Source organism: Myotis daubentonii, chromosome 5, assembly GCF_963259705.1.
Source record: "Myotis daubentonii chromosome 5, mMyoDau2.1, whole genome shotgun sequence".
NCBI lineage: Eukaryota > Metazoa > Chordata > Mammalia > Chiroptera > Vespertilionidae > Myotis > Myotis daubentonii.
In genome coordinates, this window is record NC_081844.1 from 31980253 (window position 1) to 32082390 (window position 102138).

Consider the following 102138-nt stretch of genomic DNA (forward strand, 5'->3'; position numbering starts at 1 on the left):
TGCCAATCTCCCAAGAGAGCGGCCGCCGTGGTGCCCTCCCCGCCATGGAAACTCGGACGCAAAAGTCTCGGCCACGCTTTCAAGTGCGAGACTCAGGCATGGCTTTCTCTTCATTGTCTGGTCTCGGTTTCCCCACTTCTGCCCACCTTCCCCGTTGTCAAAGGCTCCGGGCAGGGTCACTGCTGCTGCCACCACACCGGACACCCCAGCACCGGTGCCCACACATCTGAGAGCCCCCTGGCTGCCCGCTGTCCCCTCCTGCCCCCGTCACGGCCGCCTGAGACCCCCCTTAGTGCCGGGGGCACCTCCCCACTCACCATCCACCACATTTTGGCCGTCATGTCGTAGCAGAGCTGCCATTTGACCGAGGTCTCTCCAGGTTTGCTGGACACCGGGGACCCGGGCACCTCCATGCTTGCACGGAGGGGGAGGCCAGCCCCACGGCGCCTTACTCAGACAGAAGCAGGGGCTGGGCCGGCTGCCTGGGGTGCAGGGCGCCAGCTTCCATGGCCCTGGGCAAGGGGGCTTTCTTCGGAGAGACGGAAGAGGGTTCAGAGCCGGAGATCATAGGGGAGAGAGAGAGAGAGAGAGAGAGAGAGAGAGAGAGAGAGAGAGAGAGGAGAGAGAGGCGGAGGAATGGAGATACGTTAATCTGAGACACACCAGGCCACCAGTCTCATGCAAGTGGCCACCCACAGCCCCAGGAGGCTGTTGAAGGCCGTGTGTGTGTGTGTGTGTGTGTGTGTGTGTGTGTGTGTGTGTGTCGGCAGTCAGCGTGATCATACCAAAGCATGGATTTGTGAATGAGACTCTGATTGGGAAGACATCCACCCCTCCAGCCCCAGAGGAGTGTGGCTTGCCCCATCCACCTTACCGCCCCCCCGCCCCGCCGCCTATGTGCCTCCCCATCAACTCCATCAGGAAAGAAAGCCTGGGGCCGGGACCCACCCAGGACCCTGTCCTGGATGCCAGATGGGGAGGGCACCCCTAACACTCCCGAGGCCGTGCTAGCTCCGGGCGGGGCCCCGGAGTCACGGGCAGCAACAGGTGTGTGTTGAGAGATGAGAAAGGTGCTCTCAGTGTTCGAAGAGGGTCAGGGGCAAGGACCTGGACGGGGAAGGAGATGGGTGTTGGGTTCTGGCCGTGTGAGCGTGGACAAGTCACTGTGCCTCTCCGGGTTTCACTCCTCCGACCTTAAACATGGCAGATAATCACCAAGAACCGTGGAGAGGTGAGGGGTGGACATGAGACAAACCACAAAGCCCACCGAAGGGGCTAGAACTGTCATGGATTTTCTTTTCTTTCTTTCCTTCTCCCAGTCTTTGAGCAGAGGCAAGCCAGAGGGATTCTTTGGTTTTCCTGTTCTAATCCTCACTGTGCTTGAGGGTGTGCGGAGTGTGTGTCCAAGCGAGATGGAAGGGGCCGGTCACTGCTCTCTGTGGGTGGGGTGTCCTGGCCCCACACTGACAGTAGGAGGCACTGAAGATGGACAGCAGGAGAACTTGCCAGCAAGGGGCTGCCCATGAACTTGAAAGGCCATGACGGGGTCCGGCTGGAAAGCTTTTGGCCGCTGCTTTTGCCTGTGGCCTTGCAGGCGATGAATTAGGAGTGGACGGAGGGAGCGGGAGAGGTTGAGCAGCAGGTGCTGGACGTAAACGTGGACCGAGGCTGATCCCCATGGAATTGGGAATGAGGAGAGTGGCCGGTGGCAGTGCGGCCACCACAGGCTTGTCCCCTTTCCTCTGTCCCACAACCACCAGGAGGAACCTTCTTAAAACACACTTCTCACCAGTTCCCTCCCCGGCTTGATCCCCACTGTCGCCAGGTGAAGGGCCCCACTGGGACTGTGCTGGCTTACCCCACATCCTCTCTGCCTGGCACACCCTTCCTCTTCCAGCACCTGGAGACTCCTATGCATCCTTTAAAACCCAGCCCAGTATGCCCCACCCACCCCCAGAGTGAGAAAGAGAGTTAGATAGAGATAAAGGCAAACAGATACAGAGACAAAGAGACAGAGAGAGCGGGAGAGAGAGTGAGAGGGTTAGAGAGAGACACCCAGCCACACCCCACCCATTGGCCGGGTCACACACTCTTAACCCCCACCCAAGACGCCTGGATTATCAGCCATATTTTCCTTGAGAAAAAGATACCTGTGTGACACCCCCCTCCTGGCCCCAGGCCCCAGCCCTGAGCACACGAGGGCTCCTAGAGGACTGGCCCCAGGTCGGAGCCCTCCCTGGAACTCCCAGTCACCCCAGACAGGACCGTGCACACACAGGCTCCAATGATCACTGACAAAGCGTGTGCATTAAACCCCGTTATCTGAATCATCCTTATTAACACAAACCATTGATTGATCAGCTACTATGCACCAGGTGCACAATCACATCGAACCCTCCCAAAAGCCATGTGAGGTCAATACTTCGATTGTTCCTCTTTCACAGATAGGGAAACGGAGGCTCAGAGACATTTAGTCAGGAGCCCAGGGACACACGGTAAGTAGAATTCACCCTGTGACGCAGGGGTGCCAAATAGTCACCAGCTCCCTCTCCCCTCCTACAGGTCCCAGCTTGGATGAAGCCCTCCTATGGAAGCTGCTGTGACCCCCTGTTCAAAATTTCTCCTCCTCCCCCCGCACTCTCATACCCTCCAGCTTTAGTTTGTTACTATTATTTATTTCTTGCCTGTGTTCCCCAGTGGAGTGTCAGCTTTTGTCTGTCCTATTCACTGCTTTGGCCTCAGTACCCAGAACAGTCCCTGGCACAGAGTAGGCACTCAGTAATATGTCTTGAATGAATGAACGAATGAATGAAATAACGGGTCCAGGGTTTTGCAAACATTGGCATTTCCTGCTGACTTTCACAAAAGGCATTCACATCTTGGCATACAAGATGCAGGTCTGGCAAGGGGGTGGGGAGGGGCAAGAAGCCAGGCATTGCTCTCATGGCCGGAGCTGGGCCACGCCTCGGCCATCTCTCGCAGTTGAGGCCTGGGGAGCCCAGCCCAGCGGACGCGGTTCGCCCACATGGAGGCCCCCGCCCCATAACTATAATTTGCCTCAGTACCTTGTGGTCTAGGAGACAATTACCCCACAGATGTGCGGTTGGAGTGAGGCATTCAGATGGCGGGTCAGAGCCTGGGCCTTGGCGGAAGGCAGATGTGGGAGGCAGCCTTCAAACGGGAAAGAGGGGAGGGAGAGGGAGGGAGGGAGGGGGAGAGAGAGAGAGAGAGAGAGAGAGAGAGAGAGAAGAGAGAAGAGAGAGGAGAGAGAGAGGGCTACCCTGAGAGATAGAGACAGGGGAGAATGAAATTGACAGAGACAGAGAGAGAGTGGCAGGAGAGTGGGAAACAGAGAGACGAAGAAGAGAGACAGACACACAGAGAGAAACTGCACACAGAAAAGAAGACAAGTAAAAACAAAGAGAAAGAGAGGGAGAATGGGAAAGAGAGGGAAGGAGGAAGAGAAAGAGAGAGACATACATTAGAAGAGATAAACAGAGATAGACAGAGACATACACACAGAGATAAAGACAGACACAAAGAGGGACAGAGAGACGTTAAGAGGATGAGAGGGAGACAGAGGAGAGAGAGACCTACACAGAGGGAGACAGAGGCAGGGAGGGACAGAGAGACAAACTGAGACAGAGAAGACAGAGACACACAGAAAGACAGAACAAGAAAGACCAAGAGACCCAGCCATACTCCAGCCAATGGTGCAGGTTGTGGAGCTTCTGGGCCACGTCCCCTATACTCCCACCAGAGAGGCCTGGTTTATCAGCTGCATTCAAGGAAACAGACCCCTGAGGGACAGCCCAATGCTCAAACTTCCAACAGCAGCTGTGCTGGGGCAGGGCCTGGATTGTGTGAGGGCTCCCCAGCTCCTCCACCAGGTCTCGTCTCCCAATAACAAGGGCCGAGGACCCAGGTCCACTCTGTGTCTCAGTTTCTCCAGCTTTGAAATGACGAGGCTAGATAGGGAAGTCTCTCTCAATCTTCTATAACACTCAGACCACCATCCCCATTTTGTCTGTGTCCAGGTATTACTTTTATTTTGATTGAACCATTTATATGAAGAGTCTTGGATGTATTTAAAGCGAAAAGTACAACTATAGGCTAATATGAGTCAAGGTCAGCTTTAAAGATAAATGCAACAAGAACCTCCTCAATCTTATCCAACTCTTCCCAGAGATCAAGCCTGAAGCCTGCTCTTTTTGTTAAAAAGATACTCAAGAATTATAGAGGTGTCACAGACAGGTGAGGAGAACCCAAGGGCTGTGGGACAAGATTAAATAATCTACACTAATAAAAGAGAAACATGCAAATTGGTGTCACTCCGTTACGCCCACCAGCCAATCAGAGCAGCTATGCAAATTAACCCAACAAAGATGGTGGTTAATTTGCATAGGCAGGCACAGAGCGAAGACTGAAGGTTCCGACTGGACTGAAGACTGAAGACTGAAGACTGAAGACTGAAGACTGCAGCTAGGCCAAAGGCCTGGGTCCCGGGTGCCGGAGGAAAACCGGTGCCAGCAGCCAGGGGAAGGAAGGCCTATTGCGCGAATCTTCGTGCAATGGGCTTCTAGTCTAATATATGTGTAGTCAGAATCCCAGAAGGAGAAGAAAGAGAGCAGAATATTTTAAGAGAGAATGGCCAATTCCAAAATTAAAGACATTAAGTAATAGATCCAGGAAGTTCAGAAAATACCAAACAGAACAAATATCACCCCAAACACATACCCAGATTATAATATTCAAAATGCAGAAAATTAAAGAGAAAAAGACAATTCTTGAAAGCAGCCAGAAAAAAAACAAAAAACGATGTTACACAGAGGAACAAAGACAAGAATAATAGCAGACTTCTCATCAGAAATGGTGCAAGCAAGGAGACAATGGAGTAACACCTTCAAAGTGCTGGTAGGAAAAGACTCTCAACCCAGAATTTTATACCCAGTGAAAATGTCATTAGAAAATGGAGAAATGAAGTTTTTTTCAGCAAACAAAAGCTGAGAAAATTTATGATTAGCAAGACACCAATTTTAAATAAAAGGTATAGATAAGTTACAAGTAAAAGGATGGGGGACATATATCAAGGTAACACTAATTTTAAAAATGCTGGAATGGATACATTAAAATCAGACAAAGCAATTGAATGTTGGCTGTAATTGAAAATTAAAAAAAAAAGACAAAGCAGACATTACAGCAAGGGACATATAATGATAAAGGAATGTGTATGCATCTAACCATGTACAATTCAGCAACATACAATCAAAATACATAAAGCTGACACTGATAGAACTTAAAGTAGAAACTGGCAAATCTGCAATTATACGTGAAGTCTCCAACAACTATTCTTTCAGCAACTGATGGAAAAAGTAGACAGAAAATCTACAAGGATATAGAAGACCTGAACAACACTACAGAGCAACTTGAAATGACATTTATAGATTACTCCATCCAACAACAGTAGAGTATATATTTCTAAAAAGTTACCATGGAACATTCACCAAGATAGACCATACTCTTTAATCATATTCACCGAGATAGGCCATAAAACAAACCTTAATAAATGTAAGAAAATTCAAATCAACCAAATTATGTTCTCGGACCATAACAAAATTAATTGAGGTATTAAATACAAAAAGATACATGAAAAACTCCAAATATTTGAAAATTAAACAACAAAGTTCTTAATAACCTATTTCAAAGAAAAAAAAATCTTTGCAATCTGAGAAAATGCTTTTAACTCAATGAAAATGGCAACATATCAAACTTTGTGAGATGTAACTAAAACAGTGCTTAGAAAAAAACTATAGCTTTTAGTATTATTTACATTATATTTCATATATGTAATTCATATAAATGATTATGTTATAGAATTTTATATTCTTTATATTGTATATAATGTACATGTTTATGTTATAAATTGTGTGAATGTACTTTAGTGACACTGAGCTGTACACCTAAAAATGATTAAAATGGTAAATTTTATGCTTCATGTATTTTACCACAATTGAAAAAAACACAAGGGAAATAAACAGACCATGGGAGGGACATTATCACCTTTACCAAATTCGATTGGTTAGAGCAAGTCCTGACCACACTCAAGGGGAGGGGCTAATGTAAGGGCAGTGCCGGACAGGTGTCATGGTAGTTTGCAGTCCACAGCACTCCTCTGCATCCCACCAACCTCCCCAGCTCAGGACCATCTCTCTGACCTTCAAGCCCCTCATATTGTGCCCATCGGGCTGCCAGCTGGATCTTATCTTCCTGCAATTGAATGACTTGATTCGCGCTCATGCCCTTCCTGAAGCCTGGAGTGGCCTCCTCTGACCGTCAACCTTCCTCACCACCCTTCCAGCCTCCACCCAAATGCCACCTTCCCCTGGAACCTTCCCATGACCACCAGAGGACGCTCTCAAGTGGTCTGGATTTGCTCAGGCAAATCCCTTCCTCTTTTTGAGCCTCAAATTTCCCATCTGCACAGTGGATCCAATGACGATCTCTTTGCTGCTTTGATGTGATATTTAATGTGATGTCAGATGTCCTCAAACCAGGCCTCTGGGCATGAGATATTTATCCATTCATTCATCAGACTTTTACTGAGCACCTGCTGTATGCCAGGTCCTGTACTGAGCTCTGGGAAACATAATAAGACCAAGGCAGACCCCAATCCTGCCCTCAGGGAGCCCACAGTATGCTGGAGGAGGTGGACATGATGTATATAATGATATACATTCATGTTTAAATGACAAAGGTGACAGATTCTGGGGAGCCCTGGCCTCATCTAAGCCACACCCTTGCTTGCCTAGAAGCCAGCACAAGCATCTTTTTACCTCGCCTCCCCTGCAGCATGCTCTCCACAGCCAGGGGAAGACTTAAAAATGCAGCTGTGCTCTGGCCAGTTTTCCCAGTGGTTTGAGCATTGGCCCACGGACTGAAGGGTCATGGGTTTGATGCTCAGTTAACCTTGGTTGCATGTTCGATCCCCAGCCCTGGTCAGGGCATGAGGGAGGTAACCAATTGATGTGTCTCTCTCCTATCAATGTCTCTGTCGCCGTCTCTCTCTTCCTGCCCCCTTCCTTCCACTCTTTCTAAAAATCAATATAAAACACACCCTCACTTCTCGGGTGAGGATTTTTAAAAATGCAGATGTGATTGTCTGACCTCTACCCCATATAAAACCCTCCCGTGGCTCTCTATCGCCTTTCGGATTGAGATCAATGTCCTCACTGGGTCTCTGGGGCCTGTGACGCCTCATAGTTAGTCCTCTGCTAACTCCTCCCACTCCCACTCTCCGACCAGGATACCCATGTGAGTGAGAAGGAGGTTTTGCAGGTGAGTATCTGCGGGAGGAGGGTTCCAGGCAAAGGGCACAGCCATGCAAAGGCCCTAGGGCAGCGCCATGCCTTGCATGTTAGGAGAACAGTAAGGAGGCCTGTGTGGCTGGAGCAGAGGGAGCGAGTGGGAGAAAGGGAGGAGATGAGGGCTGGGAGGAGACAGGGCAGGCTGTGCAGCGCCTGAGGGCAGAGGGGAGGACTTGGGCTTTTACCCCCAGGGAGCGGGCAGCTCTGGAGGACTGTGGGCAGAGGGGCAGAGGGGTTGCTCACACGCGCTCTCTGGTGGCTGCTTCAGGGAGAATGGACCAAAGGGTGCGAGGAGGGGACCCTGGGGACCAGAATGGAGGACCGTACAGGTGTAGGTGGGAAGTGATGGTGCTGGACCAGGTGGAGGCAGAGGAGTGCCGAGAAGTGGTCGGATCCAGGACAGAATTTTGAAGGCAAAGGCAACAGGACTTGCCAATAGATTGGATATGGAGTGAGCAAGAAAGAAAGGTGCTGTCTGGCCCCAGCACCTGGAAGGATGGGACTGCCATCTGCTGCGATGAAGACGATGTGGAGGAGCAGGACTGGGGACCAGAACAGTTTCGACCTGAGTGACATCTGCTTGGCGGTGTCAGGTGGGTTCATAGATTTAGGGTCGGGCTCGTTGGAGGCTTCGATAGGGGGCAGACAGGCAGGGGAAGGTTAGGCCCTTGTCCCCGTGGCGGGCCGAGGGCTCGGGGTCTCTTCTGGACCCTGTCCCCAGAACCGCCTATATAACCACCCACCCACCCACCCGCACAGCAACCCTCAGTCCAGACCCTGGAGCTGTCCGCGACCCCCCAGTGCTGAAATTCCAGCTCTCCGCTGCAACCTGGCAGGCGCATCCCTGCACTTCACCCAGGATGGCAACGCGATTCGGTGCCATTAGTCTGAGCTGGCTTCTATGCCTGGCACACCCCAACCTGCATTACACAGACCTCCCCAAAAAGAAGCAGGTATGTGTCCCTATCAGTTGGTTCCAAACTTCCTTTTCTATGGGGAAGTTTGGAACCGACTTACCGTTCACTGCTCCTTTAAGGACCACTGAATGCGTCACTCCTGACGTCACAATCACCCAAGCTCTGAAGTCAAGTCCGACTTCAGATTGTAGATTGGCTGACGGTCTGATGTAGATCACCCTCACTCCAACTTGTTTTGATAGGCGTGGAAAAAGGGGACAGAGAGGAGGTGGGCCTTGGGGCAGGATTCTGGGTCGGTGGGGGGAAGGCTGGTCAGGGAATAGTGTGCATTTTGTTCCTGGCTGTGTCTCTAATACCTACCACAGCACCTGGCACAGGGCATGCACTCAATAAATGCTTGTTGACAAGGCCGTTAATCTGTGTGCATTAATTAATTTCCCTGGTCGTTGCAACAAACCCGGATGGTGCATACCATCACAAGCCCCATTTTACATACGAGGAAACGGAGGCTCAGAGAAAGAATGAGATTGCTCAAGGGCAGGCAGACGTCGAATCACTCAGCAAATATTGAGAACCCAGAGGTGAGCACGTCGCCTAGGCCTCATGTCCGATTTCAATCTCAGTTTGACCACCACATGCCCTGCTTCCATCCTCTGTGCAGCCTTGAGGCTAACCAGGCTGAAGGCCCTCTATTCTGTGACTAGGCCCCGAATAATTCCTACCTCTGTACCTTGGCCAGTGCTGTTCCCAGTGCCTGAAAGATCACACGTGCCTCCATCGCACAACTCCAGGAGTAGGGGCGTGGGGAGGAGGGCGTTCCGTCTACATTCAATCTGGAGAGAGAAGGGGAGAGAAGCGAGGTGGGGCCGCCTTTAGGGGACGAGCTAAGAAATTCGCACAGGGTAGCTTTTGTGTCCCAGGAGAGAGCCTAGAATCGCCCTCACTACCTCACCCAGCTGCGCAGCAGGTGGCACACGCCGAGAGCTCAATAATGCTTGTGGCATTTCCAATGAAGGGCCCAACAGGAAACGAAGGTGTGGGTCTCTGCTGGCCCCTGCTGGTGGCTAGGGGTGAAGCCTCTGGACAGGACACCTTTTACTTTTCAAAGGGATTATTCTGACGCTTCTGAAGTCTCCTCTGGGCTTTGGAACTATTACCTGTCACAACAACCCTCAGAAGTGTGTGCCCTATTAGCCTCATTTCCCAGAAGGCGGGGGCTGGGGGGAAGGAGGACTGAGCTGCAGAGAGATTGGCCACTGGTCTGATGAACGTCATAACCGGATTCAAATCCTGGGCAGTCGGCCTCCAGACTTAACCACTATGCTTTTAGGACATTTAGCAAGCAGCTGCTCTGTGCGGGACTCTAGGGAATAGAAAAGTAAATAAGACACAGCAGACACGGATGACATGCTATTTTAGTTGCTATAGCTTCATAATGCGCCTTCGTGTTTTATAGAGTAGCATGGCATAGAGGTTAAGTGGGCAGGCTCCCCATCTGTGAACTAGACCCTAACTCCTAGGACTGCTGTGGTGATTAAATGAGATAAGACACACAGGGAACTATGTCTGGCACTTAGGAGGTGCTCAATAAACAGCCATTCATTTGGGCACACTCTAGTTTTGTTTCCCTTGCTCTCCCAATTATCCACATGAGTTTGAGAACCAGTTTGTCCAGTTTTGTACAAACTACTGTGGGAATCTGAACTGGGCAGAAATTCAAGGCTCATTCAGGAGAGCTGACCCTTTAAAATCGTGAGTTGCCCTGGGTACCATCATTGTCCAGTTCACTACTTTTTCCTTTATGCCTTTCAAGAAAATGTTACCATGTTCTCCAGGCTTTCCTGAGATTTATTTCAGGCACTTGGTAGGTTTTGTGGTTATAGTTTATGAGGTTTTGCTGATATGCAGGTTATCATCTATACTAATAAAAGGGTAATATGCTAATTAGACCAGACATCTTCTGGACGTCCTTCCAGACAAAGCCATGGTGGCAGGGGCTGAGGCAGAGGTGGTTAGGGGCGATCAGGCAGGCAGGGGAGGGCAGTTAGGGGCGATCAGGCAGGCAGGGGAGGGCAGTTAGGGGTAATCAGGCCAGCAGGGGAGGGCAGTTAGGGGCAATCAGGCCAGCAGGGGAGGGCAGTTAGGGGCAATCAGGCCAGCAGGAGAGGGCAGTTAGGAGTGATCAGGCTGGCAGGGGAGGGCAGTTAGGAGTGATCAGGCTGGCAGGGGAGGGCAGTTAGGAGTGATCAGGCTGGCAGGGGAGGGCAGTTAGGAGTGATCAGGCCAGCAGAGGAGCAGTTGGGGGCATCAGGCCAGCAGGCAGAGGCGGTTAGGGGCGATCAGGCAGGCAGGCAGGCAGGCATGCAGGCAGGAGAGTGGTAAGGAGCCAGAGGTCCCAGATTATGAGAGGGATGTCCGACTGCTGGGTTAGGCCCAATCCCAGGATCAGGCCCTCTCTTTCTTATAAGCATACACATGGCCCCAGAGAGAATGTATACTAAATTGGCAGTCGGACATTCCCTGAGGGGTCCCAGATTGGACAGGGTGCAGGCTGGGCTGAGGGACCCGCCCCCCATGCACGAATTTTGTGCACCAGGCCTCTAGTCTATAATAATAAAAGTATAATATGCTAATTGGACTGAACAGCCGAACAACAACCTTCTGAACGTCCTTCTGGACGATCTTCCAGACGAAGCCGTGGTTGTGAGGGCCGAGCCCCTTGCATGAATTTTGTGCATCGGGCCTCTAGTTGCTGCATAATGAATTACCTTAAAACTTAGTGAGTTAAAACATTTATCTCATAGTGTCTGTGGGCAGGAATCCAGGAATACTTAGCTTGGTTCTCTTCTTCAGGGTCTCTCACAGACTGCAATCAAGGTGTTAGCTGGGCTGGGGTCTCTTCTGAAGGCCGAACTGGGAAAGGCTCCACTTCCAAGCTCGTGTGGTTGTTGGTCGGACTCAGTTCCTGACTGGCTGTTGGCCCTTGTTACACAGGCCTCTCCACAGGGCAGTGGGGGCGGTTGTGTTAAATGTAGGCACTTTCCCCCAAATACCTCTCATACCTGCCTTTTCCATTCATCTTTTGAAAATGTATTTAAAATAAATTCTTAATTTCTTAAATAATACCTGAATATATTTAGGTAGACCTTGTAAAGATTGCAGCACTGCTTCATCCTGGCCCCCAGCTCCTCACTCTGCAAAACCAGCACCTTCCTTCTGGTGAAGAGACTTCTAGCCCTTCCCTCTCTTTCTTTTTTTAATATATACATATTTTGTTAATCCTCACCCGAGGATATTTTCCCATTGACTCGATGTGAGAGAGACACAGCAATGGGTCGCCTCCTGCATGTGCCCTGACCAGGGCTGGGTGGGCCAGGGAGGAGCCTAAAACCGAGGTATGTGCCCTTGACTGGAATCGAACCCAGGACCCTGCATTCCGCAGGCCGACGCTCTATCCACTGAGCCAAAGTGGCCAGGGCCTTCCCTCTCTTTCTTACAAGCATACACATGGCCCCAGAGAGAATGTATACTTATGCATTTTTTAGAAGCTACACACACACATCCCTCATGGATTATTTCCTGCTGTGTGCATTTTTCTGCATCTCTCTTGTTTTCATCTAAAAGTATGACCTGGAGATGATTCCATTCTTTAACAGCCACACGGTATTCCACCATGAGAGCGCTCCCTGTGTGGGCCTCTGTCCCCACCTCCTGGTGTGTATGCCTGCCATGACTGTAGGCTAAACTTAGTGACGCGCTTCTAACAAATAGAATAAGGCAGAGGTGAGGGGGTGTGACCTGGACATAATCACAAAAGGCAGGGTTCAAGAGGTCCACATGGAGAGGAATTGAGGTCTCTTGCCAACAGCCACATGAGGAAATCAGCTAGTAGGGGCTCTTCCAGCCCCAGTCAAGCCTTCAGATAAGGCAGCCCTAGCTGATGTCTTCACTGTGACCTCATGAGAAACCCTAAGCCATAACCACCCAGCGATGTCATTCCTAGATTCCTGACCTACAGAAACTCTGTGAGTTAATGGATGTGTATTGTTTTAATCTGCTAAAATTTTCATGCAGCAATAGCTAACTGATACACCCTGGGTGCCACATAGCCTATCCCCCTGGATGAAAACTTACACCACAGCCATGGCTCAGCCATTCCAAGCACAAAGCAGTTCACTCTATGGAGACATTCGTATTGTAAGGATGCACATTCTAAACGTTTACCAACTTTGAGTCTTTGAGTTAAATTTAAAAGCTTAAACTATTATAAATAGTAACTTGAATTACAATCTAACATTTGAATTTCAGTCACTACACAGCACAGGGAGGCAGAGCAGTGCAGCAGTTAAGAGACAAACCTGAGAGCCTGGATTCAACTGCTGCTGTGCACCTCAGGCAGGTCACTTAACCTCTCTGGGCTCCAGTTTACTAACTCATAAATTTGGGCTATTAATAGAACATACTCCCAGGATGGTGGTAGGCTGAGTTAAGTCACATAAAACACCTAGGCCAGCCGTGGGCAAACTACGGCCCGCGGGCCGGATCCGGCCCGTTTGAAATGAATAAAACTAAAAAAAAAAAAAGACCGTACCCTTTTATGTAATGAATGTTTACTTTGAATTTATATTAGTTCACACAAACACTCCGTCCATGCTTTTGTTCCGGCCCTCCGGTCCAGTTTAAGAACCCATTGTGGCCCTCGAGTCAAAAAGTTTGCCCACCCCTGACCTAGGCCAATGCTGCCTTGTAGAGCTTTCTGCAGTGATGAACATGTGGCTATTGAGCCTTAAAATGTGGTTTAGTATGACTGAGGAAGAGAATCCTATAAAATAAAAGTCTAATATGCAAATCGACCAAACGGCAAAACAACTGGTCGCTATGATGTGCACTGACCACCAGAGGGCAGACGCTCAATGCAGGAGCTGTCCTCTGGTGGTCAGTGTGCTTGCCCTGTGGGAGCTCTGCTCAGCCAAAAGCCAGGCTCACTGCTCTTTAGTGCTGCCTCAGAGGCAGGAGAAGCTCCCGGCACCACCACCCCTGTGCTAAGAAGCCGGGCTTACAGCTGGTGAACACAGCGGCGGTGGCGGGAGCCTCTCCTGCTTCCACTCCAGGTGGGCGGTAAGGAGTGAGGGGTCCCAGACTACAAGAGAGGGATGTCTGACTGCCAGGTTAGACACGATCCACCCAAGGGGTCCTGGACTGCGTGCGAGAGGGTGCAGGCCGGGCTGTGGGACCCCCCCCGCTCCAGTGCACGAATTTTGTGCACAGGGCCTCTAGTTTATAATAATTTAAATTTAAATAGCCACATGTAGCTAATGCCTACTGTATTAGATGACACAGGCTTAAAACAATACTTGGTAAATAGTAAGCGCTTAATAAATGCTTGAAAGGAATATTATCCTGCCAAATTATCCTCCAGAGTGTCAATTTACACCTCATCAGCTTGGAGGTACCCCAGGTAACTTCCTAACATCCCAATCTGATCATGCCCTTCCCCTGCTCAAAGCCCTTCTGTGGTTCCCCCTCACCCTAAGGTAATGTCCCAGATTTGCTAATCTCCTTGTGGTCACAACTTTTAGCATGCTCTGGAATGACTCTTTCTTGCAGAGGTGAGTACTTTTATGTTCTTGTCCACCTCTCTCCTTGACAGAGGCCTCGGGAGGGACAAGGTCTGGCACACAGTTATGTACATGATCAGGAAAGGACTCTGTAATCTGGCCCCATCACCTCTGCATCTGTTTCTTTGCCCAGTGCTGCCGTCTTAGCCAACTTGTCCAACCACCACACCACCTCAAGCCTGGGAGCCTTGGCCCAGGCTGTTCCTTCCACCCAGAAAACCCTGCCAGGCAGACTCGGACTCCTCCTCCCAGCCTGTATCCCAGCTCGGTCTTGTTCTCTCTGTGGGCGCTAGAGCAAGGCACTCCATGTCTCTGAGCCTCAGTTTCCTCAACCATCAAATGGGATGAATTACCAATAAGACACATGGTTTTGCAAAGTATTTGGCAGGATATGAAGTAGCTCATTAAATCGAGTGGTTAGTATGACTCCCACTAACTTCAAGAGGCTCAGCTTTGCCGAAACCGGTTTGGCTCAGTGGATGGAGCGTCGGCCAGCGGACTGAAGGGTCCCAGGTTCGATTCCGGTCAAGGGCATGTACCTGGGTTGCGGGCATATCCCCAGTAGGAGATGTGCAGGAGGCAGCTGATCGATGTTTCTCTCTCATCGATGTTTCTAACTATCTCTCTCCCTTCCTCTTTGTAAAAAATCAATAAAATATATTAAAAAAAAAAAAAGAGGCTCAGCTTGGGTGTGGCTATCCCCACTATTCACACCCCCATCCAAGGCCCTCCTCTGGAGCCGCATGTCCTCACCCCACGTGTCAGGATTTTTTTATTTTTTTTTTTGAGGCCTCCACTGGGCAGGAGCCAAAGCCACATCATCTCTCTGGTCTTATCTCCTTCAGTCATCACTTCCTCAGGGCACTTCTGGGTCCTTGGCTACAGGTTCAACTGGGGACTTTCTCCCTCAACATTCCAATTTAAAATCATTGTATAACAGTGCTGACAAGGGTGCAGAGAAACTGGAACCCGTACACACTGCTGGTGGGTATATAAAATGGGGCAGTTGTCATGGAAAATGGTTGGGTGGTTCCTCAAAGAGCGAAACACAGAATTACCACATGACCCAGCAATTCTGCTCATAAATATGTATCCAAGAGAACTGAAACAGGTGTTCAAACAAAAACGTACACATGTATCGTGGAACTATTTACAATAGCCCGAAGCTGGCAACAACCCAAATGTCCATTGATGGATGAATGGATGCACAAGATGTGGTCCATCCACACTGAAGTATTGCTCAGCCATGAAAAGGAAAAAGGCGCTGACACTCACTACAACAGAGATGGACCTTGAACACATGGTGCTCAGTGAGAGAAGCCAGGCACAAAAGGCCACACAGTGGGATTCCATTTTTGTGAAATGTTCAGAATAGCAAATCCAGAGATAATGAATTAGTGGTTGCCAGGGGCTGGGGAATGACTGCTAAGGGAGATGAAATTGCTTTTGAGGTGCTGGAATGATCTGGAATTAGACAGAGGTGATGGCTGCAAAATCTTGTGAATGTACTGAATGCCACTGAATCGTACACTTCAAAATGATAAAAATTGTGAATTTTAGGTTATGTGAATTTTACCCCAATTTTAAAAAATGTGTTGTACTGTATAGTCCTGGCTGGTGTTGCTAAGTGATTAGAGCATTAGTCTGAGCACTGAAGGGTCCTGGGTTTGATTCCTAGTCAAGGGAACATACGTGGGTTGCAGGTTCGATTCCTAGCCGGCCCCAGTTGGGGTATGCGCAGGAGGCAACCAATGGATATGTCTGTCACATCAATGTTTCTCTCTCCCTCCCTCCCTTCCTCCCTTCCACTCCCTCTAAAAATAAGCAATGGAAAAAAATACCCTTGAATGAGAATCAACAAAACAAAAAAAGTGTGTTGTATAGAGCCTCCTCTCCTGGGCTGCCTCCGTGAGGGCAGAGACTAAAGCCCTCTGGTCACCGCTGTGTCTGAAGTGGCCAGCAAAGAGACAGATGTGCAGTGAGTGTTCAAGAAACATTTGTGGGCTGACTGAATGAATGTGGGAATCAAGAGGCACAGGCACCTGCTCTTCCCGAGAAAGAACACTTCATTTCCTCAAATTCTGGATGGAGTAGATGAAATCTTGGCTATGGGAACTTCAGACCTGCCTTCTTGGATGATCTCCTCCTGCATCTCCCAACTCTAAATCTGAATTTTTCTCTAGCCCAGGAACTCAATGGGGCCAGGTGCACTTGGTCTTTACTGACACGAAAGGGCAAATAAGGAGGACTCAGTCCTTTAGCAAGTAAAACTTTTATTAAATAAACTTTCAGTTTTTCCAGACCAAAGAGAGGTGTTTTGGACATAAAGATGATGCTCGTAGCTTCTCACCTGAAACACACCACAGTGACAAGGACCTCTCTAGCCACAAAATTGGTCAGCCCAGAGTTTCTTCTAAGTCCTTTTCTTGCCTTGTTTGTGTGTGTGTGTGTGTGTGTGTGTGTGTGTATGTGTGTGTGTGTGTGTCTGTTTGTTTCCAAAAGTTGGTTTGCAAGTTGAAACTTCATGAAATTACTAGTAGCAGAAATAAAGTACATTGTACAAATCATGTAGATCTTCGGTGTGGAGTATAAAAATGGTATTTACAGCCAGTAAACATGGATCAGGACACACACCACTGCACGCCAGGCCTGGCGGGAGCTTGGTGGGCACCGGAGACGCAGATGAGGCCCCCTCTTGGCCCCTGAGCACACGCTTGCACACGCAGACGCACGGGATACAGGCACACTAGAGAATGTCTTGGAACAATTATCAAACTCTGGAATATCGAAACAAGTTGGTCCGAAGGTTTTTTTTTTCTTTTCCCTTTTTTTATTTAATTTTTTTTTTATTTTGTGTTTTTCTTTTCTTTTTTTTCTGGGTTGGTCAACACATTTTGGTAGAAACAAAAGGGAATGCTGTGGGTTTTTCTTTTTTCCAAAAATTCTTTTTCTTGAGCTTATTAAGTTCTCTGGTAACTCGTTTGGCAATAGGCTCCACTGGATGACCAGACGAACTTGACTCTGTGCTTCAAGGTGGGTTTTCATGGTTTGGGTAGGTATAGAGAGGCACCCCACAGGATCTCCCTCCCAGCCCCAGCTAGGAAACAAAAATCCATTGTTTGACCCCCCCACCCCCATTTTTCTTCTCTTTTCTTCTTTGTACCTGCTCAGAAAGATCAACGTTAAAAAAAAATTCTTTGAAGAGGTATCTTCGGCAAAGGGGTGCTTGGCCAGTGCAGGTTGGGCTTGTCCAACGAGCGTGGCAATCTTGGTTATGAGACCGTGAATTCCAGGCTGGTGATCCGAAGGCAGGGAGGGCTGGCTGCCTGCCCTTGGGAGGGGTAGGAGGAGAGGGGCTCCCACCGACCCCATCTACCCCTGACGGAAAGCTAAGGGCTATTGGTCACATGAGTAAGGCTATGACTGGGGGGAAAGGGCTGAGGGAGGCCAGGGGCTCTCTTTTGTGCTGGGGAAGGCAGGGCCCTGGGACAAGGGAGGGAAGTTCGGGGTCCCGGAAGCTGCAGCTAGGACCAGGGACACTCAAGCCGGCTGAGCCCATAGGCCCGAGAGAATCGTCGGTGGCAGCGGCCAAAAGTCCTGGAGGTATATCGGTTGGCTGATGACTCCCAGTGCTTCTCTGGCACCCTGGTCTGACAATACAGCCGGGAGGTGAGGAGACACGGGGCTGTCCGGCCAGCCTCAGCCCTTCTTATGTCCCTGCTGAGTGACCAGCCTAGGGTCACCTTCTCTTGGGTGGAAGGAAGTCAGAAAAGTTTGGTCCCATGATCTACACTCAAAAAATATATATACTGTCTATAGCTCTCTCTATATATATGCATATATATATATAGAAAAAGTGGTGATTTAGTTTGGGGAAGCCACCAAGGTTGTGGGGGGTGAGGAGCCAGGAAATCTCCCAGGAGGAAGTGGTGAGCTCCTCAGCCCCCTGCCCTCTCCGGCAGCGCTTCACATTTTGGGAAGGGGGCTCAGGGGAGACAGGAGAGGAGAGGGAGGGCTGGTGTCCAAACTCGGTTGTAATTTACGGAAAAGTCCTGGATCAGTTGGAAGCGGGGAAGCCCTCCTGGGGTGGAAGGCCCCTCACCTGGTGGAGAAGGGAGGGCGTTAGGGAGCTCTGAGCCGGGCACAAAGGCCAAGGACCTCCCCTCCCATCCACTCCCTTGCCCTCCAGGCTGGGGTCTAGAACCCCAAGATTCCTAATCTTCTCAGAAAGAGTCCATTTTGGAGTTTGGAGGCTGACAAACCTGGCTTGGAACAGAGTTAGGGTAACCAAGTGCGTGTCATTATCTGGCAACATGGGACAAATATTCCCGTTCATTTGTGTCTCCTCTCCCCTGCTGCCTGCCACTGGAGCACAGGAAGGCAGTTTCTCCCCTCCCCCGCCCACCCCTAAGTTTCTGTTCATGCGAAGCTGTGTCCCCAAACACTGGAAACAGTGCCGAGCACATAGTAGGTGCTCAGGAAAGATGTGCTATCCCAGCATGTTAAAAGTGTGTGGGTTGCCTGTGAGTTGGTTTCCAAACATGGCAGGTTTCCAAATGTGAGCTCCAAGACGCAGGATTCTGACTGCACACCCTCAAATCTGTGGGTGCAGACCTGACAGGGTCTGAAAGTTACCTCCATCCCCTAACTGAGCACCTACTTTATGCCAGACCCCAGGCAAGGCTTTCTGATGACGCCAATGGTGATTAAAAAAGAAAAAAATAGGAATTATCACGAATTTACAGGTGGTGGATCCCAGGCTCAACTGGGAAAAAACTGCATCCCCTGTGTGAGTCCTCCCTACTGCCTCTAGGGGAGGTGTTTTTATGAGCCCATTTCACAGATGAGGCTCATGGAAGCTTGAGGTCAGTAGTTAGTTTCCTCATTGATCCCTTAGGCTCACTATTCATTCCCTAAAAAAGGTAATGAGTTGATGAAATTGTTTGCTCTGATGTCAAATCAAAATATACTCTTGGGGATTTGTTTGGGGGGACATTTTTTCTGGCATGGGGGGCGGGGCAAAATCCCACCTTCCCATCAACCCATTGGGTATGAACTATACCAAATAGAGGAGCTGAGAGAGGGACCCAGCTGGGAGTCATAGGACAGGAGAGAAGCCCATCCCCACAACATTCCCCACCCCATTCCCAACATGGCCCCTCGGGCAAATTTCTATTTATCCTTCAAAGCGTTCTCCAGGAAGGATTCCGAACCACCCTCGGTGAGCCCTGGCTTCCCCCACTTCCCCAACCCAATCCTACCCTCCCACGACAGGGATTGGGAGTGTCTTCCTCCAGCTCCGTCCCTTACAATCCAACCTGGGGGCCCCTTAGCAACCTCACCCCCCTGGCCCTATTCCCACCCCCAGGCCGGGAGAGGGTTTGGGGAATAGGGAGGGTGCAGAAAACGCGGGGCAGGGTTGGGGCGGGTGGGGCCGCCTGGCGGCTCACCTGGGCCAAGCCCACAGCCTCCGGGCGGCTGTGGGCGTGGTCAGTAGGGGTGTCCCGGATCTTTGGGCCGCTTCAGCTGCACTTTCAGCCTCTTCATGCCAATCTGAAAGCCATTCATGGCCTGGATGGCAGTCTGCGCGCTGGCTGGGTTGTCAAAGCTCACGAAGCCTGCAGAGACCGGGGTGGACCCGCGATGGTGGGCAACGTGGGCGTCTTCCACTCGGCTTCCTGGCTCGTGGGGTCCTAGGGGCGGGGTGTGCGCTCGCAGGGGCAGGCAGCCGGCGGAGGTGGCAGGGCTTGCCAGAGGACACACAGCACCCCTGGCCTGGACTGCGTGCCTCTGGGGATGGGGCACTCATTCCTTACCTGGGGTTTGCTCTGCGGAGACTTCCTATGTGGAGTTGGGCACAGGTGGGACCTACCTCTGGGGCTCCAGGTCCTCCCTCCCACCAGGATGCCGGCCTCCTCTGGACCCTGATGCTAGTTAGCCCTTTGCCTCCTCTGAGACCTCTATTCATCTGCGATCTTGTCTGTCCGTATGACTGTGTGTGTGCTTCTTTGTCTTGTCTCTTTTTCCATCTCTCCCTCCTTCTCTCTTTGTCTCTGTCAGTCTCTCTACTCCTAGTTTCCCCCAAGACCATCAGAAATACTTAAGCCTCCCCCTCCTTAAACTGCCGCCAGCCAGAACTCCCTCCATCTGCCAGCTCAAGGCTGCCTGGCCCTACTCCGGCCCCTTACTTCTTGGTCATCACAGGGACCATGTGCAGCCCGGAGGCCAGGGACCCTCCGGGGGAGGGAACCACACAGGCATTTGGAGATGAGGTCACCTGAGCTCTGTGTGAAAGGCCAAGTGGGAGGTCAGGCAGAGAGACTGGGCTCAGGGTTGAAGGGTCTCGCTGAGGCCCATGGGGAGCCACGGGGAATTTAGAGTCGAGGGATTAACATCATTGTATTTATCTCCATTAAGTCCCCTCATTATATAGATGAGAAAACTGAGGCTCAGAGAGTGCATATGATCCCCCTGATGGTTGAAAGTGATTGGGTGGGTTTTCCTCCCGAAATTTCCTCTTCCTTCTGGACGCAGGTTACAGAAAAGGGGGCTTGGGCACTAGTGGGAGTTCCGTACTTGCTGTGTCACTTCAAGTGTGTCACCTGACCATTTCGTTCCTCTCTTTTCTCCCTCAGTAAATTGGGACAATTCTTCCCTTTTATGGTTGGATACTGAGTATATACAGAAGGCACTTAACAAACAGTCAAGAATTAGCTCTTCAAAGAGGACGGGGTGGGGTTACCAGTCCAGATTTTGTAGTCAAACAGACTAGTTCTAATCTAGGTTCTGCCTCTTTGCAGCTGTGTGATTTGAACAAGTGTCAGTGCCTCTCTGAGCCCTAATTTCCTCTGTTTCTGGGGACAAAGATGATCTGTCCCTGTCCCCCACCTGCCCTTACCTCCTCCCTCTCTCCCCATCATTCACTCTGTTCCATCCACACAGGCCTCCTCGCTGTTCCTCCAACACACATGGCCCAGCCCCGGGGCCTTTGCACATGCTGTTGCCTCTTCCTAGAACACTCTTCCTACAGATTTCCCATGCTGGCTCATCATCAGTCAGCTCTATCTTTCTTCATACTATTTATAATTCCCTGGCCTATATCCTATGATTCCTTATTTCCATCTCCTCCCCCTAAATCTGTGCTTTCTAATTTGGTAGCCACTGGCTCTTGTGGTTATTTTAATTTAAATTAATTTAAATTAAATACAATTAAGCATTTAGTCCTTTGGTCACACTGGGCACATTTCAAGTGCTTGGTAGTCACATGGGCTGATGGCTCAGACAGACCGGATGTAGAACATTCCGTCATCACAGGAAGCTCTGTCGGACGGTGCGGGAAGGCTGTGAGCTTTCTCAGGGTAGGGCTTCACTGCTATGTGCCCGGTGCCAAGCACAGAACCTGGCACACAGCAGGGACACAATGTATGTATTTATTGAATGAATGAATGAACGAGTGAGTTTTAGAAAGAATGCATGGCAAGTGTCCAGCAAACAGTAGGTGCTTAGTAAGTGTTCACTCTGATTATGAATGCGATTCTTTTTTTTTTTAAATGCGATTCTTTTGGACCAGGCTTGTCTCAGGGATGACCAACCTCTCCCACCCCACCCCCATCCCCTGTTCCAGGGCCAGGGGAGTGGGACAGGCTGGCCAGTGGGAAGGGGCAGCCTCCACAGGTACTCACCAAAACATTTGCTCTGGTTGGTGGCCCGATCCATAAACACCTTGGAGGAGATGATATTGCCGAAGGGCAGGAACATCTGCGTCAGCTCCGTGTCTCCAAACTCCTGGGGGAGGTGGTAGATAAACAGGTTACAGCCTTCGGGACCTGCAGGTAGGGGAGAGAAAGACATAAAGCCCCCAAGGAGAGGAGGCGGAGCCCCCCCCAGGGGAGGGGCGGGTCTGGACCCACATCTGGGCACCTCCAGCTGTCAGGAGAGAGGTGCCCCATGATACCCAGAAAGAAGGGATGTGAAACGGGGGGTAAGGAGATAGGGCATCCTGGTCCCTGCTCTATAATCCTACACACAGATACTCCAAACCTCTGATAGTCCTCAGGCCCCAGATAATTTACAAAATTCAGATGATTCTTACCCCTTTGCCCAAACCAAGATAAATAACAGGAATTCCAAAACCCAGGAAAATCCCTAAACCTCAAACTCCAGATTATTTACAAAAGTCAGGTTAATTAGGTGTAGATATATGGAAACTATAATCTATCTTTTCAATTATTCTGTAAGTCTAAAACTGGTGCTAAAATAAAATGATGGTGTGGTTTTTTTAAAGTACGATGATTGTCCTGGCCAGTGTGGCTCAGTTGGTTGGAACGTCATGCTGTGCACCGGAAGGTCTCAGGTTCAATTCCTGGTCAGGGACCTTGATTGGGGTGAGTACAGGAGGCAACTGATTGATGTATCTCTCACATCCATGTTTCTCTCTCTCCCTCCCTCCCTCTAAAATCAATTTAAAAAAATAGTAATAGCCCCAGCGGGTTTAGCTCAGTGGATAGAACATCGGCCCTTGGAATGAAGGGTCCTGGGTTTGATTCTCGTCAAGGGCATGTACCTTGGTTGCAGGCTCGATCCCTGGCCCCAGTCAGGTCGCATCATTGGATGTGTCTCTCTCACATCAATGTTTCTCTCTCTCTGTCTCTCCTCCTCCCTTCTACTCTCTCTAAAAATCAATGGAAAAAATATCCTCGGGTGAGGATTAACAAAAGAAAACAAAAAAAGCAATAAAAGTCCGATGATCACAGAATAAAACAAGAAAAGTATTCTCTGACCCAAAACCCAAATATCCAGATATATTTTCCAAACGCCTTGGATAATTCTCCTAACTTTGGATAATTTCCAAAACTCAGATGATGCAAAAATAAAATCAAGTAAACTAAAGAGAACTCTTCAGTCCTGAAGCCCAGATATTCTGAAACCACAAATAATTTTTAAATATATTTTTATAGATTTTAGAGAGGAAGGGAGAGGTAGAGAGAGATTGAAACATCATTAATTAGAGAGAATCACTCATCAGCTGCCTCCTGCATGCCCCACACTGGGGATTGAGCCTGCAACCCAGGCATATGCCTGACTGGGAATCTAACCTCGACCTTCTGGTTCATAGGCTGACGCTCAACACTGGCTGGGCTCCCACAAATAATTTTAAAATGGTAGACTATACCAACCAGAAATATTTTAATTAATTAATGTATTTATTTATTTATTTATTTTTGTTAATCCTTGCCTCAGGATTTTTCCATTGATTTTTAGAGAGAGTGGAAGGTAGGGAAGAGGGGAAAGAGAGAAAGAGGAACATTGATATGAGAGACGCATCGATTGGTTGCCTCCCACACAAGGCCAGACCAGGGCCTGGGATTGACTTGCAAACACAGGTATGTGCCCTTGACCAGCAATCTAACCGAGACCCTCTGGTGCGTGGGCTGATACTCTACCACTGAGCCACACTGGCCAGGGCAGAAATATTTTTTTAAAAAACATGGCTAACCCTCAAAATCATCCTTTCCCCATATAATCCCCAATGCATGGTTTACACACAAACTATAAATAATACCATTTAAAAACCCAATTAACTTGGGGTGGTGAACACACAATACAATACACAGATGATGTTTCATAGAATTGTTCACCTGAAATCTATATAATTTTATTAACCAATGTCACCCCAATAAATTCAATAAAAAAGAAAATAAATAAAAATCTGATTATCTGAAGCCAAACCTGCTCCCATGCTCCCTGAAACAAAGGTAGTGATCAAACTACCAAGAATTGCTTTTCCCCTCGCAATGAATATTCCCCACCCCAGAAAATACAAAATCCAAGACCACACAATCACATCCACCCACTACCTTTCTGATTAGAACCACGGTTCTGCTACAATGCTTGCTTTTATTTATTTATTGTTTGCATTTTTATTTATTATCTAAATCTTTATTGTTGAAAGTGTTACATATGTCCCCCACCACTCCCCCAACCCCTCCAGCCCACTCCCACCCCCCACCCCAGGCCCTCACCACCCCATTGTCTGCGCCCATGGGTTATGCATATATGCATACAAGGTCTTCGGTTGTATAAAATGCAAGTGTGTTCCAATGTGACTGATATGTTACGGGACAATTATGAGCATAGCACAGATTCTGTGTTTGCTTATAGGCTCTCTCGTCGCCAGGAAACACTAGGTGAATGCAGAAGCCCGGGCCCAGATGAACCAAGCCTCATGAGAAAACAAAACTCGCGCTTGCACACAGGCTCTACCACCCACCAACTTCCTCCGCCCCCCAAGTGTGTGAGGAGCCATACCTGTCCCCCCCTGAGGCTACGACCATCTCATTTCCACAACCCTGTTTCCGCTGGTTCACTGCCCCTCACATGCAGCTGCCCTTCCCAGGCCACTTCCACGTGCACATTTCGGCTCTTTTCCAAGATAAAGTGCCACCACATTGCAGTATCATGTATTTCTTGGCCATCTGACATTGATACAACTGTGTTATCGGTTTATTGGGGTCCTGTCTTTGTTTTACTGACAAGTCTGCGGGCCAGGCCCCCCTTGCCTTGGGGAGTGCCCTGGCTTTCCTGGGCGGCCACTTCCCCAGCCTCCCCGCGCCCCCAGCACCCGCTGGATGAACAGAGGGTCTCCCCGCGCGGAGCGGCCCCTGCAGGCTCGCACCTCTTGGCACCAACAGTCGCCTGTGTTAGAGAGGAGGAAACTGAGGCCCAGGGTGGTGAGGTACCTTCCTTTTGTCACCGGTCAGAACCGGGTGGGTCTGAATTCCGGTCGTCCGAGTCCAGAACCTAACTCTGGCACCGTCGACTTTACTGGGAGGCTCCAGTTTAGCCGAAATGCCGCACCCCCTCTTCCCAACCTCACAATGAGCTTCCTCTCCAAAAATTCAGAGAATCATTCAGGTTTGGAGAGGGCACCTCTATGCCTACGGGGTCGAGCTAGCAGGGTTCGGAGAGGGGGAGTCAGTGTCCCCCCAAACTCCCAGGGACGGCACAGGACTTGAACCCCAGCGTCTCCGTCCCCTGGGCCGAGCTCTAAGCCGCGCGGTTCCCCGAGGACTGGCCAGGGGTGGGGCCTGCAGGCGATGGGGGCGGTCAGAGGGCGGGGCTGGCGCCCGCAGGAGGTCACGGCCCCCTCACCTTCTCGCTGCTGCTGCTGCTGCAGGAGCGGCGGCGGCTGCGGGATGCTGTGCGCGATGGGCGCGATGGCCGCGGTGGGGTACATGGCTGTGGAGACCCGGAGCGGAAGCCGCGTGAGGCCGGCGGGCGCCCGGCGCGAGCGGGGCGCGGCTAGTTCTAGGGGCGGGGCCTAGGCTGAGGGCGGGGCCAATAGTGGGTCTTGGGAAGGAGGAGGGGCGGGGCCACAACGAAGAGCCGGCCTAGGGGAGGGGTCCAGGCAACCGAGCAGCCCGGACTTGAGAGGCGGGGACACGGGTTAGGGGCGGGGCCAAGGCCGACCTTACGCAGGATCTGAGGGGCGGGACCAGCAGGGCAAAGAGCTGGGATTGGGCCAGGGCCAGAAGTAGGAAGAAAGATTAGAAAAGAAAGAGGAAGGGCCGAGCCCTGGGGGCGGGGCTTCTATGGGGCGGGCTTCCTGCGGGGCAGGCCGGCGTGCCTCCCTACCTGTGTACTGCTGGACTCCGGAGAAGGCAGGATGGAGGGTCTCAGCCATGGTCGGGCTCTGAGCTGCGGGCAGACGGAGGGGCTGAGTGGGGCGGGAGCAACATAAGACTTCTACCCACCCCCAATTCTTAAGCGCGGAAAAGAGAACAGACATCCGCCCCAGCTTCACCTCTGCGTAAACAGTGCACAGGTATGCTTCCCATTTTACAGGTGGAGAAACTGAGGCTCAAAGAGGTGAAGTAACTGGCACAGGGCCACTTAGATCGGAAATGGCAGAAGCCGAACTGGAATCCAGGTTTCTGGGACTCCAGAGAGGTTGGCACATGACCTCCATCTCTCTCTCTCCCTCTCCTGGCCCCCTCCCTCCTTCCTTTTATTCTCTATATTCTCCAGGACTCTGCTCCAGACCACCACTCACCCCTATCACTTCCTCTCTCTCACTCCCTACTCCTCATTGGCAGTCATCCCATGGGCCCCTATGTGGCTATGACCTTCCCAATGGCCCTAGTGGAGGAGTTAAGAGAGGTGAGAGTTTGTCCAGGCCACCAGAGCTGGTGAATCGAGAAAATTCAGCCAAAAGATTCCGTTTGAATGGAGAGAGGTTGCTAAAGGATGGAACAGTGTGTGTGTGTGGGGGGGTGTGTGTGTGACTAAAGGGGTTGCATAAATGAATTACTTTGTAAAGCTGGAGCAGTTCTGTATCTTGATTGTGGTGGTGGTTACATGAATCTATATCTGTGATGAAATGGTATAGAAACACACACACACACAAGTGCATGTACAAAGCAGTGAAATCTGAATAAGTTCTCCTACTCCAGTTGAGTTCACTGTACACACCAATGTCAGTTTCCTGGTTTTGACAATGTCCCTGTGATTATCTATGATGTTAGCATTGGAGGAAGCTGGGTGAGGGGTACACGGGACTTCTGTGTATTATTTTGGTAACTCCCTGTTAGCCTCAATCATTTCAAGATCAAAATAAATCCTCTTTAATGGTGTAAACACAGATGACTTACTTCACTTCAGCAAGGCGTTGGAACATGTTTGCCTTGAAATCATGGTATAGTGGGAAAGGTGGGACCTCTGCTTCATGAGCTCAAATCAGTGCATGGTCAATATTCAGTGAGTGAATGAGTGAATGAATCCTGGTACTGATATCTTTCCAAATAGTAACAATTAATAATTAAGATTGATGGTGCCATTCTTAGTACTAGGTGATGTGTTAATCATTTTTTTATACTGATTTCATTGTCCATGCAACCTCATGAGGTGACTGATGTTATCTGCCCCATTTCACAGATGAGCAAATTGAAACTCAGAGACTTAAAGGAATCACCCAAGGGCCACCAAATCTGAATATGAACCCAGAAATGTCTGGGTGCAAATTTCCTATGTTTAACCTTTTTCTCTGTGCCCCCAGCACATATCTGCTCAGCTGAGATTCCCATTGTTCTGCCTCTCTGTTCCATGGGGCATCAAGACACAGGAAATGATGCTTGTCCGAGAGACACCATCCTGCCCCCTCGTGCTCTCCTAGGCCCTGGGGAACCACCCAAGTTACCTGGGTAGGGCATGAGGCCATTGGCATATACAGTCTCTAGGGCAGGGTGCCCGCCAGGGAAGGGCACGACACCCGCAAAGCTGTTGGTGATGGGAGCCATGAGGCCGGGCACGGCGGCAGTGCTGAGCAGTGGGGGCGAGTGCAGTCCTGCAGAGCAGAAAAACATCATGAGGAGCCTGGGCCTGGTTCTGGCCCTGCCCACCCGTCCTTGGGCCCCTGGCAGACTCTCACCAGAGGCAGGGGCGATGGGTGTGGCAGGCAGCCCATTAAGGCTGACGGCGCCGATCTGCTGGATGTGGCAGGGTGAGAAGGCCACGCCAGGGCTCAGGTAGCTGCCTGAGGTGGACAGGACCGTTGTCTGCTGCTGCATGAGCTGGGGGTGGAGAGGGAGTCAAGATGCACAGTCAGGGTGGCACCTGCCCTGAGGTCATAGGTCCCAGGGGAAGGCCTGGTCCTCCAGTAGCTAGGGGGGTCAGGCTGGATATCTTGGCTTAGGCCAGGGTCAGGGATCAGTCAGGAAATGGGGCTCAGCCTTGGATCAGGGCTCATAGGAATCATGGTTAATCCAGGGATCTGGGTCCAGTCAAGAATGTGGTCTTGATCTAGGATCAGGGATCAGCCAACACTTAACTCAGCCAACACTTAACACTTAACTGAGACTTAGAGGCTCAGTCTGGGTTTGGTCTCTGTTCAGGGTTGAAGCTTGACCTGAATTATTTGGGGGCTGAACATGGGGTCATGTCAGTCCAAGTAGAAGTTCAGCTTGGGCTCAGGGCTCAGTTTATGCCGGAGGCTCAGCTAGGTGTGGGACTTGGGAATCAGCCTGGATTTGTGGGCTCAGCCATGGCCAGAATAGGACCCTGAGTCAGAGAGACTAGGCAAGAGGCAGAAAGATGGGCAGAGAGCCTGGCCGGTGTGGCTCAGTGGTTGAGCATTGACCTATGAATCAGGAGGTTGCAGGCTCGATCCCCAGTAGGGGGCATGCAGGAGGCAGCCAATTAATCATTCTCATCATTGATGTTTCTATCTCTCTCTCCCGCTCCCTTTCTCTCTGAAATCAATAAAAATATATTTAAAATAAAAAAATAAAATAAAGATGGGCAGAGAGGCCAAACCCCTCAACAGAGACTTAGATGGAGAGAGAGACTGAGCTGGATCCGCAGAGAATTGGAAGTCCCACTGGAGACAAAGGCCTGTTTGCTGGGGTCACTCACGGCCTGCGCATAGGCACTGTAGGGGCTGAAGGGCAGCGTGAGGGACGGTGTCAGGATGCCCAGCTGGCCCACCATCTGCTGCATGCGCCGTAGTGTTCGCTCCTTGTCTGTGTCGGCAAACTTGACCACCAGGCTGGAGGAGGCACCCTGCGGGAGCAGCCACAAGCAGGAAGGGAAAAAAGGAGGGAGGTAACCAGGAATCTGGGGTCCCCAGACCCACAGCAGCTCTGGTGAGGGCTACAGATAGCAACAGCTGTTGGCCCTGTCCACGAGCCCCTGCTGCAGACTTTGGGCACCACAGGGAGACAACCCGAAGATCACCTGGGTCTTGCAATTGATGATGCAACCACCCCTGCACACAGGTGAGGCATCTGGGCCCAGGGGGCTGTCTCTGGGATACAGTGGAGGACCCTGACTCTCAGGCACACTCCCCCAAACAGGAGGAGCCCTGGCCAGTGTGACTCAGTTGGTTGGATGTTGTCCTATGCACCAACAGGTTTCTGGTTCGATTCCTATTGGGGCACATGCATGGGTTACAGGCTCCCTGGTAGGTGGCGTGCAGGAGACAGCCAATCAGTGTTTCTCTCTTTCTCTAAAAATCAATAACAAATCTTAACACACACACACACACACACACACACACAGGATAATCCACCTGCTGGAGAGGAACATGGCGGCCTGGGTGGAGGACCCTATAATTGTCACCTACACCTGAGAACGGGTCAGAATCCGGTCACTAGAGAGGAATGGGGCACAGATGGATAACTCTACAAATGGCACCTTGCACCTGAGAACAGGTTAGATTCCCACCATCAGAGAGGGTGGCATGACCCCTTTGATGGAGAGCTCACTCCCTGTTATGCCCGCCAGCCCATCGCTGGACAGCTCTGAGGCGGAGGAAGCCTGACCTGGTGATGAGCTACATCCTGCCTGTCCAGGAAGTAAACTGGTACCTGCTCTTCTGAGTCTGCCCTGCACTCCACACCCATTTTCAAGAACTGAGAGGCAAGTTGGTTCTCCAAGGCTGTCTTCCCCATGCAGATTTAGACACTTACATACAGTGAAGATGGTTCTCAGAGCCTCCTTCCTGGGGGCCAGGGCCACCCCAGTGACAGGGTGGTCCTTCCCAGCCTCACACCACTGCTGACCCACAAGTTCCTGGCTCCAGTCTTGCCTCTGCTCACCCTCACTCTGGCCCCAAAGAGACATTTCCAACTAAACCGGACATCTTCCCTTCCCTGTCGAACCCCTCTGTGGCTCCCCATGGCCATAGGAGGAATCTGTGTGCCTCAGCCTTGAACTGCAGGCCCCTTTAGCCCATCCTCCCCAGCTCCTCTGGGGCCCCCCATTCCGATCCTGCCTTTGATTTTGTCACTCCCCACACCCTAATGTCCCCCTGCTGGCCTCGGCAAATCCCATCCACCTTCAGGTCTCACCCCTCCTGTATACTCACACACATATACATGTGCTCACACACATTTACTCACGTGTACGCTCACAGTCATGCACAGCACTCACATATACATGCTCACCATGCATACTCACACATACTTGCACAATGCATTCACATACACATGCACAAAATCCCACATGTACACACCTAAGAATATACAGTCACTATGCACACAATCATATGCCATCACCCACACATACACACATGTACTCATCCACACACATATTCACAAACCCTCACACACACACCTACAGAGGCACATGCATGTACTTGTTCCCCCCACATCACCTGGGCATACTCATGCACTCAACATGCTTGCACACATGTACTTACACAGACATGCATGCACTCTCACATGCTCTCTTAGACACACACACACATGCAGCCACACACTGGCAGTACATTCTTTCACACACATACATTCACACATATGTACAATCACACAGACACATACACCCATTCACACCATCACCAGAACTGCCTCCTTTTCCACCTATGCCCACTATGAAGAAGAACCAAGGACGACCAGGTGGCTGGGATGGTAGGAACAGGGCCCCCTTACCCCTTTCCCATGCCCACCACCTTGGCCTAGGGCAGCTCCTACTCACCGGCATGGTCTGGCTGCCATGGAGAGCGTGGATTGCCGCCTGAGCCTCCGTGTGGGAGGAGAACTTCACGAAGGCACAGCCTGCTCCAAGAGAAGAACAGGGAAGAGGCAATGGGGTATTTCTGGGTAGGTAAGACCACCGAAGCGGGGGCTGGGGACCCTGGATGGCCAGTCAGCATCAGACACATGCAGCCAGAACGTCAGAGAGCCAGCCGGCCATTTGCTCAGACAGCTGGACAATGAAGGGTGAGACAGTAAGAGAAGCACACAGCCAGCCATGGAGTTTGACAGTCAGCCAGTCGGCCATCCATTTAGTCAGAAAGCCAGCCAGCCAGATAGCTGTTTGTCAAACCCACAATCAAGGGATGGGGACAGGCTTAGAGAACACCCACCAGCTACCAACACTAGGAGATCCAGAGTTGTAATCAGATGTGCAGAATTAAAGTGACAAACCATGAGGCACGGATGCAGAGAGATATGGTCCTGTGCACACCCAGGCAGAGATGCACTCAGACCCAGATGGATCGATGCATGTGACCAGAGTTGGAGAAATGGGGATAAGTCACCATACAAAGGCAGACCCAGCCGACCAATCACATGAGCAGAATCGGGTGGACAGATAGCCAGAAACCACCTGACACACGAAGACCCATACAGAAGTGGTCATTTGGATACCCGGCAGGAAGAGTCAGAGACAGAGGTGCAGGAGGAGTGATACTCAGCCCTAGTCACATACAGTCACATAGGCAGACAAGAAAACATGTCTGTGGAGGTCATTAAACAATCATTCCTAGAAGGTGCAGCCATATAGGAACGGGGGAGCGCCTACACAGAACACAGGCAAATCCAGGTGCAAACAGTCCCATGGACAGAGTCAGGTGGAGACAGGCATCCCCAGATGGACAGCTAGTAGGACCAGACTCCACCCACCCGCCCAAGCATCTGGCCCCGCCCACCCTCGGGCGCCACCCACCAGTGCCCCTCCGCGCGGGCCCCGCCCCGGGATCCAACCCCGCCCGCCTCGTGCGCCGCCCTGCCCCCCTGTGTCCCCAGCCCTGCCCCAGGGGCAGCTCCAGCTCGGGCCTGTCACCTTTGCTGCTGCCATCAGGCCCCCGGAGCACCGTGCACTCGTCTATGACCCCGAAGGGCTGGAACAGCCGCAGCACGTCTTCCTCTGATTGCTGCTTGTTCAGCATCCCCACAAACAGCTTCCGGTCCCCTGTGGGCGGAGGCACCCCTCAGACAAGTCCTGGCTTGAAAGCCTCCGGGAATTTCTCCCCTGGGCCCTCCAGATCTGCGCGCGCCAAGGAGGTAACAGCCGGGCGCTGCCCTGCGTCTCCCACGTTCCTGCACGATCCCATCTTCATGCCTTTGCTCACGCAGTGCCCCTCCCCCCCCCCCCCCCCCCCCCGTCTGGAATGTCCTTCCTTCAGTCCTTCGGGGCGTCTGCACCACTGCTCCCACCTCCCAGTAAAGATGGTCTCTCCCTCCTGTGGTCTCAGAGAACCCACACAGTCCCAGGGTTAGGAACTACCTTGCCTGGCCTAGGTCCCTGTCGGTCTCTCTGCCATGGAGATTCTACAGGGAGGGGTGAGCGCTGATGGCCTCTGCATCCTCCCCGTGCCCAGCAGAGCTCCCTGCCCAACCTTGCGGGGCTCAGGAGGGACTAGGCAATCAATGTTTGTTGAATGAGTGAGGCATGTGTGTGCACAGGACCAAGGGCCTGGGCAGCCTGCAGTCCCTAACAGGTGGAGCTGGAGTGGGGGCCTGGCTGGGACCTGCCCAAGTCTAAGGCCAGCGGTCAGTCTGGGCCAGCCTCTCCTGTGTGAGGCACCAGAGCCCTGGCCCCTGGGGTAGTTGTGCTGCTCCCCTGTAATCAGAGACAGCGGCAGCTTCCTCTCCCCTAGACAGTAAGATGGGTTACTATGGAGACCAGTTTTCTGGCAGCTGTCACTCATGGGGTGGGAGGGAGGAAGACACAGAAGCAGAGAGATTGCAAATCAGGAAGAGAAAGACGTATGAGAGTGAAACAGAGATAAGCAGAGAGGCACAGAGAGCAGCAGAGAGAACCAGAGACAGGAAAGAAAAAGGTAAGGAGAGAGACAGGGATATGGGGGGAGAGGGAGCAAGAGAGAGGATACAGAGATGGAGACATGCAAACCCCAGCTCTCCAATCCCTGGCCCACACTGGCGGCCTGAAAACAGGCTCCCAGCCCATATTGGCTTCACCAGGCTCTTACACACTTCAAGCTCCAGGGGTCCTAACAGCCCCATCCCACACACCATCCCCCGGCTGGCTGTTCTCCCTCAGCCCCCAATCCACCTGAGATGGGGAGGAGGGACAAAAATCTCCAAGAATTTTTGAATCCCTCTGGGGGCAGCCAAGCACCCCCCTCCCTGGGCCCACCTCTGCTACACAGTCCGGCCCCTGCAGACACCAGGCCCCAACCTGCACGCCCACAGGCCCGCCTGTTACAGCCAAGCACACACACTTGGACATACATGCCCACGCACAGGCTGGGTGTGCAGTGGTGCACGCACCCCCCACTACACCAGCCTCAGAAACACACATGCATATGTGCACATACTTGCACCTGTCTGCACACAGGTGTGCCCAAGTATGCATGCTTATATACACAGACATACCCACTTGTCCAAACATGCAAACGTACACACACACACATACACACAACCCCCAAAATCAATCCAGAGCCCTTCAGGGACCCCATCCCCTCTGCGAGTGAAGATCCCCATTACTGATCTCTGAGAGGAATCAGGTATTTCAGCTCCGGGGCAAGTAGCTGCACCAGGCCTGTGGCCCCGTGGTCGGGAAGTGGGGACAGAGGCCCTGCTTCCTGTCTCCACGCCGTTAGTGTGTGAGCAGGCAGGGCACTACTGCAGCCTTTTGTGCAGGAACCCTCCCTTCTTCCCCCATCCCTCCACCAACCCCCAGCCTGGAGGTCACGGAGAGATGACAACTACCTCCACGACTTTCGCTGTCCGCAGGCTTCACCTGGATTGGCCGTGCCATCTGTGGGAAAAGGGGGTGGGGAGAGGTCAAGGTCGGCAGCTGGAGCAGCGTGGGTAGAAACTTTGCCTGAGCTCTGCCAGGCAACCCTGCCTACCTCCCCAGCCTCAGCATCCCACCAGCCACCTGGCAGCAACTAACACTCCACTCAGACCAAATAATACATGGTCCCGCCCACAGGACTTTGCTCACACTGTCTGGAAAACTCTTACTTAGCCTTTAAAACCCAGTAACAATATCCCTTCCGCCAGGAAGCCTTCCTGCCTCCCCAAGTGCCATGAGCTGTTTGCAAAGATATCCCAACTCCGCCAGTCCCTGTATGTGATGTGACTTTGTGGTTCCTCTCCTTGAGAACTGGAATCTATTTTCCTTTTGTATCTGCACTTGGCCATGTGACTTGCTCTGACCAATGGAAGTGAAGTTGTGGGAGTTCCAACCTTGGCCTCAAGAGACCCTGCAGCTTCCACACTTGAGACGCTGAGATTACCAAGTCATTCCAGGTCATGCTGGGGCACTATGGGAGCATGGGAGCCCTCATGCACAGAGAGGCCCCACTGACACACAGCACATAGCAGTGAGGCCGACCTGACCCAGCTTGCCCCAGTTAAGACCCAACTGATTGCAGCTGCATGAATGACCCCAGGAGAGACCAGCAGAAGAACTCCCCAGCTACAGGTTGGGATTACCAACCCACAGAATCATGAACAAATAAAATGACTGGGGTGGGCCATAGCTGGTTTGGCTCAGTGGATAGAGTGTCGGCCTCTAGACTGAAGGGTCCCGGGTTCAATTCTGTCAGGGACACATGCCTGGGTTGTGGACTCAATCCCCAATAGGGGGCGTGCTGGAGGCAGCTGATCGATGGTTCTCTCTCATCATTGATGTGTCTCTCTCCCTCTCCCTTCCTCTCTGAAATCAACAAAAATACAGTTTAAAAAACGATTGGGATGGTGTGTTCTCAGAAGTAGCTGACCAGTATACCAAGACTGCTACCTTTGTCAGCTCCCCAAGCCTTGGTGGGAGCACTGTCACACCTGAGTGGACCAGCCTGGATTCGTTATTCTGGACTCTCCTATCCCCTGCCCCTGGCCCTGAAAATGATGTTCAACAGAAGAAATCCACCCCCAGTTCCCACCCCCACACTTACCCAGGCACGGGTATGAGATCAGCTAATGTGGATATTTGACAACAGACTTGAGGGATGTAGGATGGGGTGGCATTTACTTCTCCGCTGGCCCTAGGACAGAATCCTCTTCCCAACCTGGTATCTCTGGTGAACTCCTACTCATTCTTCAAATCCCAACTCAAAAGCCCCAAGCGGGCAATCCTTCCCCTCTCTGGGTTCCCTCCTCCTCTGCCTCAGGGTAGGGCATGTCTAGTGTTGCTCTTCTTCCTCTGGACTGGGGACCACAGCAGCACCCCACACAGGGCAGGGCACATGGGAGATTCAGAGGAGCCTGCTGAACTAAGCTGACCGGAAGGAAGGGGTCAACATCCACCAGCACAGAAAGACACCTGGTCCCTCCCCAGCAGGTGTGGGGGCAGCGAGTGCTGGTCCTAGGTCAGACCATCTTGGAGTAGGTCCCCACCCGTCCAGAGAAGGTGCTCGATAAATGTCATGTTCTAATCATAGTGCAGCTGCCCAGCAAGCTCGAGAGAGGGGCACGGTTTCACCCCGTTATATAGATGTCAAAGTCAAGGCCCAGAAAAGTTATTTACTATATCCACCAAGGTCACGGTAGGTGAGGTGAGGCACTAGGAGTCCTAGAAGTCAAATTTAGAGATCTTGCCACCCACTCCCACGAGTAGAGACCTCTCTCCAACGTTAAAACCCCTACGTCTTCTTCCCTCTGAACTCAAGACCCTGTCCCAGCTCTGAACCCCCTCCCTCACTGATCACCCCTTTCCCTGGGTCCCCTCCCCGTTGATTCCCCTCCCCACTCTAGCTTACCTCCCTTTTTCTGAGTCCTTTCCTTCTCTCTGCTCCCCCATCTGAGCCCCTCCCACTTCGGACGCCTCCCCCTTCTCTGAAAGTGTGTCCCAGGCACATGTGGGCCTGGCTGCCTCCATGTGAACTCAGCCTTGGGAGCGCCAGAACCAGAGAGGCCGCAGCCTCCCCAATCCGGTGTCCCCATTCCGGTAGCCCAACGATCTGCCACCCAGCCACACCCTCAGAGGAAGGGGGAACAATTCTCCCGTCCCTCACCCCCGCCCCCCCCCACACACACACTGAGCCTTCTCCACCTGGGTACCACACCCTGCTAGCTGGAGGCAGGAGGGGAGATGATTTCAACCAGATGGGACCAGATTCTGGGCTGGGGGCAGACTGAGGTGGTGAAAAGAAACGGGGGGGAAAGGGGGCACCTGAGCATCAGCCTCCTGCTTCCCCACCCCTCCCACCTCACCTCCACTGGCCCTCACCTCTTCCCCCCTCCCAGCACCTTGGGCAGATGAGGATGGGGTTGCCAAGGCAACACTGATTCACCACATGGAAGCTGGCAATTGTTGTTACCATGGAAACTGCCTCTTAGGGGCGAGCCTAGCTCCTGCCTTGCACAAAAGAGATATTTAAATATAATCTTCTAGAGATGGATGAGCCAAGAGAGGGAACAAGGGAGGGGGCCACGAGGAGGGAACCTGCCCCCAACACAGCACCCTCAACCCTCACCCCATTCTCATGGCCTGGGTACCTGCTCACCAACTGCGCCGTCAGCTGTGGCCGCAGAGCCTGGGTCTTCCGCCTCCTACCGCAAGCTCCTTCCCCCTCCAGGGTCAGCGTGGCAGGAGGAGGAGGTCCTGGTCTGCTCCCAGAAGCCAGGGGGGCAGCCCCCTCCTCTCCAGTCCCCCACTCAAAAGCCGAGGCTTGAAGGCCCAGCTATCCACACCCCACAGCCCCGTACCCGCCTTACCCACCCGCCTTACCCACTGGCCTAGAGACTCACACCAGGCTGGCTGGCATCCATGTGCTGTGGCCCGCACTGCCGGCCCTGGACGCATAGGGGCGCATACGCAGCAAGAAAGCTGAGGCCCAGCGCCTCACTCCCTGAGCCCCACTCCCAGGCAATCCGCCAGCCACTGGCCAGGCCCTGCCCGCCCACCGGAACCCTGAGAAGGTGTGTGTGTGTGGGAGTGTCGCGGGGGGGGGGGGGGCGAGGCAGGTCTCCCCATACCCCCACCTCTCCAGTCACCCCTGCCCACCCTTCCGGTTCTGCCCACCTCCTTCCAGCTTCCTCTTTCCATCTGCCCCACCAAGGTCTCTGTGGAATGCCCTCTCTCCCTCCTCCACCTCTGGCTCCCAGTGTTGCATCTCTTCCCTCCCTGCCCCCTCCCTTCCTCTTTTCCCTTATTCAACGACGTTCCCAGTGTGCCTCGTACTGAGTAATGTTGCGTCCCAGGGAGGACCCCACTTGTCTGGTGGAGGGGAAGACAGAGGCAGGTACAGACGCTCCCAGACGCATAGGGTCAGGGTAGGGGCAGAGGGCGGAATCAAGGGCTGGAGAGCCGAGAGCAAAGAACAGTGAAGAGCCGCAGACTGAGCTGGGCTGCACTGAAGACGGAAAATCTGTGTTGGGTTTTGAAGTGAATAGGAGTTGGAGGGAGAGACTTTCTCATGCTGGAGCAATATGTATATCCACTGCCCCATTCATCTCCAAACAACTTTATGAGGTGGGAACATTCCCGTTTTGTGGATGGGCAGGTCAGAAAGAGAAAGAAGCAAGTCAGAATCAGAGGCTCAATCTCCTGCGGATTTCCTCGGGGTCCTCTGGGGGCCCAGCCACACCTCCAGCCAAGCTCCTGTGGGCTGGGGCTCTGGGGGTGTCTGTGTTTGGGGTGGGCACACATGTTAAGTGACTGGGGTCCAGTCCTTGTTCTGCCCCCCAGCTTTGGCTGAGTGACTTCAACCAAACCATACAGCATTGGGAACACAGAACCCCTTAAGTCTGACCTGTGTCTATTACAGGGGAAACGGCGGCCGCTGGGGGGAGGGCCTGCAGGAGGAGTCTCCAGTGGTCAGGTGGGGGCCCAGAAGAGCCTCCTGGGTTTGCAAACTTGTGCCTTTAGAAAATGTGGGGACTCCAGGGGAAGCCCCACCTGGGTTGTTTCTGGGGGGGTGAAAGGAAGGAAGCAAGGTGGACCCCCACTCTGGGCTGCCCATGCCACCATTCCAGCCTCCTCCTCTCCCACTTGGGCCCAGACCAAGCCCCCCTCCACGTCTAGATGCTGCCATGGCTCCCTACTGGCCTTGGGGTAGCATTCAGTTCTTCAACCTGGCATTCGAGCCTCCTTTGCCACTCAGGCCCAGGCATTCCTCCCATGGGGCCCCGGGGGCACTGCTGTTGCACTAACTTGGCTGGAATGTACCCCTCTGAACCCCATTCTCACCTTGAAGAGAACCCCTCAAATTCCACCTCCCCCTGAAGCCTTCCTCTCACTATCTATCTGCTTTGGTTGCTTTGCCCAGACCTTGCTTTGATCAAGGCATAACCCCCAACTTTCTCTCTCTCTCTCTCTCTCTCTCTCTCTCTCTCTCTCTCTCTCTCTCTCACACACACACACACACACACTGTTCCTCCTTGGGGTGAGCTTCTCAGGGCAGGGCTGAGGGTCTCAGTGCCTCCTTACCCAAAAAGGCCCAGCACAGAATCCACAAAGAACAGCTGACATGGGACGAGGCAAGACCTATGACTCACAGAAAGCAAAGCCTAGGTCCTGTCCCCATGGGCACAGAGCAAGCTGGAGATGTGCTGGGCACCATGCTCAGCAGGGGAGGTAGCCCACGAGTTTGTGCCAGGCCATGTCTACACTATCCCCCCTTCTTGGGAAGCAAACAGGCTTGGAAAGGCAACACGACTGGCCAGGAGTCCTACAGCTTGTCTTGCCTTGGATGGTCCAGTCATTCATTCAGCATAGATTTACCAAGTTCCCATCGTGTGCTTAGCACCTGGCAATGTGTCACCTCACAGGATCCTCAAAACACTCCTATAGTCCCATTTCACAGGTAAGTAAACGGAGGCCTGGGAAGGTCAAAGCATTAGATGTTCAGCCCCTTGGGGCCCTTTGCTCATTTGCAGGTTTGAATTGATGCTGAGCCAAGTCGTGGGGTGTGGGTGTGGCTCCTGCAAGGGGGGCGCCTCAGAGGCTCCTCTGTGCACAGAAAGGGTTTTCAGGAAGGGTTTGGGGGGGACCCACAGCTGAACAGACAAACACATCCCTTTCAGAGGTGCTCAGATAAGCAGTAGGGTGGCGACCAGATCTGGGGTGTCCCTTGCCCCCAAGACCTTCATGACGAAAAAGATGGTGTTGCCTTAAACAGTCTGAGAGACAGCAGCTGGCCACACTGGTCTCTGCTGTGGGGCCCATTCCACTTCCAGGAACCCCAGCCTGGGGTTTGTCAGCCCAGCTGAGAACCTCTGCTGGGCCCTGAGGCACTTGCTCTGCCTGGATTCAGGGTCCTGGGTCCATTCGGGCTCTATTCTGGGATTCTGTTGTATTCAATTTAGGATCCTATTCCAGGACGCTGAGATTTGATTAAGCTGTGTCCCCCACGGACCCTACTGGCACACGAGGAAGGAACTGGAAAGGCGGGTCATTCTTACTTCAGAAAGAAGCATTAGGGGAGGGGAGCTCGGCTGTTTCTTGGTGTGGGCGCACAGGGCAAGCAGGTGATGGCTCACTCCCTTCCTGGTTTGACCGAGGGGAGCCGGTGGGTAAGAGAAGGGGCTCACGCAGGTCACCCAGCGGGTGAGAGGCCTGCCGCTGTATCTCACTTTTTATCAAGAGATAAAAAGACAAGTGTCCGCTGTACAATGCCTTCCCCAACTCACACACGCACACGGGGACGGGGACTGGGGTGGGGGAGGACTGCAGGGGACAGGAGAGGTGGTGGCTGTCGTGATTTCTAGATGATTCAGCTCGGGCCCCTGGCTCCCCGCTGTGTGTGCGCGAGCATGTGCGGGCACAAGGGCCGCAGGGTGGGTGTTCCAGCACGAGGCGACCTCATGAGGCTCCGGCTTTTGGTGGAGATCCCTTGGGGTGAGGGGGCTCAGACTTCGGTGTTCAGAGGCAGCGGACAGGTGCGGGGGCCTTCTGCCCCCAGCAGCCCCCTCCACCGCGCCGTCTGCCAGGAGCCTCCAGATCTGGTTCTGCCAGGCTGGTCCCACATCTGTGGGTGTCCTCGGGGGAGGGTGGCTCGCCCGGAAAGTCAACCCCTTAGCTAATCAGAAGCCAAAGATACACACACTTAGGGAGGGGTCAGAGCTTCTGGGTATGTGCCGGGTGGGCATGTGCCCACCAGAACCAAGCACGGAAAAGGACCTCTATTTCGAACAGCAAAAACTAGAAACACCCCACATGTCCACCAGCAGGAGGAGGAACAATACACTGTGTATTCATGTCGTGGAACGCTACACGGCAACGGAAAAGCACCCATTACAGCTGCGTGCGATGCTGAAGTAGCATCATACTAAGTAGAAAAATGCAGATGGCCTTCCATATCATATGATTCCATTCACTTTGGGTTAAGAGGAAAACAGGCAAAAGCCATCTAATATTTTAGCAACGTATTGGCAAGTGCTGGGACCCTGGAGAAAAGCAGGGGCTGGGGACAGAAAGGTCAGAATAGTGGCTCCTCCAACAGAAAGAGAGAGGCTGGGCTGGGGGTGGGCTGGGGGTTCCTGGGATGCCGCTCGTGTAGTGACAAGGCGGGTGCTTGCTTTATCGTCATTTGTGTTGCGTGCACTTTGCTCTAAGTGTGTAGTATTTTGCAAACTTTAAGAAATAATCCTCAGAAATCATGCTGTACTCCTGGAGGATGCTTCCCAGGCCTGCTGGTCCCCAGGGGTCCCTGCATCCTCAGGGTCCAACTCTGAGCCGCCGCCCCCTATTCATCAAACATCAGCCCTCACCTCCCGGAGGCTAGGGACCAGCTTTCTCTTGCCCACCGTCTCCCCTCTGCCACACCAGCCCCCCTGGTGGATATGGTCTTAGATGAGAGGCCCCAAGAGTGCTGGGCAACAGTGATCATTCACACCCAGGCTCCATGTGGAGGCTGAGGAACTGAGACCCAGAGAGGAGAGGGTACTGCCCGAAACTCCTCACCTCCCAACAGTGAGCTGGCATCCAACAGAGACTCGATCCCTGCAATCTAGATATGTAATAACACTGCATTGTGTTCCCGGCTCTAGAACATTCTGGGTCTGTGCTATCCAATATGGTAGCTGACTCCTGGCCTAGGATACTCCAGGACTGCACTGTTCAGTAGGCTAGTGGGCTCCTAGTCTAGAACATTCTGGGTCTGTGATAACACAGTAGCCAACCTCTAATATAGAACGTTCTAGATTTTATCTGTCCAATGTGGTAATCACCAGCCACATGTAGTCACTTAAGTTAAAGTTTACATTTATTAAAATTAAATAACATTAAAAATTCAGTTCCTGAGTCATATTTGCCACATGTTCAAGGCTCAATAGCCACGTGGGCCTAGTGGCCACCACACTGGACAGCACAGACAGGACATATCCATCATGGGAGAAAGTTCTATTGGACAGTACGCGTCTAGAATGGCGAATTACAGCCTTATCCTGAGCCCTCTGCCTGCTTTTGTAAATAAAGTTTTATTAGCACATAACCACGCCCATTCATTTACATCGTGTCTGAGGTGACCCTGGCTTAGAACATTTTAGAACCATACTGTCCAATAAGATAGCCACCGGCCACATGTGGCTACGAAGCCCTTGAAATGGGGCTTGTGTGACTGGGGAATGGGATTTTTAAAATTTGTTTAATAATAAGTAATAAACGATACTGACTGCCTGTTGAAATAATAAGATTTTAGAGACATTGGGTTAAAATGAAATATAGCATGAAAATTCATTTTACCTGTTTCTTTTTCCTTTTTAAACGTTGCTACTGGAAAGTTTAAATGCTGCGTGTGGCTTGCATTATATTCCAGTTAGCACTGCCCACCAGCTCTTTTCCTAACCAGGACTTATCCACCGGGCGCCACTGACTTGGGCACTTCATTCTTTGTTGTGGGCCGTCTGGTGCCCTGCAGGGTGTTGTGCGGCATCCTGGCCTCTACCCACAGCATCTTCCAGTCTTGACAGTGACAAATGTCCCCAGACATTGCCTAGTGTCCCATGGGAGCCGAATCGCCCTGGGCGAAAACTCCTCCTAAACTAATGTAAACTCTTCCGTTAGACAACAGAGGCTCTCGTGTGCTCTCAACAGCACACCAGGCACGTTCCTGCCTCCGAGTCTTGGTACACTCTGTACTCACACCACCCCCATCTTCATCTCCATCTGCCACAATCCTCCCATCTCTCAAAACTCAGCCCCGATGCTCCCTCCTCCAAGAAGCCACCCTGTTTGCTGTCTACTGAGTCTGCCATGCAGGCCAGCCGTTTCTCCCTGGTGATGCTGCCCCAGGGCGCCCTTCCATCTGGCCGTTTGTTTTGTGCTAACCTTCCGTAGCGGGCTGAATGATGGTCCCCCTAAAATATACCCGAGTCCTAACCTCCGGAACCTGGGAATAAAATGAGACCTTAGTTTGCCCTCGCCAGATAGAGCGTTGGCTTATGGACTGAAGGGTCCCGGGTTCTACTCCGGTCAAGGGCACATGCCCGGTTGCGGGCTTGATCCCCCGTAATGGGCCTGCAGGAGGCAGCCGATCAATGATTCTCTATCATCGTTGATGTTTCTATCTCTCTCTCCCTCTCCCTTCCTCTCTGAAATCAATAAAAATATGTTTTAACAAAAAAAAAATAATCATAATAAAATGAGACCTTATTTGGAAAAGGGGTCTTTATGAATGGAATTAAAGGACAGATCTAGAGATGAGCTCATCCTGGGTGTATGGTCAGCCCTAAGTCTAATGGCAGGTCCTTATATGAGAAAGGCAGGGGACATTGGAGAGATGCAGACGCAGAGGGGAAGGCCCCGTGACAACGGAGGCGGGAATGATTGGAGTAATGAGTCTACAAGCCAAGGAACTCCTGGCAGCCACCAGAAGCTGGGAGAGTCACAGAAAGGATTCTCCCAGAGGGAGTGCAGCCCTGCTGGCACCTTGGTTTCTGATTTCTGGCCCACAGAACTGTGACACAATATATTTTTGATGCTTTAAGTGCTATGGTTTGTGGCGCTTTGTTAAGCAGCCCCAGGACTCCAGTAGTTGGAAGGAGGGTTTTGAAAATTGAAATCAAACCAGGTCATTCCTCTGCTTGCCACTCTCCCATGGCCCCACTACCCTTGGAATAAAATCCGAACTCCTCACGGAGTCCTGTCCCTTCCTCTTCCCCATCCTCCTCCCACCCTCCTCCTCACTCCATGGCTTCACTCTGCTCATCCCCTCGGTGCTCCTCAAAGGCACTGAGTTTGGTCCAGCCTCGAGGCCGCTGTACTGGCTGCGTCCTCCACCATGGATGCCCTTTGGGCAGACAGGCTCCCTCCCTCCCTCAGGCCATCAGGTTGCCTCCTCAGAGAGGCCTTCCCTAACCACCTGGTGCATCTATAACCCACGGGGCCGGCACACCCCAGACTTCCTGCTCCCAGCATTGATGGATACAGGTGCCCCAAGCAGCTCCTGAGTGCTTTTGCTGCTGAAGGGTCTCTGAGAATCCAGAGAGAATGGCAAGCCCCACCCCCGGAGCCACGAATCTCACTGTGGTTTCTTCACTTTGCAGCAGGAGGTGCTGCCTGGAGACCTCTGCCCACCCAAAGAGGACAGGGCTGAAAGAGAGACCTGGCAGGTACAGAGCCTGGGCCGGCCTCCCCTTGGGATGGAACTCCTGCCCAAGCAACCCCCAAATCATGGGGCTGAAGCTCTATTTGCTGCAATGTTCCTTTAACACACTAGGACAGTCCTGCTTCAGGGCCTTTGCACGTGCTGCTCCCGCTGCCTGCTAATGCTTCCTCATCCTCAGGTCTCACAGCCTCAACCAGTGCCACCTGCATAACCACACACAACCTCTCCGGTGTGATGCTTGTGCCCAGTGTGCAGTAGGCACTCAATAAATGCTCACTCTGGTGATCATTTCTGTCCCTCTGAACCTTATACCTCTTTCTGAGTCAAGACACTGCTGATCCCAAGAAGGGCCTTGGCCTTCCCCAGGCTGAGAGCCACCCCTCCATTCTCCCCGCCCCCCAGGCAGCATCCAGACTCACCCCGGGCAAGGTCTTCTGTTCGTGCAGAGCAGTCTGAGCTTTGATGGCGGAGTCCCTGGCACAGTAAGTGAGGAAGGCACAGCCTGGAGGGGAGAGAGTGGGGGTGTTAAGAGAAAGGGATGCTGTGCACCCATGTTCGTTCATAGCAGCATCATTCACAACAGTCAACAGGGAGAAACAACCCAAGTGTCCATGGGTGGGTGAATGGACAAACAGTGTGGTCCATCCACACAGTGGAATATCACTCCCTCTTTTAAAAGGGAAATGATGACACCTGCTATGACATGAATGGACCTTAAGGACATTTTGCTCAGTGAAGTCAGCCAGACACGAATGGGCAAATGTATAATTCTACCTGTAAGAAGTCCCCAGGGAGTCCAATCCACAGAGACAGACAGTAGACCTTGTCAGGGGCTGGGGAGGAGGATGAGGAGTTCATGTTTAGTGGGGACAGAGTTTCAGTTTGGAAAGATGAGAAGGTCCAAGAGGAGGATGGTGGTGATGGTTGTACAGCAGTGTGAATGCACTTAATGCCACTGCACTATACACTTAAAAATGGTTAAGATGGTGAATTTAACATTATGTGTATTTTACTACAGTAAAACACCTGGGGGGCGCGGGGAGAAAAACATGAGAAAATGGTAGATTTTATATTATGTGTATTTTACTACAATTGAAAATTTAAAAAGAGGACCCCAAACCGAAGCCACCTTTTGCAGGGGGAGGGAGGGTGCAGGAGCAGTGAGTGGTTCAGCCCCCGCCACTTCCCAAAGAGTGAAACAGGGAGGGGAAGAGAGGAGACCCTGCTGTTGATGGAGTCTGGGGCTGACACTAGATGAAGAGACTCTCCAAGCTGTGGGCTGGCAAAGTGCGGTCAGGGTGTGGTGGGGAGAGGACGACGGGGAGAGGACCCAGCACTGGGATGAGGAGCAGTGGGCTCTGCCACTGACTCGCTTTGTGGTCTTGGATGGGGCGCTGCCCAGTCTTTGCCTCAGTTTTCCCCAAAGAGCATGGTCCGAGAGCGCCTTGAGATGGACCCACCTAGGGGCATCCGAGGCTCCAGAGGGTGTGTGGTCCGGCGGCAAAGAGCAGACCAATCAGGAGAGGCCCTGGAGGTGCCCAAAGCCAGGGTGTGATTGGACTACGTCCGGGTTGGGGCGGGGGTGCCAGGTGTTGAGAGTCACAGAACAAGAAACATTGAGACAGAGACAGACGAAGAGCAGGAAAGAGAAAGAAACGCCCAGAGAAAGACCAAGAGATCAAAGATACTTTGAAAGATGTTTGCAGAAGACGGGGCGGGGGTGGCAGGCAGGTGTCCGGACCCCTGGGATGGACCCCCGAGGTCTGGGCCCAGGGCTGGGCTTTGCCTAGCTTCTGCGGGCCTTGTTTTCACTGCCTGTGAAATGAGACCATCCTTGGCTGCTCTGATGCTGTTGGACCCTGTGTCCCCCGGCCCCAGCGTCTCCCACTCATGGTCCCTGTCTCTCTGCCTCCCTTCACTCCCGACTTCCCCGTGCAGAGCTCTTGGGAACAGCTCTGGGGAGCACACTTCCGCCCCAGGCAGGAGCTAATTAAAGCTGCGTCCTGCCAGGCGATGCTTACCACAGTGGCTGCTCCCACCAGCTGGGCTGGGTGGTGGGGAGGAGTGCCGCCCCATGCCTGAGAGGTCTCTTGGAACTCTGGGGAGGGGGGCCCCAGGCAGAGCTGGAGACGGGCGCCAGCATTTAAAGAACATTTGTAAATGTAAAATGGTACAGCCGCTGTGGAGAACAGTCTGGCAGGTCTTCAAAAAAGTTAAACGTAGAATTACCATATGATCCAGCAATTCCACTCCTGGGTAGATACCCAAAAGAATTGAAAGCAGGGACTCAAAAGAGATATTTGTACACCCATGCTCACAGCAGCATTGTTCACAATAGCCAAAAGGTAGAGAAACGCCTAAATACCCATCAACAGATGAGTGGATAGACGAAATGTGGGATATACAGGTGTCCCCCCAAAATGTATACACTCCTTGACAGCTGATAGCTCAGTGTTGAAAATGAAATGTATTTTAATAAGCACTGCCTTTATAATTATTCAAAGTATGTGCACACACTTTTGGGACACCCTATATGTACAACGAAGTATTATTCAGCCTTACAAAAGAGAGAAATTCTGAGCCGTGCTACGTGACGAACCCAGGGACCTTATGCTCAGTGACGTAAGCCAGACACAAAAGGACAAATAGCGTATGATTTCATTTTATGAGGAGTCACATCCATAGAGACAGGAAGTAGATGGTGTGTGCTAGGGGCTGTGGGTGAGGATGAAGAGTTAGTGTTTAATGGGGATGAAGAGTTGGTATTAAATGCAGTTTTGCTGGGGATGGGGGACACAGGGTCCAAGAGTTGCAGTTTTGCAACATGAAAAGGGTTCTGGAGATGGGTGGTGGTGATGGTTGCACAACAACGTGAATGTGGGTAATGCCACTGAGATGTACACTGTAAAATGGTAAATTTTACCACAATAAAAAACTGTAATCGGTATATGTTACAAACCTCCTCCCCCACAAAGGGCAGCATCTGTAAGTGTACAATTAAATAATTATAAAGCCATGTGATCATCTCACAGATCCAGAAATAGAACATGGAAGCCACTGGAAGCCCCATGTTCCGTCCACCCTACGACAATCTCTCATCCTCAAGAAGTGGCCACGACCCTGGCCCTTGTGGTAACCAGATCGTGCTTTCATTATGGTTTCCCACGCCTCGTGCGCCGCTCATCACTGTAGCTGCCTGTTCCCCATGTTGAACTTACGTAAATGAAATCACAGTGTATGTCCGCTTTTGTGTCTGGTTTTTTCCACTCAACTGTGGATGCTGTGTGTCTCGGGGATTAATTCCTTTCTATTTCTGTGCAATATTTTATCCTATGAATATACTACAAATGGTTACCCATTGTCCTGTGGATGGGTGGCATTTAGGCTGTTCCCTGTTAGGGACTATCATGAATAAAGCTGCCATGGAACATTCTCACATATATATTTTGATGCACAAAGGCATATCCAGGAATGGGATTGCTGGTTGTAAGGTTGGTATATGTTTAGCTTCAATCGATTATTTCAAACAGTTTTCCGATGTGGTTGCACCCACGTATACTCTCACCAATGGGGTCTGAGAATCTTATTGGTGCTTCTTTCTCACCAACTCGGTTTTCCCAGCCTTTTAAATGTTAGTGGTGGGTGTGCCATTACATTTCATTGAGATTTTAACATACATTCCTGAATTATTGAAGCTAGGCAACTTGTTTCTTTTCATAAGTTCTTTATATATATTGTGTTTATCTGTTTTTGTTTCTGTGTGATGCAAACGTCTCCCAATCCATTATCTAACTTTCTGTTATTTGTGTGTGTGTGTGTGTGTGTGTGTGTGTGTGTTTCTATTTTCTGAATTTAATCCCCAAAGGTCTTCAGGGAGATGAGAGGTGATAAAATACCTAGCCCTGCCCTGGCTGGTGTTGCTAAGTTGTCAGAGCGTTGGCCTGCACACTGAGGGGTCATGGGTTCAATTCCTGGTTAAGAGCACATACCCTGGTTGCAGGTTCGATCCCCAGCCATCATCAGGGCGTGTGTGGGAGGCAACCAACCGATATGTCTCTCTCACATCAATGTTTCTCTTTCTCTTCTCTTCTCTTCTCTCTCTCTCTCTCTCTCTCTCTCTTTCTCTCTCTCTCTTTCTCTCCCTCCCTCCCTCCCTCCCTCCCTCCCTCCCTCCCTCCCCCCTTTCCTTCCTTCTCTTCCATCCTCTCTAAAAAGCAATGGGGGAAAATATCCTCAGTTGGGGATTAACAACAAAAAAGAATAACTAGCCCTAAAACCTGAGAGAAATTAGGCATGGCTGGCAAGAAATCAGGCTGCAGGCGATCCAAAATAGGGGCAGAACCCTTCCTCCTTGGGTCTTTTCTCGCCTGTGGAGCCCCACCTGCAGAACATGGAAGGGTAGGTAGGGACCCAGAGCAACCCTCCACACCATTGGCCTCTGTGTCTGTGAATTTTGCCGCACAAGGAAGAAATAACCCAATGGCGGGTCGCTGTCCCTGGTGCTGAAATGATTCCCAGTTCTCTTTGCCCAATCTCTTCTGGGACTCTCAGTTTTTCTTCTCTAGTTGGTGAAAATGTGTGATGTTTACCCGTTTCTAGATATATAGAGCCTTGGCATTCAGTTCCTCATAGGGTTGAATCGTCTCCCTAACCCTCAATTCATATGCTGCTGCCCTAACTTTTAGGACCTCAGAATGTGACCTTATTCGGAAGTAGAGTCATTGCAGATGGAATTAAGATGAAGTCATACTGGATTAGAGTGAGTCCTAATACAACACAGCGTGTATCTTCATAAGAGGGAGGAAATCCTGACACGGAGACGTGCACACAGGGAGAAGGCCATGTGGACACAAAGGCAGGAATCAGGTGATGTATCATCAAGCCAAGGGAAGCAAGGACTGACAGCAACACCGGAGGCTGGGCGAGGGGCCTGGGTCAGATTCTCCCTCTTAGTCTCAGAAGGAACCAACCCAACTGACACCTTGATCTCAGACTTCCAACCGCCCTTGGAGGGAAAACTCAGCCCACCCAATGCCCACACTGGGTGAGCTGCTCACTCTGATTCCAGGCCTGGCCACCCCCACACCATACATCAGCCCCGTTGATGACATGGGAGCCTGGCTGGGTGTCAAGCAGCCCCTCCCCAAACTGACTGAACCCTGAGGGGTTAACTGGTGAGTGGGGCAGGTAGAGAGGGCAAGTCCACCTGCAAGAACTGACAGCCAGAATGCTTAGCACGTGACAATTCTATGGTTCCTTTTACACACACCTCCATTTTCAACGCTAGGACCAGGACTGATCTTGGGAGGGTCAGTGCCCACAGATCTCTTGAGAACCAAGGGCAGAGTTGCACCAATGAGGGGATCTATGGGGGGCAAGAGATTTCCTCCATGTATGAAAGTTTCCTGCCCAGCCGGTGTGGGTCAGTGCATCGACCTATGGACCAGGAGGTCACGGTTTAATTCTAAGTCGGGCATATGACCAGGCTGTGGGCTCAATCCCCAGTAGGGGGTGTGCAGGAGGCAGCCAATCAATGATTCTTTCTCATCATTGATGTTTCTATCTCTCTCTCCCTCTCCCTTCCTCTCTGAAATCAATAAAAATATGTTTGAAAAATAAAATTTCCTAATACAGTAAGTAACTAGACGTGCCTCATCATGGATCTCTTTATAAGGAGAGGGCTCCCCGGCCCTGAAGGTAAGCAAGCAATGGCTCCACAAGGAGAAAATGTCTTTGCCAGGGAACCCTTAGGGTCCCTCCTCATGCCAAGATCCTCTGCTCTCTGCTCTGAGATCTGATCTTTGGTGATTTCGTGTTGAAATTGTAACAACAATAGTTGACGTCCACTGAGCACCAGGCATCTTATGGGGACATGCCACCCATATCAATCCTTTGAATCCTCAGACTAGACAAAGATAATGGCACTACTGTTTCTATTATTATCTCCATCTTGCAGATGGGGAAACTGAGACGCCAGCCACTGAGTCATCTGCCCAATGTCACAGAGCAACAGGGGCCAGAGGTTTCTGAGTTTCAGAAAACCACCGCACACTGGGGACTACTTAAGTTGCTGAAGCTTGTTACACTGACGGAATGGCCTAAAAATGTTTTAAAATGAAAAGCATGGCTTTTCCTTCTTACTATTTATAATGCTTATTCTCATGCATAAGTCTGGGATTTCTGTCACTTCCTGGGGAGCTTGGTAACTCTGGGGACTGACCCTGGCTGGCCGTGTCCAGGCACACCCGTGCTCAGCCTCTCCCTGACGGGCTTTGAACACCACCTTTCCTTGGTCCACACACCCTAATCATCTTCGGCTCATTTCTCCTCACCTGAGTCACCCTCTGCTCTGGTAAGCCTCACCACCCCAACCGATGTAGGGTGAGGCACCTCATGGGCTTCTCCTGTGCCTGTGTGTCCCCCATTTCTGCTCACTCATGCTGTAACTGCCTCGTTGTGTGTTACTGGCCCCCAAAGGGCTGTGGGCACCCTGAGGGTGAGGACAGGGTGTGTCCCAGTCACTGACATGTCCCCAGCGCCCAGCACACAGAGTGTGCTCAGTAGAATTTGGCTACTGATAACGGCCTCCATCGTGGTCCAGCCCCATCATCTCCCACCTGGACAGGGCAGTTGCTTCTGCCCTGGTCCCCCAGCTTCTATCCTGGCCCCCAATCTGTACTCCCCACAGCAGCCACCAGAGGGTGACTGTGAGCACCCGAGTCAGGTTCTGTCCCCCTCTGCCCATAGCCCTCCAGGGCTCCCACCTCCTTCAGGGTGAAAGCCCAAGTCCTCCCTGAAGCCCACACGACCCTGCACAACCTGCCCCCATCCACTCCCTACCCTTGCCTCCTCCCTTGATTACTCTGCTCCAGCCACATAGGTCCTGCCCCATGACCTTTGCACATGCTGTTCCGAAATGTACTTCCCTAAAACCTTTTCATGGTTCACTCTCACTTCCTTCAGGTATTGGCTCAAATGTTGCCCCCTTAGTGAAACCTTCTTTGAGCATCCTGTTTTAAATTACAGCCTTCAACCATCTCCCATCCTGTTCTTTTTTCCCCAGTGCCCTTATCACCATCTCACATGCCATATATTCTATTTGTTTAGCTCTGTCTGCCCCACTGAACTGTAGCTTCCATTAGGAGTGGAGTTTTTATGTGTTTTGTTCAATGGAGGTCCTCAGGACCTAAATAGTGCCAGGCATGCAGTAGGTGCTCAATAAATGCTTGTTGACTGACTGACTGAATTTATTTTGTTTCCAAACTGATCTGCTAATATCAAGACCACTTCCTTGAGGGCAGTGACCACATTTGATGCATTTTTATTCCTCCTTCCCCCCACCAGTCAATATTTGCTGAACACCTACTGTGTGCCAGCTTTGCTGGGGAAACAGATGCAGGAAAGACAACCTTGTTCACCTTCTCTTTGATCCCCAACATCTCCTTCTCTCCCCAGCCAGGACTCTAACGATAACTGATTGCGTGAACCCCTATTCCAAATCCCTTTGATCCCAAGCCCCTGCACACTGGTACCTCACATTCTTGGTCCTTAATTTCAGCTCTGTGACCTAGTGGCTAATCTAGGCCCGATGATTTTGGGCCAGCCACTTAACATCTCTGAGCCCCACTTTCTCATTCATAAAATAGCAGTCATAATACTATCTGTTAAGGATTATAGGAGATCCTCCCTTCTGCTTTGGGACCACTCTCCATCACCCGCCTGTCCCGGCCACCCTCTCCACCTCTTCCTTCCTCCTCGCAATCTGCGACCGTCACCCACGTCACTGAGAGCAACGGGCTGATGGGCCCTCTCCCCTATTCACTGTCCCTCCCCACACGTATAAACGTACCCGTTCCCGTCCAAGAGGGCAAGGCCTCAGGCTCAGGGATCACATTCCTGAACCCCTCCATTGGGTGCACCAGTTCTTGGCTGACCTTTTACCTCCCTGGCTGCTTTGCTGCCTCTCCTCTGCCCCCGCCTTCCATGTTGGGACTTTTCAGGGCTCTTGTGGATCCCCTTCCAGATCTCCTGCCCACAGCCATCTTAACTCCTCCCAGGGCTTTAGTCACCAGTGATTCACCAATCCTTGCACCCACCCATCCACCTGTCCATCTACTTATCCATCCATCCATCCATCCATCCATCCATCCATCCATCCATCCATCCATTGATTTATCTACCTATCCATCCACCCATCCATCCATCCATTGATTTATCCACCTATCCATCCACCTGTCCATCTGTCCATCCATCTATCCACTATCCATCCACCCAAGAGCAGTGACTTATCCGTCTCTCCCCTTAGCACTGCTGACACTAGGGATGGGTCACCCTCTGTGGGGGCTGCCCTGGGCGCTGTGGGGTGCTGAGCAGCATGCCTCGTCCCACCCACTCAATGCCAGGAGCACTGCCAGTCGTGATAATCACAGATGTCTCCAGACATTACCCAGTGACCCCTGGCAGCAGGGTCACCCTGGGTAACACCCACTTCACAAGAATCCTCTCTCTTCCTCATCTCCTACCCTCCCCAACCAAGAGCTGATAATGTGACATCTTAAATATGTCTCCAGCCATCCCCTCCTCTCCAAGCCCACAGCCCAGGCCCAGCTTGGCCTCATCCTCTCCCACCTGGACCACGGCTTGGCCACCTCTCTGACCTTTGGCCTCCCATCCTGCTCCCATCCTTCCTCCACCAAACCCACCAAAGGGATAGCCCTGCACTCAGCTGTGAACTATGTCCCTCCCTGGCTCTAAGCCGCCAGAGCTCCCCAGAGCTCTCAGGTCAGAGCCAAGTGCCAGCCTTTCCCAACCTAATCACTGCTGTCTTCTGACCTCTTCTCTCAGTATTTCCCTGCACTGCCCTTAAATTCAACCCTCTTGTAATTTCCTAGACACACGTGCAGCCCCTTCATGCCTCCAGGTACCTGACTCTGGAGTTCTAAACCCTCCCACATACACAGTCATGTTCTAGGACTCTCTGTGCCTTACTTTCCCCATCTAGTAAGTGGAAGGCCCAGAGCCCACATTCTCCAGATTCTGGAAAATGATCTCCCTAAGGGACCCCTGCCCACAGCCCTCCAGGGCTCCCCCCTCACCTCCTCCCGAGGTCCACATGGCTCTGCCGGACCTGCCCCCATCACTTCTCTGCCCTCTCCTCCTCCCTCTCTCTCCCTTGCTCCTTCTGCCCCAGCTACACCGCCTCCTCACCGTTCTTGCAACAAGTCAAACTCATTCTGAGCTCAAGGCCTGTGCACATGCTGTGTCCTCCCCTGGAAGACCTTTCCCTCGGCTTTAGAATAACAGTTTTCTCACCTATCATTCAGATCTTATCCCAAATGTCACCTCCTCAGAGAGGCCATCTTTGGCCACCCAAGGTAAGCTGTCACCCCCTAACACACATCTGGTTTTCTTCCTTCAGAGCAACTCATTCCTATCTCAATCTTACTTATGTGTTTACTGGTTTACTGTCAGTCCCTCCTACCTGCTGGACTTCTTGGTGTCCCCAGAGCCTTGCTCAGTGCCTGGCACGTCATAGAGACTTGATAAACAGTTGTTGACTATCTGACTGCCTAACTATGTATTGACAGAAACAATATGCAAGGCATTACTCAGTAATTATGTCAATCACATTATATAAGTGAATTCTAATTTTTATAATGACTCTCTAAGATAGCTATCAATAGTCTTTCTCTTTTACAGATGAAGAAGCTAAGAAAAGATTAGGTGACCTGTCAGAAATACAAGCAGAGCCAGGAATGGAAATCAAGTCTGTCGGCCTGCAAAGCTGATGGCCATCCCACCCACCAGGTGAGAAGGAAGGTGGCAAATGTTGGGGAGGTGTCCATCTTCCATCCTTCAATGCACCCACCCATCTACTCATTCAGCCACCCACTCTCCTGTCCATTCATCCACCCATCATCCACCCATCTTCCCATCTATCTATCCATCTTCCATCCATCCATCCATCCACCCATCATCCACCCATCTTCCCATCTATCCATCTTCCTTCCTTCCTTCCATCCATCCATCCATCCATCCATCCATCCATCCATCATCTACCCATCTTTCCATCCACACTCCATTCATCTATCCACCATCATCCATCTTTCCATCCATCTATCCATTCCTCCATCCACCCATCTATTCTTTTATCCATCCATCTATATATTCATCCAACCAGTCACCCACCCACCCATCCATCCATCCATCCATCAATCTATTAATTATTCTACCCATCTACCCACTCTTTCATCCACCAATCCACTCATACATACATGGAGTCATTGTCATCCAGCCATCCATTCATGCCTACATTCACCTACTCACTTTTCCATCTATCTGTTAGCCAGTCCACCTTCCACATCCCGTATTTCCCCACACTCTCATCTCCTCATGCTCTCATTCAGCCACATGCTCCACTTCAAAATGGCAAACAAGACGCAGCCCCTGTCCTCAGAGAGCTTATGCCTCAGTAATGATCACTCCAGACCAACAAGACTATTGCTATGTCAGTGTCTCCCAGATCCAGCAGCCCCCCCCCCCCCCCGGCCTTGGTTACCTTCATTCCCACCACAGCCAGCCTCCCGGAAGGCGTTCTTCTGAAATGGGCCAGGCTCAGGCTGGCAGGTGTGGTGCTTGGCTATTTTGCTGTGTGACTTGGGGCTGGGTGTTGGCCCTCTCTGAGCCCAAATCCCTCACCTGACCCATGTGGTAACCTGGTTCTCTAAGAACCCCTGCAACCTGAACACATTCTGTTCCTTTACATCCCTCTCTTCCCACACTGTGGGCCTCACCACCCGGGAAGCTTCCACCTTATCCACGCAGGTGTGTAGGAAGTGGGCATATTCTGAATAAGGCTGGGAGGCTGGAAAGAGGCTGGTGGTGGCAATGGAGGGTAATAAGACATAAAGCTCCCTTTCCATGCAGGTCTAACTGAGGTCCTCCTCTGCTCTCAATTCTTTCATGGCGCCCAAGTGCTCTCAGGAGAGAATCCAAGCTCAGTTTAGCATCAAAGGCTCTTCAGGGTCCAGCCCATGCTGATTCTCTGCTCATCTCCTGTGTCTCACTTAACTCCTCCTCAACTTCAGCTGTGCCCCTTCATACCTCCAGGACTTTGCAAACCCAGTTCCTTCTGCCCATATCCATAAGGATGAAGACATCCATCTAGCTGACCTGTTTCACACCCATCATAGGGCCCAGAACACAGTAAGTACTTCCGTTAGTAAATAAATGAAATGCTTTCACCACCTGACAAGCTCCTATTCATCCTTCAAAGCCTCAGTTCTGATGCCTACCTGCCACGCAGCAGGACTTCCTGCATCCCTCCCTCAGGCCCAGCCCTGACCACTGTGGCTGAAGGTGCCAACGTCTGCTTCTATCTTCCCATCAGAGGACCCTCTCTTGCCCAGTATAAAGCAAGTCCCCAAAAGGCTTTCAAGACGTGTTGGCTGAAGGAATAAATAAATGTGTGTGATCCCACTACGTGTTCATTATGGCCAGGTTCTCATCTGCCAATATTAGGGGTGAAAGAGAGAGACAGGAGCCTATTTCAGAGATAGCTCCCGGGTCCAACTCCCATGCCAGAACTTCTCAGAAGAGACCTGCTAACTGAGCCCCACATCAGAAGGGGCTCTGGGGCTCCGAAGACCCTTTGCTCCTTTCCCACCAGGGCAACAGCTCTATCCTCCCCGCACCCGAAGCTACCAGAGTTAGCGCTCCTCTGGGCCTTCGCACATGCTGTTCTCTCCACCAGGAACACCTTTCCCCTCACCAGGTCCTTCTCACGCTTCCGGTCTCAGCTTAGTCACATGATACGCCCAATGCCACTGACCAAGCACAAACTCTGTGCTAAAAACTTTATCTGCCATCCCCATCCTCACCTTCCCCACCCCCCGCTGGGATGGGAGGCTCCTCCAGCCTCTCGATTCTATAGATGACAAAACCAGGGCTTGGAGAGACAAAGATGCCTACCCAAGCCCACCTAGCCGGGAAGATGCAGAGAAGCCAGCTCATCTTCATGTTAACCTCTTACCTGCTCCCCCACAATGACCGCCTCCTCCAGGAAGCCCTCCTGCCCTCCACACATGCGAGGGCAGAGCCTCCTCTAGGTTGTCCCTGCCAGTGTGTGTTTCTGCCATCACAGCCTTGACATCAACGCTGCGTTCTCCCAGTTCTCCCACCTGTTGGTTCTGAACCTAGGAGGGTCTGTGGGGTGTCTGTTTTGTCCAACATTGTGTACCAGGCCTGGCGCACAGCAAAGCTCAACAGATAGTCCTATGGGTAGTAATGGGCTCACGGACTGCTTACTCTCATAGAGATCCTGTGTGTGTGCGTGCAATTCCAGCTGTGCTCAAATACGGGCACACAGTAGGTGCTCAATCAATGTCCGCTGCCTGAAGGAGGGCAGGAAAGATGTCACAGTCACTTGTAAGGCCCCAGGGGCCGCATAAAAGCCTGTTAAATCAATGAAGAGTGGGCAGCTGGGGAAACAGAGGCACGGAGCCCCCCGCCTGCCCCAAAGCCACACGGCCAGTCCCAGTGGCTTCTGCTCAGCCCCCACCCCCAGCCACTGCGCCCTCCGATGCCACAGGGAAAGGGCTCCTCCCTCAGTCCCCCACCCCGGGCAGTGCCTGCCAGCAGCCCAGCCCGTTGTCTCCCTGGGGCTGGCACGTCACACTCGGAATCTCACGCCTCTGAGCTCAGCGTGCTCCAGCCTCCCCTCCTGCCACCAAGCAGAGCAGCTGGTGCTCCCATGGAAACCACAGGCCCCCCTATACCCCCACACCACACCGGCCCCCCTCACAACCTCCATTTTAAGATAAATATTGTCATTAACATGCAAATGCACATGTGATTACCATAAATGGGGGGCCACAAGGCAGCGGCCAGCGAACCCTATCGCCAGGACAGGCATTAATATTCAGCCCTGATTAGGGAAGAGGGACACCTCAGGGCTCCCACAGGCACCCAGCCCCCTGGAGCGAGGGTCCTGGCAGGGGGCGGGGGGAGAGGGGCTGTCCCCCACCAGGGGGCTGGAAGGGGCTGATGACTGTATACTGGCCACTGGGAGCCCCAGTCCGGGCCTCAGTTCCAGGCCTGAGCTCCTGGCTGGGCTGGGGACACCAGGGAGGTCCCGTTCCTCTGGATGAGGCACCGATCTGGGGGATGGGGTAGGAAGCAGCCTTGTGACCTCCTGATCCCCCTTCTCCATCTCTCTTTCTGATTCCCACCCTCTCTCTGCCTCTCCCTGTGTGTGGGTGGGGGGTGGCATGCTCTCTCTCTCCCTCTCTCTCTCTCCACTTCTCTTTAAAAAAAACAAACAAAACCCAGTCTGCCCTCTTTCTAAGGACCCCTCACTTCTTGTCCTCTCCCCCAAGCCCTGTCCAATCCCCAAAGCCCAGAGGATCTGCTGAACCCCCTGCCTTTCTCTTGGTTCCAGCAAGACCCCCCACTGTACAGGCCCTTAGGAATGGAAGGCCCCCACATGCAGGCCCCACCACTGGCTGTGGCTGTCAGATGTCACAGCCACCTCCCCCATGCCATCCGGGAGCCTCATCCTCATCTTGGAGGAACCTGTCACCCCTTCATCACACGCATGTACTTCTGCTTCTCTGGCCCGGGAGGGGGAAGGTGCGTGACAGTGGGGAGGGCAGCTCTGGTTGGTCCTTGGGACCCAGAAGTTGGCCCAGTGAGCCTCAGTTTCCTTTTTATATGAAATCTGGTGGTGCTCACAAGCCCCCCTCAGTGGCGAGCCCTTTGGTGAGAGATCAAACAGGCCCCTGAATGTGAAAACTAAGGATGAGATGGATGGTCATGAGGATAAGACAATGCTGGGGGGTGGGGGGGACGGTGACCACAATGGATGCTCTGGCCCCTGCCGCTGGCCTGGGCCCGGCCTCATGGGAGTCTCCCAGCACCCAGCGGCCTGGACTGCTGGGCAGGAGGGAGGTTTCTCTCCACCCCTGGGCCCAGACCCCTCACCCCGGCCACACGGAGGAGTCAGTGGTTAGTTGGTTCCCCAGAAACGACACCAGAGAAGTGTTCTCTGGGAGGTACCCGAACTTCCCCTCCCCTACATCCCGTTCATCATTCCACTTCCCTTTGCTTGAGGCCCAGAGAGGGGAAGCCACTGGCCAGAGGTCACACAGGCCTCCATCCCAGCTGCTGGCACTCGAGACACCCCCACCTCCAGGTAAGGTCCCTCCAGGCCCAGGACCAGGTGGGACCAGGAGGGGGATCTATCCTTGACCTGAGGGTACAGGGTGAGGGCAGACAGGAGGGAAAGCCCCCCACCCCCTTGTTACCCTCAGGCCCTACGTCCAGGGCTCAGACTGGCCCAGGGCCCCTGTGAAGAGGAGGATGAGGACTGAGCATCATGGACACCCTGCTTCCTAATTTAAGCCTCCAAGGAAAGATGGGAAATGGGAAAGACCCTGAACACCCCCCCCAATCCCAACATTCTCCAGCCAGAAAAAACACCCCCGCATTCATGGGCCCTGCTTTGGTAACAGTGGGGAAACTGAGGCTCTGGCCCAGGTGAACCTGGGCTGCAGCTCCACCCCTCACCTCTTCTCGCTTGGGGGGAGGATTTCCAGGGGAGATTTAAAAATGAGGAGGGGGCACCTCTGCAACCCATTTGCTTCCCTGTCCCAGAGCTCGCCAGCAGCCTTCCAGCCCAACATTTGGGGGGCCACATGGATACCCCCTGATTCCCATCAGAACCTTCCTAGAAATGGGCTCTTCAGACAAACCAGAAAATGACCAAAGCCATGGAGTCCAGAGGGGGTGGAGTGTGGACAGAGCCCTCTATAGAGCCGTGGATTCCTGAGCTGGATTCATGGGCAAAAGTGAGCCCTCTGTCCTCCTAGGCCACCTGGAGGAGTTAGATTTCCCAGCCCCCCCCCCCCTTTTTGTGATGATAGGATTCGATAAAAGGCTGAGGGGGGGGGGGAGTCTTTCCTTCCTAGGGTATCAGCTGAAGTCTAGCTGAAGTGACAGGCCTGGGCTCCATCCTACCAGGCTCACATTCATTCATTCATTCATTCATTCATTCATTCAACAAACATTATTCATGATTACCATGCTGACACACGGAGGGGAGGATGGAGATAAATGACTCTGAAATAGGTCATGGGCTCTGGTCCACCCTAAGGTCCCTCCAGGGTCTTGCCATGAGTGTTCAGTGCAAAGCCTTTGCCATCCCCAACCCCAGCCCCCAACAGCCAACAGAAGAGCTGTCAACGCCACCCCAATTCAGACTGTGCTTATGATCCGAGTCAAGGCTGGGGCACGGTCCCTGGGCACCTGCGCCCAGCATGCCATCGGAGAGAGAATCAGGTAGGAGGGAGGCAGGCAGTCCTCCCCCCAACCTGCCTCCCGCTGGTTTGCAGGCCGCCCACACCTCCCCTGTCCACCCCAGGATCTGGGCTCTGCCAGATGGACAGCCCAGACGCATCATCGTTGGCCTCAGACCTCAACACATTGCTAACGGGATCGGCTAGTTTTAACTTGAGCCAAAGGTGGAGGCATGGAGGGGAGGGCAGAGAAATGGAGGGGGGATGCTGATCCAAACAGAGAGGGTGGGCAGGGGGGAGGGTGAACGGCAGCATTTGAGCCACCGGAGGCTGGTGCTCCCCCCTCAGCCTGGCTCAGCTCCCTGCGCCCCCCAACCCCCCTCTGGCTTTCTTTGTAGTTACCGATTAGCCCGGGGTCCTGGGCATCCGTATGTCCCGGAGGCCAGCTGGACCTGCCCCACCGGCCTGGCTTTGTGAAAATGACCAAAGCAATGGAGTCCAGAGGCGCAAAGTTCCCCGACGGGGCCTGGGGAGGCCGAGGGAACGGGGGGAGCAGGGAGGGTGGTGGTATTCAGGCAGGTCCCCCAGCAAAGGGGCAGGAAAGAGTGGGTGAGGGAGGGAGGAAGGGTGGGGGTTAGGGGGAATGGGAGGGGAGAGAGAGAGAGAGAGAGAGAGATGCTTGGGGGGTGGAGAATGGGAGGTAAAGGGAGATGGGAGAGTAGAGAAAGGGAGAGAGAGAGAGAGAGAGAGAGAGAGAGAGAGAGAGAGGATGCCGGAAGGTGGAGAGGGAGGGAGAGGGGGTGGAGGAGGGGAGGGGGCCAGATCGGATCTGTCAGCTGCACCCCCAGAGGGAGGAGGAGAGGGTGGGTGGAAGGGGGGAGAAATGATGCCGTGGCAGAGGCAAGTAGAGGGAGGTGGTTAGGAGAGGAGGGCTGGGGGAGAGAAGATGCCGGAAGGTGGGGTGGAGAGAAGGGAGAGGAGGGAGGGGGCCAGGGCGCCCACCTTTGTGCATGCCCGTGTAAGGGTCTTTGAGCACCGTGAGCTCATAAATGCGGCCGAACTGCTCGAATAGCGGCTTGAGGTCCTTCTCGTCCAGGTTGCGTGGGATCTGGCCCACGAAGAGCTTGATGGCGTCCAGGTCCTTCATGCCGTCGGGCTGCCCGCCGGGGGGCTCGGGCCCGCTGCTGCCCACCGGCGAGGGCCGCGGCTGCAGGAGCTGCTGCTGCTGCCGGCGCGCCTCGCTCTCCGTGAGGCGGGCCATGGCGGGCGAAGGCGGGCGGCGGGCGCGGGACCGAGCCGGCGGCGGCGGGCGGCGGGCGGACTCACAGCTACAACGACGGACGCCGCCTCCCGCCTCCCTCCCGCCCGGTCCCCGCGCCCTCCTCCCTCCCCCGCTCCCGCTCGCTCCAGCATCAGGACCACAAAAGGGCGCCTCCGCAGCGGCCCCTGGAGGCCAGCGCGCGCATAGCCATCCCGCGCCTTCTGCACTCATCCCTCATTCCACATCCCGCGAACCGGACCCAGTCCGGGTTGGGTAATTGAGGCCAACGGGCCGCAAACCCCGCCTTCTGGGTGGGTGACGGTGGGGCTCCCGGCAGGGCAGACCTGACTTCCAGGTGTCACTGGCTCCTTCAACTAATAACAACAGGAAACATCACTAAAAGTAGAGCCCGGCTTTTACTTAGCTGGGCTGCTCCTGCCACTTTTAAAACCACAACTCACCAATAACAACAAGAAAGAACACGTCTGATAATACAGGCACTGCGCTCAGCACTTTTACGTCGATAACTTACTGAATAGAAATAGGAATCGTGTTTGTTACATCAACAACCAGAAGTAACATTTTTGTCACACTTGCTGTGTTCAAAATATTTCAAAAGATATTGATGCATTTGGGCCAAGAACTCTATGGACATCATGTTTAAAACTCTCCAAAAATGTCCTAAGATTAAGACTAAGTCCTCTGTGCAGCCCCCAATGTCCTACACACCGGCCCCATTCCCCTCCCTCCCCTCCCCTCCTCCCTCTCTCCCCCTTGCTCACTTCCTCCAGCCACAGGGGCCTCCAGGCCTTTCTTCCAACACACCAGGCACCAACCTGCCCCAGGGACTCTGCACGAGCTGTGCCCTCTGCCTAGAATACCCTTCCCCCAAGGGTGCACGGCTTACTCCTTCAATCCCTCAAACTTTCTCTATCCATTCTATCTAAAATTGTTCAGCCACCATCACCTCATTTCTCAGGCTCCCCCCCCCATAATATTTATAACCCTTTAATGTAATCTAATTGTAATACGTTGTATATTTACATGTTACTGATAAAGTGCATAGTTCTTTCCAGGCACCTGGCTCTGTGCTAAGTTCTTGACATGCACAAACTCATTTAATCCACACAACAAACCCTGGGGGTGGTTACAAGTAAATAAAGAAGATACTCTTACACTACGAAAAAATACAATGAAAGAAACAGCTAAATGAGTGGAGGGAAGCCTTTAGGAGGCAAATTCAGGGAAGGCTGATGACAGAGCTTGGCTTTGAGCTGAGATAAGACTGGGGCAGCAAGTGCAAAGGCCCTGGGGCAGGAAGCATCCTGACAGGCTTGAGGAACTTCGAGGAGACTGTAACAGGGAAAGTGCCAGACTGAGCAAGGGTGTATGTGTTGGGGGTAGGGGCAGTCTACCAATTCTGAATTTAATTTTTAATTGCATTTCTTTATTTTAAAACAAAGACGGGATCACTAACAATGCAGTGCTGAGCCAAAGGAAAATTCAGTAATACTGATTCTATTTAAAATGTTGACATTTTATTCATCATGAATTTGGGGAACATTAATTTTAGTTTTTTAAAAAAACTGCATTAGCCCGGCCAGCATGGCTCCGTAGTTGAGCGTCGACCTATGAACCAGGAGGTCATAGTTCAATTCCCTATCAGGGCACATGCTTGAATTGTGGGCTCAATCCCCAATGGGGGAGCATGCAGGAGGCAGCCAATCAATGATTCTCTCTCATCATTGATGTTTCTATCTCTCCCTCTCCTTTCCTCTCTGAAATCAATAAAAATATCTTTTTAAAAAACTGCATTGAAATATTCTTTATCTTGCCCTGGACTGTTTGCTCAGTGGTTAGAGTGTCAGCCTGGGGTCAGAAGGGGCTCAGGTTTGATCCCTGGCCCTGGGCACATGTGGAAGACAACCAATTGATGTGTCTCTTTCACGTCAATGTCTCTCTCTCTCTCTCTCTCTCTCTCTCTCTCTCTCTCTCTTCTTCCTCCTCTCTCCCTTCTACTCTCTCTAAAAATCAATGAAAAAAATACACTTGGGTGAAGATTTAAAAAATAATAATATATATAAATAAAATAAAATAGCCTTTACTGTGACGACTATGTTTTTTGGTGCCCCCTTAAACTTTGCTCCCAGGTGAGCCCACCCTGGTCCCTGCCCATTCCTCATAGCAACCATTAAGAGGTAAATATTGTTCTTATACCCTGTGCAAGGTTACACAGTGAGAGTGCTAGGATTTGAACCTAGCCAGCCTGACCCCAGAGCCCACACACTTCCCACCATCCCACACTGTCTTTCCCACACTCTAGGCAGCCAAGCCTTGGTTTCCTCATTTGCCAAGTGAGACTAAAGAGTGAATACGATGAAGCCCTTGGCGTGGATTTGGTGAACTCATAGGTGAGGCTGAGCATAGCACCTAGGACATCCTTAGTGCTCAATAAATGGCTGTTGTCATGACTGTTACAGGCAGCCACCTGCCCATCCCCAGGCGGGAGCAGGGTGTCAGGGTTAGGTGAGGAGCAGGGCCACTCCTGGTCCCTGGTTCTCAGCTTGCAGCCCCAGGCTGGGCTGGTGGAGCTGGGCCAAGACAGGTTCAGTCTCCATGGAGACCCAATCAGGATGCTCGAAGCCCTGTGAGCCTCTGATGTGCTGGAGAGTCATTTAAAATATAAAAATAGCCCGGCCAGTGTGGCTCAGTGGTTGAACATCAACCGATGAACCAGGAGGACATGATTTGATTCCCGGTTGGACGTGCCCAGGTTCTGGGCTCAATCCCCAGTGTGGGGTGTGCAGGAGGCAGCCAATCAATGATTCTCTCTCATCATTGATGTTTCTCTCTCTCCCTTCCTCTAGAATTTAAAAACACACACACATATCTTTTAAAAAAAAGAATGAAAATTAAAACCCACCAGCCCTCCTGTGAGGAAAGATGAATTTCCCACACTCTCTCTGAACACGCAAAATAAACAAGGGTAAGGGGCAGGGAGGGTCCCAGTCTAGCTTGTGTGTGACCTCCAGGAATGTAAATTCAGCATTCCGCCTCCTGAGTGATGCTCATCTCTGGAGTTTACTCCCTGACCGGCTGACACGACTCAGCTGTATCAGGGAATAGGTCAAGGCAGAGAAAACTCCCAGGGCTGTCTGCTTGACCCAGGAGGCCGATGTGCTGACTTATTAGCCTGAGGAAACCTGGTCGGCTGGGCATCATCGCAGGAGGCCCGTGGTGTGGGCGGCTGTTACTGGAGCAGCAGCAGCGAGGCTGGGGCAGAGCCTGGGGTGGGAGCCAGGGGCTGGGAGGCTTCCCGGGAGTCGCTTGGCTCCCTGAGCCTGTTTCCTCACTCACCTGCCCCAGAGCCTTTGCACGTCCTCAGGGTTCCTCTTCCAAAGAGCTCCTCAAAATGCTCACACGAACCTAAGTCCATCTTAAAGGGAAACTGTGGACACTCAGGTCATGTTCTCTGTGGGGGAGCCACCTGCTGGGGGGTAAGCCGCATCCCGGGCTCCAGCCACTTGTGCCAGGGGCTCCCCCAGACATCGCCCAGGTCCCCCGTGGGGCAGGACCTCCGGGAAGAACTGCTGGGGAGCACAGCTGAGGCGCTGGCCTCGGAGGAGCTGGGGTAGGGTCAGCAGGGTCCACACTGCACTTCTCACACGTGCGTGTCCTCCTGGGCATCCTGCTAAGAACGCAGAGCCCGATCCAGCAGGTCTGAGGGGGGCCTGGGCCTGCATTTCCTGACAAGCCTTCAGGCGACAGGCGGCAAAGGTCTGGGAAGATGTCCGCCATGTTCCCGTTCCGGCTTTTCACAGCGAGATTCTTATTTCAGAGGTCGTGGGTGTGAAAGGGGTGAGCCCCTCGGGGAGGGACAAGAAATGGCTTCTGGTCTTTTCCAGGTCCCTCCAACCCCCACCCCAGGGGCTGAGGTGTAGGGTCAGCAATGGGGTCAGGGTATTGGGCAGGGGCAGGGGCAGGGGGCCCAGCCTGGAGCTGCCCTGTGCCAGGACCTCTGCTCTTTGGTGGTCTCCGCACAGCTGGCCTGAGTGTCTTCCTGACCCCGCAACCCTGATGCCCTCTGACCCTGCCCCTCTGTGCCCCAAGTCCCTCAATGCCCAGACTACCTACAGCTCTTCTAGAACATTCCCAGAAGTGAGGCACCCCCACCTACCAAGGCTCATGATGTGCCCCCTGGGAACCACCCCGCAGTCCCCACCCACCCCCATGCCTCCTGCCTTCACACACCTACAGCCACAGAGCAGACAGATCTCTGGCTGCCACACCCCACCCACACCGCCGGCCTCCCCTGGGAGGGAGCTGCTCTTTCATCCTGCAGGATTGAACCCCAATCTGCCCGGATTCTCCCAGGTCCCTGGCCCCACCATTTGGTTTCACGGATGGGAAAGGGTTCCTCAGTGGGTCAACCCCTTGTTGCTCCCTCTCTCAGCAACGGGGTGGGGTTGTGTGAGGTCTAAGGCACAGCCTGGGGGCGAGGGGGAGCGAGGGGGGGGGGGAGAGGTGTCAGGATCTGGTTGTGCCCCACCCTCAGGGGTTGTGGCCCCGTCTCCCCATCCGTCCTTCGATGTGGCTCCACTCCTCTGGCCACAGCCCGTGGGACCTGGAGTGGACACCTGTCCTGAGGGCTGATGAGTTATTTCCCTGGAGACATGAGGAGTGGATGCCTCACCATCCTGGGAGGTGAGTGTGCACCACATGGAACTTGGGTGTGTTTTTTCCAACGTCGGGATGAGAAAGAGGAACAAATCCTCATTTCTGAATGAACCATCCCCAGTGTGTTCCTATAACTTGCAATCAAAACTGCATGGGTTCGTATATGGTAGGATTCTATTTATGTGAAATGTCCAGGACAGGCAAATCCACAGAGACAGGAAGTAGGTCAGTGGTTGCTGGGGGCTGAGAGGGGGTGGGGGTAATTGCTGATGGGAATGAGACTTCTTTTTGAAGTAATGGAATGTTCTGGAACTAGATAGAAGTCACGAAACCACTGAATGACATATCTAAAAGGGTTAATTTTATGGTATGTGAATATATCCCAATTAAGCTTTTTTTTTTTTTAAACTGTGTTTGAATGCCAACTCTGCCTCCTTTTTGCCACAAGACTTCTAGCAAGATAGGTCACCTATCTGTCTCTTTCATCCTCTGTAAATTGGAAGTAAAAGCAGGTATGCAATTCAGACAAGGGATAGAATGAGAGAAATCCCCACGTGGCAACCATCAGTATGATCACAGCTTCACAGGAATCACCAGTGGCTTTGAAAACTAGAGGGCGACATTTGAGGAGTGACAGGCTATTTGCACCGCCTAAAAGTACCTCCCCACACCCAGCCGGTGTGGCTCCGTGGTTGAGCATCGACCTGGGAACCAGGAGATCGTGGTTCAATTCCTGGTCAGGGCACATGCAGGAGGCAGCCAACGGATTATTCTCTTATCACTGATACCAGTAAAATATATACTTTTAAAAAGAAAGTATCTCCCCATAACGTGCTTATTGGAGAAAGATAGTGACTTCAATGGAGAGAGCCAACGGATACCCCATTATCCACGAAACTAGGGCTCACACCCTAGGAATTCCCTGCCGAGTACACACCGCCCGCTTTTACTTCCTTCTATATGCCCACCCTCCTCTCCTGTAAAATGCATAGGTTGAACCCGATCGTATGGAAACACCAGGAAACCCAAAGTGAGGGGCATCCTACAACAGCCTGGCCGGGACTCCTAACAAGGTCATGAGACAGGAAGACGGGGAACCATTCCAGGGTAAAGGTGGCTAGAAAGACAAGACCCCCGGGTGCAGTGCGTGATCTGGAATGTTCTTTATTGTGAAGGATGCTGTTGGGGACAGAGGCCAACATGTGAATAAAGTGTGTAATTTGTTAAACACTATTGTATGGTGTCAGTTATTTGATCTGGGTGATTGTTCTGTGAGGAGGGAGGTGACTGCCTTGGATTGTAGGAAAACACACTTTGGCATACTGAGGAGTGAAGGGGTGGAGAGAGACAGAGGGAGAGGAGACAGAGACCCAGAAAGAGACAGAAAAAAAGAACAAAATAAAACTGATAAAAAGTTAACATTTGCAGGATATATATGAAGGGTTTAGGAAGTTCTTTTTACTATTTCTATAAATCTGAAATTATAATAATAAAAGCGTAATATTCTAATTAGACTGGACAGCCAAATGACCTTCCGGATGTCATTCCGGACGTCCTTCTGGACGAAGTCGTTGCGGCGGGGGCCAAGGGAGAGGTGGTTAGGGGCGATTAGGCAGGCAGGTGAATGGTTAGGGGCGATCAGGCAGGCAAGTGGTTAGGAGCCAGTGGTCCCAGATTGCAAGAGTGATCCCAGGGGTCCCGGATTGGGAGAGGGCGCAGGCCGGGCTGAGGGCCCCCTCTCACCTCCCCTGACAAATTTCGTGCATCGGGCCTCTAGTGTCAAAATAAAAAGGCAGAAAATGAAATGTTGGGAAACATACCCAATTTATCCCTTTAAAGCCATCAAGTAAGTTGGCCCTTGGCCCAGCAGCCCCACTGCCAGGCTGCAGGCTGGCAGCTGTCTTGGACCCCAGCTGCAAGCATCACTGTTGCTTTCCTCTTCCCTGGGTCTGAGGTCTCCAGGTGCCGGACATGGATCAAGGATACCCTTGCAATTTTGGCCAATGGTGAAGCTTGTGCAGCCCCTCGGAACCATATTTCTCCCGGTGCCCCACCCATGCTCCTGTTCAATCTGCTCTGGTTCTTTTGTAGGCCAAAAGGGGGGTGAAAATCACAGTAACTCTCGGAACTGAGGTTGAAATGTCAAAGAAGCCAAGAGTGTGTGTCCATTGCAAAACAGATCAGTTTTGCTATCTAGCCGTGGCCAAAGGCCACTAGGAAAGAGAAGGAAACCAGGGTGTGGAATTTTCCTGTGAAGAGTTGGGTGGTACGCGTTTGGGATTTGGCCATCTTCACAGTCTCTGCTGCAACTGATCAGTTCTTCCCTTGCAGTGTGAAAGCAACAACAGACATACACACCCGAGGGGCTGTGTGCCAATAAAACTTTACTTCCAACAGGCAGAGCCAGACTAGGCCACCGGTGACAGTCTGCTAACCGTTGGTTAAGCACACTCCCTCTTTGTGTGCCAAGAGACACCGATAAAGGTTTAAGGTGGTGGAAAGTTAGGTACAAGCAGCGTGCCCATCAGCAGAGGGTTGGATGGATAGTGCAAGGTCCCTTCTGAAGATGGACTACTGTGCAGCAGTGAAAGGGTTGGTGTATGTGCAAGCGAAACATATAAAAGCAAGAGCTGGGCCCACTCAGAGCCCGTGCTGCTAGGCGGAAGTCCTGCGCGCCACACACCTGACTTATGATGGTCGAGGCCTTGGAATAAAAGGTGCTATTTCCTCCCCTCAGGTTGGCCTCTCTCCCTGGCTATGATCATGGATTGGGAGACTCGATATTGGTGTGTTAGTCACCCAGGAAACAGAACCCATAGGATGTGTATTTATAGAAAGAGGTTGTGGGGACTGCAAAGTCTGAAATCCACAGGGCAAGCCCGCAGGCTAAAAATTCCAGCAAGAGTCCATGTTGCAGTCAGAAGGCAATCTGAGGCAGAATTCCTTCCTCCTCCTGGGACCTCAAGTCTTTTCAACTGACGGGATGAGGCCCACCCACGTCATGGAGGGGGATGTTATTCAAAGTCAACTGTTTTACATGTTAATCACATCTAAAAATGCCTTCAAAGCAACATCTAGACTGACATTTGACCAAACAGCTGGGCACCATAGCCTAGTCAAGTTGACACAGAAAATTAACCATCGCAGTTGGTACCTTGTCAGTTCATTTCAAACTGATCTGTAGATTCCTTGTAATCCCAATGAAAATCCAAGACTTAAAAAAAAAATCCAAGGCTTTTTTAAAAAAACAACACACAATTGACAGGCTGATTCCAAAATTCATATGGAAGTGCAAAGACCTAGAATAGTCAAAACAACTTTGAAAAAGATCAGAGTTGAAGGATTCACACTACCTAATTTCAAGACTTACTCAGAAAGCCACGGCGATCAAAACACCGGGTACTGCCCTGGCCAATGTGGCTCAGTTGTTCGGGCATCATCCTGCGCACCAGGAGGTTGCCGGTTTGACTCCCAGTCAAGGGCACATGCCCGGGTTTCTGGCTCAGTCCCCAGTAGGTGCATGCAGGAGGGCCTCTCACATCAATGTCTCTTCCTCTCTCTAAAAATCAAGAAACTATTTTTAAAAAATGTGTGGTATTAGTGAAAGGATAGATACATAGATCAATGGAATAGAATGTAGTCCAGAAATTGATTCAGACACATTGGTTAATTGATTTTCAAAAAAGGTGCAGCCCTGACCAGTTTGGCTCAGTGGATGGAGCGTTGGCTTGAGGACTCAAGGGTCCCAGATTCGATTCCGGTCAAGGGCATGTGCCTTGGTTGCAGGCACATCCCCAGTGGGGAGTGTGCAGGAGGCAGCTGATCGATGTTTCTGACTCTCTATCCCTCTCCCTTCCTCTGTGGAAAATCAATAAAATATATATATTTTTTTAAAAGGTGCAAAGGCAATTCAGAGGAGAAAGGCTAGTATTTTTCAACAAATGGTGCTGGAACAACTGGATCTCATATGTAAAAATCTAAACTTGTTCCATATTTTGCAACGTATTTTTTTAAATAGCACAAAATGGATCATAGATTGAAATGTAAAACTTAAAACTATTACACTTTTAGAAGGAAACAGAAAGAAATCTTTGTGACCTTGGGTTAGAGAAAAATTTCTTAAGCATGACACCAGAAGCATAATTCATAACAGAACAAATTGATATATTGGACTTGATAAAAATTAAGAACTTTTGCTCTTTGAAAGAAACTTAAGTCAATGCAAAGACAAGCCAGAGACTGGGAGAAAATATTTACAAAGATATAGCTCAAAAAGGACTTGTACCCAGTATACTAGTATATAAAAAATTCTCAAAACTCAATAAAACCCATAAAAAATGGGCAAAAGCTTTCAACAGGCATGTCACCAAAGACACACCAAAGATGTGGCTGACTAATACAAACATGGAAACATCAGTCGATAGGAAGATGCAAATTAAAACAACAAGATATCACTACACACTTATAAGGATGACTAAAATGTAAAAGACTGGCCATACCGAGTGTTGGCAAGGATGTGGAGGTACCGGTGGTGGGAACATAAAATGACACAATTATCTTAAAAAAAAAAGTTAGAAGCCCAGAATGTGACCCAACCATTCCACTCCTAGGTATTTACCCAAGAGAAATACAAGCAGATGTCCATACATTTAATTTATATGAATGTTTATAGCAGCTTATTGGTAGTAGCTGAAATCTGGAAACATGTTCCTCATGTCCCTCAACTTCTGAATTGATAACAAATTGTGGTAAAGTCCTCACTTAGTGTCGTCAATAAGTTCTGCGACTTTAGCGAAATGGCATATAATGAAACCAGTTTATCACAGGCTAACTGGTATAAACAAGAGTTAAGTTCCTGTGCCATCTCAGCGTTATAAGAAAACGACGTTGAATGAAATGACGTTACTTGAGTACCTGCTGCTGTGTATCCACATAACGGAACACTCCTCGGAGTAAAAAGGCATGAACGATTAATACATGCTACAACGTGAATAAACCCCAAAATAATTGTGCTGAGTGAAAGAAGCCAGATAAAAAGGACACATGTGGGAATGATTCCATTACGTAAAAATCTAGGAAATGCCAACTAATGTGTAGTGACCACAGATCAGTGGTTGCCTGGGAGGGGTAAGGGGAAGTACTATGAGGGACAAAGGAAAATTTGGGACTGAGGAATCTGTTATTTTGATTATATTCAATTAGCGGCCAATAAAGCTGTTTTAGAGGTTTAAAAAAAGAGGTTAAAAATGCAAGGTAATGACAGTATGATATCTAAATAAAATGTTTAAGGCGTACAGAAAAAAATGCTGAATGCTGTCCGTGTATCCATAAGTATGTACGGAATCATTGTTTTTAAAGGATGACAAGGAGCCCTGGCCGGTGTGGCTCAGGTGGCTGAGTGTTGTCCATGCACCAAAGGGTTGCCGGTTGTGGCTGAGTGTTGTCCATGCACCAAAGGGTTGCCGGTTCTATTCCCAGTCAGGGCATGTACCCAGGTTGCAGGTTTGATCCCTGGTCAGGGTGTGCATGGGAATCAACTTATCGGTTTCTCTCTCATATCGATGTTTCTTTCTCTCCCCCTACCTCTTCCTTCCTCTCTCTAAAATCAGTAACACATTTTAAAAAGAATTTAAAAAAATAAGAATGACAAGGATATGGACAGTGGATTATACCTTTGGGCAGAAGGGGGAGAGAGATGATTACAAGAGATGCTAGATTGTGTTTTATTGCCTTTTAAACAAAGACCCCTGGGAAGAGATCCAAACACTGGTTGGACCCCTTTGGGGTCCCGGTGGAAGATACAGTACCCTACTCAGATGCTTTTGCCCAAACTATTTGCTGCCACCCAGGGCTGATGGGGACTTAAGGTGATGTTCACGGGCACCAAGGGAGCCCAAGGAACCATCTCTCACGCGTCTGACAGGAGTGGCCCGATCTCATTTCATCTTCATATCTGGGGAGCCAGTGACCTTTCCAAATACAAGTCAGGCCTATGTTCCTCTCCTTGGGCCCCCCCTCCCCACAGTTCCTCATCACGGAGTATAAAACGCAAACACCTCACCAAGGCCCCTACAAGTAGCCTGCCTCTCCGCCAGCCACGTGGGCCTCCCCAGTCCCTCTAACATACCGGGCACCATCCTGCCCCAGGGCCTTTGCATGGACGGTGCCCTCTGCCGGGATCACTAACCCGGATTTCCACACAGCTTAATCCTTCCTGCCATTCTGATTTCTCTCAAAATCGCCTCCTCGGGGAGCCCTCACCGTCCACCCCCCACTGTTTTTACCTGATTCCCCAGTGGGCCACAGGCCCCAGGGTGGCGGGGACAGGGACTCTTGCTCTCGCCATGCAGCAGGGGGTTAATATTGGCTGACTTCACAGCTGAATGAGACAATCTGTAGTGACATGATCAGTGGCCACCTGGGAACAAGGGCACAGGGAGAGACTGCAGAAGGGAGCAGGGAAATGTTCCCCTGTGTGGTGACGGCTCCGGGGGAGCCATGGGCAGTGGCAGCTGGTCCCGGGCTACCCCCCGAACCTGTCTCCAAGGCCTCCGTTTCTCTAACTCTTCAGTGAGCTGACAGCAGCCCCGCCTTGGCTCACTTCTTTCCTATAACATTTCTAGAGACAAAGCAGCCCGTGTGCCCTTCTCACTGCATTCCTGTTATGTCTGCAAAGAGCTACTTAAAGAGAAATACTTAAAAATTGAGTCCTATTTTCAAAACGAGATGGCATGTACTTATATTCACATACACCCACATACACTGGGAAACAGGATGAAAACACACGAGCCTGAGGGCAGCCATCTTTGCAGCTGGGGCTATTGGTGGTTTTCGTGTGGAACTTTTTGTGTAAAAACCGGAAACATCAGCTTATGTTAATATGAGGAGTAACGGGCCGGCCTTTCCTCTGAAATGTGGGGACTTTTACCGGAGTTCATGATGAGGCCAAAGCTACCTTCCAGCCTTTGCAGGGGGACGGCAGGGGAGAGGAGAGATGGCCCACCCCTCCTTGCCCATGCCTGGAGCAACCGCACCCCATAAACCCAGAGTGAGCTGCACCAGTATCCCAGAGGCTGTGCCCAGGCCAGGACGCTCCTCGGAGCTGGGGCTGGGCCTGACTGGTGGGAGGGGCCTCCACACAGCCTGGTGCCCCCACCCCCATATTAGGTTGAATGCTGTCCCCTCAAATTCATAACCCCTGGGAACCTCAAAATGAAAACTTATTTGGAAAGAGGGCCTTTGCAGACGTAGTTAGTGGAGATGAGGTTGTCCTAGAATTGAGTGGGCCCTGAATCCTAACCAGTACCCATATTAGAGACACATACAGAGAATACTCAATATGAAGGTGGAGGCAGACTGGAGCCATAGTCCACAATCCAAGGAACGCCAGAAGCTGGGAGAGCCCGGACAGAACCCCTCACAGCCTCAGAATCAGCCTGCCCACACCCCCAGACAGGACATTCGAGGCTGAATGTTCGATATGGCTTTATTTTCTGATCCAACTGCGTCCCACATCCAGCCTGAGCTCTGAACAGTCAGTGGCCTGAGCCACCCTGGGGAGGGAGGGCACCAGCTGGGCAATCCCAGATGGTGCACCCATCAGTCACATGTGAGGAAAGATGAGTTTCCCTCCTCCCACCCCGTCCAACTTCCCATCCTGTGGCATGAGCCCCCAGAGGTGGTCAAGCATTTGGTGAAGTCTTTGGGGCAGTGGGTCCTCCGGGCAGGGTGGAGGAGGAACGAGGCAGAACCTGTGGCCCCCATGCTGACCTCTCCCGAGACCTGGCTTAGCCAACAGCCGGGGCCCGGAAGGCTGAGGACAGGACAGCCGCAAGTGCCCAGGGACTGCTTTGGCAAAGGTGGGAGACTGAGGTGGAGGCAGACAAGAGCCCCAAGAAGAGCCCAGTCAGTCCCTCCTGCTGGCGGGCTTTGGGGAAGGGGCAACAGCAGGCTGGGTGGGGGGTGGGAGAGCCGTCCTGTTGCCCCTTTACACCACTTCAGACCTCCATGGTGAGCCTGGAGCCCCTCCTTCCCGGTCCTGAGCCTCCCCCTTAGCACTTAACACTTGCTTGATTATATTGCTCATGAATTGGTACACCTGCATCTCCCTGAGGTCCATCCAGTGCTGGAAGCCTTCTCTCCACCGAGAGAAGCTCACGCCCATGAGGCACCTGGTTTGTGGAGTGCGGGCTTGGTTGAGGCTCGCAGAGCCCACACCTTCCCCCTCTGGATCCCACCGACACATCTTCTCCAGCCGACACTCTGCCTTGACGCCCCCACCAGGCCCCAACATGGATTTCACTCCCCCAGGACACACCACACCCTCCTTTCCAGATGAGGAAACGGCTCAGTTGGGCTAAGAAGTGAGTTCGCAGAGGGGCCAGAGCCTCCAGCCCAGGGCCCCTCCTCCAGGGCCTCCTTGGGCACTGCCTCTGGAGCCTGGGGCCTCCAAAGGCACCGGTTTCCCTTTGGGAGCCAGGGGTTGGGAGCCCAGGAGCCAACAGAGAAGACGCCTGGGGAGATGCTGGCATCCCTGGGGCGCAGTGAAAGGGAGCAGAGGCCAGAGAAGCCCCAGTGCTGGGAACAACGCAGGGCCCTGCAGGAAGGCAAGGGGGGGGGGGGGCTCCAGGTCTTCAGGGCACCAACTGCCCAGTGGGGGTCCTGGGAGACCTGTGCCTCAGCCCTGGCTCAGGGAGGAGACATACCCTTCCAAGGCCGGAGCTACAAGCTGGGGCCCGGAGGCTGGAGCTGCCCTCTCAGACCAACATGAAGAGAGCATCCGGGACACTGAGGGGGATGGAGACAGCGTGGACAAATGCAGAGCCAGTGCCAGCCGTGGTCGGCATCACGAGCAGGAGTGACCCCAAGGCTGTGCCGGACAAATTTCCTCTCACAGCGCGGCTTAGCGCCTGAGGGCCGAAGGGCCATCTCCGGGGCCAGGGGCTCAGCCCCCGCTTGTCCCCAGTCCATGGTCTGGCCCCGAACTCTACCCAATGCTCCTCCGAGGGAGTTCGAAGGACAAACAAGAGAAAGAACCCCCTAAATCCTCAAGAGCAGCACAGAAAAGCTCTGTAATTCGGGGTTTCGGTGAGCCCCTGCAGCCAAGGGTGGTGGTGAGGGTGGCAGGCGGGGCCATGGTGCTGGCAGGGCCTCCTCACTGTGTCTTGGCCTTCAGCAGTAGTCTCTGAACTGTTTTGTACAGGAGGTCGAAGTGCTGGAGGCAGGGGGAGGGCGCAAGTGAGGTCAGGAGTGAGGGCGGGGACAAACCCCACCAAGGAAGGCCCAGAGGCCGTGGATCACATGCTTCTAGGCAGGAGGGGGCGAGAACGCACCTGGGCAGGTCACCCTCCCACCTGAGCCCTGTGAGCTCACCTGGACCGCTGTGTAGGCCATGCCGAGGTAGGCGCCGATGCAGACGGCCAGGAGCAGGTCGAAAATGGCTGGTTTGACCCTGGAGGGAGAGGAGTCAGAGGTCAAGAGAGGGGGTGAAACTGGCCACTCCCTGGCTGTCCTGTGGACCACAGTCCCCTGGATGGTCACCCAGGGGGACAAGGGCTCCTGGTCCAGAGCAGCTCACCTGTAGGCATTCATCACCTGCTTCAGCTGGTCGTAGAAGACAAACTCGGGGTCCCTGGGAGAGAGTGGGTTCTCAGTGGCCTCGCCCCGACAGCCGGGACCCCAGATAGCAGACCACCCGGATGTCTCACAAGCCCAGGGACATGGAGGGAGCACCCTATGTGTGTGTCTCCTCGAGGCTGCCACGATTCCTCCTGGGAAAGGACAGTCCTTTATTCTGAAATACGATCTTTCCTATTGCTTTTTTGGTGCTGAAACAATCTTTAAAAATGGAACACGGGGACTGTAGAAACTTGACTGGTCTCGGAAGTATTTCTATAGAGGGTGGGTGACCGTGGCCCGAGAATCAGGACCCTGGCTTCGGCGGTGGAGCCACTTTGAGCCTCAGTTTCTTCTAAGCGCTTTCCGGGAGTGCCATGACTCGGACGGAAGGTGGAGGCCAGCAAGGGCAATGAGCAGTCTGGGGACATCTTCTGCCCATGGACACCCACAGGTGCCTCTCCTCTCACACCCCCTGAGGTGCCTGCTCAGTTCAGCTTGGGAGCCTTGAGCAGAAAAAAGATAAAACTCAGGGGGCCCACGGTGAGGAGAAGCACCCCAAGGGCAGACAGGGACCGGGGTACAAGCCACCTGAGGCCTAGAGCACGGAAGGACCAGAGGGTGAGTGGAGGTTAGGGCTGCCAGATAAAACACAGGAGATCAGTTCTCTGCAGATTCAGATAAATAGGGAACAGGCTTTTAGGATAAGTATATCCAAGCATTTCATGGGATATACTTACACTAAAAAACAATTTGCTGTTTTATCTGGAACTCAAAGTTAACTAGTACTCAGTACTTTTTACTTATCATTTAACTTTTCATCCGGTATTTTATTTATTTGCTCACTCTGGCACTGGGAGCGGTATAGAAGACTCTAGAAGAGCATGCTCACTGGCCAGCCACACTTCATGAGCCTGTGACAGGGTGGGGGCCGTCTGCGCCTCACCGTTTGTCAGCCTTGATATGGTGCTGCTTCACCTCCTTCAGGTAGCGGCTCAGGTAGTGCTCCAGGGTGTTGAGGAACGTGCCATCTTTGTCCACTAACTGGGCAGCCCGGGGCTGGTTGGTGAGCCAGTCCATCACCGAGTCCAGCTGTTCCTGCTGGATCTGCTGCGAGGAACATGGCCATGGTCAAGAGACCCCTTCCTACCACTGACCCAGGACCCCTGCCCACCCAGCCCAGCGGTTACCATCTGCTCTGTGAAGACAGGCATGTCCGGGGGCGTCCCCTGCAAAGAGAGGAAGGACAGGCTCTCAGTCCCGACCCGCCTGGTGCACTGGGTGGAGGGAGGGAGGGCTTGTGGCCACCGGTGGGGTCTCACCTTCTCAGTCAGGTTGTAGATGACTCGAGTCAGGGCCTCTGCGATGAGCCTTGTGTTGCGGGTCAGGGTTTTAGAGTCAACCCGGGACCTTCAGGGCGGATTTGGAAAAAAAATCTCTATATATTTGGAATCAGCATCATTTATAATCACCAAAAATCAAGAGCAACCATATATTTAATGATAATATAAATAAGAAAAGACACAGACTCCTTGGGCAGGGCGGGCACCTCTCCACACCTCAGATTCTGCTTTAAAATTTAGGGGGACCCTGCCCTCCTCAAAAGGCTGCCCAGCACCCATGGGGGTTATTTGCAGGTACAGAGAAGCTAGCCTGGCTCCTTGTGTCTGCCTGAAATGAGTGGACTCTTCTGAGCCTGTTTCCTCATCTGGAACGTGAGTGGTCAGAGAACCTGCCAAGCAGTTAGGGTCAAATATCCTCCCCAAAGTCACACCCACCCGAACCTGGGAAGGTGACCTGATTTGGGGGTAGGATCTTTGCAGATGTGATTAGTTAGGATGAGGTCACACTGAAGTAGGGTGGCCCCACATCCAATGGCGGGTGTCCTTCTAGGAGGAAAATTTGTGACAAAGGAGACACAGATTGGGGTGATGCAGTCACAAGCCAAGGGACACCAGGGATCATGGGCAACACAGACCCGAAAAGAGGAACGCTGGAGGCAAAATGTCACTGATCCAAGTGGGTGTGAGATGCTGGGCCCACCCTGGGAGGGGAGAGCAGCAGGGGGAGGTGGCTCACTCACTCTCCGGGCTCTGTTCCTCTTTTCCTGCAACTCTCCTTTGCTCTCAGCTTCCTCTGCCCTGGAACACCCTTCTCCTGACTCATGTCCCTTGGTTTCAGTGCCACCTCCTCCAAGAAGCCCTCCAGCTGCGGGACCAGCTGATGCTCCCGCTGTGCCTGTTCTAACTCTCTGGGTCTTGCCTGTCACCAGGCTGGGCTGAACCCCATCCAGGACCACCTTTTCATTCCCCCAGCTGATGCGTGTCCAGTAGCTAGGACGTTGCTCAGGGTTGGCCAATGAGAGGGCACAGGCAGACTGTCCCAGGCTCGGGGTCTGGCAGCCAATACCCCCAGCCCCACTGGGGGCTGCCATGCTAGCAGGGGGAACTAATGGGATGTGAGGTCCTAAAACAACAGAAGCCAGAGGTAGCAGCGCCACAGAGAAAAGAGTGAGAAAGTAGTTGGTGGGAGGGCTCCCAAGGAAGCATGAGGGGCCTGGAAGACAGAGCACAGCTCGCCAGGTGGCAACACAGCCATGCAAAGGCCTGGGGGCAGAAGCCACAGGTGCTCAGGGTCTAAAAGTCATGCACAAGGGCTGGAGGTGGGGGAAAGCCACTTGCTGTGTCCTCCCCGTCCCCAGCACCCTCTTGCTGAGTAAGCACAGGTGAGCCACACTCCTGTTTCTTGAGCTGCCAGGCTAGTGCCAGCCCCTCCCTCCAACCCACAGGGCAGGATTGCTCCCTCCAGGCACCATGTCTACTGCCAGGCCCCTACTCTGGAAGAATAGTTTTGTTCGTAGGACCCAGATGACAGAAAGACAGCTATGAGATAAAGTGGGAGGCCTGGGGGCCGCACTCACCGCACGTCCATAATGCTGCTGCGCTGGCCATCACGGTGGCTCTCCAGGTGGGACAGGGTGAAGGCCGGCAGCCGGCGGATGGCGAAGCGCTCGTGCTCCCAGGCCAGGATGTCCTCTGCCAGGTTGATCTTCTTGTGCACCATCGAGAAGCGCACCTCCGGGAACTGGTGAGCAGCCACCTGTGCGGGAGGGCGTCGTCAGGGAGTCCGCCCACTGCCCTGGGTCCCGGCCACACCCAGCAAGTCTGCAGAGGGACATCTCGCACTGAGTTCATTCTACAAACGTTCACAGGATCCTGAGGGCCAAGCGGGTCCCATGTCCCTCCCCAAACCTCCCCCGTTTAGAAACGGGGAAAACCCACTTGCCTCCCAGGAAGCCAACTGAGGCTCACTCAAGGTCCCAGGGTTTGCAGAGTGCCTGGTCTGATGCCTGGCTGGTGGTGGACACCAGCTAACAGGGGACAGTAGGGCAGATACCCCAGCCTGGCCCCGAGTCCCTTGTGATATACTGCTGCCCTTGTCAGGGCCTCCGGGGGTCTGTGAAATGGGCACGTGCCCAGCATGGGGCCAAGCTGCTGCCTGGAGGGCTCCTTCGTCACCAGGGGCACCTACCATCTCCAGCTCCCGCAGGAAGGCGTGCTGCAGCGTCCCCTCCCTGGGCGGCTTGGACACGTGCAGGTGCAGGCTATTCCCCCGGCCCACGGTGTCCAGGCAGAGGACGAAAGCCACATTGTCCTGGAGCAGGCTGGAATCTGTGGAGACAGTAGGAGCTGACCGGGGTCGGGGGGGAGCCAAGGGCCTCTGACCACATAACCTGGGAAAGCTGGGGGCCACTAACCTGTGTGGTCCAGGTTGTCTTCTAACCAGCGCTTGGTCCCCTGATAGTTAAATTTGCCCCCTCCAGACGCAAAGAACAGGAGATTATACCTGATGGGGAGAGCAGAGGTGTCAGCTTTGGCAGATGCGTGTCCAAGTCCTCAACAAGGAGGAGATGGTCTCCCCCAAGTGCAAAATCCTGACCAGCCCTTAGGGCAGGGCTTCCCCATTGCCCACTTCTGGCACCAGCACCGGGTCATCCCCGTGTGGGGCCATCCTTGGCACCCTGGTGTACTGAGCCGCTTCCATCCACTCGATGCCAGGAGCATGCCCAGTTGTGACAACCACAGATGTCCTCAGACACAGTCCAGTATCCCCTAGGGCAGAGTCACCCTGGGTGGGAACCACTGTTCCAGAGGCTTCTCTGAGCCCTCAAAACCAGGCGACAACCTGGTTTCAATCGATGACGAGGAAGTAGACCAGAAAGAAAAGGAGAAAGGAATCCAGCACTGCTTTTCCCGAAGCAGGACTGAAGCCAGGCTGTCACCAAAGACCATATCCTGGGCCTCCCTCATCCTCTACCGCACCCATCCCACCAGGGCCACGGCAGTTCTTACAGGAGAGAAAAGACAGAAAGAGAGAAGACGTGTGAGGAAGGAGACAGAGACTGGAGTTACGCAGCCACAGCCAAGAAATTCTGAGGACTGGAGGCAGCTCCCAGGAGTTGGGAAAGGCAGGAAGGACCCTGCCCCGGAGCCTTAGCGGGAGCATGGCCTGTGACAAGTTGATCTAGGCCTCTGGCATCCAGAACTGGGAGCATAAACGTTTGCTATTTCAGCTTCTGTGTGTGGTGCTTGGTGACAACAGTTCTAGGAGACTGATGCTCTCGCTGGGCCCCTTTCTGCCCCAGGGCAGCGCGGTGTGTGGGTGAATAAACCAAGAACAACCCAGCCCAGTGTCCACAGGGCCAAGAGCAGGAAACTAGTTTAAGTGACTATTTTTAGAGTGTTTCGATTGTTATTTGCAGCTGAAAGCATCCCCAACACTTGCCGGGACTAACAGCAGCCGAGCCTCCTGGGCAGGATTCCAGGGGATGAATGTGGGAGGGACCTGGCCTATGGTAGCCTCAACAGAGACACTGTTATTGCTGGGGTTGGAACTGCACCTGGGCCACAAGGCGTAACCAGTGTGGCCCAATCAGCATGTGGCCCCACCTGGCCCTCATCCCCTCCCTCCCGGCCATCACTTACGCAGCGTGGGTGCGCTTGTAGGTGTATAGCCTGGAGAAGAGGCGGGCGAGCTCCAGCAGCACGGAGATGCCGCTCCCGTTGGAGTCTGCGCCATGTGACAGCCACTGTGGACGAGCAAGACAAGACCAGCCGTCACCCCCCACCGGCCACACATGGCACCTCATTACCCTCCTCCCACAGCACTCTGCCCATGCAGTCTTGTCCCCAGTCCACATTAGAGCAGGCCTGGGATGGCTACCCTCCTCTGCTTAGAGCCCCAGGCTGACAGCACCTCCATGTCCTTGCGGATGAGCGCCTGGACACTTGACGCAATTCTGCGTCTCCTTGCCCACTGCAACTCTGACCTGTGCAGAGCAGGGAACTGTGCCACCAGGGCTGCCTCCACCCAGCAGCCTCAGCATGTGCACTCGGACCCTCACTCCCTTCACTATGGGGGGAGTTGGTGCAGGTTCTCCCCCCTGCCAGCCCACCAGCCTTCTGCGCCTTCCCTCAACTCATCTGGGTTCTGTGACTGAAAGCAGTACTCCAATGGGGCAATGACTATTTCCTGGGGAAAGAAAGAAATCTTGGATTCCATAATGGCTCAGGACTCTCCCCAGGTCACAGTCTATTAACCAACACATAGTGTATCAACAGAAGTAAAATTCATGGGGATGAGGACCATGATGCTCAGCAAGAGGAGCCAGACACCAAAGGCCACAGAGTGTGTGATTCCATTTATGCGAAATGTCCAGACTGCTAATAGGGATGGGGATGAAGGAATGTTCTGGAATTAGATAGTGGAGATGGTTATACAACCTCGTGACTATATTAAAAACCACTGAATTGTGTGCTTTAAAAGAGTGAATTTTACATTATGGGAATTATTTTATTTTTTAAATTCCACAGACAGAAATTAGGACGAAAGTGTCTAAAAAGGAATAATGAACAAGTTGAGAAGCATTGTTCTCAGCTAACTGTTCAGAGCCTGTCTCTGGGCCCGGCTGGTCCAGGTGTTCTCAAGGATGGCCTTGGCCTCCCAGGTGGTGTGGCCCCTGCACAGCTGTCCCTGGTCTTGGGCACAAACGCTCACACAAGGCTGCAGGTCCACCCACCATCAGCTCCCTGTTTGGTTCAGCTGGCTGTTCTTCCAAAGCGAGACTTTCTTGACAAAGGAAGCAGATTTACACTCTGGCCCCAATCTCGCCATGCTGGGAGCGCTGAGAGGTGGCCCAGGGATGCCTGCAGCCTGCGGGAAGGGCTAAGTGCACCTCAGGCTTCTCTCCTCAGAGACGCCGGCCTGGAAGGCCAGCCCTGGGCGATGTCTGGAACTGGACTCACTGATGGGGGCTCCCGGGCATAACCTGTCTGTGCCAACACATGACTCATGCTGTGCACGTGCTCTCCTCCGGATTCTGGATCTCGGACTTGCCAGGCAGAGGGGCCTGCATGATCGGCCCCCAGTGAGAACCCTGGGCACTGGGTCTCTATGAGCCCTGGAGACTACACCTCACATGCATGGTCACATCCTGTTTTGGGGGAGTGAGTGCTGTGGACTCTGGAAGCTGTGCCTGGTCCCCATGCCGACCTGTCCCACACGCTTTGCCCCTGGCTCAGTACTGTCTCTGCATAAACATGGCCATGAGGACACCCATCTGCTGAGCCCTGGGGTACTCTCGGTGAGTTATTGACGGAGTCTCTTGGAGACCTGACAGACACGCCGGGCTCTAGTCCAGGCCCAGCCACCTATCTGCAATGGAACCCTGTCCACAAGACTCACCCTGGTTTCACCTGTCTCAACTGGAAGACGGCACCCACCCTGCAGGGTCCTCAAGAGGAGCTGAGGTAATGCCTAAAGGGCTCTCAGAGTGGGCGCTGCTCCTCTGACCACAGCTGCTGTGCACAGACAGCCGCTTCTGCGTCTGAGCTGGGCTGAGCAGTGTGGGAGGAAAGGCACCCACCTCCCTCCTGAGGCGAGCGCATACGTACAGGAGCCACTCCAAAGGCGTCGTAGTGAGCCACAATGACGATGGTGGGAAGGTCCTCTCCCCCCAGGCCCGTCAGCCGCCCCTGTGGAGAGACGATCTGTGAAGCGGCCAGCCAGCTGGGGCTCTGACCACCACAGTCCAGGCGGCCCCCACCCAGCAGGCCAGGGGTAGGAGAGTATTTTTAGCTTTGCTAGCTCTATGGTCTGTCATAACCTGTCCGTTGTGGGTGACCTGTGAATGAATGGGCGTGGCCAGGTGCCAATGAAACTTAATAGAAATCGGCTGAAGGCTAGACTTGCAGTTCGCTGACCACAGCTCTAGCTACAGGAATCTGTGCCATCTTCTTAGGGTGCTTCTACCCCTGGACGCAAAGCCCACCCTTCAAAGGCTGAGCTCCAAGCCACTGTTTTGAAGGGCAGAGCACTGTTGATAAGGAGAAATGGTGCAGTCAGGAATGGAGGAGCCCCAAGAGCCCCAGTGCAGGTCCCAGCACTGGCTGGGGACAGTGGGAGGGAGGCCAAGCACCCCCACTTCCTCCCTGCCCCCTGCTTCCCATGTGAGTAATAGGAATGGCGGAGGACTCATGGCAGCACAGACATTTTCAGAACCAAAGGCCGTGGCAACCAGGTTGGAACAGAGCCTCAAATGTGAGAGGGGCCCCACTGGCGTGGCTCAGTGGTTGAGCGTCAACCTGTGAACCAGGAGGTCACCTGTTCAATTCCCAGTCAGGACACATGCTCGGGTTTCAGGCTTGATCCCCAGTGTGGGGGGTGCAGGAGGCAGCCAATCAATGATTCTCTCTCATCATTGATGTTTCTATCTCTCCCTCTCCCTTCCTCTCTGAAATCAATAAAAATATTTTTTAAAAAATGTGAAAGGGACCCGCCAGACCCCCAGTGGCTCCATCTGCTGTGACCCCCTGGGAGTCTGATAACAAGGACTCTGGCCAGTACAGGTTTTCTCTGCCCAAATCACCACCATCTCTTATGCAACTTTAAAACACGTATTCATCTGAGTGTTGTATCCATTGCACAGAGGCTGCTGCAGCCTCCCTTATGCCGAATCGGCCTGCCAGCCCTGCTAGCTGCCGTGCCTCTTCCCCCGTCTCTGCAGGAATCCAGTCCTCTCCTCACTGCCACTTCACTTGGCTCCAGGCCTCAGCCTGGATATCCGAGTGACCCTCTGAAATGCGAGAGGAATTCAAGGGAAATTACAGAAAGGCATGGGATTCTTGAATGACTTTGTTTTTCTGTTGATCCTCACCAGAGGGTATTTCCCCACCATGATTTTTAGAGAAAGTGGAAGGGAGGGAGGGAGAGACCATCCATGTGAGACACACTGATTGGTTTACTCCCACACACACCTCGACCAGGGCTGGGAACGAACCTGCAACCCAGGTGCATGCCCTTGACTGGGAATCAAACCTGCAACCCTTCAGTGCGCAGGCCAATACCTACTACTGAGGACACCGGCCAGGGCTCAACTGATTTTGTGTGTTAAACAGCTCTAAGGCAGACTCACTTAGTCCGGGAGGCAGAGGAGTGGCTGCACCCCAACTTTTACCAGAGTCTGCATACTGACATGGGGGCAGTGCCAAGCAGCCTGGCACCATCTGGTGTAAGTCCCTGGGAATTTGGGCCTACAGAAGCCCCATTAATACAGAAGGCAGTGCCTGGCCCAAGCAGAGGGTGGGGAGACCAGTATGCTCAGCTGCAATGGGCCTAACTGGGCAGTAGGCACCAGGGCGGGCTCTGAGGATGAGACAGTGGTCTCAGCACCCCCCATCCCAGGGGCTCGGCACAGGAACAGGGCTGGCACTCACCTCCACACTGGTGATGAGCCAGTCACTCAAGGCCTTGCTCTGGACCCCGCTGGTGACCATCTGGAAGCCATTGGCAGTGGCAGTGTGGAGCAGCACTGGGGACAGGAGCAGTGAGGGGTCAATCCAAGGGTCCCCCGACCACAGCCAGCACCCTCATCACTCCCACATCCTGGGCCCTAGATGGTCAGTCTAGGCAAAGCTACATACAGAACTGACCACACGAACTAGAATGCAAGGCGATGGCTGGACATGGAAAAGAGCCTGGGTGTCCAGGATGAGCTGGTGAAAGTCACCCCAACCCCAAGCAGGCAGAGTGCCCTCACTCTGCAATACCCTGGGCCTCTATTCCAAATTCACAGAGGCATTTCACGTCCCCTGACCCAGCCTTCCAAGGACTGACTCAGCACCCATGAAGATGGTCACCCTAGAGGTGACCCAGAAACAGGAGTCTCCCATCAGATGGCCCATGATCCACCAGCCCATCCCCAAAGGCCCTAACAGCCTAAGCTCCCGAAGATTTGGAATTCACTTGCTCATGACCAGACACAAGGCAGCGCCACCTTGCTCACTGTGGATGTTTGCCACTTGCCAATTTAAATAAGCATTTTTCCATGCTGCTAAAATTCTACCCTGATGTCATTGTTAATGGCTGCATAATATTCCACTGAGCAGAAGATTCCTTCCCTCTTTGGATCTAACTGGAAATTTAGGTCTTTCCAAAAACTCACTCTGCTGTCAATGCAGACAGGTGCTATCAAGACTTTGATATAAACCAGGGGTTGACAACCTTTTTCTATAAAAGCCAGAGAGCAATATTTTCTGCCATAGCCATTCAACTGTGCTGCCGTGAAAGCCACCATAGACAATACATAAACAAATGGACACAGCAGAGTGGCAATAAAACTTTCTTTACACAGACAGCTAAAAGCTGTGGTTTGTCAATCCCCAATCTAGCATCCCATGCAGCTAATCATCTGGCCAGGAGGATCAAACCTTTGTCTACAGCTTAAACACATACTGCCAGACTGTTTCCCCAGGGAGCTGAGCCAAGTCTCCCAGTGTGGACAAGCCCTCCTGCCTTGCCCACTCCTGTCAGTTCTGAGTATTTTTCTCCTGTTACACCTGCCGTTTCGATAGGTGAGAACAGAGGGTCAGGTGGTTCCTTTCAGCTGCATTTCTTTGACTAATTTTGCTGTCTCACTCCCAACAGTGAACCACTCCCGCTCCCAGCTCACCACAGCATCCCCAGTCCATGGCATAGGAGGAAGGTTTTCTCCTCCTCCCAAGAACGTTGCTGACCCACCCTGATGTATTCAGCAGGAAGGACAGAGAAAACGAAATAGATGCCATGTTTTCCATAAACATCTGGAGGCTGAAGACAGAAAACACCTCCCTCCAAATTAGTAGCTCTCAAAGCTTTTGTTTGCCTGAAAATCAGTGGTGGGATAAGGTGGGGGCTATTAAATGCAGAGTCCTGGGCCCCAGCCCTGAGACTGTGACACAGCAGGTCTGGGGCAGGGCCTGGTAACTTGCACTGTTAAGCATGGGTAATGTGCTAAGGGTTTCAGAAGTGGCAGTGTGACCCTGGACCTCAACAGGGAAGGCTCCCCATGAACCCGCCCGGCTCCTGCAGCCCCCCACACCTTCGGCAGCAGAGGCAGAGCCCTGGGAGGCAGAGGCAGCCTGAGTCTGCTCATAGATGGAGAGCAGGGCCTCGTCTTCCACAGCGAAGTACACGGGAACAATGGTCTCCATGGCCAGCATCTCAGGCTCAATCTCCATGAATTGCTGTGGAAGAGACACACAGTTAGGTGACTAATGGCCTGGGGGTGCCCAGTGGCTGTCCCTGGAGGGCAGATAGGCCAGGCCTGAAAGAATGCCTCCACGGAGGCAGCTAAGAGGCTAGGATTGCACCAGAGAAGAGGAAGGGGCAAGAAGGAGACAGGAAAGTACGACGAAGACGGAGGGACAGGTGAGGTGTGGTGGTGCCCAGGGGCCCCCTGGGTGGTACCCAGGAGGGAGGAAGTGGGCTGAGAGAACAGGCACTGGAGCCAGCCAGGCTGGGGTCAGGTCTGGTGTTACTGTGGACTGTCCTGCCCTCACTGGCCATCACATCCTTAGCAATAAGTGGGCAATGGGTGCTGGCTTCCTAAGCTGACGGCAGGGACCTAGATGGACAGTGGGCATAAACTGTATGCCTGGCACTGAGCTGGCTCTTGGAAAATGTGGGCTGCTGACCCTACCCAACCTCCACCCCCACACCCCCTTCTCATGTGCAAAGCATCTTTACCGCAGAATCTTGGGGGATCCTATCAGACCCTGTTCATTCAAAGCAGACCTCTGCCCCCCAGCACTGCTGACATCAGGTCCGGGTCACTCTCTGTGGGGGCCTGTCCTGGGCACTGTGGGGTGTTGAACGGTACCCCTGGTGGCATCCACCTGATGCCAAAAGCACCCCCAGTTGTGACAACCACAGATGTCCCCAGACATTACCCAGTATCCCCTGCAGAGTCACTCCAGGGGGACAGGACCAATGATGAAGGGGAACAGGAGGCTTTTGCTTCCTGAAGGACAAGGGCCCAGGGCTCAGGGAAATGGCTTGCCACACAGCTGACTTCAAACCCGGTGTCCCCTTTTCCACAGAAGCTTCTGGACCCTGGCCTGTACAGAAGGTGGGGAATGGGGGCTCACCCGAATGACATCCTGGGGCACGGCCGCCATGGCCCGTGGCAGGATGATGACCACGGCGCCAGCCAACTGCCGTAGAGCCTTCTGGTACTGCTCGTAGGAGAAGTCCAGCAACCGCATGAGCACGCAGCGGCGGCTCAACACATCTGCATCGATGGTTCGCGCCTCCGTGTTGAGCACTGCGTTCCGTGTGCCTAGGGGGGAGCCAAAGGGCGGGGCGCTCCCTCAGCAGGGTCCAAGACCCTCGCCCAGAGAACACCGACTCAGTAACCCCGAGTCCCACCAGCCCTCTGCCCACATGCCCCAGTACATGTCTGCCATGGCCAGCATCCCACTTGCATTGAATGCAGTGCCCACTTGAACCCTGGAGCGTTGCAGGAGGGCCTTTTGAGAACCAAAGGAAAGCTGAGACTTCCCCCAGGACAAATCCACAGGCCGGCCCTCCCCCGACTCCCAGAATCCTAGGGCAAACCCAAACTCTGGGCCTGGCTATCCTGAGCCCGGTGGCCCATGGTGCCCTCTCTGGCCCCCTCCTGCTAGGCACCTCCTTCCCTTCAGGGCTCTAACACTGCCTTGATCGTTAAGCCTCTAGGCGGGGCCTCAGCACCATCTAGCATGTGTATGGCTATCTATTCCTCTAATTAAACTGGGATTCAGGGGACAGAGACCTCATTCACTGCAAAGTAAAACCAACACAGCCACTTACGTCCTGACAGGTTCATGTGTTGTTGTTTTTTCTATTCTTATTTATTTCAGAGAGGAAGGGAGAGGGAGAGAGAGAGAAATATCAATGATGAGAATCATTGATCGGCTGCCTCCTGCACACCCCCTACTGGAGATGGAGCCCACAACCCGGGCACGTGCCCTTGACAGAATCGAACCTGGGACCTTCAGTCCGCAGGCCGACACTCTATCCACTGAGCCAAACCAGCCAGGGCTGTCCCGACAGATTCTTGATGAACACCAGCCAGGAGAACAACTGAACAAACGCTAAGTCCCCCAGTGACCCTCAGAAGTTCCAGAAATGCCAGGGTCTCTCCCACTCAGCACAGTAGATATTAGGGTCGGGTTGTTCTCTGTGGGGGGCTGTCCTGGGCACTGTGGGGAGTTGAGTAGCATCCTTGGCCCCCCACCTATTCGATGCCAGGAGCACCCCCAGTTGTGACAACAAATGGATGTCCCTAGACATCTCCAAGTGTCATCCCAGGTAGAAACTTCTCGCTGCTCTACACTCAATCACCATATTCTGCCTCTCTTCTAAGAGCTCAAGAAAGATCCAGGGACTCAGGGAAGAAGGGAGAGGCTGAGTCTTGGCCTGGACCCTGGCCACTCACAAGCTTCCCATAGGCAGCTGAATCCTCACCCCCACCTGATCAAAAGTGGCAGGTCAGAACCAGGAAGTCGCAGAGAGCTTTCCTAAGGCCAGCCCTTTGGGCACACAGCATGTGAATGCTGTGTCCTGGAAGTTCTGCTGGAGAAAGGCGTCCCAAAGAAGCCCTTTTGAGGTTAAAATGCTGGACTGTGGAGGGGGCAATACGTCTACATAGCTCCCCACAGGTACACAGAACGGAAAGTAGTGGCAGGCCCTTGGGGGCCATCTTTTCTCTTTTTAAATCCTCACTGCAGGGCATGCTTAGAGAGAGGAAGGGAGAGAGAGAGAAACATCAATTGGCTGCCCTCCGTACGTGCCCGACCAGGGATCAAACTGGCAACCCTTTGGTGCACAGAGCAATGCTCAACCAACTGAGCCACACCAGCCGGGCAAGGGAGCCATCTTTTCCAATGAAATGGTGGGTAAGGGGGCTCAGTCAGCATCCCAATGTCAGAGCCACCTACATGCTGCCAGAAAGCTGCCAGAAATCCCAATTCTTGTATCAAATCACCCCAATTGTAAAGGCAGCAAGGAGTCCGGAACATTTCACATGCTGCAGGCTGACCCAGGCTGAAGCAAGCAAGTAAACCCTGACCCCATGAGGGCTGGATGGAGCCCCCGAGCCTCCAGTGGGAGACCCACGCAGTGAGCACAGAGGACAGAGAAGGGATCCGGCATCCCAGGGGAGCCAGCCCTCAGCTGGAGGCGGAAGCAGCTCAGGGGAGGCGCCATCCATGCTCTCACAGATGCAGACCTATGCTAGGCGACACTAAGCCCAGGCTCGGGGCCAGGAGCCTAGATCCCTGCCTCTGCTTTCCAGGAATGAGCTCTTTGGGAAAGTGAGCAAGCAGACAGAAGGCTTGCTTCCAATGGCGTGCCCTAGGAGGATGGTGGGGAGAGGAGGCCGGCGGACACCGAAGAGACAGCATCCCAGGTGGGAACAGGGAGGGCCATCTCTGGCTGGGTGCCTGCGACCAAGGAGTAAAGGTGGGCCATATGCCCTGGGCCAGGGGTACCCTGCCTCCACCCCCAATCCCCTGGGGAACTTCTCTCTGCTTTAAGCAGGGGAGGGCAGCAAAGACCTTCAGGATGCCCTTGAAAGTCCTGAAATGCTCAGAAGGCCCCTCCTCCATGCCCCACCTGCTTTGGGCCCTCAGCCTCCCAGAGGGGCTCAAACGTCACCTCAGGGGCGGGGACATGAGGGGCAGCCTGTGGAGCCTTCTGTGTGCATCTCCTCACTGGGCCTGCTGCTCCTACAGGGCAGGAATCAGCACCCAATTTCCGGAGGGAGGAAGCAAGGCTAGAGAAGGAGGGGGATAAGGGGAAGGCCAGGGACTGTCCCCCAGACTCTGAGCGCCCCAAGGGCAGAGACCATCTTTACTGATATGAAGTTAAAGCCAGCACAGCCTCCGACATCCCTGCTCAAGACCAGCAGAGGTTCAGGCTTGGTAGAGGGCACTGGGCACGGGAACAGAGGTTGCTGGTTCCCACTATGGAGCCTGCAAACTTTTCTATCAAGGACCAAAGGAGCAATTCTCTTGCCTGGCTGAGCTGTAGCGGCTCTGTCATGACTACTCAGTTCTGCTGTCAGAAACACATCAACTAGTGCGTGTGGTTGTGTGCCAATAAAACTTTATTTACAACAATGGCTAAAGGGCCGATCCTATGTAAAAAGCCCTGGCAAGTCTGCCCAGCATGGTGCTGGGGTACTAACACCCCCACCTCCTAGGGCCTTGCTGAGCCACAGTGCACCAGCACAGAGCAAGCGCTGTTAAAGCAGCAGTCGACCTCAGAAAGGCCAGAGTCCACCTGGTAGGGGGTGGGCCACACCTGTGGCCCTGTACCTGGTATATTTCCCTCAGTGCTGTTCACGGCAGCACAAAGAGCACACGCCTTTCCTTCCTGGGCAGCTGCCCAGCCCCGTTTCTTAACAGGAGTGACAGGAAGTTGGGAAACGAGACTCTGAGCCAGGATTGCACCAGAGGTGGGGAGCCTGGGGCGTGCACTCTAGGAGAGGGCGTGAAAGACACTGGGGAGACTGCACTCCGCAGTGACCTAGCCGACCAGTTCTCAAAGGCACCACTGGCAGGGAGAGACTCAGGGCTTCTTCTGGCCACACCAAGTCTTTCTGCTGCTGCTGAAGAAGAAGTAGCAATGCCTCAGACCCGAGGAGCCTCCCCTCCACCAACTACCCCACCAGCTTCTCCCCAGGCAGCAATGGTCTGCCCAACATCTGAGCCAGGGATATTGCAGGGTGTGTGGGGGTGTGGACATGTAAGCCCCACTGGCAGAGCCTCATTCAAGTTTCTCAAGCCAGACCTCTGTCTCCCTGCTCTGCAGATAAGCAGCACTTGGCTAACGTGGGTGGGTGCCCCACCAGGCACCCTCCAATCACCCCTGGGACCCAGAGCTTGTATAAATGCCTCATAGAGGGCGGGAGGTGTCTGTGTTTCTCACCAGGAGCAACAAAGACGGGGTCAAGAAAGGGGGTATGTGGAGGGAGATACCAAGTAAAAAAAAAAAAAGAACGGGAGGGAATCCCAGGGTCAGGAGCAAAGGACTTAGAAAAGGGAGGGAAAGGGGAAAAAGCTAAGGGAAAGGAGAGGAGGCCGGGGAGAGAGGTCACCTAGGATCTGCAATGGAGGGAGATGGAGAGCATGGCTCTGCATTCAGAAAGATGGTGCCTCGGCACCTGTTTGCTCCACAAATTCAGCCAGCATTTCCTGGGTGGGTTTGGAGGGGAGAAAGGAGGCCACATCAGGTGCAAGCAGGACAGTGCTGAAAGGGCCAGAGGAAACCTGGGGGTGTCCAGGCTGTCAGACTACAGCTGTCCAAGGGGCCAGAGAGAGAAGCTGGGTGTGTTGGGAGGGGCAGGACAGAGGCTCTTGGCAAGGCTTCTGAATGTGAGTCGTTTGCGTTGGGACAGAATGACAGGTGTGAGTTGAAGGAACTGAGACTCAGGGTTTGGAGAAATTGGTTATATTGAGTTTTAGGATCTGGGCCTTCTGGACTGTGGATTCCTCTGGGAAACCAATGAAAACTCTAGACCAGGATGGCAGCCACCTGTCACACGTAAGTAGGTGACTTTAGCACAATTAAGTAACAGTGAAAATCTCCTTCTGTGGCAGAGCCACATCTCCATGGCCCAGTGGCCACCTGGGGCTGGTGGCTCCGTACGAGTGAAAGCACAGAACCCGTCGACCGTCACAGAAGGTCCACTGTTCAGACTGGTCAGACCCTTCCTCCAGGAGAATGTCAATGCACAGAAACGTGCCCACAGATTAGAGCTCCTGGTCCCCCGCCCCGACTCCGCCAGAGCCTGAGGCCTCAGGTTCAGAACCATCACGGAAACCCCAAGTGTCGCCCCTCAGCACTGGGGCCGGATCTTTCTCTGTGTGGGGCCGTGCTGGGCACTGTGAGGTGATCAGCAGTATACCTGACCCCCACCCACTCAAAGCACCCCCAGTATGACCACCCTAAAGTCATCACCCAATGAACCCTGGGTTGACAACCACTGCTCTGAACAGAAAGAGCATAACTTTGTGGCGAGGAGGGATCTGAGGGGAAGTCTGGACGCGTCTCCAGAGCCTGAGGCTCTCCAAAGGCCTGGCAGGGCTTGGGGCCTCAGGGGTCGCCGGTCGGCCTAACAGGAGAGGGCAGTCGACGAGAACTGAGACAGACCCCTTAGAGACAGGGGACCAAGAGAACTGGAGAGGGAGGCTCCTTTATAAGAAAGTCAGGCTTTGGGTTGCAGGGACCTAAAGCACCAGGCTGGGAGAGAAACCAGAGGCCAGAAGGTTCTGGAACAACCGATACAGGCATGTAGTTGGGAAGAGACCAGGGAACGTAGGATAACTTGGGCACTGGGGTCAGAACCACCACTGGCAGGTGAGCCAGCAGGAGTGGGGGAGCAAGGAGCTGCGCAGGCCCAGGAATCAGAGACAACACAGAAATCCCGGAGAGGGAGCAAGCGGAGTTCCAGGAAGTTAGAGGTGAGGAAGCTTAACTGAGGGGTGCAAATACCAAAGGAGAGGTCAGGACATGGGGTCCAAGGGATCCTCAGGACCCTAAGGCAAGGGGCTAAACAGGGGCAGCGGAGTCAGGCTAAGGCATTCTGAGGAATCTGGCTCATGAGCGGGGACCTGGGAGAGCTCAGAGCCTGGAGAGAAACGGGCCCTGACCTGGGGCCAGGCCTTGGTTAGGGTTAAAGGTTCGGGTTAGGGTTGGCGATCTGTGCTCTGGAGTCCCGAGGGGAGCAGAATGTGGAGGCTGCGCCAAGAGCACCGAGGTGCCCAGGGGCTGTGGAAAGCAGGGGCTGGGTGGAACAGCACGTTGGGCGGCTCACCGGGCAGACCCTAGCGAGGTGGCTCACCTCCAAATCCACCAGGCCAGAGGGCGAAGCTCTGGGAGCAGAGGATGGCCCAGTGGGGATGGCACGCGGGGGTGCCCCAGGGAGGGGCATCCTGGGCAACGCGACGCTGGCCCCGCTGGGAACTGGAGAGGGGACCCGGGAGCAGAGGGAGCTTAGCCTGAGCGTCGGAGGGCTCTGGGACAGGCAGCCCTTGTCAAGGACGGGAAGGTGTGGGAGCCGGCGCGGGGGGACTCCTGGGGCACCGGGCGGAGAGCTGGGGGCCTAGCGGAGGTCTAGGCATCCACGCTGACTTGCATGGGCCTAGGTGAGGGTCTGGCAGCTGGACAGGCCGGAGAGGAGGGTCCTAGGGCCCGGGAAGCAGAGACCCGGCTGAGGGAAGGGGGCATCTCGGCTCGGGGAAGGCCGACAGGAGGCCGGCTGAGCCAGGGGCCGAGGGGTGCGGTGGAGGGAAGGCGGGGACTCGGGGGAGGCCAGGAGGGAGGCCGGGGTCCACGCACCGTAGGGCTGCCCTTGCAGGTCGTACTGCTGCATGCGGTAGACGGTGAACTCGTGCGCCGCATCGGCGGCGGGCAGCGGCGGCGCCACCAGCAGCAGCACGGCGGGCAGGAAGACGATGAAGCCGAGCGGCAAGCACGACGCCTTCAGCATGTTCTCCAGCACCTCGCCCGCTTCCTCCAGCATCCTGGCCGGCGGGGGAGCCGCGCAGAGCGGCGGCTTGAATGGGACAGCGGCGGCAGCGACGGCAGCGGCTCCCGCAGACTCACCTCCACACGGGTAGCCGCCGGGGTCCTAAGGACGCAGCGCCGGGCAGCCCGGGCCCGCCCCGGGGTCCTGCGGGCAATGCTGAGGACCGCCCCGCGCCGCCGCGCTGCCTCCTGGGAGGTGTACTTCTCACGGAGCGCGCGAAGCCACCTGGGAGTTGTAGGCCCGCTCATTTACTCCAGAATGCTAGCTGTGGTGGACTGTTTGGCTAAAACTGCTAAAGTTTCACATAAACTCCAAGTCAGGAAATACGGAGACTTAAAAAAGAACTGTTTGAAGTGGAACTTATTTACACCCTGTCTTTGCTGTGGGAGGAGGGGGAGGTGACTGCGGATGTAGAACTTGACCTTGAACCGAGCAAAAAGTTGGAACGTAGGGAGGGGCCTGCTTGGTGCGCTGGGTCTCCTGGGAGTTGTAGTCTCATTGAGCAAGCACAGGGGATCATTGAAGCTGTAGTCTAATTGGCAGAAGTCTGGAAAAAATCACTTAAAACTTCCAAGGAATGTAGATGTTAAACTTCCATGAGGGCGAAGACTTTGGTCTGCTTTGTGCATTGATGTATCCCCGGAACCTAATAGAAAGCCTGTCACGCAATGGGTGAGCTATATAATTTTGGGATGAATGAATGTAGAAATCATAGAAGGTTCCTAAAAGGGATGACGTAATGGATTATGGGACTTGTAGTCTGGAACCTGGAGTTCGTGCAGGGATTGGTGACATGCTTATTCATTTTGGGGTCATAATCATAGTAAAAAATTATTCATCAGAAAATGAAATTTAACTGTGTGTCCTAAGTTTGTATTTTTTAATCTGGCCACCCTAAGAACCCTCTGTCTCGGGGCCAGGAATCTTGAGAAGCATGAGTAACTCACACCCCCTTGTACTGATGAAAAGACTGAGGTCACAGGGTGAAGAATACAACAGCCCTGGCCCACAAGGTGTTGACATCCCAGGCTCTGATAGGGTGGCATTTGTGTTGATTAACAGCATTGGGTTCAAATCCCAGCCCCTCCACTTCCCATCTGTGTAACCTTGGGCAAGTCACCACCTCTGAGCCTCAGTTTCCTCAGCTGCCAGGTATAATAAATAATCAAATACTCTTCCACTCCCCGAAGAGATGTGTAAGAAGTTAATCAGATAACCCACATGAACTGACTCGGAAAGAGGAAGGCACTCATGAAACTCTCAATAAGTGTTGCTATTATAAGAATGCACCCACTTGGGCAGTCCCAGGACTGTTGCATCTGCTCTGCCAGCAGAACACCCTCCCCCACTTTTCTGCATGGCTAGCTCCTCATAGAAATGTCAATGGGCATTTCTTAGCTCGGCATTGCCACCGCCACCAGAGTGGGAGCTTGATGAAGGCAGAAACCAGATTGTTTATATCTGGAGCCTCAGTGCCCAGAATAGAGCCTAACACACAGTGGTTAAGTGAATGAATGAGTAGTGAAAGCTCCAACACACCAGCCAACCTTTCCCAGCCATTCTTCTTCTTCCCTTTCTTCCAGCCATTCTGCAGGCCTCTCCAGGGAGGTCCTAGGCCTGAGAGTCAGGAGTGCCCTGGCAGGGCAGGGAAAGAGATAAGAATCATTCTGGCCCACATCACCAAATGTTTACTACCTGCTTCTTCCCTCTGCACCCCCATTCTCCCAGGTCAGGATAGGAACACATAGGACACACACACACATTCATCCAGAGACAGGTCAAGATAAGGGCCTGGCCCTAGCCAGTGTTGCTCAGTGGTTAGAGTGTCAGCTCACACAGGGTCACGAGTTCAGTTCCCAGTCAAGGGCACGTACCTGGGTTGTAGGTTCGATCTCCAGCCCCAATCTAGGTGCGTGAGGGAGGCAACCAACCAATGTGTTGATGTGTCTCTCTCATATAGATGTTCCTCTCTCTCTCTCTCTCTCTCTCTCTCTCTCTCTCTCTCTCTCTCCTCACTCCCACTCTTTCTAAAAGAAAAAAAATCAATAAAAAAAAATATCCTCGGGTGAGGATTAACAAAACAAAAAAAAAGATAGGCGCCTGAACATGGCTGCCTAGAGCTGCCCATGCTGCCTGCTCTCCTGAGACTCTGTTTTTCGGTGTAAAATATGGAGGTTCAACCAGTCCTCCTTCAAAGAATGAAACGGAATTTTGAGTTTTCCAAGGAGGAAAGGAATTGGTATCCATTCATTCATTCATTCATTCAAGAGGCAGTAACACGCAGGAATCAAAAAGCCACCTGCCTGGTTTTGAATCCCAGCTCTACTGCTTCCCAGCTGTGTGACCTTGAATCAGTTACCTGACCTCTCTGGGCCTCAGTTTCTCATCTATAAATGGAGTTAATGGAGAGGTTTTGTGAGGGTTACATGAGTTAAAACAAAGGTGATTACACAACACGAGGCACCGAGTGATAAATAAGGTGTTGTTCTTATTATTCATTTAAAAGTATACACGTAATAGTTCCAGGGTCTTTTTATGTTTTGAGTTAGCAACATCCCAGGATGGCAGAGGCTGTCAGTGTCCTCATTGGACAGGCGAGGAAGCTGAGCCCCAGGGTGTTCCGCAGAGCTGGAGAATGACAGTGGGTGGCAGACACCTGAGCCATCTAACCAGCAGAAGACAAGGATTCTTGGGGACGATTCTGCCACCGTTACAGGTCCCGGGGACACAGCAATGATGCAGACACTACCAAGATCTCCCTTGCCACGGCTTGCAGTCCAGGGGCAGAGGTAGATGGGCGACCAGGGGCGATTGGCGCTACAGTGGGACTCACAAGCAGCTGTGGGAGTCCAGAGGAGGCCTAGGGAGGGGCCGGAGAATCAGGAGGGACTTCCTGGAGGAGGTGATGCTAAAGCTGAGACCCAAAGGGCAGGCAGGGCAGATGGGGCAGCTAAGCCAGCTCAACACGGGCCCAGAACACAGGCTGAGAGTTCTGGGGGTGAGCTCCACTCACCCCACACTGCCTACTGCTGCCCCAGGTAAACACACCCAGAACAGGCATCAGGGGGATGTAAAAATTACTCCAGCTTATTGTGCACCCACACACAGGCTGGAAACTCTTTCTGGCCACGTCCAACAGAACTTTCCATGCTGATGAAAACATTCTGCCTCGACAGTGTGCAGAACAGCTCCCGGGAGCCGCGTGTCACTACCGACTGCTTCAAATGTGGCCGCATGGCTGCTGTGGGACAAAGGTATATGTTGAAGTCCCAAACCCCCAGGACCTCCGAATGTGGCCTTATTTGGAAAATAGGGTCGTCGCAGATGTAATGAGTTAAGGTGACGTCATACAGGACTAGGGTGGTCCTAATCCAATATGACTGGTGTCCTTAGGAAAATGGGGAAATTAGGACAGACATACACACAAGGGGAATGCCATGTGAACATGGGTGCAGACATGAGGGCGACGCATCAGCAAGCCACGGAACACCAAAGATTGCCAGCCAACACCAAACTCTAGGAACAGACCCTCCCCCGTGGCCTCGGAGCGAACCAGCCCTGCCGGCATCTTGGTCTCAGACTTCAGCCTCCCGAACTGGGGCGGAAGACCCGTCTGTGGCTTAAGCCCCTCATGTCTGCTGCTTTGATACGGCAGCTCCCGCCGACCAAGACAACCAACTGACTTTGACATTTTCCTTTCGTTCTCGCTCATGATAACTAGCCACACGCGGCCAGCGGCTGCTACATTGGACAGTGCAGTAAACGGTTTCCAGTCACCAAACCCCATCGTGCGGCGGGGAAACAGGCGCGGGGGCGGGGGGGGGGGGGGGGGCTGCCCTGAGAACTTGGCGAGACAGAGACAGGAAGACCCTGGCTGGGTCCTGGGAGGATGGAGAAGGAGAACATTCCACCAGCCGAGGGGGCCAGGTATTGAGGGTGTGCACCTTTGCTGTCCCATCGGCTCCTTAAATGCAAACGAACTCAAAGGTCAGCTCTTCCGTTTCACCGGCCACGGACGCAGTGCTCAGTAGCCACGTGGGCTTCCTGTCCTGGCTAGATGTGGAACCTCTCACCATCGCCAGCCGTTCGGTGGGACACCTGGATGCGCTTCACCGTGGCAAGCACTGAGCAACAACAACCTCACGCTGTGGGTTCTGCCTGTTACCAGCCCGTTTTACAGGGGGAAGGGGGAAGCTGTCAGTGCTAAAAAGCACTCCAGAGCGTGGGCAAGGCTCCCAAGGCCAGGAGAACCAGACCACTGGCCTTTTGTTGGCCCCAGACTGCGGTCCCAAGAGATGCAGAACCTAGAGGTGGAGGAAGAGGCTGCCAGGAAACCAAGAGGAGAGATGGGGGAGGAAAGGGGAAGTGAGCGAGAAGGGGAGGGTGTCAACTGTCACTGCCCCCCCCCACCCCGGTAGCCTTGTATTGCTCAAATGCTTTCAGAAGAGTAGTCCGGTTACACACAGGTGTGCGCACACACCCTCCGCAAGAGGCCACGGAGATGTCTGTGCATATGCAGAGGCACAGCACATGCTCGTGGGCACAAGCCATTCTGTTCTCTCTCTCTCTCTCTCTCTCTCTCTCTCTCTCTCTCTCTCTCAGACACACACACATACACACAACCACCTGCCCTCACACCCACACCGCCGCCACCACCAAGCACACAGACCAAGGCCTTCCCTGGCCGCCGACATGCCTCCTTGCAGGCTCCTGGCTGCCCCACAGCCCTCATGCCATCCTCCCTCTGCAAGAACGTGAATAAGAGGGAGGCGGAGACATCTCATACCATCATTGAACTTCCATGTTGTCAATTCCACCGTCATCAATTCCACAGGCCGCCCCTTGTTGCCTGGGAGCCCCACGGAGGCCAGGAAGGAGCCCGGATTTCCCCAGAACCACACAGGAACTGGGGCACACATAGTCACCCCATTCGTCCCCACTCCAGGGCGCCCTCTGTTCCAATGAGCGGTTGCCTCTTTGGCATCGGCAGACGGGGGGACTGCGAGGAGGACCACGGGGCCTTGGGACCCCGGGCTGGCTGCCCTGTTCCGTCCTCTCCCTCCACTGCCTGGTGCCTCCCTGCATGCTGCCAGGCCCCTGGCCCGCCCCTCCTGGGCCTCGTGCAGGGCAGGAGGGGGCCTGCGTGGGCCTGCACCCGGCGGCTGGACCACGTTCCCCCGCCGCGGCTCAGATGCTCCGCACGCTGGAGATGCTAGTCAGGGGCTCCCGCATCCGGAAGCTGAGCGGCCGGGAGCCCCGGAAGCTGTCCCTGGGCCTCAGCGAGCTGTCCGTGGTGGAGGCTCCAGAATGGGCCTCCACGGCCCGGGCCAGGCAGTCCCCCGGCCCTCGCAGGCCCAGCCGGAGACACCCGCAGCAGAGGAAGCCCAGCACGGCCCGGCACACCTCCCGGCTGCGGAAGGAGTAGATGAGCGGGTTGACCGCCGAGTTCAGCACGGCCAGCGCCAGGATCCAGTCCATGCCCCTCAGGTACTCCTGCGCCCAGATGTTGGAGCCAAAGATGTCGGCCAGCAGCAGACCGAAGAGGGGGCCCCAGCAGACCACGAAAGCCACCAGGATCATGAGCACCGTGTTGAGCAGCCGGCGGGCCTTGCGGCGGCACGGGGGGCGCGAGGCCTTCTGCCCGTTGGCCCGCACCACCCGGAAGATGGCCCCGTAGAGCACCGTGATGGCGGCCAGGATCCCGGCGAAGATGACCACGCAGAACAGGATGTAGGCCTTGGAGTAGAGCGGGAGCAGGCTGGAGCAGCTCTGGAAGGAGCACACGCAGTTCCAGCCCAGCAGGGGCAGCAGGCCCAGCAGGGCGGCCAGCAGCCAGCACAGCCCGATGAAGCCCAGGACGCGGCCCCGCTTGGTGTACCCGCTCTCGGCCACCGGCCGCACCATGGTGGCAAAGCGCTCGCCGGCGGTGAAGAGCAGGCTGAAGGTGGACGCAGCCAGGGCCATGAAGAGCACGCCCTCCCGCAGGAACCAGTGGGCCGGGGCCAGGTGGAAGGTGCGGGGCCCGGACAGCAGGACGTTGACCAGGTAGGCCACGCCGGTGAGCAGGTCACTCAGCGTGATGTTGACCAGGCAGTAGTAGACCCAGCGCCGGGACCGCATGTGGGTCACGATGGCCAGCAGCACCAGCAGGTTCTCCAGCACCACCAGGCAGCTCATGGCCACGAAGAGCCCGTGCAGGACCCCCAGGCCCCCATCCTCGGGCGTGGCCCGCCCCACCAGCCGGCCGGAGTGGTTGTAGTGCAGGATAATGAGCTGGCTGTGCCCACTGGCCGCCAGCTGCCAGCAGGCGTCAGAAGCCTCCACTGGGGACCCCGTAGCATTCATTGCAGTCCCCCAGGGCAGACTGAGGCCCAGGGTGGCTGCCCCGGGGCAGGGTGGAGCCGCTGCCTTGCCCTGTCTTGGTTTCCTGTTATTTGAAATTTCCTGTTATGTTCGAGGTACCCCCAGGGTGGGGGTGAGGCCTGGGAGGGTGGGAGGGGAGGGGCATCCCAACGGTCCAGGTCCTTGGAGGGCGCTGCAGCTGCTCCCGCTGCAAGACCCCCTCCTTTGTCCCCTTCTGTTCCTCGAAAGCCCAGGGGGGTAGGGGCCCCAGAGGGAGGGGAAATGCACCACCCAAAAGCACTTGCCACCCTGCCCAGCTAGGTGACTCTCTCCAGCACCCAGCTACTCCTTCACTGTCTTCCCAACTGCTTCAACTGTGCCTGGCACACAGTAGGTGCTTAATAAGTGTGTGTCAAGTGACTGCACACACATGAGCATGAGCACCGCTGGCCACTTTTTTAAAAATATATATTTTATTGATTTTTTTACAGAGAGGAAGGGAGAGGGATAGAGAGTTAGAAATATCAATGAGAGAGAAACATCGATCAGCTGCCTCCTGCACACTCCCTACTGGTGATGTGCCCGCAACCAAGGTACATGCCCTTGACCAGAATCGAACCTGGGACCCTTCAGTCCGCAGGCCGAAGCTCTATCCACTGAGCCAAACCGGTCAGGGCCCTGTTGGCCACTTTGCTGAAGGTGCGGATGTGCCCCACTATCCCCATGACAGGGCCAGACAGACCTGTGGCCCACCTGTCCACAGAAAGGGAAACCGAGGCCTGAAGAGGTGGCACCAGCTATCGAGGGTCACACAGTGGGAAGCGACCACCTCCAAACACAGGATTCTCCAAGGCCAGGACCCCACTTAGCAGAGTTTTTCGTTTCACCGCTGGTTGTCCCTCCTGTCCCCTGAGCTGGCCCTACTAGGAGCAGAGCTAGGGACCCCCACCCAGGACAGCCCCTCCCCTTTGGGGAGAGGGGCTCACAGGAAAAATGGGGGCTCACCCCACCTCCATTCCCACCCATGTCCACCTGACCGGGCTCAGACTGACCCAATTGGAGATGGCTGAGGACTGAGGTGTGAGCACCAAGTGGGGGTGAGAAGTTGGGGGAGTAGAGCCGATCCTGGGGAACCTGAAGAGGCGAGGCACAGTCCTGCCCTGGGGTCTCCAGGGGGAGGCAGGCTCCCCTGCCAGGCCCACACGTGTGCCCATGGAGGCGGGGTGGGCAGGGGCTCGGGGAGGGCATTCAGGTGGCCGCGGCTCCTGCCAGCACCTCTCCCACGGCTCACTGCTCAGGGTGGGGGCGGAACCATTTCAGGGAAGCCCAGGTCGAGGTGCTGCCTGAGGAGGCGGCAGCGTCTTGTCACTAGAGGTGACCGAGCAATAACGGATCTGAAAGGGAGGTTTGGGGAAGAGGGGCCACTCAGGAAGCTGTGTAGGCAGCTGCGGTTTGAGGCCTGGGGTGGGGTGGGAAAGGCAGCCGAGTCTTTCCCAGGTCCCACCCTGTGCAGTAGGCCTCAGTGCTGGCCTCACCAGGGACCGCTGACGTGCACCCATTAACCGAGACACACTGCGTGTTCTGAGACTCAGCCTGTACCCGGGATTGAATCCTCAGGCAGGCTGGTCCTTGAATGGAGCTCTAATCCCAGGCTGAGCCCCGGTCCCAGGTTGAGCTCCGATCCTAGACTGAGCTTTGATCTCAGGCTGACCCCTGACCTTGGATGAGCCGGAAGCTGATTCTGATCTTCACCCATGACCCTGAGTGAGCCCAGCCCTGAGCCCCAACTCTAGTTGAGCCCCAACCTCAACTAAACCCTAATCCCAGCTGGGCCCCTGATCCCTGGCCCAGAGCGCAAATCCAGGACGAAAGTGCAGTGCCGTGGGAGAGCAGTTTGACTGACACTGCAGAGCTGCCCAACAAGGACCTCGCCCGTGAATTACTTGCTGCCTGGGAGAAAGGCCGTGCACGCACATCATACCTGACTTAATCTGACGATTTATGTCTGTGCTGTAAGAACAAGCCCCCTCTAGAATCAGCCCTGAAGCCACAGCTCTAAAAATATGCAAGTTAACACAGAGAAGGCTATTATTGTTGTTCGTAAATGAAAAATATTAGCACCCCAAATGCCTGAGCACAGGAGGCAGGCTGATAAATTGTGCTGCACCCAGAGTGGAGCACCGGACAGCCGTGAAAAAGAACGAAGACAGCGTCTATGAATGAATAGAGTGACTTCCGGATCATCGTGTCAATTTGGGGGAAAAGTACGAAAGACTTGGGTCATTTGGTACTTATCTATAATAATAAAAGCGTAACATGTTAATTAGACCTGATAGCCAAACAACCCTCTGGACATCCTTCCAGAGAATGCCACCATGGCGGGGGCCAAGGCAGAGGCATTAGGGGAGATCAGGCAGGCAGGTGAGCAGTTAGAGGTGATCAGGCAGGCAGGCGAGTGGTTAGGGGCAACCAGGCAGGCAGGCAGGCAAGCGGTTAGCAGCCAGTGGTCCCGGATTGTGAGAGGGTGCAGGCCGGGCTGAGGGGACCCCTCTCCCCCAATGCACGAATTTTGTGCACCAGGCCTCTAGTTGTGTAATAAAGAAGGGAGATAAAATATACACATATCTGCTTGTTTTTGCAAAACAAACACAGGAGAGAAACCAACAAGGCTTGTGGGGGGATCGAAATTGAAAAGAGGGGATGACACCCTCTGAGCATCCCTCTTTACATCGTTTTCTTTAACTCAGTTAATGCCTCCGTTAGTCAACAATGAAATTAAATCAACAAGGATGGAGAAAAAGAGCTTTAAGATGGGATAAAATGGAAAAGAAATGAACATAATTGCATTTCAAATGAAAAACAAAACCACACAGAAATACCAGAGAACCAGCCCATGCAGTTTTTGGACCGAGTACTTGCTCTGCAGACAGAAGAAACGGCGGAGAGTTTGGACTTTGTGTAGGAGATTTGTTTCCGGGGGTGGGATGGGGGTAGTGACTCTGAAACGATCATGTGTGCTATGGGACTGAGCACAGTAGCGGGCGTATTGATAGGAAGGGCCAGGTCTTCCCTGGGGGAGAAGATGCGGCAGTGGAAGGGGAGAATGCAGAAGAGCCCCAAGAGCAGGACTGAAAGTGTCAGTGTGGCCCTCGCTGGTTTGGCTCAGTGGGGAGAGCATTGGCCTGTGAACCATTACAGGGCTGGACTTGTGATTTAAACAAAAATCTGTTTCCTGACTCTGTCCACTGAAATTACTCAATAGCAATGAGAGCATCAAACACCCAGATCTTGGCTTCTGAATATCATCCCCTTAAAAAAAAAAAAATGATAGTGAGGTAGGGAGAGTACAAGAGCCTGGAACATGTTGGTGTGTCAGAAAGTAAGAAAGTGCTCTGAGAAAGATGGGGACCTGTCACATAGATGCAGGAGCCAGCCTGAGGGGCTGCTGCTGGCCAAACTGGGAGCTACATGAGCACCAGCGATGAATGACCTTAAAATCGGAGAGAAAGGAAGTAGGTGGTGGGGGCCAGGGCCTGGGAGGGGGGGAGGGGCAGTTAGTGCTTAATGGGGACAGTTTCAGTTTTACAAGAAAAGTTCTGGTGATGGGTGGTGGAGATGGTTACACAACGATGTGAATGGCCCTGGCCGGTTTGGCTTAGTGGATAGAGCGTCCGCCTGCGGACTGATGGGTCCCGGGTTCAATTCTGGTCAAGGGCACGTGCCCAGGTTGCGGGCTCTATCCCCAGTAGGGGGCATGCGGAAGGCAATCAATGATTCTCTCTCATCATTGATGTTTCTATCTCACTCTCCCTCTCCCTTCTTCTCTGAAATCAATAAAATTAAATATTATTGGGTGGAATTTTGTTGGGGAGCAGGATATTGACCTAATCTCAAAGTATTTTCCTACAGAATACATATT

The 102138-nt window shown here is 53.2% G+C and overlaps 3 protein-coding genes across 12 annotated transcripts; all 3 read right to left on the minus strand.

The window, feature by feature from the left end:
* Positions 1-16155: 16155 nt before the first annotated feature.
* Positions 16156-59850, minus strand: CELF5 (CUGBP Elav-like family member 5). 8 transcript variants are annotated; one of them, XM_059697216.1, is made up of 13 exons: positions 59434-59850; positions 43558-43640; positions 33348-33399; positions 31459-31587; positions 30370-30449; positions 28309-28455; positions 27326-27467; positions 27095-27241; positions 25534-25596; positions 25051-25137; positions 21582-21725; positions 19350-19592; positions 16156-18001 (listed from the first exon to the last, which is right to left on the minus strand). In XM_059697216.1, the coding sequence occupies exons 1-12, from the start codon at positions 59690-59692 to the stop codon at positions 19390-19392; spliced, it is 1536 nt and encodes a 511-aa protein (XP_059553199.1). In that variant the 5' UTR covers positions 59693-59850; the 3' UTR covers positions 16156-18001; positions 19350-19389. The 8 variants fall into 8 exon arrangements, with proteins under 8 accessions (XP_059553199.1, XP_059553191.1, XP_059553193.1 ...); XM_059697208.1 differs by having other exon boundaries at positions 33351-33399; positions 59434-59788; XM_059697210.1 differs by having other exon boundaries at positions 19350-19517; positions 33351-33399; positions 59434-59785.
* An 11987-nt stretch (positions 59851-71837) lies between these two features.
* On the minus strand, positions 71838-92047 carry NCLN (nicalin). Of its 3 annotated transcripts, none has more exons than XM_059697218.1 (15): positions 91688-92046; positions 85450-85640; positions 84402-84546; positions 82759-82853; positions 80938-81018; positions 78970-79073; positions 77742-77830; positions 77516-77655; positions 76905-77083; positions 75307-75394; positions 75175-75213; positions 74931-75091; positions 73947-74000; positions 73742-73820; positions 71838-73583 (listed from the first exon to the last, which is right to left on the minus strand). In XM_059697218.1, exons 1-15 carry the CDS (start codon positions 91869-91871, stop codon positions 73524-73526), a joined length of 1689 nt encoding a protein of 562 aa, XP_059553201.1. In that variant the 5' UTR covers positions 91872-92046; the 3' UTR covers positions 71838-73523. The 3 variants fall into 3 exon arrangements, with proteins under 3 accessions (XP_059553201.1, XP_059553200.1, XP_059553202.1); XM_059697217.1 differs by having other exon boundaries at positions 74931-75094; positions 91688-92045; XM_059697219.1 differs by lacking the exon at positions 73947-74000 and having other exon boundaries at positions 74931-75094; positions 91688-92047.
* A 4613-nt stretch (positions 92048-96660) lies between these two features.
* S1PR4 (sphingosine-1-phosphate receptor 4) lies at positions 96661-98353 on the minus strand. Its single transcript, XM_059697226.1, has one exon. It carries the CDS (start codon positions 98220-98222, stop codon positions 97065-97067), a length of 1158 nt encoding a protein of 385 aa, XP_059553209.1. The 5' UTR covers positions 98223-98353; the 3' UTR covers positions 96661-97064.
* Between the last annotated feature and the right edge of the window lie 3785 nt (positions 98354-102138).

Bases quoted from the DNA above. Each gene is read 5' to 3' on its own strand.
- NCLN (XM_059697217.1), bottom strand. From the start codon at position 91,871: ATGCTGGAGGAAGCGGGCGAGGTGCTGGAGAACATGCTGAAGGCGTCG. The intron at 82,854-84,401 runs GTGTGGGGGGCT...TCCTGTCCCCAG, and splicing joins CTCTGCCTCTGCTGCCGAAG to TGCTGCTCCACACTGCCACT. The intron at 79,074-80,937 runs GTACGTATGCGC...GCTCGTCCACAG, and splicing joins ACGCCTTTGGAGTGGCTCCT to TGGCTGTCACATGGCGCAGA.
- CELF5 (XM_059697216.1), bottom strand. From the start codon at position 59,692: ATGGCCCGCCTCACGGAGAGCGAGGCGCGCCGGCAGCAGCAGCAGCTC. The intron at 25,138-25,533 runs GTAGGGAGGCAC...GGGTCTCCACAG, and splicing joins CGGAGTCCAGCAGTACACAG to CCATGTACCCCACCGCGGCC. The intron at 21,726-25,050 runs GTGAGGGGGCCG...CCCTACCTGCAG, and splicing joins GCAGCAGCAGCAGCGAGAAG to GTCCCGAAGGCTGTAACCTG.
- S1PR4 (XM_059697226.1), bottom strand. From the start codon at position 98,222: ATGAATGCTACGGGGTCCCCAGTGGAGGCTTCTGACGCCTGCTGGCAG.